The sequence below is a fragment of the Cibotium barometz genome, chromosome 29 (genome assembly GCF_041138505.1).
Source record: "Cibotium barometz isolate CiBa-2024 chromosome 29, ASM4113850v1, whole genome shotgun sequence".
Taxonomy (NCBI): domain Eukaryota; kingdom Viridiplantae; phylum Streptophyta; class Polypodiopsida; order Cyatheales; family Cibotiaceae; genus Cibotium; species Cibotium barometz.
In genome coordinates, this window is record NC_141074.1 from 24,765,743 (window position 1) to 24,903,178 (window position 137,436).

General features: G+C 41.9%; 3 protein-coding genes and 1 pseudogene across 6 annotated transcripts in view; all 4 read left to right on the forward strand.

The window, feature by feature from the left end:
- The window catches only part of LOC147621968 (V-type proton ATPase subunit E1-like), a 23,219-nt gene extending 6,035 nt beyond the window's left edge, over positions 1–17,184 (forward strand). The window contains exons 3-8 of one of the 3 annotated variants that reach the window (XM_086822993.1): positions 15,353–15,453; positions 15,524–15,680; positions 16,010–16,203; positions 16,284–16,383; positions 16,519–16,582; positions 16,753–17,184. In XM_086822993.1, the coding sequence (XP_086679119.1) occupies positions 15,353–15,453; positions 15,524–15,680; positions 16,010–16,203; positions 16,284–16,383; positions 16,519–16,554 (588 nt within the window). In that variant the 3' untranslated portion in view covers positions 16,555–16,582; positions 16,753–17,184. Of the gene's footprint in view, positions 1–15,352; positions 15,454–15,523; positions 15,681–16,009; positions 16,204–16,283; positions 16,384–16,518 lie in introns of all 3 variants that reach the window. The other 2 variants (XM_086822994.1, XM_086822992.1) reach the window with 2 other exon arrangements.
- Positions 17,185–31,122: 13,938 nt separating this feature from the next.
- On the forward strand, positions 31,123–95,213 carry LOC147621969 (immune-associated nucleotide-binding protein 9-like). Of its 2 annotated transcripts, none has more exons than XM_086822997.1 (5): positions 31,123–31,413; positions 90,915–91,192; positions 94,193–94,357; positions 94,452–94,583; positions 94,744–95,213. In XM_086822997.1, the coding sequence occupies exons 1-5, from the start codon at positions 31,161–31,163 to the stop codon at positions 94,753–94,755; spliced, it is 840 nt and encodes a 279-aa protein (XP_086679123.1). In that variant the 5' UTR covers positions 31,123–31,160; the 3' UTR covers positions 94,756–95,213. The 2 variants fall into 2 exon arrangements, with proteins under 2 accessions (XP_086679123.1, XP_086679121.1); XM_086822995.1 differs by having other exon boundaries at positions 31,124–31,413; positions 94,676–95,213.
- Positions 87,516–88,840, forward strand: LOC147621970 (uncharacterized; annotated as a pseudogene).
- Positions 88,810–89,346, forward strand: LOC147621971 (uncharacterized; the record flags this gene model as incomplete). The annotated part of the gene is made up of 1 exon (XM_086822728.1): positions 88,810–89,346. A coding segment is annotated over one exon (429 nt), but the record flags the coding sequence as incomplete, so codon positions are not given.
- Positions 95,214–137,436: the final 42,223 nt, after the last annotated feature.

The window sequence follows — 137,436 nt, forward strand, 5'->3', positions numbered from 1 at the left end:
CCACAATGCCCTAACAAGAATAAGAAGCCAGAAGAGCCTAAAGTGCATGTCAACATGGTATATGATGTACAGGGCAACACGGGACATGCAAACATGCATAGAATGGTATGCAAAGCATGGGGACAACTAAAAGACCAGCCAGCTTTATTCATGTTTGATGACTGCTCCACTGACAACTTCATCTCCACTGATATGGCTGCTGCCTTGGGGATTGAAGTAGGTGACATGGGACCCGAAATTCATGCATGTTCAGCTTTTCTGGAAAAAGATGTGAAGGTTACACCCCTTATTGGAAAGCTGCGAATGCATATCCAAGGATACCTCGACCACGAGAACTTTCTCGTTGCCCCTCTTAGTGGATGTGATGTATTACTGGGAAAACCTTGGCATGCACGCCTTGAGCCTACCAAGAATTACAAGACCAACAAAATCACTTTTATGTATAAAGGTAGAGAGCATCATTTAGATGCAGGTGTGTCGGGTGATACTATCCCCGTTGTATCTCATATACAAATCAATAAAGCAATGAAAAAGAGTGTTTCTTCGTACTTGGTTTTTGTACGTGATAATGTGGAACACAGTAATGTACATGTGGACACTCTTACTAAAGAGAGGCTGAAATTTTTAAGCGAATTCGGGGATTGTTTTGCTGACTCTTTACCTAATGTAATGCCTCCTTCACGGCCAGAAGATCACCGCATTGAATTAGTTCCAGGGAATTCACCTCCAAATAGGCCAGCATATCGTGTTAGTGCTTGCCAACAAGAAGAGATTATGAAACAAGTGGGTGAACTACTTGAGAAAGGCTTGGTGCGGCCTAGTTCTTCGCCATTTTGTTCACCCGTTCTTCTTGTACAAAAGAAAGACGGTTCATTCCGTATGTGTGTGGATTACAGGGCATTAAATAAGATTACCATCAAGAATCGGTTTCCCATACCGAGGATTGATGATATCTTGGACAAGCTGGATGGATCATCTTGTTTTAGTCGCATTGATCTTAAAAGCGGCTATCATCAAGTGCGAGTGATGCCACAGGATGTACATAAGACAGCATTTCGCACTTCTTTTGGTCTCTATGAGTATTTGGTTATGCCATTCGGTCTTACAAATGCCCCGGCTACTTTCAATCGCATGATGGACCGAATTTTCAGAAATCATAGAACTTTTACAGGTGTGTTCTTTGATGACATTCTTGTATTCTCCAAGAATGAGGAGGATCACAAAAAGCACTTAAGAGTGGTCTTTGAAGAACTAAGGCAGCATAAGCTTATGATCAACGCCAAAAAGAGTGAATTTTTCCTTTCAGAGATTCACTACTTGGGACACATAGTATCAAAGGATGGTGTACGAATGGATCCTGCAAAGATCCAAACCATCAAAGATTGGCCAGAACTTAAATCTATTCATGAAGTCCGAAGCTTTCTTGGTCTATGTTCATATTACAGGAGATTTATCTTTCACTTTGCAATGATTGCTTCGCCATTGCATGAACTCACCAAGAAACGTCCTATGTTTAAATGGACAGAGGTTGAGATTAATGCTTTCAATAAGCTCAAAAATGCCATTATCACAGGGCCAGTCTTAATCATTCCAGACTTGCAAAAGCCATTTGTGGTAGAATGTGATGCTTGTGGCAATTGCATTGGAGCCGTCTTAAATCAAGAAGGACATGCCATTGCATTTGAAAGCAGGAGATTGCAAAATGCTGAACTTACTCTTGATGTTTATCAGAAGGAATTATTGGCCGTCATTCATGCTCTCACAGTATGGAAACATTACTTATTGGGAGCTGAATTTGTTGTCAAAACTGATCACCAAAGTTTGCGGTACTTTCTTACGCAAACTAAACTCTCTGAGAAACAAATGAGAATGGCCAATTTTCTCTCAATGTTTCATTTTCAGATTTTGCATACTCCTGGCAAGAAAAATGTGGTAGCAGATGCATTGTCCAGAAAACCATATGTGGCTGCAATTTCGGTTGCTTCTCATCAAGACTTGTCTACTATGCGAGAAATGTACCATTTGGATGCTGATTTTTCAGATTTATGGGCTGATTTAATGACTGGTCATACACATGCTTCTTATGTGGTCAAAGATGGTTATATCATGAAGGATAACTGCTTATGTGTGGTTTCAAACATGAGACAAAAAGTTTTGGATGAATGTCATGCACCACCTTATGCAGGGCATAGAGGGATACTCCCTACTACTCAAATGATTGAGAGATACTTCTTTTGGCCAGGTATGAGGAAAGATATAGAAGCCTATGTACGTGCATGTGTCACCTGCCAAAAGGTAAAATTTGATAGGCAAAAGACTCCTGGTTTGCTTCAGCCTTTGCCTATTCCGGACCAGCCATGGGAAAGCATTGCAATGGATTTTATTATGGATTTACCCCGCACCCCAAATGGCAATGATGCAATATGGACAATTGTGGACAGGTTTAGTAAACAAGCACATTTTCTACCTGTCAAAAAGACCATAAAACCAGAACATATGGTCAAAATTTTTGTGTCACAGGTATTTAAACACCATGGTATGCCCAAATCAATTGTGGGAGACAGGGATCCCCGAACAACAAGCCTCTTTTGGAGAGCTCTTTTTGATAACATGGGCACAAAGCTGAATTTTTCTTCAGCTTATCATCCTCAAACGGATGGACAAAGTGAAGCTGCAAATTCAGCTGTGTTGGATTTGCTTAAATGCTATGTGACAGATCAGAAATCTTCTTGGGAAAAGTATCTACCGCTTGTAGAATTTGCATACAATAATACGGTACATGCTTCTACAGGCAAGGCCCCATTTGAGATCATTTATGGCAAAGTGGTATTGCCACCTATCTTACGCACAAAAGATGAGATATTTGCTGCTGATGACTTTGTCAGGGACCTTGATATTGCCTTTTCACAAGTTCGGACAGCCATTGCACGCTCTCAAGCAAAGCATAAGAAAGCTGCCGACAAGCATAGAAGGCAATTGGACATTAAAGAGAATGACTTGGTATTGCTAAAATTTGAGAAAGCTAGACTCAGGAAGAGGTCTGGCAAGGAGAGAGCATGCCCAAAACTCTCTACCAGGTATTATGGACCCTTCAAGGTGATCAAGAAGATCAATGATGTGGCTTTTCGACTTGCTTTACCGCATCATTGGAAGATTCATAATGCATTCCATGTGAGCCTCTTGCGCAAATATGTGGGACCGGAACCTTTGGAACCGGTTATGGAAGATCCACCAGAGGTGGAAGAGCTGGAAGAGGTATTGCAGCCAGAGCAAATTGTGTTTCATAAGGAGCGAAAGTTTGCAGGTGGCAAACTCCAGAGGCGCTACCTTGTGAAATTCAAGAACTATTCTCCTATGGATGCAAAATGGATGGATGAAACATACTTTCAGGAGTATCCGCAGCTCCTCCAAGCATATTTGGAAGCATTTCAGTTGCGGTCAACTGTTTAGAAGCAGGGGAGGATGTCACTATTTGGGCATTCTCTGCGCTTCAGGCCTATGGACGAGTTCTGTAGGATGGACTGGCATCTTATGGTTGGGGACTTATGTCTACACCGAGAGCCAGTAGGCTGGATATATGGGTTGGGATTGTGTATCTGCGCCCAAATCCAGAGTGTGGTACCACGGACTACAAGCTAAATGAATAGGGAGACTGTTCAATGCATCCTTGCATAACATGTTTGCAAGTTAAAAATCCTGTCTTTGCATGAACTATTTGATTGCATGCAAGATTTGTTTGTGTAGTTCACATGTAGGGGACGCCCTCTTGTGAACCGTGCGAGTGAAACTGTATTCTGACCTCGTTTGTGGGCTGTAGACAGGTGGTAAGTACACCACTTTACTTTTTTTTTATGAGTTAAAGCAATGTATTCTTTGTTTTGCAGGTCCACACTTTAATAAGTGTGTCCGCCCAAGTTATAAGTGAGATTGGGCGTCCACACTTCATTAAAGCTCGGGCGGACAAACTATAAGTAAGAATAGACTAGAATTTCCTTCCGGTCGGCTAGGCGAGTGTCCAGGCACCCTTCCCACTAAATTTGTGTGGAAAAGGGATGGTTATGGACTGGGTGGCAGTATGAGGACCTGCCACCATGCTATTACTCATTTTGAAAATTACCTCTCTCTACACTCTCTCTCTAGAAATAGGCGCCCCCCTTCAAGAGAGCCTATTTTTGTTATTCTCTCTAACTTTTTGCTTGGTGAGAGTGCTGATTTTCATTCCCTCTTGCTCCCAACTCCAATGGAAAGCTTGAAGATTCTTCCTTTCACAGTTAAGCCTCCAGTTGCTCACCTTTTCACTCTATCTCTCTCTTCTAAATGAATATGGAGTCTCCTAACCATTCTACCGCCCCCAAATTCTGCTGAAACCCTAATTTTCAGAAACCCTAATTCTGCAGAAACCCTAATTTCAGAAACCCTAATTTTGGAGGAAACCATACCAAGCTGTGCCCCTTACTCATAGGCATCTAAAGAGCCCAAAATGCCCAATTTTGGACTCATATAACCTGCTTAAAACCCTAAAAATCAGAAACCCTAATTTCAGCCGGAAGTGGAAAACGGTCACATTCAAGCTGTAGTTCGTCCGCACGGAGGTGGAGCTCGACATTGATCGTCCAATACTTGGTAAGAGCATTTTGCAAGCAATTTTCAATTTGAGATTCGAATGCTTTGTCAATATGGTCTCCTATGTCTCGGTCCTGGCACACACATGTGTATGTGTATGGATGCCAGTGGAGCATAGCTGCGTTTGACAAGCTTCAAGGAATCAAGGAACGAAGCTACTCTCAAGTGAAGCTATGGATTCCATCGTCTACGACAAATTTGTTTGCAATGCTGTTTTCATGATCATGGATGCACTTGAACAGTTTGGCATGTGAATGCCCGTGAGGCTTGTAACAGTTTTCCTTGATAATAAAATCTATTACAAGGGGGGTCGGCCTTTTCCGGCCCTAGTGCAGTGTGCAAAAATAAAATTCAGCTTCTTACTCTATTGTGTTGCGCCGTTTAAAATTGTTTAATTATGTTAATAGCTTAAGTGTTTGCCAAGATTGTGCTCAACCCCGACCGGGGGAATCTCAAACAGACTTGTATCGCTATGACAAAATCTGGAAACACTTAAGCAAGAACATTGCAAAAAAATAGCACAAGAGAAGGAGAGAGATAGAGGCGTGTAACTCTGCGCTATGTACACAAGATCCCGGAATATACAAGATACAAAAGTGGCAAGGGGTGTGGGGCCATTTTATATGGCCCTCATAGTGCAGTCGGCCTGCTCTAGGACAGCCGACAGGCCTATAAACTCCACGACCAACATCACACCCCAGTCGGCCAGGTGAGTACGGACGGCCTGCATGGAAAAGTTGTCCACGACCTGTAGCACTCAGTCGGCCAGCACCAATAGGCTAACAGCTACAGTCGGCCACCTACTAAGACCTCGTGCCACCACAGAAATGCCACCCAAGGCACAGGAAAAATGGAAAAAATGGGGGGGAAATACAGGGAGTGAGGAAAAATGAGAACAACACCTACAAGGATGGGCACACCCACAAAAAAGGCCTTGGTGTCTAGATAAAGATTGGAGATGACTTCTAACACCTCCTCTCAGCTCCCGGTTGTGAAACCAACCACAGGGAGCTGGGGTGCCGCTTGAGCAAAGCCTGAGATAGCGACTTCGTGAAGAGGTCCACCGTATTGTCCTCCGTCGAACAGAACTCTAGCAAGATGTCATCAGCAACAATCTTTTCACGAACAAAGTGCCTCGCCTTTGGATGACCGTGGGTTCCCAGTGGAAGCCCAATCCTGCCGTGCAACCTCTGCAAGCTCACCACCTCACAAGCAGCACCACAAGTAGCCCGGTACTCTGCCTCTGTCGTTGACAAGGCAAAAGAAGACTGCCTCTTACTGCTCTTGGGCTTGAAGTAGATCTCGTCGTGTCTGGATCTCCTCCCCAATCTGATTCACTCCAACCGTGGAGTCGGACTCCATCCATCAATCCCCCTCCTGTGTAAAAGAGACCAAGATCCTTTGCATGCCGCAGAAACCACAAGATACGCAATCCTGCCTCTCAAAGAGTCATTTGCAACCATGAGCTCAACAGCCTCATCAGGAAGCTCTCGTCCAATCTAGTATCCATCAACCAAATCAATGAACCATTTTGCTTTTGAGTCAAAGAGGCATCACACTGCTCGCAAGGATCAACACTTGTTACGGTGGGAAGCCAAGTCATGGAAACCTGCTGAAGACCACGCAAGGCCTTCTGATACCTGTCAACCACCCCCTCTGAATCCGGAACCATTAAGCCTGGAGAATCCACCTCCTTCTGCAAGTAATCAACTGCCACTTGCCTAGCTTTCCAAGAGGTCCCCATGAAAAGAACTACCAACATCTGTAGTACTGGAAAGTTCCTGCCAACTGTTGCCATCAACTGGCAAGCTATCCTCCATCTGGTCCGGGAAAGCCTGCACCTGCAGTGTATCCACACTGAAGTGGTCTTTACCAGACTGCCACTCATCACAAAACTGAGGACTTGGGAGAGAGAGTGCTGAAAGTTTGTAAACTCCATTCTCCACTCTGCCTTCCCAAACTACCTGGCCTGTTGCCTTGTCCCGAAGAGCAACAAAATGCTCATCAAACTCCACCCGTATGCCAGTCTTGCAAACGTGATGCACTAACAATAGATGAAAACCAAGTGACGGAACATACAACACCTGGGAGGAATGCTTCCCCCCTCTGCCATCGGGAACTATCTCCAACCTGCCCTCATTGTGAATTGGGATAGTGGATGTATCCCCAGTAAATATGAACGGGAAGGAGTCATGTGCCTGGAAGCACCATTGTCTAGAATCCACTCCCGAGTATCTGTAGCGGCGAGTCCTCCAACCTCCTCCTTGCCTGAAGAAAATGAAACATCGGTGTCCATCACCTCCAGGTGCTCAAAAGCTGGAGTCTTCATGATTGCTGCTGAGTCGTCTTCACCCTTCTCGGTGTTCCGCTTGGGACACTGCCTCCAATAGTGGCCTTTCTCGCCACAATCATTACAGGTCCTCTCTGCCTTTAGTTTCTCGCGGTCAACGTCTTGCTTCTTCTCAGAAGACTTCTCCGATCTTCCCTTTGTCCTTGTTGTTATGGCCTTTCGACTGTTGGCCAGTTAAGGCCTCTGAACCTCCGCTCTGTGGAGGGTTCGAGAATCTTTCCTCTTGGTCCAAGACCATGGGCACAAGCTCCTCCCACGTGATGGTGCTGAGCCTGCCACCGGTAATCAAAGACCAGTAGAATGTTGAGTACTGAGAGGGTAAGTGCGACAGCAACGTTATGGTCATGTCCTCCGATGATATCTCCTTCCCTGCTTGAAGAACTTCCTGCTGAAGAGCTTGCAGCTTGTTAATGTGCTCCCGCATCGTCAACAACTTTGCAGGACTCATAACCCGCATTTGTACTTCCAAAGAAATCTTCTTCATGGGCGATACCCTGTTATAAAGAGAAGCCAAATGCTGTTGCCATATACCTCTGGCCAGTGTCATATGCTTGATATGATTGATTACCTGCGGTGTGCAGTTGAGGAAGATAAATGAGCGGACCCTGGCATTGACACAATCCCACAACTGTGCCTGTGCCTTCCGGTCCTTACAAATCGATGGTAACTCCCCTTCCTCTACCTCCAGCCGTGGAACCCCAACAACGATGAAATCAGCAAGGTCGTACGACTCTAGAACAGATTCCATCATAACCTTCCATATGCCGTAGTTGTTCCCGTCCAACTGACGGTCCACCGGGAATGTGGGGAGTGTCGGGATCTTCACATGTCTCTCAGCCATCTCTAATAAATCTGCCATTGCTGGGATGTAACTGAAAAAGGGTTGGTGGGTGGGAACAAAGAAGAACTTACACCTGCAAGTGGCTGTCCAGCAAATCAGCCTACCGTCCTCTTGCTTCTCCTCTTCCCGAACAGTCCAAAACAGTCCACCAATCAGCAACGCAACAGTCCCCCTCTTGCTCACACAACTCTCAAGAACTATTAAGAGCCTAGGGCTCTGATACCATGACAGAATACGCAGCGGAGATGATGACAAAATCTGGAAACACTTGAGCAAGAACAATGCAGAAAAACAGCACAAGAGAAGGAGAGAGATAGAGGCGTGTAACTCTGCTCTATATACACAAGATCCTGGAATATACAAGATACAAAAGTGGCAAGGGGTGTGGGGCCATTTTATATGGCCCCCATAGTGCAGTCGGCATGCTCTAGGACAGCCGACAGGCTTATAAACTCCACGACCAGCATCACACACCAGTCGGCCAACTGAGTACAGTCGGCTTGCATGGAAAAGGTGTCCACGACCTGTAGCACTTAGTCGGCCAGCACCAATAGGCTAACATCTATAATCGGCCACCTCTTAAGACCTCTTGCCACCACAGAAATGCCACCCAAGCCACAGGAAAAATGGGGGAAAAATACGGGCAATGAGGAAAAATGAGAACAACATCTACAAGGGCGGGCACACCCACAACAAAGGCCCTGGTGTCTAGATAAAGATAGGAGATGACTTCTAACAGTACTGTGCTGTAGCAGAGCGGGCTATTGTCCCAAGGTGTGGCCTGATGTAAAACGCTGAAGTACTGGAGCTAATAGGCGATGATGATAAAGCAGATGTGGTGTAGGGCTTGGTGGCAGCAGCAGCAGCAACATCAGCAGATGGTACTTGATATGATCTATGATGGTACAATGTGTTGGAATGAAGAGGTTATGCTATATATAGTAAGGGGGGGCTACTGGTCGGCCAGCAAAAGGGTAGTCGGCCACCAGCAGCAAGACCTAAAAAACATAAATAAAAAGTAATAAATAAAAAATATCTGCTTTTTAGGGCTGGCCATTTTCACACACATGGTGGTCCGGGTGTCAGGTGAGGGCTGATTCAAGTCAGAAGGGTGTTAGAGAAAGTCAATTGTGCATCACGAGAGATCAACTGGAGGTGTAGAAGGGTGTCAAATGAAATCAGTTGTGCATCAGGAGAGATCAGGTTGAGGTGCAGAAGGGTAGATATGATCCTTCTGGGCTAAAGGGAAGTGGTTCTGGGTTTGGTCTGACAGTTAGAGGATATCAGAAAGTTCTTTGTGATTTTGGCTTCTTGTGGTTGGTGGTGGTGATATAGAGGCCATCACCCAGGACCAGCACATGTTTTGGGACAGAGTGTGTCTAAGATTTGTGTTTTGCTGGTGTTGTGGTTGCTAGCATATAGTGTCCTCACGACGGTGTGTTGGGATGATTTATAGAGGCAGACTCCCGCGACGCATCATTGTTTTGGTGCCCCCCTTGAGGAGGGCTTTGAAAGCACCCTTTAGATTACTTGCAGGCTTGGAAAAATTCTCAGTAGGTGAGATGGTTGCTATGATGACATATCTAGTGTTTCATGGCATGCTGGTTAAGATCTAGAAGAATTCTTGGCAGCAGGGATGGAAATGGAACTTACAGCCTTCCCCTTTGGTAAGGAGAGGGATGATGATAAGTTGACTTTGTTGACTATGCTGTTGAAAGGTGATGCTAAAAGATGGTTGCAGGCATGGAGAGCTCAGCCAACCCAAGGGGAGACATATGAGGATATTAAGGTGGCTTTGGTACAGCACTACAAGCATAGTGAATCCCCTAATGCCTTATGGCAGGAAATTCAAAACTAAAAGCATAATTTATCTGATGTTTTTGATAGGTTTGTAGATCACTTTGAAGATTTGTGGGGAAGGTGGGACACCTCTCTGGGAGCAGAGCATCCTCCAGTTCTTCTAAAGAAGGACATGTTCATCCCGTCTCTCCATGCAGACTTGAGGGAGAAGGTGGAACTAAAGAGGCCAAGGACTTTTGAAGAAGCTTTGAGGATTGCCAGGGAGAAAGAATGAAAGTTACAAAGGATGGCTCAGAAGCAAACGGAGGTCCAAGGTGAAGGAAGACGAGTCATGCCCAGGGAAAGAAGCGTAGAAGAAGGGAGAGTTGATCTCGTGGTTCCAATAGTCACAGACCAGCTCATGTAGGGAATCACCCATCTGACTTAGCAGATGGAGAACTTGAATTTGAATCTTATGCAAGGGGGTAAGAATGCTTCTAGGGTAGGAGACAGGGATGGTCCAAGAGGCAGGGGAAGACGAGGACCTAATATGAATGTACAATGCTTTAACCACATGGAGAGAGGCCATATTTCTCCTCACTGACCTTACCCTAGGAGAATGGGAGGTGACATCTACCCTTTGTCACCCAGGAGAGAAGACAGACAGGATGTTAAGAGGGAAGAGGAGGTGCCAAACCAACAGGTACCACAGGCTCAACAACAACATTCCGGGAATGGTCCTAGACAGGGAGAGATGAACCTGAGTGGGATGGATGAAGAGGTAGATATCTTAGCCAATAAGAGGACTAGAGGGACAGAGGTTTGAGGATGAGCCAGGACCTTCCAAAAGGAAGAACGGGAAGCAAGTGGAAGATCATCCCAAGGAGGGTAAGAAAAAGACCAGATCCAAGAGACATTGGCATGCAAATTTGCAATACTTCCCCTTAAGTGCTCATAAGGAAGCTTATGACTTGATGAGAGATCTTCTGCAGAAAGGACCTACTTTGACCTGGCCCCAGCTCTTACAGTTATGTCCTAGACTTGGGAGAATGTGGAGTAAATTGGTCAGCATCAGAAGTTCCAGAAAAGAGAAGAAGGAAGGAAGCCAGATTAATGTAATGAAAGTGAAAGGGAATAAAGACTATTTGCCAATCATGGATGCCTGAGTGAATGATCACAGAGTCCCAAAAGTGTATATAGATGGTGGTGCATAGATATGTGTGATGACACAGTAGACAATGTAAGCCTTGAGATTGAAGGTAGGTGCACACTATGAATTTAGAGTCAAAATGGCTAACAGTGCAAGGGTCAGATGCCTAGGGATCGTGAAGAAGCTACAGGTGAATGTATTGGGACAAGAGGCTGAATTGGATGTACATGTGATGCCAGCCAAGTCAGAAGCACTTATCCTCGGGAGGCCATGGCTGATTGCTATGAGGGCAGGACAAGATTGGTGGAGAGGGCATTTGATTTTGGGGTTGGACCAGCCTGTAAGGAGGTAGATTAGATATGATATGGCCAAGGGAGCTGATTGAGGACAACAGTACAGCAGAGGACGAGGATGAGGAAACAAGCTCTGTAGAAGACTGAGAAACTGAGGAAATAGCTTTATAGATGATGGGAAAGGGGTCAGATTGTTAGAGCCAGATTTAGACCTTTTTTGCATGTTTGTGCAGCTATGTGCAGAGGAAGAAAAGAGGCTAAAATCTGAAACTGGAGTGTAGCCAAGCCGGGAAGAGGTTTTGCAAAAGATGTTGGCCAAGGACCTGATTGAGGCACAGAAGGGAGAGTATATGGCCATGTTGCAGAAATTTCCAGATTTTTTTTTTCTTCTTACACACAAGTTAGAGGAGTATCTGTAGCATAGTCACAGGGAATGAGCATTTTTAGACTCGGGAATGTTGGGGATGGCAGCATCTTCCCGTTTCCATTCCCGTCCCATGTCACTCTATAGTCACAGGGAATGGCCATTCTCAATCTTTTCCGTCCCCGTTCACCGTCCCCATTTCGCTCCCCATGTGACTATGATCTGTAGTACAACATCAAATGCAGTTGAGTCCAGAGGTTAAGGAAGTTGGGAATTACACAGCAACAATTGCTGAATAAAAAGGCAGATAAGCTGTTAAAGGCAGGGTTTATTTTCCCTGTGGATAACTGTGAGGGGGCTTCTGCCTAGTGGGCATTACTCCAAAAAAGAATGGCAAATGGAGGGTGTGCGGATTTCGAACCCCTGAATACTGGGCATAAAAGAGATCACTATCCGTTGCCTTTCCAAGATGAGATTTTGGATAGTGTTGCTAGACATGAGAGATACAGAGTGTGTGTGTGTGTGTGTGTGATGGGTATTCAAGGTATTTTTAGATTTCTATTGCTCTAGAGGACCAAAGAGAAACTACTTTCATCACCCCATGGGGATGCTTTGCTTATAGGAGGAGGGTCATGCCCTTTGGGCTGACAAATGCTTTAGCAACCTTTCGGAGATTCATGAACCTGGTGTTTGAGCCTTATCTGGGATCTTTTATTAGAGTTTTTATTGATGACTTTTGCATCTATAGTGGGCCAGTGCAGATGGGTCCATTGTGAGAAGCTGGAACTGGCTTTGAGAAGAATTGATGATTTGGGAGTTCAATTGAGTCTAAACAAGTGTCATTTGGCTCAAGCCAAGGTTTCTCTTCTTGGCCATGCAGTTTCTGAGAATGGAATTGAGGCTGATCCAGAAAAGGTTAAAGCTTTGCTACTACTGGATGCTCTTAGAAGATTTAGGTTCTATTTGCTCCATAAGCCATTCACCATCCTGAACCATTATTCTCTTCTCCCTCATCTTATCCAATCCGATATCCCTTCCAGGAGGTTATCGAAATGGTTGATAGAATTACAGGAGTTCCAATTTACCTGTATGGTGGAGAACAACACCACTACTACATTGGTTGTCATCTTGGCATATAGGTAGAACACTGTGGTTTTAAAGGAGGAGACAATAGTGGAGAAGAAAGTGACTAGATGGAAGGACCCATAAATAGGGTTGCTTATACTTTATATTTTGATGGGGCTTTCAAGATCAGGAATGGCAAGTGGTGGCATTGTTCTACTGGATCCAAAGGGAAAAGAGGTAATTAAGAGGGGATTAAACTGCAAGTACAGACCATCAATGAAGCTGAGTATGCAAATGAAACGCATTTCTTTCCTTTAGTTTACTGTTTGTCATGCATGATTGCATCTATCAGCATGCTTTACTTTGTGTATTTCAGACTTCACTTTACTTTTTTTAAATCAGGATTTAAACTTTTTGTGATCACTTTGAGTGCCATTATTCAGTAGTTGCCCTTATTGATGACGGAATCGAGATCTTGATTCTTGATGTTGTCAGTTTGTTTATGCCAATTGGTCAATGACTCTGTAATGGGTCACCCAGATTCTTTAGTTTTAGCTTTTAAAAATGTTTTAATGTGTAAACGATGCATGTTTAATATTGTTTTGCAGGAAAGATAAAATATTATAAACTTTTATATAAATTTTGGGGCTTGTACTCCCCTTTTTGTATGAAACGTTTTTGAAACTTCTGGGAAATGAAAGAAACGTTTATGAAACACGTTTCATGAAACGCCTGGAAGACATGAACACCTTCGATTTTTGCTTCATAGCATAGACCCAACTGAATCTAGAAAGTTCAATGAACGAGGTAACCACCAATACTGGATGGTGTCCGTATTGGACCACATACATCACTATGTATGAGCTGTAATTTTCGGGCAGCCCTCACTGAACTATCTTTGGGGAAAGGTGTCCAATATCCAATCCTCACATACTTGTTTGACAAGTGCATCAAGTGGTGGCAAAGCGGATACCATATCATGCCTTTGAATCTATAGCAGACTACCAAAGTTGAAATGACCAAACTGAGCATGCCATAGCTTAGCATCTGTCATACTAGATGTGGCTGCAGTTTTAAGTGCTATTGGTATTTTGGAGCTTATATGTTTGTGTGTGTGTCTTTATGTGTGTGAACCCACTCTTAGAGTGGTTAAGATATCTAGATATTAGTTGGATTTGACATAAGCAATGATGTCATTCACATAAGCGTCTAGGGGTATAAAAGCATTGTACTTGGTGAAGGTTTCACAATGTCACATCAACCAACTAACTAATCATCATTTAGTCGTGCAATACTTTGTGTCTTTGAGCATTCTCTCTCTCTCTCTTCCTCTCTACACTCTCACAATCAGTATTTACTATCCACCTTAGGCATAGACGGCTATGCAAAGCCTAATTTCTACATTTTCTATTAAAGCTAGGGTTAACCATTAGTTGCATTTCAATTCATTCTAGGGTGCCTATAGTTGCCCGCCATCAGTCCCTTGCATCATGTGTGTGCAATTTGCCTTCACCTTGCTGAGTTGTTGCTCATCGTCCATCAGCATCACCACTAGCTACGCTTGCTCTTCGCCTTGGTGTCGTTTGCTATCGTTGTGAATGAATGCGTCCGCACCACTCTATTAGACGTTCTAACCATAGTTGTTGACTTTTTACATGTCTCAACAATGAGAGAATAGCTGAATTTATAGTTCTTGTCCAAAAGCACTTGAGAAAAGTGCTTCAAAACTCGCTTATAGTCCAAAAAGCATATTTTGCTTTCTAAAAGCTAGTCGCATCATTCCAAGCTTGTAAGGTGGCCTTGCATGCTATCTTGACACGTGTCTGCCACATCACCATCCTCATATCATCAGTGCCACGTTACCTTTTTCTTCAAAAACTTTTAAAAATTTTTGCATGTTGCATTTTTGCATATCAACAACCTGTATTTTGATGCACCTTGGGTCAAGTATCATGATGGGGATGTGGACCAGTTATAGAGCCCTGGATTTGGCAAGAAGATGAAGGTTGTGTACACATGGTATCGTTTACATGTCGAGGATACACTGGTCATTTGTGAAATACATGGATAATCTGGCCAAGAAAAGGCCCTCATGCTTGTACATATTAAATATTTTTTTGTAAATAAAGCTATTCTACGGGGAGGGTGTTAGCCCGTTGCAGTCCGAGTGTGGTGTCAGTATATTTAAAGTTTTTGCCATGGATTTGGTGTTGTGGCTGTGGCATAAAGTGTTTTAATCGCATTAATAGTCCAAGTGAGATACAATATTCCTCAGATTTGATGTGTACACAATCAGACAATACCAATTACCAAGAATTGGCTCTCAATGTAGAGGCAATCTGTTTCCCCGTTCTTTCCTAGTAAGCATGGGCTATTTTCTATGACTTTGGACCCACTTCCAGAAAGGCATAGGTAGGTCTTCACATCTTCAAACGTCAAATATACCTTTTGTCAGAGCCTTGCCCCCACAAGCACGTGTTTGTGTTGCACTTTCCATACAACTGCGTCGTCCAGCTGCACAAGTGTGCCCGCTGTCCATGTCCAGGCTAGATCACTGCTGGCTGCACAGGGATTAGCACTGTTCTCGCTGGTCGGTGGTGATGGAGAGCAGAGTGCTAATGGCAGCTCATGCTTTTCTGGAAGGGGGTGGTTGTGTGTGATTTATGGGAGGGCTAGACCTGGGTTTTTGGATGTAGGAAATCTATAATCTTAGACTTGTACATGTGCATAGATCATTCCCCTTCATCTGCAATTTACCATTTTTACTATGTTCTTTTTGGAGCTCGTTGGCTTATGGAAGCTCTTGACACTAGTGTTGGTGATTGGTGTAAAGCTCTTGTTTTGTGCATCCCACTAATTTTGGTTGCTCACATGGGAAATCTGGCAGGAATTCAATATTGAGAAACTGCAAATTGTTGAGGCTGAGAAGCGTAAGATAAAGCAAGAGTACGAACGGAAAGAGAAGCAGTTAGAAATACGAAAGAGAATGTAAGAGTTTAAAGTAAGTTCTTACTTTTTTCTATTTTTTGGTGACAACTCTTTGGTCTGGACACACCAGAGACTACTCCATGCAGCTGAATGCTTCTCGCCTGAAAGTTCTACAAGCTCAAGATGATCTTGTTCGAGGCATGAGAGAGTCTGCTGAAAAACAGTTGGCTTCTGTTAGTAACCATGCTCTCAACTATAGGAAGCTCATGAAAGACCTCATAATACAGGTACATATGCCTGGGCTGAAATTTAGCTGACAGCACTGCCATGAGTGTGGATGATGAATTGGTCATTGCTCTGTTTTTCGCTTTCTAATCCACAGAGTGTACTTTGTGGCAGTTGACCACTATCTCAGCTAGTTTGTAGAGATTCTAGAGTGAGGGAGGGGCACTGCCATGAATGTGGATGATGAATTGGTCATTCTGTTTTTCGCTTTCTAATCCACAGAGTGTACTTTGTGGCAGTTGACCACTATCTCAGCTAGTTTGTAGAGATTCTAGAGTGAGGGAGGGTGGTGTTCGAGGGGGCTTTTAAACTTGAATGTACCAAATTTCAGGGTTTGCTCCGCCTCAGAGAATCATCTGTATTGTTACGCTGTAGAGAAAGTGACCTTGAGCTGGTCCATGAGGTGTTGGAAGATGCAAAGAATGAGTATCTGAACAAGGCCAATGCTGATCATGTAGAAGTTCATGTGGATGATCGGAAATTTTTACCTCCGTCCCATGACTCAAAGAGAGCTGGGCATTTCTGGTATTTGTTTTCTGATGTTTGCTAAAAGAAAAAGGTCCATTCATGGGCATGAGCTGACAAGAGTTGGATGTGGTATTCAGTGCTGGGGGGGTTGTATTAGCATCGAAAGATGGGCGCATCGTTTGTGAAAATACGCTGGATGCCAGATTAGGTGTGGTTTTTAAGCAGAAGCTTCCTGAGGTAAGTTAGTGGACGTTTGTTTTCCTTGTCATGTCAATTGAACGCTGCAAGTGTTGTACATACATGATTAATGTTCAACAAGGACCAAAGCATCAACCTCAAGAATGGATGATGGGGGCTTTTGATGTATTTCAGATTCGAAGGCGCTTGTTCGGGGGCACAGGTGCCTGAATTGTTTCATGGCAGTACCTATAGCATGGCAAGTGCAAGCTCTGATGGATTCTTAGCTGGAAAACGAGTTTTTCTTTCTAATTATGACATGTGCGAGAACAATGTTTTGTATGATAATTATTTTTGTCTTAATTGATTGGCATTGGACTGAAACTTTATTGTGGAAAGTAGTGGTCAACAGATTAATCTGCCCTGCAGATGAGCTCTTGCAACCTGCGGGTTTGTGCTCAATGGCCTTTCATTTGTGATCTTGTGTTGGAACCAAGGTATGAGCATGGGAAGTCTTTGTTGCAAGACGTTGCATGCTGGAAAGATGCCACATCAGAAGGAATTACAAGCAGTGTAATTGTGGGATGATGCTTTCTGTCGAGGTGTGGGAATGGTGGCATTTATGACTGCAAGCATCGTAGGGTCTATACCACGTGGATTCTGTTATTATTACTCCTTACCTTACATTTCCACCATTGGAGTCATGTCTAAGGTAGGAGATTCTACATGTGATTCCTTGTAAGACCTCGCCTACTGCCCACTGGTATGTTTACAATGGGCAGTGATAAAAATTTTGATGAGAAGTCCAACAGAAGGGTTGTCATGAAGTTCTTCAGATAGTATTAAAGAAATTATTCACATTAGGATGTCCTTAATTGAAGGTAATACTACAAGAAATCAGTAATGTCTCATCCAATTAAGTTTGTGTGTGTGTGTGTGTGTGTGTGTGTGTGAGAGAGAGAGAGAGAGAGAGAGAGAGAGAGAGAGAGAGAGAGAATCTGAGTGTTGTCCTGCCATATGCCAATACACAAGGGCCTAGGAGAGGATATCTGAAGCAAAATCTCTAACATGCACTATACTAATAACAATGCAGATACTGTCATGATAAAGGGTCTCATGTATCGAAGTTCCTTGTCGGCAAACCTTCAGTTTGTAACTTTAGTTTGCAATAGTAATTTAGTTTTATTTTTGTGGAGTGAGAGGCCCTTGAGTAGTACAAGCATCACTACTTAGGTGGGTGGTGAGGGCTGCCATGTGCCAGCAGACTTGGCTCCGGGATGCTTTAACTTTGCATTGCTCGAGTTTCCTGCACCCCTATTATGATGAAATATTAGAATTGCTGATATTGTAGTTATGCATTATGTTGTTGATGATGAAGTTTGTCTAATGTATACATACCTATGTTTACTCAATTCATAGAGGGAGGGCTATATAGAGATTATTTTTTTAAACCCTATGTAAAAAAGGGAAGTGTTACCCTCCTAGACATAAAACTCTTGGGTTTCAGTCATGTCTCTTTGTATTGCATGAATTGACGAGAATGACTATGGAATCTAAGACATTGTTGTCTTTCACTATGATGGCAAGTTGTGCTAGACACATAAATCTTGATAGAGCTTGTTGTGTGATTATTTCAACACGATCTTCTTGGACTCTTTTTGGGTGATAGTGTAATTTTGGAGAAGTCCTTGAAGAGTGGATTGCCTCTATGGAAGAGTGTTTTCTGTTGGCCAACTACAAAGCTAACAAGGTAGTCATGGCATGCTTAAAAATCTAAGGCCTTGCCAAGAATTGGTGGAAGTTTGTCAAACTTAGGAGTTGAATGAATGTGTGTACTTAGTCAGGATGCAAATTAAGGAAATGTTTAAAAGTCTATCTTTTAAACATTTCCTTAATTTTTTTGCTTACACCTAAAGGAGTAGACACAAAAGTTTACCAAGAAGAGTTCATCCGACTCTGAAGTATGCACAAGACATGTCCAAAGAGCAATTGCTATTGAGAAGATTTGTTAAATAATGAACTATAAAATCTGTTGACAGCGAGATCCAATCTTTGAGGTTGACTTCAATCATGGATGTGGTAAATAGGGCTAAGACCAAGCCAACTGAGCCTCGCTTACTAAAGAGGTCTTTCATGCAAATTCAAAAGGCCCTATCCATAACAAGCGGCCAACCTTAGGTGGTAATTCAAACCTTGCCAAAACCTTTCAATTACGGAGGTCTTTTAAGAGGGGTGAATCAACTCATGTCCCAAGTTGTTTTAAATGCTTTTAGAAAGAGCATATGGTGGCCAAATGTGGCGAACCGATCTAATCTCCCATGCGAATCCAAAAATAGCGGAGCAGCCCGCACCCTCATTGTTGTTATGGGTGAAGTGGAGGAAGAAGAAGAAGGTAGAGTTCATGTAGCTGCATGTGTGGAAGCTAGAGGGCGCAATAGTCAATAGTGCTCAAATCAACAAGCTAATATCAAATGTTGGGATGGCCATGATTGTATCTTTTATGGATGATTCAACAACTAGGGTTCAATACAAGGTCTTGATTTGTGGTGGCCGCGGACGCCCTTCTGTGCATGTATTTAAGATAGCCATACTTATTAAGGGGCTTAGAAAAGGCTTGAGTATTCATGAATAGAGGTTTTAAATGCTTTTAGAAAGAGCATATGGTGGCCAAATGTGGCGAACCGGTCTAATCTCCCATGCGAATCCAAAAATAGTGGAGCAGCCCGCACCCTCATTGTTGTTATGGGTGAAGTGGAGGAAGAAGAAGAAGGTAGAGTTCATGTAGCTGCATGTGTGGAAGCTAGAGGGTGCAATAGTCAATAGTGCTCAAATCAACAAGCTAATATCAAATGTTGGGATGGCCATGATTGTATCTTTTACGGATGATTCAACTACTAGGGTTCAATACAAGGTCTTGATTTGTGGTGGCCGCGGACGCCCTTTTGTGCATGTAGTTAAGATAGCCATACTTATGAAATGAAATGGTTGCATGAGTACCCCAATGCTTTTCTTGAAAATCTCATCCTCATCGTGAAGTTAACCATTAGATAGAGTTAGTACTAGGGTTTAGACGTGTGGCTAAGAGAGTCTATAAGGTGTATGTTCTAGAAGCTATAGAACTAAAGGAACAGTTTAGCCTAGTGTATCTCCTTGGGGTGCTCCTATTTTATTTCAAAAGAAGAAATACCAAAGTCTTAGGATATGTGTAGATTATAGGAGTCTAAATCAATGTACTATCAAGAACAAGTACTTGATATTTGCATCTAGAGTTGATTAGGGTGCATAGAAATGGATTAGAATAAATATCTAAGCAAGAGAGAGACTAACAGTAATGATAAAAATGAAGCAAAATTACAAGGTAAGAGGTTTAACTCAAAAGCTCATATGTTTGATCTGTTAGAGTGCTTTTTTATAGGCTTGAGTACATCTCCATTAGCCATTAAACATAGTCCATCAGCTTATTGAGCATCCCCTAATCATTTTTAGATTTGAGTAGCACCATATTACTTGAAGTGAGCACCCATTTGGTATCCTATTAGGTGCCCACTTTTGGCCTCCACATGGGCTAGCCATTCCACATATTCTTCATCCTTTGGGATCCCTTTGACCCTTTGAACCATAGTCTACGACTTATGCAACTCCTACAATGTTCGAGGGTGGGTCTGGTACCAACTTGAAATTCCATCTAGAGTTGATTAGGATGTGTAGAAATGAATTAGAAGCAACATCTTAGCATACTACATAGCAAGAAAGAGATTAGTACTAATAATAATGCTAGTGATAAAAATGAAGCATAATGACAAGGCTAGAGATTTAGCACAAAAGCTTATATGTTTGATCCATTAGATAGAGTGCCTTTTTATAAGCTCGAATACATCTCCATTAGCCATTAAACATAGTTTATAAGCTTGATTAAGCATCTCCGAATCTTTTCTGGATTTGAGCAGCATCTCTCTTGAAGTGAGCACCTATTTGGCATTCCTTTTCCACTTCTTCTAGGTGCCTACTTTTGGCATTCACTTGGGCTAGCCATTTCACACATTCTGCATCCTTTGAGCTCCCTTTTACCTTTTGAACCATGGTGTATGACTTATGCAACTTATACAAATGTTACCATTGTTCCTTGCTTTAAACATTTATGCCACATCACTTGCTATTTCAACACAAACTCAAAGGTAAGCTCACAACTCGAGCCACATGGGCCACTCAGTACAAAACCCTCTTTAGGGATACTAACCAATAAACAGATGTCAAAAAGAAAAAAGAAAAAAAGGAAAAAAAAGGAAAGAGTCTCTAGGTAATTAGGACTATGGGCACACCTTTTGCCCTTGCCCATGCACAACACCTGCAAATCTCACTGGTCTCTGTCCTATGCGCACCATCGCATAAAGCTTCATCATCTATAGTCATCTAGGTACATCTCTGGGTGGGGGGACCATGGTGGGCGCAAGCCTGGTCCATGGTACGACCCATTGCATGGATCTTCTTAATCACCCCTGCTTCACCCGAATAATTGTGCTTCATGTCTAATCAATCCTACCCTTAACTTCTTCTTCAGCTCCACATGTATGGATCCTCGACATCGACTACCACTTCTATCAACACAAGATCGTAGAGCTCCAATGACAGAAGAAGACAAAGCATAAATAGAAAAAGAGAGAACATTGCAACCTGATGAATCAACATCCACAGGAGCCAAGATACCTATCACGGTGCCTTAACAAAGATGCTAGAGCTTCATGAACATCGCCATCGACATACAACATCTTGGAGCGCAAGCAGTCTCCATGCGTGTTGCCTCCTTGTTCCTCGAAAATTCCCTCCTCACGTCACTTGCTTACTAACCCCATTGTTTTCCTAACTCCTCTTTAATCATATCACCTACCACTGGGATATGGGTCATTAAGTATTCCATGGTAGTCTACTCATTCAAGTACTTTGACTCCTCTAATGAGGATGTCCCACCGCAAACCCGATAAAAAAAGAGAAAAAACACAAAAAACAAAATAAAGAGTACTATTGGGCACATACAAAAAAGCAGACTCATAAGAGCCCATCCCACTAGCTGGATACTTAATTGCCAGTAATTCACTAAGTTCTTTCCATCTCACTAACTCCCCCACCCCCTCTCATTTTCGGAGAGACAGGAGAACCAACCAAGTGCGACCCTTGCCTGCCTGCCTTGACAACCCCTCATCGATCACGAGGAGGCGATCGACTTTAGGAAGGGGAGTATGTTAACCACATATTGGTTAACACATTCTTATGAAAACTATGTCCGCACACTTATGTAATGGGTGCCACTACTATATTGTAAATCTCGTCATTTGATGAGGGGAATGCCCTAAAGACGCTCCCAGGTATTGAGCTTTGATGCACAGACAAGAGGATCTTGGTTAGTTGGCCAAACCATAGTGAAAAGCCTTGTAACTATGTTTTGGGCACCTCGGGTCACTTACTCCCGGCGGGCGGCCTAGTGGGAAAAGGCTTGGAACTATAAAAGCCAATTTCTCTTATTTGTAACTCATTCTCCCATTTGTGTAATAGAATTAGAGTGTTCTCTCTCTCCCTCTCTCTTGCAACTCTAATCTAGCATGTGTGGTGTGCTTAGGGTTAGGGTTTGGGAGTGATTAATACTAATCACTTGTTTTCTCCTGCTTCCCTCTTACTTCCTCTCTCTCTCTTTCTTGAGTGATTAGGGCTACCAATGCGATCCTCTTCCGCGGAGATCCCACACGATCTTCGCGAGAGAGCTTGCATCACCTGTTGGATTAGAGCAACCGCCTCGGTGTGACGAGTGTGGGAGGATGGTGGTGACGAGCGGCTATGATGCTCGAGCTCAGCAGATAGGTAACTTTCCATGACATGTTAGGGTAGGGTTTGCTTAACATGCAAGTGCGGATTGTTGGAGCCTCCAAAGTTAGGCACAAAGGGAGCGGAATCCCTGCCCATCGATTCACTGTGCACTCATTGCTACGGAGTCACTACTGCAGAATTTCAAAAAAAAACTATCCATAGTAATTATTTTTTATTCCCCAGCATGCTCACTTCCTTGCGGCCATTTCTTTTCTTCTCCTCTCACTAAGGACAATAAGTACTTTAGTGGTGTGCGACTTGTAGACACCAAGGGTGCCCATAGCGGGCTAACCAAAGGAACCAACCAAAAGCAGGCAATGCAAGCATCAACACGGAAGGCACCGCACTAATATTCTAGCGACCAAAGGCCGCTACCACACTGTCACTCCAACGACATCTCCTAGGGATATGAGATTCTACCATAGGTTTTCGTCGCGCCAAGGGCATCTTCCACAGATAGATGATGCCACCGACTTAACTGCCCTGACATGCCCCATTCTTTATGCTTAAGTGTGAGGCAATGAAGATCATTTCCATTGATAGTCCCTTGTTAACTGCTTTCTAGCTTTGGTCAGCGATTTGGACGCAAATTTTGACGATATGAATTGGGACGATCCACATCCTGGTCAACGATCCAAAAACTTTAAATAAAAACATAATTTTTTATAGAATTTTTATTTTTTAAGGTTTTTCTTAATATTTTTAAACAAGATAGGGTTGCTTAGCAATGCTCCAATGTCATGATTTTTAACTCAATTTAAGAAAAAATAAATAGTACGAAGATTAAGGCGAAAAATGGAAAAATGGAAAAATGATAATGTACACTAATGTCCTATAATCTAAGGCTAATGCTCATAATCACGATGACATCAACCAAGTGGAGAGATAATCTACCTCAATCACCTAGAGATCTTGTTCTTTTCACAACTCCCATGATGAGACAAATAATATAACAATTAACTAATATAAAACACAAAAGAGATTAAGGCTAGAATCAAAGCCTACTCTAATCACATAAATCCACTCCTAATCACACCAATCGCATACACAATCACATAAAGCAACTCGAATCCTATTCTAGAATGCATTTCCTCGATATTCTACTAAGGATTTGCATCTAAGAGCAAGATGGAGTGAGAATAATAGAGGATTTTCAAGTAGAAAAATAGCTCTACTTCCTTACCTCATCCAAAATTAGTTTGATTCAAGCAGCGGTGCCATTTGTTCATGTGAAAAACCTTCTTGCTCTTTAGCAAGGACCCATAGTGCTAGTGGCTAGACCACTTGTCTTAGATCATGGAAGTCCTTATTAAAGAGGCTAAAGAGGCCAAGAGGTGTGTCAAAAACTCTTATTTGGGCCCTTCCTCTTCTCTTCAATCAACTAAGTAATCCTTCCAAAAGGCAATGGTTAAGCTAGAGAGCTTGAACCACCTGCTTCTCCAATCATGCTCAATCACACCACTCAAGCAAGCAAGCATGCACACTCAACCAACTCCATCCACATAGACAAGAATGCATCCTCCCTACAATCAATTAAGCAAGAAGGAAAGAGCTCGAGAGAAGAAGAAAGCTTTACACTTGAGAAATGATTGAATTCCCCTATTCACATTATCAAAAGTTATATATATATATATATATATATATATATATATAAATGGGCTTTGCCTTGCGCGCCCTACTTAAAAAGGTGCACATTGCCTATCTCTATCCATATATACGAGGCTTGTGGTTAGATGGATTTTGACCCATGGCCATACATAATGTGAACAAATCCTAGACTAGAGGCAAGGATTTTGGAAGTAAACAAAAGAGTTAATAGGTGAATGCTAGGTCTTTACATGGGCATCGTATTTTCCTTGTCTAGCCAAGTTAGCCTTGGGTACCCACTTGGTGACCACCCTAAAAGGTTGCTGAGGTGAAGGTTTGGGAAATAGTCTGTCTTTGTCGCGTTTTGATCTCCATAATAGTTTGAGGGGGTGGTCAATGGAGTGAGGTGAGAGGAGTGTTGAGTGTTAGGAGTTACTTGAGGTGATGGCATGGAGGACAAGGCTTGGGGAGTCGATAGATATGGGGTGCCAAGGATATGATAACCATTCCATGGGGAAGCTCAAGTATTATGGTTATTTTTCACCAACTTACTACACAATCACTACATAATCACTAGTTACAATCCATCCCCTCCTAAGGATAATGCTCTCCTGGGATTACATAAAACTTGTAAGATGCAAGTTTACTTCCATATATAAAATTTAGCTTCAAAACAATTGATGGTCATAGATTTTGTTTACCGTGGTAATGGTTGCTATGCATGGCATGAGAGATCCATGGCATAATGAGGTCTACATCTCGCAAGACATGGTGTGGCTATCCTCGATGTTAACCAAGATGGGCCATGCAGCTAGGTGGTTTTTTTGGGAGACAACTAGCTTAAGGCGAGCGGGCTCCACCCACTTGTTCTATTTCAAATGCATCGAGTACGAATATGAATGTGATTTTGGCACCTCTTAAACATGCAAACCTCGTCCTAAGATTCTATGGAAGAGTTCGAAACGTGAATCCAATCCTCGGAGTTGGGAGGCTGCAATAGGGGCTCATATTTTTGGTCCTCATCTTTGCCATCCAACAACTTGTTTTACAAGATCTACATATATCAATTGACGTACTTGGAGCGGTTATGTCATTGGTGGTGAGAATACCTCGACCCATAGGATGAGTTGATTATTCCCCGTTTTCAAGTTTATTTTTAAGGACAAGCTACCTTCAATATGTATATGTGATTGGTTTCCCAATTGTGAACTAGCCCTACATCTCTTATGTAAGGCCTTTCAAGGATTATGGTGTATGACGCTCTTCTTTGAAATTCCAAATGTGTAGTGGAAGCTTAGCTTGAGAGGGTCTTAATTTTTGCATCCTAAAGGATGCCCAAAGGTTTAGATGTGTTCCCATCGGTAAGCTTGACCAGGAGGGCCTGTGCTTATGAATGATCCTACCCTAGGCCTCCCAGCAATCCTTGGTGATTAAGCCGACACCACCACCGCCATCCAAGATTGCAGATATCATCGTCCGTTTATAAATAACAGGTAACACCGCCATCCAAGATCGTAGAGATCATCGTCCCAGATTATTCAAGGGCATTTTTGGTTATCCTTTTGTCTTGGATATAAAAGGAGAGCACTTAGTGTGGCATTTATTTCATGGTTTTTGAAATAGTATCTTAGCTTGTTCATGGGAATTCTTGGATATCCTTTTGTCTTGGGTATGAAAGGAGAGCACTCAGTGTGGCATAACTCATCCTCCTCTTTAGAGTTAGGTGTGGCATGACCCATCGTCTTCAAGTTCAGGTGTGCAAGCTCTTAGATTCCCAATCTTCTAGTCTAATAGTCTCTCTAAACTTGAGAATTTCCTTGTAAAAGAGAGCATTGGGACTTAGACTTCTGAGGATAAGAGGCCTCTTATCCTCAGAAGTCTAAGAGAGCATTGGGACTTAGACTTCTGAGGCCTCTTATGTCCCTCGTGTGATATCTGTGCTCACTTTGCTTGTACTCACTTGGAGGTGGGCTTGTACATACCAATATGTAGGATATGTGCACTGATCCTTCCCTAGGAGACGATGCCTTTGATGGAGTTGAAATGAAGTCGTCACCTATCACATCAGAGGCGGTGCCTTTGATGGAGTCAAAATAAAGTTGTCACTTATTACATCAAAGGTAGTGCCTCTGATGGAGTCGAAATGAAGTCGTCACCTATCACATCGTGGATAAAATATTATGGTGACTATGATAACCCATGGAAGGCCAACTTTCACCCCCTCATGAGTCCTCCTTTCATTGCATCTAGCAATTCAAAACTTGGTTGGATTGGTAGAGGCTCTGGAACTAGCTTTTTTTTTGCTTCTTAAGAATGGACATGGATTTGGCTATGGCCTTTGGCATGCTCTGAGGTTCCCTTTTGGTTCTATGATTGAAAATGGAATAGGGTCTAGGGTATGCTTAGGTGGGGTCAGTGATTTGTACTCGACCACTTGTTCAAGTACTAGCTCTACTTTAGCCTACACCTTCCTTACAAGTGCTTGGGCTTGTTTCATTCACTCCTTCTCCACAAGGGGCTAGGGTATTCTTTGAGTTTCTTTGGAAGATTGTATAGTTAATGTGTTTCTTCTCTTTGGAAAGCATTGGTTTGAGTAGGAGATTTCCCACTGTCTCCATTGATAAGGGAGACTGCAGAGCTATCATTCGAACCACTTTCAATGGTCATGATATCGTTGCCCTTGACAACTGATCGTGAGTTGCGTTTTCGTATAGTCTTTGAGGTTCTCTTATTTTGGACCTCTAGTTATGGTTGTTTGGCCATTCCAGGGGCTACTACATCCTTTGGGACTTGCACCTTAGGCTATTTTGTAGCTGGCTTTGAGGTTGAAGCTTGAGTTTTTTGCTTTTTAGGTACCTTGGATGTTTTCTTGGCAACTACCCTCGTCCCAAGGTCTGGAGCATTGTGATGACATTAAGGGGGACTATATGAATAAGTCCTCCTTGTACACTTAATATGTTAAGCCTCACTGAAGTGGTTGATGCTCCTACCATTGGGTTGATTGTCACTCTATGGGGATAATCCTTGAAAGCATGTTTGAATCCACACTAGTAACATGTGCCTCCATATGAAATGACTTGTGGTTTCGCATTGGATTTGGGGTACTTGGTGGTGTGATGACTCTATGAGGAGAGTCATTAACACACAATAGGCCCTTACAATGGAAACATTGATGAAGAGGTGGCATGCACATGACATGTTATTGAAGTCTCTCACCCTTTGTTACACCATAGTTTTGAATAAGACGTCATAGTCAATGGCTGAGAGTTGCTCTAGATATCTATATGAATTGTATTGCTCATAACTCATAGCTCTCGCATTCTGGACTCTTCGAGTTTGTTGGCAAAGTCCATTGTATTGTCATAATTCATTGCTCTCATGTTCTAGCCTCTCAGAGCCTATTTGGCAAAGTCGCCGAGTACTATTGTACTAGTGTGGTTCCAGGAGGGACCGGTTGGGTGGTAATACCATAGGTGGGCATATCATTTTAGTGGCGAGGTTTGTATATATAGGGTTTTGATAAATGGGCATTGGACTATGCACTAATTGAGAAGAACTTAGTCTGGGTGATAGAGCTTGTGGTTTCTTTGGCATCAAGAGTATAGGTTGTGGTTTCTTTGGCATCAAGAGTATAGGTTGTCATGTTAGGTTTCCCTAGGTACGAGCTTATGGTTGCTTTGGAAATAAATGTGGGTGTCACACTTGAGGAACTAGATGGAATTGCCTTAGGTTTGACCCAGTTGGGCCTAAACAATTGAGTAGATTTTTTGCCAACTCGTCCATGCTTATGTCCTTGACCAAGACTCTAGCTAGTGCTAGTCGGGAAACTTTTAACCATTGAGGCTTTGGATGATGCATCTCCTATATCTTGGTTCAAGTGGATGACTTCTATATACTCGTCTTAGAGATTGTCTACTAGGTCTAATACCTCAAGTGTAATGGGACTCCATCTGGCTCCATTGGGTGAGAATCCCATAATGAATTTGTGTCTTAAACCTCGTGGTTGGCCTTTTCACATAGATTTAGAGACCTATTCTATTGGCCTTCTTTGCCTTCAAGGCAAAGTTCGAATGAGCAGATCTTGGTGGGATCATTAATCCTTTCCTTGGCCTCACACATTTGATCAAACTTCTCTAGATACTGAATGACATCTCCAGTTCCATCAAATTTGGTCATCATCCTTGAGATGTTGATTGGCTATATTTTGCTCAACTCTAAGCCTCTTTTGGTATTACGTTTATAGCAACCCCATTTCCCATTTTAAACACCATCCTAAGCATATCTTCTACATATGTATTCAAGTGGTGGCGGAACGTAAGGGAGTGATTGCACAAAAGAGAAGGACTGGAACTTGGTTCCATGGGGAAGACGCTTCTATAATGAGCTCATGTGAAAAGTGGACTCATGCTTGCTGAGTGGAACACTTATCCCTACTCGCACAACAAAGGAGATGACATGTTATGATTGTCATAACTGCAACAATTGTTGACCTGCTTGCTAGTCTTGGTCAGCTTGGGATAATTATTGCTTTGGATCGACACCAAATGAAAACATTGTGGCATCTGACATGGTTTGACCACTTCCCGAGGAAGCGAACCTTGAGGTTCCCGGTCTTGCTCCCACTCCTTCACTAGAGCTTCACCCAAAAATAGGATAGCTTAATGCCTTTTGCATGAAGTTTATGGCATAGTTTACAAAGCCACTGGTTGAATCTGGGGCTTAGAGGATTGTGGGGCAACTCCTATTTCTAGGTGTTACATTGTTCCTCTACTCATGTTTATATCTCATCGGCTCATTTCTTCCCCAAAGATCCATTGAAGGTGGATCCGAAGGAGTTTTACATTCTTAGTAAGGAAGTTCTCTATTGTTCGCTAAGACTAAAGGCTGGGTGGGTTTAAGGAAGTGTCGTTTGATGCACTATAGTCAACTATATTGTTGTTTTTAACAATTAGTCCATATCGAGTTTGCATCAAGGGTTTCACTCTCATAAAAATGTTCTCTAGTGCTTCTTGAAGCATATTTGAAACTTACTGCAAACACGTATGTTCTTTGCTCAAGCTACAAAAAACTTTTTTTTTGTAGCACTAAAAATAGGTTTTTAAAAATGAGTTTTGGTTTTTTTTTTCTTTTTGGTTGGGCTCACGTCTCTAGGTTCATATCTCTAGACTCATGTGTCCAGGCTCATGTTTCCAGGTTCACGTTTCCAAGCTTTTATCTCTAGGCTCATGTGTGTTGACTCACGTTTGTAGGCTCACACCTTTTTTGTGTGAATTGCTCATACCTTTTTTTGTATGAACTAGGCTTGCATCTCTAGGCTCGCATGTATTGACTCATGCATGTTGGCTCACGTCTGAAGGCTCATGCCTTTTATGTATGAATAAGCTCACGTACTTTAGTTTTATAAAGTAGGCCTACCTACTACGAGGGCACATAAATTTATGCACTAGGCCAATAACAAGGTTGGTGTGCATTTACTGTGCAATAATTATGCTTTAATGTTCCTATAATTATAAAGGACAAGAATTTTCCTTGGAAATTGTAGCTAGTACAGATTGTATGACAAGAAAATCCTAAAAGGACATGAGTAGGTATGTCCTTACAAGTCTTTAAAGTAGTAATAATTTGTTGATTCAATTTTAGGTATACCTACCTCTAGACTCACGTCTAGTTGACTGACGTCTCTAGACTCATGGCCAAGAGAGAGAGAGAGAGAGGGAGAGAGAGAGAGATAGAGAGAGAGAGAGAGAGATGAAGCCGAGCTAATGCAAAATTTCAACGCGAGCTGTAGCCTGGAACAAGGTATGCATGCCTAAATTGGAAAGTGGCATAGGTATACTTCATCTCCCCACCCATGCCCTAGCTAGAATTGCCCCACTCTTACCTAAATGCCTCCTACAAGAAGAACTTTGGTCTAGAATGCTTAAGGAGGTGGTAGAAGTTTCAGTTGTTCTCTTCACAAAAGCAGATGGTTGGTCATGAGCTGGAGAAATAAGCTCCTCTCCTTCGCCCCTCTCAAGATAGCCAACTCCCCCCTTTTGCAACTTCTTATGTGGGAAATGGAAGGATGTGCTAGAACTAATTCTTTGGGATGGTTGCCCCAGAGCCACAGTAAACTCCTTCTTCAACCTTGGAATCAAGTGGTCCCTTAATTTTAACCCCCGTTTGGCTCTTCTTGACACTACCCTTGCAAAAAGATTGAACAACAAAGGCTTGAGGAATTTAGCAGACTGTCGAGATTGGGCTCTTGTTGGATGGAAGGAGCTTGATCAACGGGTAATTGACATTGATCTTCTCCCAAGAGAGAAACAACTGGCTGGACATATATTGGTAGAGATTCAAAAATTCTGGGTGTCTACTGCCTATGATGTCTCTTGCTAGAGGAAAGATTGGATGTGGTTTAATGGGGTGAAACTAGACAAAGGAACAACTAAGGCTCTGTACCTGGAGCTAAGGAAAAGTGAGGTGAATTTTGAATACTGTAACAAGGTCTGGAAAGTCAATTGGAAAGTTGAACCTGGAGGAAGAGATGGAAATTGATGTGGGAGGCTAACATTCCAGTAAAATTCTAGGTCTTCCTATGGAAAGTATGCCTGCTGGGTCTCCCTCTTGGTTTCAAGTTGGTTCAAAGAAACTTCACTTCAGTGTTGCTACCCTAGGTGTAAATAAGCTATGGAGGATGGAAGGCATGCATTCTGGGACTATCCTGCCCATAAGGGGAACTTGGGCTAAGATTGGGAAATGGGTAGCCAAATCTTTAGGAGTTATGGGACTGTGGGGGGACTGGGTTCTTAGAAGGGGGTAGATTCTGAAGATGATATTAATTTTATATTTAATATTATTAGATTTGGTTGCTTATGGGAAATTTGGATATCCGGGAATAAGCATAGTGTTTCAGAAGGGGGGGAACACTAGGTGATGTATAAGTGTATTCATCTATGCTGGTCCATTTATTATGTTAACATGTTAAAGAATGCTAACATTTTTCAGGCTATCTACTCTTTGTAATCTAGGATTAGCTGATCTGTAGGTTGGCAGATCCTTGCACATACTAGGGGTGCCTAACTCATGATATTATGTAGGGATATCAAGGGTATGAAGTAAGGGATCCTTGCACATACTAGGGGTGCCTAACTCATGATATTATGTAGGGGAATCAAGGGTATGAAGTAAGGGCAAAGCTCCCCAAATTTGGGCCAAACTGCAATGTAAATAACCTAGTCTATAGGTTCTGGCCGTGGGCCCCTTTGAACTAGTTTGTAAAGAACTTTCAGTGTTAATATTATAAATATAAATATCTACTTAAAAAAAAGAAGAATTTATTAGAATAAATAATGTGTAAGTACATTCTAGTAGCCTGAATTTCGTAGGGTACTTGCTGGAACGTGATCGCGTCGATGGGGGGTTCTCGCGTCAGGAGAGCAGAGATGGAGGTGGGGGAGGAGGGTTGGGAGATTCCGCCCCCACCCTCACCCTCCACGCTGGTGTTAGTGGGGCGCACGGGCAACGGCAAGAGCGCCACCGGTAACTCCATCCTGGGCAGGCGAGCCTTCAAGTCCAAGCTCTGCTCCGCGGCAGTTACTGAAACCTCCCAGCTCCAGTCCGCCACCCTCCCCGACGGCCGCTGCGTTCGCGTCGTGGACACTCCTGGTATCTTGTGCCGCCCCTTTTCTAGCTAGCTGTGTAACATTTCAATCATTACGTAGGAGGTCGAGAATCCCAAAATTTTCTGAATGTAAATGGATCTTCTCCTCTGGTAGAAGATGTTTGAGTTACTTGGCTGGTTGGCAGGAGCAAAGAACCGCTTAATTAAGTTGTTGCGTCCATAGGGCAAACGGAACCAATGATCCATAAACTTTACATGTCCTCCAACCCTATGAGATGCTTCCGCCCAATGCTTTCCAGTGCATTTGAGAAAGCGGCTGGGAAAGCCCACATGCAAACGGGAGCCATGAAGTCGTCTTTTAGCTGTTTCACGCAGCTGCAGCAGTGTTTTGCACCTTCAACTGGCTCATCTCGCATAGTAAAATTATTCATCACCATAATCGTGCTCGAAAGCATTGGAATCCTATCGCATGGCATTGTGATGGTGGTTGGCATTGTAATTCTGTTGAGATGTTGCTTTAGTGACTGCTATGAGCATTGGCTGATACTTTAGAGGGCAATGACTTTGGATGCTTGCTGACCATGGAAATCTCAACGTTGGGCATTTGTTTGGCTTGTGTTGGTAACCCATGGCGATCTTGTCTTTTTTCTCTGTAACAAGCATTGCCTGTGAGACTCCCACGTTGAGAGTAGAGAACATGATGCTTAATGTGGATGTCATCTGCAAGAAAAAGCTCTCGGTTGTGCACAAGCTTGGTACTATAACAAGCACGCTTGTGACTCGCTCATTGAGAATTAAAATAAAGAATGCGATGCTTAATGTGTAGCATATGTGTCAACAGACAAGACTTCAAGAGAATTGAAGTCATGTGTAGCATATGTGTCAACAGACAAGACTTCAAGAGAATTGAGTCATGTGGGAATCCCAATTAGATGGAAAAGTTTTGATAGAGAATTATTTTGAGTCCACCATTGCGTGAGTCTGATTGCATGACAACAACATGAATGTAGCTGGGATGAGTGCTGCAAGGCGGTCTTGAAGCAGTTTATTCCCATAGATTACGAGTGAGAATTGAAGAAACATCAGGAGTGTTTTATATAGAAGCATGGCAAATCGATAACCGGCTATCTCGCTCGTTTTTTGAAGCTTTTGCCAATGCTCCCGAGGATTGTCCGGTGGTCGGAGCAGGTTGAGTGTTTTGTGGATGGTTTGAAACCGTCTTTGCAACTGGAGGATGAGTGTGAAGGAGATGCATGTGTGCGCTTCAGCTTTTTTCATTTCTTGGGTTGAGCACACATCCAAGGTGCTTCATTGCATCAGGGCACAGGTATGAACAGAGGAAGTTTCAGCCAGGTCTTTGAGGAAGAGTCTTCACTGTTGCCATTTGCGCTGAGTGGAGAATCTTTGGCTTCAGTGGTGGTCACTTCAATTTTTGGGGTTGTTGAGGAGGACTCTCCTCACATGCCATTTGCATTGGTTGGAGTATCTTTAGTATTTGATGTCATGGAGGCTCCATAGGAGGACATGTCATCATATTTGTCTTTGTCATGGAAGGATAGGCTAGTTGGTGTATCTTCATAGTACACAGGTTTCTTGAACACTGTACCGACAACAATTGGGGTTTTTGTAACTTCCTAGGCATGGTGCGCACGGGGGTATCACAAAACACTTATGATGCCATATATCCAAGATATAATCAAGTCCCATCAAGTGGGCAAGACGTGATAGTCTCAAAAATCCAATATCACACTTAAGAATCCATGTCCTCAATAAATGTGTGAGACTAAATAAGTCTCCATAATACTCACTAGTATCCTTAGGAGAAGATACTAGTCTGCACCATCAAGTGGGCAAGACGTGACAGTCTAAAAAATCCAATATAACACTTAAGAATCCATGTCCTCAATAAATGGGGGAGACTAAATAAATCTCCATAAAACTCACTAGTATCCTTAGGAGAAGATACTGGTCCACACCCAGGATCTTCTCCTAGGGATACTAGTGAGAATCTCCCGTGTGTGTTGCTGAGAAAAGAAAATTCCTCGAGGGGTTTGCCAAATCTCATAGCCAAGCAAGTAATGCAAAAAGGCCAAGATCCGTCATCTAAAACTCTTGCTCCAAAGCATCCGTGACTGAATGGATCCTCACAGAATAAGAACCTATAAAAATGAGGTCATCAACATAGACCACAATGATAACAACTAAATCCCTCTCAAGGAGGATATAAAGGTTTGAATCTGCATGAGAGCGGTGTAGGCCAAGCTTTTGAAATAACTCATTAATCAGTTGGCACGAACCCTGGGGAGCTTGCTTCAGATCGTACAGGGCTCTCTTCAGCCGATACACTTGGTCGTGTCTTCCTGGAATCTCAAATCCCGGTGGCTGAGCAACATACGCTTCATGTGTAAGCTCTCCATTCAGGAAAGCCAACTTGACGTTCATCTAGAATATGGGCCATCTATGATGTCCTGCAAGAGTAAGAACGGTGTGAGTAGTAGTCATCTGAGCTGTCAGAGGGAAGGCCTCATCAAAGTCGACCCTAGGCGTTGAGTATAGCCCTTGGCAACCAATCTCGCCTTGTGCTTGTCCAAGCTGCCATCAGCTTTATACTTCGTTTTGAAGATCCACCGCACACCAATCACCTTAAGTTGCTGCAAAATCCAAGTGCCATTTTGCTCTATAGAATCCAGCTGTGCCTGCATAGCACGACGCCAGGCCTCATGTGAAAGAGCCTCGCCCATAGAAGTGGGATCAGAAGGATCATGAAAAATAAAGGACATAAGAGCATAGTTAACAAACAAATTGCCCTCATGAATTTTTTCCTTGTAATTGTGGAAGATCGCTGAAGAGTACTAGGCGGAGGAGCAGAAGGAAGCTCTCTCAACCCAGAATGATAATACGATCTAGGCACCGGTTTGCTTGAGCTCTTTGGAGGAGCAACAAAAATATTATCATCATCCGAATGAGATTTCATAGGGGAAGTCCGTGCTGGAGGTGAAATAGGAGCGGGGGGAGGAGGAGGAGGAGGCGGAGGAGGAGGAAGAAGCTCACCACCTGTAAACGGAAGGAGGGGCAACTGAACACGGAAAATCTAATCAATCATGAAATCTGAAAATACACATATGCGTGCCAGATAAAACAAGATGACAAAGTTGCACAGTACACCACTCTAGGGGCTAGAAGATGGGTTGACCCTCCCCCTTTATGGTTAGATTACCAAAAAGGAGTCTGCTTCCAATACAACTTTGCGGGTGCCCAGGGTTCACCATTGGCTGCACCTATTTCTTCCAATACAATATGAAAACAAGAAAAACATCACAATATTTGAATTCGCTGACAATTTTAGCACAAGTGAGCATTCCCGGCATCAAGCACATGCAGGACAACTATGGACAGCCCATAGCACTCCCACATCAGCCCGGGACAACTCAACATCATTATCTTCCTCATGTCTGGCTCATAGAGCAAGTCGACCAGCCCTCAGTAGCCACAGAAGAAAGCGACCAGCAGTTGTACACAAGCCTGCAAACTTCCGGTTGGAAAGAAGACTATCTAGAAGCCCACGACCAGCTCTTCCTCCTTGTTTTTAACCTCTGTCCAGTCTCTATTCAAGCTGTAAATCAGCCGGCCAGCAGTGGAGAACATGCAGAAAGAGTCGGCCAGCTTCTCCCATGCATCCGGTGAACTTCAATCACGATGGATGGCTGTAGAAACTTGCGAACAGGCTGAAAACCAGCCGACCAGCCCTCATGCACCCTGAAAAGCATGCGCCCCCTCTCCAATCTGGAGTTTTGTCAATAATAGAGGCTTCCCTGTTGAAAACAGCCCACACGTGTGCTTTTCTGGTCCAGAAAGGGGCGCCTACATGAAGGGAGTCCAAATAATGTCCAATGCCCGGTCTTTGGCCGCCACGTGTATTAAATAAGTCCTGCTCAATGTGCACTCACTGATAAGTTGTCCGGTCACTTATAAGTGAGTGTGAACCTGCACCCATAATTATTCACATGTGAACTCATAAAACTGTAAATTGAGTTTTTGGGAATACATACCACCTGCAAAACACATGTAGACCACTTGTCAGTCCCAAACAGGTGTGCACATACACGTCCACATGGTGCCTAGGCGTCTCCCGCCCCATGGACAACACAGGCAGAAATCTCAGGCATTGTCATCTTCTTTGTTGAGCAATAGTTTGAGAAACTTCTTATTGTAGCATTATATGGTAGAGATGTGTGTGAACACACTTAGGACCGTCTTGGCACTTTTTTCCTCACTAGGAGGTTTTTTCGTCATTGCATATATACACCCTCTTATCTACTCATTTTGGGGGGTGTGCTTTTTTTTTGTATCCGGCATATATTTGTTCATTCTAAAATAATGAGTTTGTGTGCTCTCAAGCTTCTCTATCTTGTGTGTGTGCATTGTTGCAACCCTAACCCTGATTCCAACAATTGGTATCAGAGCTAGCTTCTAGCATGCCACAACTGGGCATCTTTCTTTTGCATTAGGCGTGTCTGCCACGCAAGGAATATCACACTTATCATATATGTCCAATTTGTTCACACCACTTGTGGAGTCAAAGATCCAGTAAGCATAATCTGTTTGTTATGTTCTTTATTATCGTGGATAAATCATTTATCGTCTCTACAAATCCAACATTAAGACCCCCCTTGCTAGAGTGGGCACACAAAGCAAATTTTATAAATATTTGAAACAAAAGTTTACAGTAGTGAGAAAGATCTCCTTTAATAGGGTAAAGGAGAGGGTATTATTGGCACATGTAATAGTATGACCACTTTGTGTTTTCTCTAGATGTTTGACCAAACTTGTATAAGAAGTTATGTGCTTAGAAGCACCACTGTCAAGAAACCAAACTCCGAGATAGCTAGTCCCAGAGACTTTGATCATGTCAGGCTCCATGGTCATATATATACACCATGTCATGTCAGGCTCCATATGCCACACAGACACACCATGTCAGGCTACACCAGCCATACATGTATGTCATGTTAGGCTTCACATGCCACACATGAACAATAGAAAAATAGAAGCTGTAAGGAATTTTGTGACATCACCTCCCTCTGAAGATGCAGGAGTATGTGGATATGTGGATGTGGATGTGGATGAGATGTGGTGTAAAGAGATGTGGATGTGAATGTGTGGATGAAATGTGATGTGATGTGAAAATATGTGGATGTGAATGTGAATGTATGGATGGATGTGGATAGACATGCATGTGGATGACTGGATGGATGTGGATGAATGAGATAGAATGTGTGTGGATGTGATGAGATATGGATGGATATGGATGTGATGTAATGTGGATAGAATGTATGTAATGGGATGGGAATGCAATGATGTGATGTGATGTGAAATAGATGAGATGTGATGTGGGATGGATGTGATGTGGTGTGATGTGAATCGAGATAGATGTGAATGAATGAATGAGATGTAAATGTGATGTGAATCGGGATAGATGTGAATGAATGAGATGTGATGTGATGTGAATCGGGATAGATGTGAATGAATGAGATGTGATGTGATGATGGCGATATGCTTTGGACACAGAACTATATCTAAGAAAAGTCATACGTTGAGACTTCGAGTCCAACTTAGAGCGATGCTTCTTGAGCACATGTACATACGCCGAACAACCAAATACCCGCAAATAAACAATAGAGGGCTTCTCACCATGGAAAGTCTCATATGGAGTTTTATTTTGAAGAGCAGCTGTAGGAGACTTGTTCTGAATATGGACAACAGTAGAAGCCGTCTCAGCCCAGAAACGTTGAGGTAAAGAGGAGTGCTCAAGCATAGCATGGGACATCTCCATGAGTTTGATTCTTCCTCTCTGCAACTCCATTTTGTGATGGAGAGTATGCTATGGTTAGCTGTCTTCGAATGCCCTGATCCTTGCAATACTGCTGAAACTCCTGGGATGTAAACTCACCCCCTGTGTCAGTCCTTGGAGCCTTGACCAAAGAACCACTCGCTTTCTCCACCTCAGTTCTCCAATCATGTAAGTGCTGAAAAACCTCATCCTTGGTCTTCAAGAAGAAAACCCAAATATATATGGAGAAGTCATCCACCATCACAAGCATGTACAACACCTTACTCAAAGACGTACTCATTGGACCACACAAGTCTGCATGAACAAGAGCAAGTGATGTCGAAGATCTGTGTCGCCTCCTTCAGAAAGGCAACTCGGTGTTGTTTTCCTTGTAAGCAACACCGAGAAACAGACATAAGCTGGAGCCTTAATGATCAGTAAACCCTCGACCAACCCATCTTTTGAAGATCGCTGAAGAAGTTGATAGCTCAAATGGCCAAACTGAGCATGCCAAAGAGGTGAAGAAGAACCTTGAGAGATCAAAGTGGTCAATTTGTATAAGCCACTATCTTGGACTCCCTGAGCCAAGATGTTAGTAGTCTCCTTATCACGAATAGTAATCGATTGTCGAGAGAAGATCACTTCTGCACCTTGAGTTGTAAGGGCACTCACTGACAAAAGGTTAAATGCTAAATCCGGAATGTAAAGAACATCAGAGAAGTGCCTCTTGTCGTTGGAGGAGCAGAAGATGGGAATGGTGCCACGTCCATGAACTGGCACGGAAGAAGAATCACCCAAGGTGATAGTGCTTGACCTTGCAGTAAAGTCCTCGAACCAATCCCAATGAGGGGTCATGTGAGCAGTAGCACCACTATCCACAATCCAAGACTTGGCCTGAGAAGCCACAATTCACCTTCACCTTCACCTTCCACAAGGTATAGTTGGAACCATCCAACTTGGCAGACTCAGAAAACACATGAAGCATGGTCGAAGTAGCCGTCACTGTACTCGGGCTCAAATCTCAGAAAAAAAACGCACAACTCAGAAGAAAGTGAGTGTCCACCATAGGTACCAAGATGCCTCAAAGCAACCAGCCACACCGGGCCCCCTCTGCAAGTGATATGTGTCCATTGGAGAAGAAAGTGCAGCCAACGAAGGGGTTGGTGTCGTGTTGCCTGCAATGATGAACTGCAAGGAAGCGGAAATCCGACCAGCAGTAGCAGATCACAGAAAAAATGCAAAAGGGAGAGGTTGAAAACAGGGCTGAAGATGAGGCCAAAAAAAAACCAAAATGTAGAAGTTTAGAGCGATGATACCATGATAGAGTGTGCACATAGTGGAAGCAAAGGAAGCACTAGATTGTGCTGAACTGAGAGTGCAAGCAAGAGAGAGATATGAAGCCAAAAGGCTGAATATACTGCAATGAATACAATCGCAAGCAAGAAACTTTGTAGGCTCATAAGTGAAGGATACAAAAGGGGGCAGGTTTGTCAACACATGAACCAAACACAACAACTAATGAACATATGAATGATAGAGGCCAGCCCATCTATATATCGGTATGGGGCTGGTTGAGACTGGAGCTGGCTGATGTCAGAATATGCAGCGGAGATGATGACAAAATCTGAGAACACAAGAGCAAGTGTACTGCAGAAAAATACAGCAATGGAGAAGGAGAGAGAGAGGCGTGTAACTCTGCTCTATATACACAAGAAAATCCTTAAAGTATGATACAACAAGTGGGGGGCCATGGGGCCATTTTATATGGCCCCACATGTGCGGTCGGCCAGCAGTAGGACAGCCGACAGCACCTGTGTAGACACCCGACTGCAACATCTCTAGTCTGCCAGCACGAGACAGTCGGCCTTCACACGTGTGAAGTCGGCCAGCAGCAGAGAGAGGCAATGGGCGGTCGGCCAGTGTCAGAATGCACAGTTTTGCAGTCGGCCAGCATATAGGGGTAGCTGACATGCACAGGACAGCCTCCCACAGCAGAAAAAATAAGGAAAAAATAGGGAAAAATATGGAGGGTCGGGAAAAATGAGAAAACACCTAATCCGGGCGGGCACACCCACCCACTACAGAGGCCCTGGTGTAAATATACAGACAGGAGATGACTGCTAACACCCCCTCTCAGCTCCTGGATGTAGAACCAACCCCAGTGAGTGGTCAATGTCTCCTGCCAAAACCTTCTCTCTGACAAAATGGTAGTGGACCTCTAAATGCTTCGCGTGAGCATGAAAAACTGGGTTCCTTGGCCAACTGTATAGTGCTAATGTTGTCACAGAAAATGACAACTTGTCTATCCATTGATAAACCCAAATCTTCACAAGTAGCTTTCTCAGCCAAGCTACCTCATATGCCGCCTTGGAGTGCCGCCGGAGCAAAGCCTGAGATAGAGACTTCGTGAAGAGGTCCACCGCACTGTCCTTCGTCGAACAGAACTCTAGCAGGATGTCATCAGCAACAATCTTTTCACGAAAAAATGCCTTTGGATGACCGTGGGTTCCTCCAGTGAAAACACAATCCTGCCAAGTAACCGCTACAACCTCACCACCTCACAAGCAGCACCACAAGCAGCCCGGTACTCTGCCTTTGTCGACGACAAGGCAATAGATGGCTGCCTCTTATTGTGCCATAAAACTACTCCTAAGCCAAGGGAAAAATTGTAGCCTGATGTCAAGGTCCTCGTGTTTGGCTCTCCTCCCCAATCTGAGTCACTCCGACCGTGGAGTCTGACTCCAACCATCAATTCCCCTCTTGTGTAAAGGAGTCCAAGATCCTTCGCATGCTGCAGAAACCACAAGATATGCAATCTTGCCTCTCAAAGAGTCCTTTGCAAACATGAGCTCAATAGCCTCATCAGGAATCTCCTGTCCAATTTGGTATGCATCAACCAAATCAATGAACCTGTAACATGCGGAAGCTCTGAGAGTCTTCTTTCAGCCCTAAACATGCTGATGCAAAAACGCAGACAAAAGGGAGAGAAGAGAGAGAGAGAGATAGCTGGAAATTCAGTATATTCATATGGTACAAAAAGGTACCCCTAAATCTGCAGCCATGGGCTGCCTTCATGAAAAGGTGGAAACACCCAAAACAGTCCTAATGTTGGACCCACTCCATAAGGGAGTGAATGATCTTAACTATGAGCAAACATGCCTATTTATAGGCTCTTGGACACTTGGAGTGCTGGCCGACTGCTGGTCGGCTAGCCGACTGGTCTATATATCATAAACGCTGTTCTCCATGCAGCCGACAGCCCATTGGTGCAGCCGACAGGTTCTTCTTTGTCTTGCTCCTAGTCCATACTAGCCAAATCCGCACTTCATACTCCAATTCTTGGTTCTAATCATCTTTTTCTGGCTGCCCCTTCTGGACTAGCTTCAGGATATGTCCATGGGCAAAACTTGCACATGACATCCCCCTCTGCTAAACTTGATGACGGGATTCCAACCTGTTCTTGGATGACTGTCATCATCCCATTCTGTTCCCTGAGTCCCTCTGTCATCCATCCGTCTCTGGCAACCCTTTTCACTGAAAACCCTGCTCGGTCTCCAAAACCACTCTGACTCTGAATAAGATCTATGCATCTGTTCCATCCAGTCTCCAATCCGTTCTTGCCCTGACTCTGAACACCGTCTTGGTCTTCATTCCTGAGAAATGAGTCTGGCACTCTCACTCCACCCCTTGGAGGATCATCCTCCCTTGGGACCGTTGCCCGAAAACCTATCTGGCTCAGAGGACTGCCATCCCCTCTGGGCTTTGTAGAACACCACCAACAAACCTCCTGGGAGCTCTTCCCAATCTTGTGTTCCTTGCCTTGGGCTTCGTACCTGTGCACTTTCCTGTACCTTGGACCTGAACACCTTCATATGGGACTGAAACAGCGTTTAGCCTTGCTGAGCCTGATGCTCTGATACCAATGTAACACGCGGAAGCTCTGTGAGTCTTCTTTCAGCCCTAAACACCACTTAGAACATGCTGATGCAAAAACGCAGACAGAAGGGAGAGAATAGAGAGAGAGAGATAGCTGGAAATTCCATATATTCATATGGTATGAAACCGATCCCGTCAAGTGGGAATAGACTCCGTTGGACACCCACACGCGTAATAGCACAACTTAATATCACAATTTGAAATGGACAACTTAATAACAACTGGAAATTGAATTGAAATGAAATGAAATAGACCCCCCCCTCAATATATAATATATTATTGGGAGTATTTAACAAATACAATGCTCCATGGGTTCCAAGAACTAGATGATGTCCATGTACAAATGAATACAGTACCAAACAAAAGGCTCGAAGTAGATGTTCGAAGCAGAGCGACCACTGGAGTGGTCTAGTCTCTATGGTCCTGTGCTTTCACTGGAGTCTGCGGAGAGCGCCCCACTGTTGTTCCAGGACCACGCACAAACAGGCACTCCCGTACTAACGCTTGGCTCTCCCGATCTCAGCACCTTTGGACCGTGGTTCTCCAAGAGCTTGGACTACCCGGCACCGAACGGGTGTTGCCGTGGAGAGAATTCCTTATCAGATTTATCACAATGTTCTTTACTTAAATCTGAAATTCACTTACTTGTAGATGGAAAACCAATACCTGGATGTGTCTGTCTGTGTGCAGCCATGAGTGGAGGACACCAAGACACAGCAGCCCGTCGAAGAGGAGGAGGAGGAGCTGCCTGTGTTGAAGATGTAGCCACTTGAAAAAGGAAGACACTGCCTATGGAAAGGATGAGCAGCCTGCAGAAGGTGGAGATGTGGCCGCTTGTTTGCAGAGTACAGCCGCCGGCCGCCTAGCTGTAGGAGCACTGCTGCTGGAGATGAGCACACAGCCGCCTTGTTGTGGAAAGCGGTGCAATTTGTATGGTTGCCTGACTGTAGGTGCACACACACAGTCGCCTGGTTGTAGATGTACACACAAAGTCGCGTGGCTGCAAAGAGGAGATGGTGTAGGTGCCTGCAAGCGCAGCAAGTACAGCCGCCGCCAGTATGCAAAGCACAGTAGCTTGCTGGAGATTCAACGCAGCCTACTGGACAGAGATAGTCGTAGATTGCTGAAAGGATGAAGCTGGCGCAGCCTGAAGCGAAGAAGATGATCGCCGGGCTGCTTACGATAGAGATGGAGGTTCCCTTTTTTAAAGGTTGGAGGGGGGGTTGCACGACTAGAGCTGGCTGGCTCCCCACGTTTGCATGTGGGCGGCCAGCTCTATGGTGGTGTGGGTAGGTGACCATGCACCCACCCCCCCACACACACAAGATAAGTGAGGCTCCCCACCTTGGCCCCTAAGTGGGTGCCCAAAATGGGTGCCCACTTTTAAGTGAGAGTGAACATATAACCTTATAAAATGAAAGGTTAGAGATTAAAGTATTAAACCAACATGTGCAATACACTTACCACCTGTTCACATGCAACAAAACTCGTCAGAAGACAAAGCAAACTTCACGACTCACTGGGCAGGCGTCCCCGCTCAGTAAGTAACACGTTAGCAGGCAAACACAAAAATACAAGTCATGCGAAAACAATTTCAAACATGCAAAACATGAGTGCATGTTCAAATAGTATCATGGACATATCTCTCGTTCATGGAACAAGTACAAAATATCTGTCGGGCAGAAAAATGGCACGACGTAAAACATAAATCCTGGTCTTCCTATGGAGTGACAGTCCCATAGGTAAGACACAGTTCCAGGCACGAGCCTCCCTATGGAGTGACAGTCCCATAGGCTAGACACGGCACGAATACTGGCTCTTCCATGGCGTGACAATCCCAAGGATAGAACACAGTCCAGGTCATACACGGGTGCACCAGTCTGGCTCCTGTCCATACGACACCATCCTGCTAACACACGGGTGGCACGAGTGTGGCTCCCGTCCATGTCAAGCAAAAATACTGGCCTCTTCACATGAGACACCGGCCTGGCCTCAAGTGAATGAGACACAAAAACTGGAGATGAACCAAATGGTCGGCCAGTTGGTGACATCCCCCCGGGCTTCTAAAGAGTTGTTCTCAACTGAAAAGTCGCAAGATATGCCTGCAACAACTGTGGGTAATCAACAAAATAATTCTCATTTACCCACTTTGCATCAATAGGCAAATAATTTTTAAACTTCACAAGGTATCTCCTGGAAAGCTTTCCGGCAGGTAGCTTTCTCTCCTTGTGAAAAACAATCTGTTCTGGCTGGAGGATCTCCTCAAGCTCATCAATCTCAGGCAGATCTTCTGTGACAGGCTCGTCAGGATCTGGTCCCACATATTTCCGAAATAGACTCACATGAAAAGCATTGTGAATCTTCCAGTGACTAGGTAAAGCAAGCCTGTAGGACACTTCATTGATCTTTTGAATCACCTTGAAGGGTCCATAATAGCGAGGAGAAAGCTTAGGATATGATCCTTCTCGTCCTGGCCTCTTCGAAGCCTGGCCTTCTCAAATTTCAGCAAAACCCAATCACTTTCTTTGACTTGCATGTCCCGTCTATGCTTGTCAGCAGCCATTTTATGCTTATCTTGAGATCTTGCAATGGTTGTCCGCACCTAAGCAAAGGCTACATCCAAATCACGAACATATTCATGAGCTGCAAAATCTCATCCTTTGTACGAAGGATGGGTGGCAATACCACTCTGCTATAGATAATCTCAAACGGAGCCTTTCCTGTGGAGGCATCGATAATATTGTTGTAGGCAAACTCAACAAGTGGAAGATACTTCTCCCATGGAGTCTTTTGATGTGCCACATAACACTTCAATAAATCCAACACCGCTGAATTTGCAGCTTCACTTTGGCCATCCGTTTGGGGATGATAAGCTGATGAAAACTCAAGTATAGTACCCAAATTATCAAATAAAGCCCTCCAAAAGAGGCTTGTAGTCCTGGGATCTCTATCCCCAACAATGGATTTAGGCATACCATGATGCTTGAAAATATTAGCAAGAAAAAGCTTTACCATATGATCAACTTTAATGGTTTTCTTGACGGGCAAAAAATGAGCTTGCTTGCTAAACCTGTCCACAATGGTCCAAATAGCATCATTCCCAGGCTGGGATCTAGAGAGTCGAGTGAGGGTGGCCTCCAACTCTTCAATGCTCAACATAGAATACTCTCTCATAGCCTCCTCTATCTCCTCGATGACCAGCCATCAAATCAGTCCATATATGGCAAAAATCAGCATCCAAATGATACAAATCTCGTATAGCAGATAAGTCGCCATGAGAGGCCACTGAGACTGCAGCTACATAAGGCCTCCTGGATAATGCATCGGCCACCACATTTTTCTTTCCTGGAGTATGCACAATCTGAAAAATGAAACATGGAAAGAAAGTTTGCCATTCTCATCTGCTTCTCTCAAAGCTTTGTTTGAGATAGAAAGTATCTCAAGCTTTGATCATCTGTCTTGACTACAAATTTAGCCCCAAGAAGATAATGTTTCCATATCTTTAAGGCATGAATTACAGCCAAGAGCTCTTTCTCAGAGATATCCATGTGAAGCTCAGCATCATGCAAACGACGGCTCTCGTATGCAACTGCATGTCCTTCTTGATTTAGGACAGCTCCTATACAATCACCACAAGCATCACATTCAACTACGAATGACTTGTGCAAGTCAGGAACAATCAATACTGGACCACATATGATAGCATGCTTGAGCTGCAAGAAAGCATCCTGTTCTTTTGAAGTCCATTTGAAAGTGATTTTCTTCTTTGTGAGATCATGTAGAGGGGTGGCTATCATAGCAAAATGCCTTATGAAACGCCTATAATACGAACATAATCCCAGAAAACTACGTACTTGATGTACGTTTTGCAATTCTGGCAAATTCCGAATGGTCTCTATCTTTGCAGGATCCATTGTTACTCCATCTTTGGATACAATATGACCCAGATAATGTATCTCTGAAAGGAAGAACTCACTTTTCTTGGCATTAATGAAAAGTTTATGCTTCCGCAACTCTTCGAACACTGTGACCAAATGAGTTCTGTGTTCCTGCTCATTCTTGGAGAAAACCAAGATATCATCAAAGAATACTCCTGTGAATTTGCAATGGGGTCGGAATATCCTATCCATCATACGATTAAACGTGGCAGGAGCATTGGTGAGACCAAAAGGCATTACCAAAAATTCATATAATCCAAAGGCTGTCCTGAATGCAGTTTTATGGACATCTTGTGGCACCACTCGTATTTGGTGATAACCACTTTTCAAATCAAGTCTGCTAAAACAAGCTGAACCATCAAGCTTATCCAAAATGTCATCAATACGCGGAATTGGGAATTTGTTCTTGATGGTAAGCTTGTTTAAAGCTCTATAGTCCACACACATGCAGAATGATCCGTCCTTCTTTTGAACAAGAAGCACAGGAGAGCAATGAGGTGAGGAACTGGGTTGAACCAAACCTTTCTCTAAAAGCTCATTTACCTGCTTCATGATCTCTTCTTGTTGTGCAGCACTCACTCGGTATGCGGGTTTGTTAGGGAGATGGCACAAGATCTATGCGATGATCTTGGGGCCTTTGGGGAGGTAATTCACCTGGCAATGCATCAGCAAAACAGTCGTTGAATGCATGAAGAAAATTCAGCCTATCATTAGTCATAGCATCCACATTTTGATGATTTGGCACAAGGCTATCCTCACGAACAAGTACGCAGAAAGACTCTGTTTGATTGCTTTATTAATTTGGATGTGTGATACAAGTGGGATGGAATCCCCTTCTTTGCCAGCATCAATAAAATGCATGCGGCCTTTATGCATAAAAGAAATCATATTGGTCTTGTACTCTTTGCGGGGCTCAAGCCTATGGTGCCACGGCTTGCCCAACAATACATCACATCCATTTAGTGGTGCAACTAGGAAATGTTCATTGTCAAGGTAGCCCTGGATATGTATGCACAACTTTCCTATCAAAGGGGTAACCTGCACCTCTTTACCAACAAATGCAGGTTCGGCTTCAATCTGAGGTTCCATGTTCTCAACCTCAATACCCAATGCAGCTGCCGTTTGCATGGAGATGAAGTTATCGGTTGCACAGTCATCAAACATGAATAAGGCGGGCTGATCCTTGATTTGTCCCCAAGCCTTGCATACCATTCGCTCTTTTGCATCATGTTCAGTGTTTCCCTGCACATCGGGAACTGCATGTACATTAGCTTGGTCTGCTTGTCCTCGTGCTTTGGTTTGCGGTCAAGGCATTGTTGAAACATGTGGTCTTTGCTACCACAAGAAAAACATTTTCCCTCCTAATTGCTTTCTTTGCTCCGGGGTCAAGCCGAATTTGTTCTTCTTTGGGCCCTGATCTTTAGATGTGGTATTTTCAGCTTTATCACCTTTGTGGGTCTCCCGGAAGTTCTTTTTAGGTGGCTGTCCACCTTTTTGCAGATTTGGGACAGCCTTGTCTTTCCCCTTTGAACCGCCTTGATCCTGCTTAATTTTGAGCACCAATTGCTCCGTAGCAAGAGCAGAAGCTGTGAGCTGTTGCAAAGTATGTTTCGAGTGCAATTCAATGCCCGAACGATATGCTGGTTGCAATTCGGAGCGAAACTTCCTCTTTCTTTCATCCTCAGTGATTTGCATAAAGGGAGTTACCTCCAGCAACACTTTTCAGAACTTGTTGACATACTGTTGCACGCTTTCATTATCTCTTTGCTCAAGTCTATCCCACTTTTGAGTGAGAGTTTGCTCCGCATTTGGTGGCAAAAACTGAGCATAGAATCTATCCTTAAATTCCTTCCAGGTGCAAATGGGGTCCTTGGTGATCTTTTCAGTGATCCACCAATGAGCAGCGGTCCCTTTCAAAAACATGCTAGCATGGCGTACTTTAGACTTCTCAGTGAAGTCCTCATCGCTAAAAGCAATGTCAAATTGTGCCACAAATGCTAACACTTTGGAAGCATCATGCTCTCCATGAAAAACATAAAACTTAACAGATTTGTCACCTGCTTTAAATTCCTTGAGCTTCCTGGCATGAGGCTCATGGTCTTCTCTTTTTCTTTTCCCCTTATCCAACGGGGCAGCCCTATCTGCATGGGCTCCATGGGCCATCATGGAAGTTTCATGAAGCACGGTGGTATGTGCTCCACGAACTTGAGAATCAGATGCATGTGACTTTGCTGCATAAGGCAATGTCTCTCCATGAGACAAATCAGTGGGCAAAGCTCTTCTAGTTGCAGACCTATCACCCCTGCCATGGGATACATGTCTTGAATGCATGTGACCTTCATGCCCTCCACGAGCACTAGCATACATATACCTTTCAGGCTTTGTGCCTTGTGGAGAAGACGCATGACGAGAGGTGACTCTCACCTCTTCCTTTTGCATAAAAGACCTCAACCTTTGAGATGCAGGATCTCCATGCTTCAAGCAAGGTGGATTTTTGAATTTCAGCTCTCCGTCGTCCCCCTCTTTGATGTCACCTTTGCGGAGGAGGTAGGAAAGTGCGAACTCCCTTGGCTTCTTGCCCACTTCCCGTGCCATGGACTCAAAAGTCACATCTACCATTGCATCGGCTTTCCTTGCTTCAATGGCACTTTGCACATGGGGATCTTCATGCAAAATTTTTAACTCTTGCTCTTGTGCCTGCAAAAGCTTTCTCATATGTTCCTATTCAGCCCTCATTGCATCAGGCTCTTCTTCTAGCATGACTGTCTTTCCTCGGGACAGTTGACCCTTTGATTCACTATCATTAACCCTTTCAAGGGGCTTGTGCCTTCCTCGTAGAGCATCAGAATCATGAGAGGCACTAGATGGACCCCTCGAATTAGGCACTTCCAAAGGGTTGCCTTGGCTGTCCATTGTGTTAAGTGTGCTAGAAGCGGGGTGTCCAATACACAGGTTCGTTTCCCCACTAAGAAGAGGGAAACAACCGTGCTCTGATACCAATGAAACCGATCCTGTCAAGTGGGAATAGACTCCGTTGGACACCCACACGCGTAATAGCACAACTTAATATCACAATTTGAAATGGATAACTTAATAACAACTGGAAATTGAAATGAAATGAAATGAAATAGGTGGACACCAGCACTCGGGCCGGAATGGGCCGACCCCCCCTTAATATATAATATATTATTGGGACTATTTAACAAATACAATGCTCCATGGGTTCCAAGAACCAGATAATGTCCATGTACAAATGAATACAGTACCAAACAAAAGGCTCGAAGTAGATGTTCGAAGCAGAGCGACCACTGGAGTTGTCCAGTCTCTACGGTCGTGTGCTTTCACTGGACTCCGCGGAGAGCGCCCCACTGGTGTTCCAGGACCACGCACAAACAGGCGCTCCTGTATTAATGCCTGGCTCTCCCGATCTCAGCACCTTTGGACCGTGGTTCTCCAAGAGCTTGGACTACCCGGCACCGAATGGGTGTTGCCGTGGAGAGAATTCCTTATCAGATTTATCACAATGTTCTTTACTTAAATCTGAAATTCACTTACTTGTAGATGGAAAACCAATACCTGGATGTGTCTGTGTGCAGCCATGAGTGGAGGACACCAAGACATAGCAGCCTGTCGAAGAGGAGGAGGAGGAGCTGCCTGTGTTGAAGATGTAGCCACTTGAAAAAGGAAGACGCCGCCTATGGAAAGGATGAGCAGCTTGCAGAAGGTGGAGATGTGGCCGCTTGTTTGCAGAGTACAGCCGCTGGCCGCCTAGCTGTAGGAGCACCGCTGCTGGAGATGAGCACACAGCCGCCTTGTTGTGGAAAGCGGTGCAATTTGTATGGTTGCCTGACTGTAGGTGCCACACACAGTCGCTTGGCTGTAGATGTACACACAAAGTCGCGTGGCTGCAAAGAGGAGATGGTGTAGGCGCCTGCAATAAACAGGCGCGGCAAGTACAGCCGCCGCCAGTATGCAAAGCATAGTAGCCTGTTGGAGATTCAACGCAGCCTACCGGACAGAGATAGTCGTAGATTGCTGAAAGGATGAAGCTGGCGCAGCCTGAAGCGAAGAAGATGATCGCCGGGCTGCTTACGATAGAGATGGAGGTTCCCTTTTAAAGGTTGGAGGGGGAGTTGCACGACTAGAGTTGGCTGGCTCCCCATGTTTGCATGTGGGCGGCCAGCTCTATGGTGGTGTGGGTAGGTGACCATGCACCCACTCCCACACACACACAAGATAAGTGAGGCTCCCCACCTTGGCCCCTAAGTGGGTGCCCAAAATGGGTGCCCACTTTTAAGTGAGTGTGAACATATAACCTTATAAAATGAAAGGTTAGAGATTAAAGTATTAAACCAACATGTGCAATACACTTACCACCTGTTCACATGCAACAAAACTCGTCAGAAGATAGAGCAAACTTCACGACTCACTGGCAGGCGTCCCCGCTCAGTAAGTAACACGTCAAGCAGGCAAACACAAAAATACAAGTCATGCGAAAACAGTTTCAAACATGCAAAACATGAGTGCATGTTCAAATAGTATCATGGACATATCTCCCGTTCATGGAACAAGTACAAAATATCTGTCGGGCACAGAAATGGCACGACGTAAAACATAAATCCTGGTCTTCCTATGGAGTGACAGTCCCATAGGTAAGACACAGTTCCAGGCACGAGCCTCCCTATGGAGTGACAGTCCTATGCAGAAAAAATAGGGAAAAATATGGAGTGTGGGGAAAAATGAGAAAACACCTAATCTGGGCAGGCGCACCCACAACAGAGACCCTGGTGTAAATATACAGACAAGAGATGACTGCTAACAGTTGATTGGCCATGAAGGACCAGACTTGGGAAAATGCCGGAAAAATAGGGGAAAAATTGAGTGGCGAGCCTGCAATCAAGGGCCATGAAAAGGGAACAAATATGGGCAGCATACAGGGATGAAATGAGCTGGTACAGCTGGTATAACAAAATCATGGGCTGGTACAACAGGCACAAAATCCAGCTGATGCAGCTCTCCATTCAGCCAGTACAGCAAGTGGCAGCCAGTACATCGACTTGTACAACAAGTATAGCGATTAGTACAGCAAGTACAGGGGCTGGTGCAACAGGTACAATGGCTTTTGTAGAGGGAAGTGAAGTAGTGTAGACTAACTATAGAGTGATGTAGACAAGAATGCGAGCAACCATTGTAAAGTGGCCTCGGTCTTTAGACAAAACCAAAGGGCGGTGCAAAAACAAACTTGCACACAAAACACTTCAACACCTTTTGAGGACCAAGAAAAGGAAAACAAACGGGGGGAGCTAGAGTGCTCCTACAAATAGTACACGAACACCGATTGGCCCCAAAACGCAGTGGCGCCTATAACCGCTCCCTACAAGAGGCCTACAAATTGGAAGACAAAATACACATTTTTAGATCACTTAACAAATACCAACAATGGACATTATTAACAACCTTAAAACTGAAAATGACCAAGAACACTTGACACCAGCACTGGGGTCGGAAAGGGTCCCCCCCCCCCCCCCTCAATACAGTTTGTATTTCTTGGAGTATTTGTATGTACAAGTGTTCATGGGCCTCATGGCCAGATTCCTCCATGACATGGAGTGAGAATAATGAAATACAACAAGATTTTGTCGATGAAGAATTAACTGTCGTACTAGACCAAATCACAGGCAATTTCCCACCTTCACTGGGTGAACACCTGTCCTCACTGGTCTTCCGGGACCGTGCACCAACAGGCACGCCCGTACTAACACCTAGCAAGGTGAAGCACCGCGGTGGGAGAAATACCAGGTGCTCCCAAGTCAGCTTTGCTCCCTATTTTTCCTCATACCCACAAGACCTTCACTGGCTCCTCTAAAGGTGAGGGTGCGGTCAGGGCAATAATGGAAAAAATTCACTATCCTGATGGCCTACTAAGGTGTAGGCAGCTGGAGGTGAAGCTTGCTTGGCAATGCTTGTAAAAAAAAAAAACATCTAACTTTAATTTTATCTGAATTTGAAATAAAATATAGAAACAAATGCCTGGCAAAGGTTTTAATTCAAATCTCAGCAGAGAAGATCATTCCCTTTTTGTGTACTCCTAATTGGTGTAAGCAGTAGGTACAAACAGGTACAACCTGTACTGCTAGTACAGATGCAGGTACAAGAGGTACAATTAGTACTGTTGGTACAGATGTAAGTACAAAAGGTACAGCTCTACAGGTACAGTTTAGCAGGTAACAGTTGCAGGTACAACAAGCGTGTACAACACAGGAGGCAGGTACAGTTCAAGTACAGCAAGCATGTACAGCACAAGGGGCAGGCACAGTTCAGGTACAGCAGGCGTGTACAGCACAGGTGGCAGGTACAGTTAGGTACAGCAGTCGGGTACAGCACTTGAGGCAGGTACAGTTCAGGTACAACAATCGTCTGCAGGCAGGTACAGATCTGGTATAGTAGGCGGGTGCTGTACATGAGGCGAGCGAGTGCAGCACAAGAGGCGGGTATAAAAAAAAATAGCTCCAAAAATCAACTTTCCTCTCAACTCTGTAGTTGCCTCCCGTTCATCAACCGCCCCCCTCAATATCTACCACATGTGGGGAAAGAGAAGTTGCCCATGCAATAGATACTTCAAATATTATTAAACTTTAATCAAAGGTAGCTCATGGGCACCCACACTAGAAAGTGTCCGAACCAAATTTTAAATGTGTGTGAACATCCAACCTTATAAACATTAAGGTTTACATGACTTTATGAATTTTACATTAGAAAAGACCAACAAGGGCAATACTTACCACCTGTTCACACGCCACAACAACTCGTCAGCAGACGGCACACCCATGGTACACTGGGGGCCTCCCCGTCCAGTGCACTAGCACGTCATAGCAGGCAAACACATGAAAACAAGACATGCGAAAACAAGTTTATGCATACAAACACAAATGCATGTGCACATGTAATGGACGAAATCTTCCTTTCATGAAACTCGTACAAGGATTTCTTGTTGGGCACAAAACTGGCGCGACAGAAATGTGAAGTCCTGGTTTTTCTATGGAGTGACAGTCCCATAGGCAAAACCATAGTCACAAGAAACGGGGGAAACGGCACCCTGAAACGGGAAAATGCCGTTTCCCCACGTCGAATTCACTGAAACGGCTAGAAACGGGCCACCTTGGTCACGCTGTCTACGTGGCATATTTTAATTAAAAAAAACGATGGCAAAATTCCTTTGCCATGCGTTGCCCACGTGACATAAATGTTGAGCAGCCTCCAGGCTTTGAGGTTCCATGTTCAGAGGGGGTGGTTTACAGGTTTCGGAAGGGCTGGCTGTCCCAGTAGCAATGCTGTTGAGAAACGATGGCTGGACAAAATAAAACGCCTTTGATATTTGCAGTCCATGTGGCATAAAATAATAAAATAAAATGTTGGCTGGTCCACCTCCTGCCCGTTGAGAAAAAACGATCACTGCCTCTTGCCCATTGCTTCCTTCCCGGTGCTCTCCTTGCAACTTGTCTCAACACCACACCATATAATCTCTAGTACGAAGCTTGTTTTGTACAGTGTACTTGTCTTGTACACAAGACTTGTTTCCTGTGACTGTGACACAAGTTTCTAGAGCTGAGATTCAAATCCCAAAGCTCCAGCACGGTCCTCTCTTCCCCCCTTTCTCTCTTTCCCTCCCTTTCTCCGCTTCTGGAGCAAGGCTAAAGTCGGAGCAAGGCACTTCTCAGCTTGGTTCTCCACAATTAATAACTTTTAATCAGTAAGTGTTTTTTTAATTTTTTTTAATAAATGAACCTTGTTTTTTTTAAAATGATCATTGACTATTTAAAAAATAGATGGGAAGCTTCTTAATTAAATTGCATCTTTTTTACTAATATAACAAGTCCTTTTTCAATTAATCCCTCTCCTCTTCTTATTGTGTTGCATTCAATAGTTTGTACTAATGGCATTCTATGAGCGGTGGCGTGGTTGTCGTTCATGCGTGGCTGAGCGACAATACATCGAGACAGCTCATTGTCGATGCCCTTTGCCTCTTCGAGAGAGCCCGACATTGTAAGAGGCAATCTCTAAGAGGGCTCGACGACGTCATTGCCCTCCCATGTGGTTTTGGGATGATGAAGATTGCTTGCTATTGCAAATGGTCCCAAGACACACTTGAAGACGAGCCTCCATATGGCGAAACCTACAGCTTGTAGAAGAACCTGCTGTGGTCCTAGTTGATGCTGAGGCACTTACGAGTCATGAGGATCAAGACAATAAAGCCCATGTAGAAAGTCACTTGTTGTAACTATTGCTAATGTTGAATGAATAAAGAATTTTATTTTTCTCCGAACTTAGTCGGCTCTATTGTGTACTTTATTTTTTTAGAATCTCCTGGCACCTTGTCCTTATTGTCCATTGCAATGACCCTTGTTCCTTGGTCCTTCTTTGCAGTCTTTGCATCCATGGCCTCCATGGATCATTCCACCTCAAAGAAGTCTAAATCTACGGAGTGGTCTTAGTGGGATGAGGTCTTGGCAGAGGGTGCCTACAAAACAGGAGGCGCGAAAAAGTGGACATGCAAATATTGTCTCCTTACGAAGTCAGGTAGTACAACTTGTATTCGAGCACACCTGCTTCATCAGCACGGACAAGACATTGCATTCTGTACCAACATTACTAGTGAAGCACGAGAGGAGCTTCGTCGTAAAGACGAAGCAACGCGGGCATCTTCATCGGCTTGGAGAGCAGGGGTGGGAGTAGATCCTTCCACATATCACATTTTCTGTATGCATGGCGCACTGCCTCAACAATCTTTTCAAGGATATCGGAAAGTTGGATTGGGTTGCTCCCATCATAGAGCAAGCCACCCATATTGTATCCTTCATTTACAGGCACTCTTTCTTACTGGCTGAGTTCAAGAAGTCGTCATCTAGAGATTTGCGCAAGTATTCAGACACTCGCTTCGGATACAACTTCCTCATGTTGGGGTCCCTTAACAAGTGTTCTAGTGTCCTAAAGCAGTTGATGGTGAGTGATGAGTATGAGAGGCATGCATTGTCTGGAACCGTTGTAGGGAAGGCATGTGCGCCCTCTTTGGTGGGAGCAGGTGAGACGCATCAAAGCTCCACTTGTTGAGGATGACAAATTCACTTTAGCCATGCATTGGAAAGATTTACGAGAGGATGGACAAGATGGTGGAAAAGTTGGAGCACATTGAGCAAGATGAACAGAAATACTAGGTTTTAAGGAAGCTATGCCAAGATAGATGGGATATATACCATTCACCTATGCATGCAGCAGGTTTCATGGTTGATCCCCAGTTTCAAGCAGGCAATCAATACACAGATTCAGAGGTGGCAGATGGATGGGACATGATTTTGGAGAGACTTGAGCCTGACACTGCAAAGTAGAGAACTATGAAGGATCAACTGGCAGATTACAGGGCTTGCAAGAGGAGGTTTGGAAGAGCCAATTCTTTGGCAGATCGCTTCACCATTGATCCATGTGTTTGGTGGGAGGACTATGGGGCAGACACTCCAGAGTTGCAACAATTGGCCATCAAGATTCTGAGCTAGGTGGCCAGTTCATCTTGTTTGGAGCAACTATGGAGCTCATTTATACATATCGCTTCAAAGAAGCGAAACCGGCTTGGCACTCAAAAGACCAATGATCTAATTTTGTGAGTGCCAATTTGTGTCTTCTTGAGCGAAATGAGAACCCCCAATCTTGGAAGCGTTGGTCAGAGGAGGATGAGAAGGGTTCAGAGGCAGAGGAGCATGCCAGTTTACCGCCTACGCCGATAGCTACTTTGGGCGAAGCAGGGGATAGCAGCTCCAACGACTTTCTAGATTATGATGATTTGGGCTTAGACGATGTGCATCTCTCACAAGTTTGAGTCTACTCATGGGTTCCAAACTTTGGCTGATGTATTTGCATTGTACTTTCTATTCTTAATTCAACAAGAATTTGACTTCATCTTGAGGTGTCCTTTATGCAAATTTGAGAAAGTCTCGTTGTTGAGTTTGTAATTACTAGTTTTTGGTTCTATAGTTTAATTTATCAAGTATATGTGCCGTTTCCTATCCGTTCCCGTTTCCCACGATTGCCGTTTCCGTTTTTGAGGGGGGTGTCGTTTCTGTTTCCGTTTCCCGTTTCCCGTTTCTGGTGACTATGGGCAAAACACACATCTTGGCACGGGCCTTCCTATGGAGTGACAATCCCGTAGACAAGGTCGGCACAAATATCAGTCCTACCATGGAGTGACAGTCCTATGGATAAGACGCAATCCTGGTCATACACGGGTGGCATCAAACAGGCTCCCGTCCATATGGCACAATACTGGTCACACACGGGTGGCACAAGACTGGTTCCCGTCCATGTGACACAAGATAGTTGACCCTTTCACATGGAACATTGGCCTGGCTGCATGTGAACATGGTACGAATCTGGCCACTCTATGGAGTGACAATCCCATAGAAGTGGCTCCAGAAATGGAGATGGATCAAATGGTGACATCCCCCCAGCTTCTAAGTAGTTGACCTCAACTGAAAAGCTTCAAGATATGCCTGTAAAAGCTGTGGGTAGTCAACGAAATAGTCCTCATCTGCCCACTTTGCATCAATAAATAGTTTTTGAATTTCACAAGGTATCTCCTGGAAAACTTCCCATGTGGTAGCTTTCTTATCAAAACCCCACCGGATCTCCTCGTGGAACGCTCCTGGTACGAGACTCGAAATCTGCAAACAAACAAACAACAAGGGGGTGCAGTTTTGACTCACCTCCCAACCATGACAGCCGTGGGCAAGCCCACTGTCTTGGCTGTCCCCACCGAGCCACGAGCTGAGCTAACTAGGTTGACGTACCGACCAATCTCCTCCTTGCGACGTCCCATACCGCCAGAAAGCTATCCTCACGGGCCTCAAGATAGCTGCCGGCCTCGGCTGCGTAAAACAGGTACACATCTGCACTAGATCCAGGCTCCAGACCATAGAGCTCTCACAAATCATGCCAGACTCTATATGACTAATGACTAACCTTGGCCACCCTTTTATAGGCTTTTGGCCGGTCATCGGGCGTCCACACTTGGACGCCGGCCCGTCGATACTTGGGTGCCCGCCCGTTAGTCTATCCGTAACTCAGCTCGCCAATCAGCCTGCCTAGCTCCAAGCTTCCCTAACCTCGAAGCTAGTCTTGCGTGCGTGTAGCACACGGTAGATACACATTGTGCACATGACATACTCCCCTTCCTCTAAGAGCTCACTCCTGAGCTCACTAAAAAGCCAAGGTAATCTCTCTGAAGAGTAGTCAATGTCTCCCATGTAGCGTCCTCCTCAACACGATCCTTCCACTTAATCTTGTATTCCGTGATAAGCGTATTATGCAATCTTCTTTCACAAAATCCAAGAATCTTTTCAGGTTCGTGCGGAACAAATGTCATGTTCTCGACATCTATGATTTCTTGAGGAGTAACTAAGTGGTCTGTGCCACCCAGTACTTCCTTAAGTCTACTGACATGAAATATAGGATGAACTTTCACATGAGAAGGCAAATCCAATTCATATGCAATTGAATCAATCCTTCGTGTAATACGAAATGGTCCGCAGTATCTAGGAGATAATTTCGGAGATCGACCTGTCCGTAAAGTCTTGGAATCTTTCGGAACTCGCAAATACACCATCGTTCCTTCAGAGAACTCTCTGGGTGAACGATGTCTATTAGAATAAAATGTGTCTCGGTCTTGAGCACTTCTAATAGATTCCTTTGCAACTTGTAACATTTCTTGCATATGTTGCAAAAAATTACATGTTGCATCATGCTGAAGTCCTGAGAATCCTACTGTAACAGGTGATCTAGATTGAAAACCATACATAAGCATGAAAGGACTAAAACCTGTACTCGTATGCTTAGTACTGTTATATGCAAATTCTAACATAGGAAGATAATCCTCCCATGAACTCTGTCTTTTGGATACATATGCTCGAAGCATATTCTCCAAAATCTGATTCACTCTTTCAGTCTGGCCATCAGATTGAGGATGATCTGAGGAACTCAAATTTAAAGTTGTTTCCAACTTCTCAAAAACAAGTTTCCAAAAATCACTCGTAAACTTAGAGTCTCTATCACTGACTATGTCCTGCGGTAACCCGTACAGTCTAAACAATTGCTCGATAAACTGCCGTGCTAATTGTGTAGCTGTAATAGTCTTCTGGGTCGGTAAAAATCTAGCCATTTTTGTCAAGCGATCTACCACAACCCAAATAGAATCGTGGCGGCCTTGATGTGTTCTTGGCAATCCGGTAATAAAATCCATGGAAATACTTTCCCATTTATTACCTGGGATTTGCAAAGGATGCAACAACCGAGCCTGTCTAAAGCGTTTAGCTTTATTTGCCTGATAAATTTGACACTTGAGAACATAATCTTCTACATACCCTTTCATCTTTGGCCAATAAAAAGTGCGTTTCACTAACGATAATGTCCTGTGTACCCCAGGGTGTCCAGCAGAAGGGGCGTCGTGACACTCCTTAAGAATCTTGGACCGAATGTGCGGGATCTGTGGTACACAAATTTTGTCATTACGGAATAGTAAACCATTCCGAATCATCCACTGGCCTCCTGTAGCCTGAATGGTAGACTGCTCAGTCATTGAGTCTTGGTCAATCAATGAGCTCCCGTCCTGGATCTTTTGCCAAAATGGACCAAAATAACTAATAGTCCTGCAAAGCCCTCTCAATGACTGAAATAAGTGAGTAGAAGTCTCGGTGAACGACAAAGTATTCACCTCTCTAATTCGACTAAGCGCATCTGCAATACTATTCATGGACCCTTTCCGATAACGGATCTCAAAATCAAAATCTTGCATTAACTCAGCCCAACGAGCTTTCCTTCCTCTCAAATCATCCGCATCACACACATACTTGATTGACTGATGATCAGTCAATACCACAAACTTGGAGCCATATAAATAATGTCTCCAAACCTTGAGAGCATGAATCACAGCATAAAGCTCCTTCTCAAGGGTTGGCCAACGAGATTGAGTATCGTCTAACTTTTTACTTTCAAAAGCAACCGGTCTACCATCTTGAAATAGAGCAGCCCCGATGGCATAGTCATTGGCATCAGTTTCAAGAACATAAGGCCGACTAGGATCGGGTAATGCTAAGATAGGTGCTTCCTTGACTTTATCTTTCAAAAGTCTGAAGGCCATATCCAAATCGTTATTCCAAGTGATAGGCTGATTTGACTTACGTCCACGACCTTTCAACAAGTCGATCATCGGTAGTGTGAGCTGAGAGTACTCCTGCACAGATTTTCGAAGAAAAACAACAAAACCGAGAAAAGAACAAAGTTGTTTCACTGTTCGCAGTATAGGCCAGTCCAGAACCTTCTGAACTTGGTCATAGTCAATGCTTAATCCATCTCTAGTGATCTTGTGTCCCAAGTAAATAATGTCTGTCATAAAAAACTCACATTTACTTAACTTAGCATATAGTCGATTCTGTCTTAAAATAGATAAGACAATCGTGAGGTGTCTAACATGATCCTCAAGAGTACGACTATATATCAAAATATCATCCAGGAACACTACCACAAATTTTCCCAAATGTTCACGAAAAAGATCGTTCATCATTTGCTGGAAAGTGGCTGGAGCATTGGTTAACCCAAAAGGTAATACGAGAAACTCGTAATGGCCATACCTAGTCCGAAAGGCGGTTCTTTCGACATGCCTTTCATGAATACGTATCTGGTGATAGCCAATATGTAAATCTATCTTCGTGAAATATTTCGCTCTTGCTAACCGGTCAATCAGGTCAGCTGATCTAGGGAGTGGATAACGGTTCTTAATTGTCTACTTGTTCAATCTCTTGTAATCTATACACATTCTCCAGGTGTTGTCCTCCTTTCTCCTAAGCAACACAGGTGCACCCCCCCAAGGTGATTTACTTGGACGGATCTGGCCCATCCTCAAATAATCTTCGAGTTGTTTGGCCAACTCATCTTCCTCAACTTGGCTCATCCTGTAAGGTGGAACACTGACAGGATGGGCACCAGGGATCAAATCAATACGATGATCTACTGCCCTTTCAGGTGGTAAACTCGATGGCAGTTCCTTAGGAAATACATCTTGAAACGAATCAAGTTTCTTTGCTTTCAAACACACTTAATTCATTGACATCCATGGAAGGTATGAGAAATGAAGAAAGTGAAATCAATACACAATGGAGAGCGGTATACAAAGAAGATTCCATTATATTTTCAAAATCAACTGTAGTTACAAGAGGTCTCTCAGAGGGATGTATACAATCACCTAAAATACTATACTGGGTGTCCTTATGCTGAAAAGAAAAAATATGACTAGACCAATCTATCTGGACTTGAAGAGTCTTAAACCACGCAATCCCTAATAACAAGTCTACATTTTCTAGGTGCATAACATAGCATTCCAGAGTATCTTTGTAGTCCTGAATCTGGATTGGAAGCATCTCCACCTTTCGATCCCATACTTGCCTTCCCGTAGGTAGGCGTACCTCATAGGTATGATCACTGGGTGTCGTATCAAGACTTCATTTCTGCACAAGTTTGTAGTTAACAAAGTTGTGTAAGCTGCCAGGGTCTAGAAGAATGGCCATTCACTTCGCCATAAACTCGGAGAAGATCATGCAAGCCAAATGGCAAAAACTTTCGAGTTGAACAAACAATCAGAACATGTACTAGGGTGAGAAAGTACAGTAACTGACGTACCCTTCAAAGACAACTGGTTAGTTGCCTTTGGCTTGGGTCTTGCGTTGGTCTTTGCACCCTTTTGCTTCGGGCACTCGTTACGCATGTGTCCTTTTTCTTCGTAGATAAAATAACGTCCCTCCTTGAGCTTCAAAGTCCTAAGGAGTCGTTTCTTCTTCGCTGGTGTCGAACTTGAATTCTTCGAAGGTTGGTCCGAAGACTTTCCTTCAGTCGTGTTAGCCATAGGTGCGGAGAACTTTCTTTTGTGCTTGTTTCCCTGCTTGGTAACGGGTTTAGACTTGGAAGAGACCATTGTATCATCATAGATACGAGCTGAATGAATGGCCTCGTCCAATGTTTTGCATTTGTTATTTTTAACTTGTAAACGGTATGAGTCTGGTAAACCAACTACGAAGAACCCCAAAAGAGTAGTGGGATCCATCTTTGTAGCTTTCAATTGCAAGTTCCTAAACTTCTGGAGGTAGACCTCATAAGTGAGGTGCTGCGAGGTCATGGTCAAAGCTGTAAACCGAGCAACATTATAATCATTCTCTTTCTTGAGGAATTCCTTCTTGAAGACGTCTTCGAATTGTGCCCAAGTTGTTGGCTTAGGGTTGAGTTCCTTCCACCAAAGCAAAGCTTTGCCTGAGAGGAGACCTGTTGCTAATTGGATCTTTTTTCTATCATCATATGGATGAAACTGAAAATGGACCTGCCATTTATGTAGCCAAGTGTCCACGATCTCCTTGGTACGCTGCTTTTGCTCACCACCGAACGGTTTCGGAGTAATATTGGGGCCTAAAGCAGAGGCCAAGGTATCCATACCCGAAAGAGTAGAGAGGGTAGTGGTCAAGAGAGAGATGGAGTTTTGCAAGGCTTGCATCTGGGCGGCGATTTGTGCGTGACGTTCTGAAGAAGAAGCTTCGAGAGCTACTTTGAACTCTTGGAAATCTGATTTTGACACATAATCGTCAAAAAGATCGGCATCGGTATCTTCCGTAGATGGCAATCCTTCGCGTTCGACAAGGGGCTCCAACTCTGATTCTTGGGTCGACATTGTGAAGAGGACAAGTGGAGAGAAAATTCGATCTTTGCACAATAAAAGTGCGAGGGAACTTGAGAGCTTGAGAGCTTGAGAGCTTGAAACCTTCCCCAAAAGCAACTTGAGCTTTTTCTTTTGTGTTTATATATATATATATATATATATATATATGGATATATATATATTTTGCTTTCTTTAAAAAAAAAAACGCCTTTAAACCTTAGACTAGTCTTTAAACCCTTTAGTAAGGTTTAACCCAAAAAAAAGGAAAGCACAGCGTATGTTTGTTTTTTTTTTCAAAAGAAAACAAAAGCTAAAATCGACGCTGGTATGCGTTTGTGTTTTTCTTTCCTTCGCCCACCTAGATTTAGCGCCACACGACGCCTGCGTGGGCCTGAAGTTGCCGCCACCTGCGCACATGCCTTGCTGCCAGCGCATAGGTGTGGCCGCCTGCGCACTGCTGTCTGTCCACGTTGCAGGCTGCACATGCTTTGCCGATTGCGCATAGGCCTACCTGCCTGCCTGCGCTGCCACATCGACAGCACACGTGCGCTCTCATCCGCCTGGCTGGTGCTGTTGACTGCACACTGGTGATGCCCGCGTATACGCCTACGCCCACTGCCCGTGTGCAAGACCCGGCTAGCAGCACCCGATCCTGCGCATACAACAGTCAGCGTCCTTCTCTCTCTCTCTCTCTCTCTCTTTCTCTCTCTCTCTCTCTCTCTCTTGCGTGCAACCAAAAGCAAACATGCTTTTTTTTCTGTTTTCTCTCAACGGTTCATGCGACTGCACAAACACGAATTAGCCTTCTTCTTGCAAACAAATCAACCCTACTAGACCACCTTCTCCATCACGGGTTCTTTGATGAAAAAAAACAGCAGCATGCATAAATAAAACAGCAAGCTTCTTGAACACATACCTTTCTTCGACCTCATCTTCTCTACCTACCGACTTGCTCGTTCTCGAGGCACGCTCTGATACCACTATCAAAATCCCACTGGATCTCCTCGTGGAACGCTCGTGGTGCGAGACTCGAAATCTGCAAACAAACAAACAACAAGGGGGTGCATGCCTGACTCACCTCCCAACCATGACAACCGTGGGCAAGCCCACTGTCTTGGCTGTCCCCACCGAGCCACGAGCTGAGCTAACTAGGTTGACGTATCGACCAATCTCCTCCTCGCGACGCCCCATACCGCCACGAAGCTACCCTCGCGGGCCTCGAGATTGCTGCCGGCCTCTGCTGCGTAAAGCAGGTGCACGTCTGCACTAGATCCAGGCTCCAGACCATAGAGCTCTCACAAATCACGCGAGACTCTATATGACTAATGACTAACCTTGGCCACCCTTTTATAGGCTCTTGGCGGGTCATCGGGCGTCCACACTTGGGTGCCCGCCTGTCCATACTTGGGTGCCCGCCGTTAGTCTATCCCTAACTTAGCTCGCCAATCAGCCTTCCTAGCTCCAAGCTTCCCCAAACCTCGAAGCTAGTCTTGCGTTTGTTTAGCACACGGTAGATACACACTGTGCACATGACATTTCTCTCCTTGTGAAATACAATCTGCTTTGGCTGGAGGATCTCCTCAAGCTCATTAATCCCGGGCAGATCTTCTGTGAGACAGGCTCTTTTGGATTTGGTCCCACATACTTCCACAAAAGACTCATGTGAAAAGCATTGTGAATCTTCCAATGACTTGGTAAAGAAAGCCTGTAGGACACTTCATTGATCTTGTCAACCACTTTGAAGGGTCCATAATATCGAGTAGAAAGCTTTAGATATGATCCCTCTGGTCCTGGCCTCTTCCGAAGCCTAGCTTTCTCAAATTTCAGCAATACCCAATCATCTTCCTTGACTTGCATGTCCCTTCTATGCTTGTCAGTAGCCCTCTTATGCTTGTCTTGTGATCGTGCAATGGCTGTCCGTACTTGAGCAAAGGCTACGTCCAAGTCGCGCACATACTCATCGGCTGCAAAAATCTCATCCTTTGTACGAAGGATAGGTGGCAAGACCACTCTGCCATAAATAATCTCAAACGGGGCCTTTCCTGTGGAGGCATGTATTGTGTTATTGTCAGCAAACTCTACAAGTGGAAGATACTTCTCCCAGGCACTCTTTTGATCCGCCACATAACACTTCAACAAATCCAATACAGCAGAATTTGCAGCCTCACTTTGACCATCTATTTGGGGGTGATAAGCAGATGAGAACTCAAGCTTAGTGCCCATGTTATCAAATAAAGCTCTCCAAAAGAGGGTCGTAGTTCTGGGATCTCTATCCCCAACAATGGACTTAGGCATACCATGATGCTTGAAGATCTGAGCAAGAAAAAGCTTCACCATATGATCAACTTTAATGGTTTTCTTGACGGGCAAGAAGTGAGCTTGCTTGCTAAACCTGTCAACTATGGTCCAAATAGCATCATTCCCATGCTGGGATCTAGGCAAATCCACAATGAAGTCCATAGTAATACTTTCCCATGGTTGCGAGGGAATAGGCAATGGTTGAAGCAAACTTGGAGGCTTTTGCCTATCAAATTTCACTTTTTGGCAAAAGTAATACACGTGCGTACATATGTCTCAATGTCTTTACGCATGCTTGGCCCGCATGCTTGGCCAAAAGAAATATCTTTCTATCATGCGTGTCATAGGTAAAATTCTATGACCAGCATAAGGTGGAGAGTGACATTCCTCCATAACCTTTGGATGCATATCCTTCACCACACAAAAGCAGTTATCCTTCATAAGATAACCATCTTTGATCACATAAGAGGCATGCGAGTGACCAGCCATCAAATCAGTCCATATATTGGAAAAATCAGCATCCAAATGATAAAGTTCATGCATGGCAGATAAGTCCCCATAAGAGGCCATTGAAACTGCAGCTATATAAGGCTTCCTGGACAAAGCATCTGCCACCAAATTCTTCTTTCCCGGAGTGTGTACAATCTGAAAATGAAACATAGAAAGAAAGTTTGCCATTCTCATTTGCTTCTTCGAAAGCTTTGTTTGAGATAGAAAATATCTCAAGCTTTGGTGATCTGTCTTGACTACAAATTCAGTCCTAAGAAGATAATGCTTCCATATTTTTAAGGCATGAATTACAGCCAAGAGCTCTTTTTCATAAATGTCCATATGGATCTCGGCATCATGCAAACGACGGCTTTCATAAGCAACTGCATGACCCTCTTGATTTAGGACAGTCCCTATACAATTTCCACATGCATCACATTCCACCGTGAATGGCTTTTGCAAGTCGGGAACAATCAACACGGACCCACAAATGATAGCATTTTTGAGTTGCAAGAAGGCATCTTGCTCATTCGAAGTTCATTGGAAGGTGGCTTTCTTCATTGTAAGATTATGCAATGGCGAGGCAATGTTGGCAAAATGCCTGATGAATCACCTATAGTATGAACATAACCCCAGAAAGCTACGCACTTGATGTACATTTTGTAACTCTGGCCAATTTCGAATGGTTTCAATTTTAGCACGATCCATTCTTACACCCTCTTTGGATACGATGTGCCCCAAATAGTGTATCTTTAAGAGGAAGAACTCACTTTTCTTAGCATTTATGAAGAGTTTATGCTTTCACAACTCTTCAAACACTGTAGCCAAATGAGTCTTATGCTCCTTCTCATTCTTGGAGAAAACCAAGATATCATCAAAGAATACACCTGTGAACTTACGATGAGGTCGAAATATCCTGTCCATCATACGGTTGAATGTTGCCGGGGCATTGGTAAGGCCAAAAGGCATTACCAAGAATTCATACAATCCAAAAGTTTTCATGAATGCAGTCTTATGGACATCATGGGGTACCACCCGAATCTGGTGGTAGCCACTCTTCAAATCTATACGGCTGAAACAAGCCGAACCATCAAGCTTATCCAAGATGTCATCTATGTGTGGGATTGGAAACCTGTTCTTGATGGTGAGCTTGTTTAGAGCTCGATAATCCACGCACATGCGGAAAGATCCATCCTTCTTTTGCACAAGAAGTACAGGAGAACAAAAGGGTGAGGAGCTTGGCTGAACCAAATCCTTTTCTAAGAGCTCATTAACTTGCATCATAATCTCCTCTTGTTGTGTAGCACTCACACGATATGCGGGTTTGTTAGGTGGGGAACTACCTGGCACAGGATCTATGCGATGATCCTCGGGCCTCTCAGGTGGTAGGTCTCCTGGCAATGCATCGACAAAACAATCTTTATATGCATTAAGAAAATTCAGCCTATCTTGAGTCAATACATCCACATTCACGTTACTTTGTTCAATTTTGTCACGAACAAAAACCAAGTACGCGGAAAGACTCTTTTTCATTGCCTTATTGATTTGGATGTGAGAAACAACTGGGATGGAATCCCCTTCCTTGCCCGCATCAAGAACATGCATGCGGTCTCTATGCATAAAGGTGATCCTGTTGGTTTTATATTCTTTGCGGGGTTCAGTCCGATGATGCCAAGGCTTGCTAAGTAATACATCACATCCATTGAGTGGAGCAATCAAGAAATGCTCATGATCCAAATAACCCTGTATATGAATGCGCAACTTTCCAATAAGAGGCGTGACCTGCACCTCTTTGCCAACAAAAGCTGCCTCTGCTTCAATTTAGGGTCCCATGTTCCCAATCTCTATGCCCAAGGCGGCAGCCATTTGTTTAGAGATGAAATTATCTGTTGCACAATCATCAAACATGAATAAGGCGGGCATCCTTGATTTGTCCCCAAGCTTTGCATACCACTCTCTCTTTGCCATCTTGCTCGGTGGTACCCTGCACATCGGGTATGGCATGCACATTTGCCTTTGGTGGCTTGTCTTCATGCTTTTGCTTGTGGGTAGGGCATTGCTTGTGGGTAGGGCATTGCCTAAACATGTGCTCTTTACTACCACAAGAAAAGCATTTCCCCTCTTTGGCATATTGCTCCCTTTGCTCGGGGGTCAAGCCAAACTTGTTCTTCTTTGGTGCAATGTGTTTGGATTGGGTTCTTTCAGCTTTACCACCCTTTTGGACTTCCCGAAAGCTCTTTTTAGGTGGCTGTCCACCTTTTTGCAGGTTTGGGACAGCCCTCTCTTTGCCCTTAGAACCTCGCTAATCTTGCTTAATTTTAAGCACCAATTGCTCCGTAGCAAGAGCAGACGCCATTTGGCCACCCAATGCCCGAGTGATAAGCTGGTTGCGGTCACCATTTGGCCACCCAATTGGTCCACCCGTGCTTTCTTATCATGTATGTACATTGGACTGGTGTCCATGGCAATTGTATATGCCGGGGATTGATGCCACTCATGTGTTACTGTGGACTTGGCTTTCCGTTGGGACTTGTGCCTCCGTGTACATGCCCGGAAATGCTTGGTGGATTGGTATTCCATTGGGTCTGGTACCTCGTATACTTGCCTGGAGCACGTCTATTTGGGTATAGTCTCATGAACAGGGATTGTCCTTACCAATGGTGCATTGCATAGCATCTTTATGTGCTTGCTTGCAATTGAAATTGCATGTTGTTTTCATGCTTGTTGACCAATGTGTAGTTCCGGGTAATGGGACGCCTGCTCGCAAACCGTGCGTGTGAAGCTATCTGCTGACATGGTTATGTGGCATGTGACAGGTGGTAAGTATTGGTCATAAACTTGGCCTTAGGAGTTAGCACTAATTTATAAGTGAGTGTGTGCACACTTCATTAAGTTTTGGGCGACCAAAACTCACTTATAAATTATGACTAGTCCAGTGTTCACACACTGATGTCTCGAGGTGGACATAACCTAATGTCCACCGCCCAAATCTTATCCCCTTTGTACAAAGGGAGTAACCAGCCATGTGTCCACTCTAGCTTGCTCCACAAAGCACCCACCTACACTGGACAACTCACCACCTCCTCTCTCTAGAGATTGGCGCCTCCTTCATGAGGGCTATTGGGCTGCATTTTCTGCACATTCTCCTTCCCAACTCCATTTCCAAGCTTGCTAAGGTGATTTTCAAGCTTCCAAGAGTGATTCCGGATTCTAATCACTCTCCTACACACTCCCAATGACTGAAATTCAGCAAAACAGCTCTCTTTATTGCTGTAATTTCTGGTCTTTTTGCTGAAAACCCTAATTTCAGCCCTCCTTTCCCAAGGTTCCCTTCGTCCTCTTGAAGACTTTTGTCACGAAGAATTGCGACAAATTGAAGATCTCTTCACTCCAAGGACTTCCATCGTGAAGACTTCTGCTGTTATCGACTCTACTTGCAATTGGTAAGCTTTAATGCTTAAATATGGAAACAAGTAGTAGGAGGAAGGAACCAGATTACAAGATCACATACCCTGTGTAGTGTTCTCTTGTCCTACGTGCTCTCTTGCAGATTGTTGCTACCATGTGTTGGTGGAACAATAGAGAGCAGATGGTAGGGAACATGGGCACTTGAGAGGGTAGTGTGGATTGCAAGTCTACATCGACAACCACTTGTTTGCAATAGTGTATTCATATGCATTGGTATGGAAATCCGGCCAGAAATGCCCATGACACTATGTACTTGATTCTCCCAAGATCAATATACTTTATTTGAGGGAGGGGTCAGCCGTTCCGGCTCATTGTGTGTCTCTTGTCAATTCAGTATTTTACTTCTTGTATTTGAGCAAGTGTCCATCAAATCTTAGTGTATTTAAGTGTATTGATTAGCATTGTGTTCAACCAAGTTACATTGGTATCAGAGCATACGGTTCTCTTTCACTTCTATCGTGAGAGATGATCACCGTGAACACTAGCTATCTCTACACTTAGAATATTATGGATAGCCATACAATGAATGTTGGAGATGCTAACATAAGAGACAGGGACAATGAAATGTATGCTTCCAATGCTTACAGCATGAACAAACTCATTTGGTGCACAATAGGGAACATGAATATGTGGGACAGCCGTCCCATGGCAAAGACAAGATGCAGGAAGAAGAGTGCATTGTCTTGAGGGCTGAACTTACTCGTATGCAAGCTCTTCTCCATACACAACAAGAAGAATTGAATCTCTATCGCCGCGAGGATCCATTGGTACATGACCGTTTGAAGGCCAAGAAAGCTGAATCTTATATGGATCATGCAATGGCAATGATTGCTCAAGAGTTGCACATGCAACCGAGGGATGCAGCACGTGCATACTTGGCTCGTAACGAGGATGCCTATGCAGAAAAGGCAACCATCCCACATGTCTTGGAATCTCCACATGTGCTCGAACAAGAACTTATGTCTAAAAGGATAAATCTCCATGCTATGGGAGAGGAACAATCAGTGACTTCACTCCATGCAGGAATACCTTACGTAGCCCGTGAAGGATACAATGTTTATGGCAGTGGTGAAAATGTATGTCGAATGCCATTGCCGGCTGAAAATGTGCATGCACAACACATGCAACATGGGCTGCAATTTTCTGTTGGTGCAGGTATTCCGCGTATCTCTCATGCCACTCATGTCTTCGAGTGTGCTCGTGAGGGAGAAGCTATGGCTGAAAATGTATCAATGCATGTTGAGGGGCCAGCCATGCCTCAAACTTACAGGGCACATGTATCTATGCCTTATGCATCACCTTTTGGTCCTAAATTGATGCCAGTCACACAGGGGCTGTCCCAATGGACAAACATGGAGGAAAACATGTTGAGATGCAGGCACATGCATCAAAGTCTCGTGACTTCAAAGCTGGAGACAAATTTGTGAAGTTTGACACACATCATGGGAAATATGATGCATCAAAGACACTTGCTTTTATTGCCTAGTTTGATATTGCTTTCAGTGATGAGGATTTCACTCAGAAATCCATGATCCGGCATGTAAGCATGTTTATGAAAGGCATTGTTGCCCATTGGTGGCTCACGGAGAAGCTCTCACCAAATCCTGTTAGATCATAGGAAGAGTTCAAGGAGAGGTTCTATGCTGAATTCTTGCCTCCCAATGCATTGAATGAGATAACAATGAAGTGGGATTGGGTGAAGCAAAATTAGGGGGAATCGGTAAATGCATATGTACAAAAGTTTTGGAAAGTGCTTTTGGAGGTGTCTCCATTTATGCATGTCACTGAGACGGAAAGGAAGAGAAGGTTTCAATCGGGGTTGCAACCCGTGTACAAAGCCGGACTACAAATGTATCCTGGTCATACCTTACACCAACTAACCGCCACCGCCACCGCCACCGAGCAATTGGAACTCAAATTGAGTTGATCCAATAAGGCTAAACCCTCATTTCAAGGCAAAGAGAGGGCTGTTCAAAATCTGTAAAATGATGGACAGCCACCTAAAAAGGACCAAAACCAAGATAAAAATGGTCCAAAGGTTGAAAATAACACTACCAAGAAGCGTCCCTTCAAACTGAGAGACTATGGTCTCACTCAGAGCAGAAAAGACAATATATGAAGGAGGGGAAATGCTTTACTTGTGGTAGCACCAATGCAAATGCATCAAAGCCTAATGTGCATATGGTTCCGGATGTGCAGGGCAACACTTCACATGATAGCAAAGACAGGGTTGTATGTAAAGCTTGGGACAGCTCAAGGATCAGCCCGCTTTGTTCATGTTTAATGATTTTGCATCTGAAAATTTCATATCCACATAGATGGCAGCTGCTTTGGGTATTGAAGTGGAGGACATGGGTCCTCAAATTGAAGCAGGGGCTGCCTTTGCTGGTAGAGAAGTGCAGGTCATGCCTATTTTTGGCAAGTTGCGCATACACGTTCAAGGCTATGTGGATCATGAAGATATTCTTGTGTTGCCTTTGAATGGCTGTGATGTATTGCTTGGAAAGCCTTGGCATACACGTATTGATACGTGCAAGGCTTACAAGACCAACAGGATCACCTTCATGCATAAAGGCCGAGAGCATGTAATTGATGCCGGTGAAGAGGGTGATACCATTCCCCTTGTATCTCATGTACACTTTAAGAAAGTAATGAAAAAGAGTGTTTTTGCGTACTTGATTTTTGTACGAGATCATGTTGAGGAAAATAATGTACATGTAAACACCCTTAGTAATGATAGGTTGAAATTTTTGCAAGAGCACAATGATTGTTTTGCTGATGAGTTACCAAATGAGTTGCCACCCGTACGACCGGAAGATCATCGCATTGATCTTGTGCCGGGTAGCTCACCACCTAATAGGCCAGCCTATCGTGTAAGTGCATCCCAAAAAGAGGAGATCATGAAGCAAGTGAATGAGCTTCTTGAGAAGGGTTTGGTTTAGCCAAGCTCTTTCCCATATTGTTCACCCGTCCTCTTGGTTCAAAAGAAGGATGGATCCTTTCGTATGTGTGTGGATTATAGAGCTTTGAATAAGCTTACCATCAAGAATCGGTTTTCGATTCCACGCATAGACGACATCCTTGACAAGTTGGATGGATCGGCATGCTTTACCTGAATTGATCTCAAGAGTGGATACCATCAAGTGCGTGTAGTGCTTGAGGATGTACACAAAACTGCTTTCAGGACAGCATTTGGGCTTTATGAGTATCGTGTTATGCCTTTTGGTCTTACAAATGCCCCCCGGCTACATTCAATAGAATGATGGATCGCATATTCCGTGGATATAGGAAATTTACATGTGTCTTCTTTGATAACATCCTAGTCTTGTCGAAGACCGAAGAAGAGCATAGAGCTCATTTGGCCATTGTTTTTGAAGAACTCTGTAAGCATAAACTCTTTATAAATGCAAAGAAGAGTGAGTTCTTCTTGTCAGAGATACATTATCTTGGGCATATTGTGTTCAAAGATGGAGTGCGGATGGATCCTGCAAAGATTGATGCAATTCGGAATTGGCCCGAATTGAGTTCGGTGCATGAGATCCGTAGTTTTCTTGGATTATGCTTTTACTACCGCAGGTTCATTCGGCACTTTGCATGGATTGCTTCTCCTTTGCATGATTTGACAAAGAAGAAGGCCGTGTTCAAATGGACTAATGTAGAGAGGGATGCATTCCTCAAATTGAAAGATGTAACTACTCATGGTCGAGTGTTGATCATTCCAGATTTGCAAAAGCCTTTTAGTGTGGAATGTGATGCATCTGGAAATTGCATAGGAGCTGTCCCTAATCAAGAGGGACATGCCGTGGCTTATGAGAACCGTAGATTGCATGATACAGAGCTATCTCTTGGCATTTATGAGAAAGAGCTCTTGGCTGTAATTCATGCACTTACTATATGGAAACATTACCTTCTTGGGGCTGATTTCGTTGTGAAGACAGATCACCAGAGTTTGAGGTATTTTCTTACCCAACTTAAGTTGTCAAAGAAGTATACGAGGATGGCCAATTTCCTCTCTATGTTTCATTTTCAGATCTTGCACACCTCGGGGGAAAGAAGAATGTAGTGGCCGATGCATTGTCACGAAAGCTGTATGTAGCAGTTATCTTGATTGCCTTTCATGGGGACTTGTTTACCCTGCGTGATTTGTATCATACAAATGCTGATTTTGCCACTATTTGGGCTGGTTTGATGGCTGGTCATGCACATGCCTCATATGTGATCAAAGAGGGTTATCTCATGAAAGATATTTGCCTATGTGTGGTGTCTGACATGAGGCAAAAGGTTTTGGATGAGTGCCATGCTCCTCCATATGCTGGTCATAGAGGCATAATGCTACTACGCACATGATTGAGCGGTATTTCTTTTAGCCAAGTATGCGGAAGGACATAGAGACACATGTACGTGCATGTATCACCTGTCAAAAGGCGAAATTTGATAGGCAAAAGGCACTAGTTTTGTTTCAGCCATTGCCTATTCCCACGCACCCATGGGAAAGTATTACAATGGATTTTATTATGGACTTGCCACGGACCCAACAGGGTAATGATGCAATTTGGACAATTGTGGACAGGTTTAGTAAGCAAGCTTATTTCTTGCCGGTCAAAAAGACCATCAAAGCTGAGCATATGGTTAAAATATATCTTGCACAAGTGTTCAAACATCATGGAATGCTGAAGTCCATTGTGGGGTATAGAGATCCCAGGACTACAAGTCTCTTTTGGCGGGCCTTATTTGATAATATGGGCACCAAATTGGACTTCTCATCAGCTTATCACCCTCAAACGGATGGGCAAAGTGAGGCTACAAATTCAGCCGTGTTGGATCTCTTGAAATGTTATGTCGTGGATCAGAAGTCTTCCTTGGAGAAGTACTTACCGCTTGTGGAATTTGCATACAACAACATGATGCATGTATCGACGGGAAAGGCCTTGTTTGAGATTGTTTATGGTAAGGTGGTTTTGCCACCCATCCTTCGCACAAAGGATGAGATATTTGCAGCTGATGAGTATGTAAGAGACTTGGATATTGCTTTTGCTCAGGTGCGGACAGCCATTGCAAGGTCATAAGACAAGCATAAAAAGGCTGCCGACAAGCATAGAAGGCAATTGGATGTTAAAGAGAATGATTGGGTATTGCTGAAATTTGAAAGAAAGCAGGACTTGCAAAGAGGCCTGGCAAAGAGGGTGCATATCCTAAGCTTGCAACTAGGTACTATTGACCGTTTCGAGTGATCGAGAAGATCAATGAAGTGGCTTTCAGATTGGCATTACCTAGTCCTTGGCACATACACAATGCTTTTCATGTGAGTCTCCTTCGCAAGTATGTAGGGCGGGAGCACAGTGAGACGGTCATTGAAGATCCACCAGAAGAGGATGAGCTTGAGGAGATCTTGCAGCTAGAGCAGATTATGTATCACAAGGAACGCAAGCTTGCTGCAGGCAAAGTTGTCAGGCATTACCTTGTGAAGTTTAAGAACTATCTTCCCATTGATGCTAAATGGGTAGATGAAGAGTTCTTCAGAGATTGCCCACATGTGCTTCAAACATATTTGGATGCTTTTCAGTTGCGGACAACTGTTTAGAAGCCCGGGGGGATGTCACCATTTGGCCACCCAATTGGTCCACCCGTGCTTTCTTATCATGTATGTACATTGGACTGGTGTCCATGGCAATTGTATATGCTGGGGATTGATGCCACTCATGTGTTACTGTGGACTTGGCTTTCCGTTGGGACTTGTGCCTCCTTGTACATGCCCGGAAATGCTTGGTGGATTGGTATTCCATTGGGTCTGGTACCTCGTGTACTTGCGTGGAGCACGTCTATTTTGGTATAGTCTCATGAACGGGGATTGTCCATACCAATGCTGCATTGCATAGCATCTTTATGTGCTTGCTTGCAATTGAAATTGCATGCTGTTTTCATGCTTGCTTGACCAATGTGTAGTTTCGGGTAAGGGGACGCCCGCTCGTGAACCGTGCGTGTGAAACTATCTGCTGACATGGTTATGTGGCATGTGACAGGTGGTAAGTATTGGTCATAAACTTGGCCTTAGGAGTTAGCACTAATTTATAAGTGAGTGTGTACACACTTCATTAAGTTTTGGGCGACCAAAACTCACTTATAAATTATGACTAGCCCGGTGTTCACACACACTGATGTCCCGAGGTGGACATAACCCAATGTCCACCGCCCAGACCTTATCCCCTTTGTACAAAGGGAGTAACCAGCCATGTGTCCACTCTAGCTTGCTCCACAAAGCACCTGCCTGCCACCTACACTGGACAACTCACCACCTCACTCTTCCTCCTCTTTCTAGAGATGGGCGCCTCCTTCATGAGGGCTGTTGGGCTGCATTTTCTGCACTTTCTCCTTCCCAACTCCATTCTCAAGCTTGCTAAGGTGTTTCTCGAGCTTCCAAGAGTGTTTTCGGATGCTAATCACTCTCCTACACACTCCCAATGATATGACTGAAATTCAGCAAAACAGCTCTCTTTATTGCTGTAATTTCTGGTCTTTTTTTGCTGAAAACCCTAATTTTAGTCCTCCTTTCTCAAGTTGAACCATAGGGGAAGCTTTCCCAAGGTTCCCTTCATCCTCGTAAAGACTTTTGTCGCGAAGAAATGTGACAAATCGAAGATCTCTTCACTCCAAGGACTTCCATCGCGAAGACTTCCACTGTCATCGACTCTACTTGCTATTGGTAAGCTTTTATGCTTAAATATGGGAGCAAGTAGCAGGAGGGAGGAACCGGATAACAAGATCACATACCCTGTGTAGTGTTCTCTTGTCCTACGTACTCTCTTGCAGATTGTTGCTACCATGTGTTGGTGGAACAATAGAGAGCAGATGGTAGGGAACATGGGCACTTGAGAGAGTAGTGTGGATTGCAATTCTACAACGACAACCACTTGTTTGCAATAATCTCTTTTGGGAACGTGGCATGGTCATGTTGATCATCCTTTACGTGGATGACCTCATTCTCATTGGCGGTCATGTGTAGCACATTGCAGTGAGATGAAGGCTGCCTTGCCAAAGGAGTTTGAGATGACCGATTTAGGGTTATTCCACTTCTTCTTTGGATTGTAGATCTGGAAGACCCAGAGGGGGTTCTTTGTCTCTCAGTAGCGGTATGTCCATGAGTTGCTTGAGGTCTTTGGGATGGAGAACTGTAAGCCTATCACGTCACCGATGGACCCGAACACGAAGCTTACAGTGAATGATCCTTGAGAGCCGGTTGATGCCTCTGTACCGGAAGTTGATCTGGTCGCTGAACACCAGATTCGACTTGAGCTTTCCTATGGGGCTGTTGAGCTCGTTTATGTACACGCCGTTGAAGTCTCATTAGGACGCAAGATTGCGGATCTTGCGGTATTTGCAGGGTACAAAGGATCTTGGACTCTTCTACGACACTGGAGGTGAAACGAAGGACCGAGTTCGACTCCAAGGTTTGAGTGACTCAGATTGGGGAGGAGATCCAGACACAAGGAGATCTACATCAGGCTACAGTTTTACCCTCAGCTCAGGAGTTGTTTCATGGAGCAGCAAGAGGCAGCCGACTATTGCCTTGTCGTCCCTACAGAGGCAAAGTACCGGGCTGCTTGTGGTGTTGCTTGTGAGGTTGTGTGGCCGCGAAAGTTGCTTGGCGAGATTGGGTTTCCACAGAAAGAGCCCACGGTCATCCAATGCGATAACCAGAGCTGTATCGCTATTGCTCGGAACCCGGTCTTCCATGCCCGGACCAAGCATATAGAGATACAACATCACTTTGCTCGTGAGAAGATCTTGGCTGGTGACATCTTGCTTCTTTATTGTTTGACGGAGGACAATGCGGCGGACCTCTTCATGAAGTCTCTACCTTAGGCTAGCTGAGAGGGGGTGTTAGCAGTCATCTCCTATCTGTACACTACACCACGGCCTTTTTTGTGGGTGTGCCTGCCCGTTTTTAGTGTTTTCCCATTTTTCCTGACTCTCCATGTATTTTCCCATTTTTACTTGAGGTGTGGAGGGCTGTCGGCTGTCCTCAGATGCTGGCCGACTATTGTTCTGGTACCCGACTTGGTGAGGTGTCCTGGCCGACTGGCTTATTTGCTGGTCATGGGCAGTCTAGGGCTGGTCGTGCTGTTGTCGGCCTGTTTTAGGCTGGCCGACCAGCAGCGTGGGGCCATATAAAATGGCCCCTTGCCCCCCACACTTCCCACGTGTGATTCTGGGATTTTCTCTAGTGTATATAGCAGAGTTACAGAGCTTCTCTCTCTCTCATAGTGAGAGGAACAGAGTATTGAGACAGGACCTATGGCAGCTCTATACACGAGAGACATGGATATCGCCTACACAGCCTCTTCCACCGAAGATGCTATACTACAGAGATCACTTCATGAGTATCACTGATGATGGATTTATAGAGGGGCCTAGATACATGGAGGGCTTTTTACCACACGGCTTCCGAGCGGCTATTGGTCAGCTTAGAGTTCAATAGTCACCTTTGACAAGACTCTCAAAGCCACTTTTTGTATGTGAGCCATTTGATAACCAAATGACTCCCACCAAAAAAGTGGCTGGATATGGACTCCCTACTCCAACAAAGTGGGTTCATGAAAGCGACTCCCCTCTGATCATTGTACTGAATGAGCTGGTGGAGGAAGTCTCTTTTCTCGTGGATGGGAAGTATCTTTGGCAAGTAGGCATCCTGATCGGAAAGTAGCTCCTCATCAGCGAAGAGCATTGGTACTTTGTAGGCGGGATGCAGCAAGGCCGCAAGACCATGGATAGATATATGGAGCCACCACCACCTCCTCTCCACAAGCGCCACAATTGAATCGTGTCGTGGAGTGGGTGGAGGCTCGTGGGATCCCTAGAATGCAAAATGGTCACTTTAAGGTTAAGGAAAGAGAAAGAGGCCCCAACTCCCAATTTTTGCTGATTAATTTCGGGCCAGCCATATGCAGAAAAAAACTCTCAAACTGAGGCAAGACAGCAGGTAACCCCTCAATATGGAGGCTTACCTTTCAGTCGGCACCCTTTCATGGACAGGCGCCCCTCCATTGAATCGGCGCATCCCTTCTTCGTGGATTTTCCTCCAGCTAAACAAACGAACACACCTAATACCCACTCCAAAAGGTTATGTCTCTAAGGTTCTAGTTGCCACGTCTACAAACACAAAAAAGGAGAAAAGAAACAACCTTACGAATTGGCGCCAACTGCTTGGGCAGTTTTCAGCCTGCGCTTGTCGCCACAACGGTTCAACGTCCGCCAGCCTGCACTTCTCCACGAATTCAGCCCGCCTCAGCCCCCTTCATCGTTTGCATCCCGCTGTCCACTACCTTTTCTTGGACCAGCCGCTTGCAGTTGCAGATTTTTGCTGGATTGCCAGCCATCATCTCCTTGGTGCTTCTCCTACAGCAACAATATTATTTATGGCAATCCTCTTCAGGTGTGATTTTTCCATTTTATTGGGCATTAAAATCTCACATAATGTGGAGCATTAGAATATCGGAAACCCGTCACTTTATTCTTTTGCATGCTCTCCACCCATCAGGGCCTATATCAATTTTTACGGGTTTAAGAGCACCTCCCAGATCACGTGGACACACATTACCCTCTTCTCCGACGGCTTATGGCAGAGGAAACCTATGAATTCAGTTATTTACAGTATACACCCTCACAGTCCATAGTGCCCTCTCCTACCCGTGTTTCCCCACCAGTCTCTGCCCCTATTCCAATGAGTGTGGCACCCTCTTTACAGCCCACTCATTACCGTGTTGAGATAGCCACACCGACTTCTCACCTCAGAGAGTTCGATGTGTGGGTGATCCGTGTTCGTACTTCTGCATAGGATCTGGATCATTATTGTTTTATGCTCAGGCGTCATCGTTATCTGGGCGCTATCCTTCCCGAGTCTAGCATCATTTTTCATGAATATTGCACCTATTCTGAGAACGTTTACCCATCTTCGTTCATGATGCGCCCTTCTACACCAGATTATACACCTTTGACACCAGCAACTGCCCCTACCCCTGCACCTTCTTCTCCAGTAGCAGACTCTCGTGCGAGCCCAGTCCTAGAGGATCACCCTCATTATACTGGATGGTCCATAGCCGCTTCACTAGCACATAGCCTTTCCTCACGGGATTTCCAGATGCCGCCTCCTCAAGCTGATGGTTCTTACTAGAGCCCAGCGGCGTCATCAACAGCAAAAACCCCTAGAGCCTCGTCACTACTGCCTCTACATCAACATCTTCTCTCATGGCTGAACCTGTTGACACACCGGCTCCTCGAGAATGGCAGTAAGCTTTGCAGCAACTTCAGCAACAGTTCCAACAGCAACTTCAGGAGTCCATGGCATCCTTGGCTTCACAGATCCAGCAGCTCCACACGGACCACCACTCCCACACGAGTTCAGTACCAACAGCAGATGTTTCAGCAACAGTGCCAGTAGACGAAGACATCATTCCTTCCGAGGTAGAAGGTGACGACCTTAAAACTCTTGTATCGTCTTTTACAAGCCAGTAAAACAAAGAAATTGGAAATTAAACCCCCTGAATCTTATGGTGGTCAGTGCAATAAGGGCATCTTAGACCAATGGCTCTACAAACTATGGTTATACTTTGAAACCATGACTATTTCTGATTCCAAAAAGGTGATTTTTGTGGTATCCCTCCTCAAAGACAGTGCTTTATTGTGGTGGCAACAACAACAACACGTCGGAAAATCAGTTACAACGGGGAAAATTTTGAGCGGGTCCTCTGTAAGCAGTTCATACCTGCCAATGCGGATTTCCAAGCTCATATACGCCATTTGGACCAGAATGGTTCCTTGGCCTCTTATATCTCCCCGTTCACCAACTTGATATTGGAGATTGACTCCTTGTCCCTAGTGGACGAACTCTATGCCTTCGTTGAAGATCTTAACCCCACACTGCGTGCCGATGTTCAGAAATATAGTTCTGTCGATCTTGTCGATGCCGTACGTTACGCCGAGCGCGTTGCAGACATCATTTCTCAAAATTCAGCCTCTTCTAGTCGAGCTAATGCCTTTTAGAAAGCCAATGAGTCTCGTATAAACCGAGATAGTCGAAGAGAATCTTCTGGCACTTCTACCTCCCGGCCTAATCCCCAATGGAATAACTCTCAACACCCTTGCCGATCAGAAGGATCGTCCTCTTTTCAGTTGTGACGTCCTTAGTCCTTCCAACCACGTAGTTCGGATTGTGGACAGGACCAAGGACGTGACCAATCTGGCAATCCTCGTCCTTCCACGGTTCCTTCTGGACGGGATTAACAAAAGACAGGATTGTGCACAATTTGCAATGGACCTCATCGTTGGTTTGAGTGCCCCAAGAGACCAACCCATCGATAGAATTTCAATGCGGAACCCTCCACTTCCGAGGAGAAACTCCTGAATGCTGACAAAGAAAAGCGTGCGGTTAATCACCATGCTATTGCACATGCTTCGGTGATCACCGGTATTGCCACAGCTCAACCTACCTCTTCACCGTTACCCCAGTGGTCTACTCAGGTTTTGGTTCTTCAAGGTTCTATTTCCAATCACCGTATTCATGTGCTCATTGACAGTGGGTGTTCTCATAACTTTGTGGGAACCACCTTGACCCACAGATGGAAGATTCGGACTTCTCAAAGTGCTGTTATTTATGAAGTAGAGCTTGCGGATGGTTCCACATCCTTGTGTAATACCGTTGCCAAACACCTGTCCTTTTGAATTCAGCACTATCGTGACAAATTGGATTTCCAAGTCATGTCTTTGGCACATTATGATATGATTCTTGGTCAAGAATGGTTGTATCAGTATGATCCCCTTATCAGTTTTCGGAACCATTCCATACAATTTACTCAAAATGATACGCTTGTGGTACTCGAAGGCATCAGAGACCAACCTTCTACACCAACCCTTTCAGCTCTTAAAGTGAAACGGTGGGTCCGCAAGAGTGGTTGTTCCTCAGCACTTTTAATGGTCTATTCAGCCAAAGATCCTCCCGAGGATATGGATACGAAGATGATGTACCTCAACAAGCAACCTTTCTTTCCTCCATACTTGGACCTTTTTTCTCAGGAGCTTCCTGCAGCTCTCCCACCTCGGCGATCAGTTGACCATGCTATTGATCTCCTTCCTGGCAGTGCTCCACCTACTCGTGCTCCATATCAAGTTTCTTTTACGGAATCTCAAGAGATACAACGACAACTTACTGAACTTTTGGAGAAAGGACATATTCGACCAAGCAAAAGTCCTTTTGGAGCTCCAATACTTTTGGTGAAAAAGAAGGATAAGTCTATGCGACTATCGTGCCCTTAATAAGTTGACTATCAAGAATAAGTATGCTCTTCCGCGCATTGATGAATTGTTTGATCAATTGCTCCATGCAAAGGTCTTCTCCAAAATTGATCTTAAGTCTAGATATCATCAAATTCGCATTCGCGAAAGTGATGAATATAAGACAACTTTTCGCACAAAATATGGCCATTACGAGTACCTGGTCATGCCATTCGGGTTAACCAATGCCCCCGCAACATTTATGAGCCTGATGAATGATCTTTTTCATCCTTTTTTGGACAAATTCGTTATTATCTATCTTGACGACATCCTGGTGTTCAGTCATAATATGGAAGAATACAAGGCACATCTTAAGATCGTTTTCCAGGTGCTTCGTGACAATGCTCTTTATATTAATCTAGGCAAAAGTAAATTCTTCAAAACATCCTTGGAGTACCTTGGACATGTTGTTTTAGCAGACGGTATTTCTGTGGATCCGAAGAAAATACAGGTTATTGTCAATTGGCCAACTCCCACAAACATCCATGATGTTCGTTCTTCTTTCTTAGGACTTGCCAACTTCTATCACACAAAGGTTCATCGATTTTCAGAAATAGCTACTCCTCTCACAGAACTTTTAAAGTCTGCTCCTGCATTCCAGTGGACTGAAGCCGCAACACAAGCTTTTGAAAGATTGAAGACAGCTTTGACCACAACTCTTGTCATGGCTATTCTTGACCCTACTCTTTCTTTTGATGTTTATATGAATGCTTCCAATATTGCCACTAGTGCCGTCTTGATGCAACAAGGACGTGCTATTGCATTTGACAATCATAAGCACTTTGCGACTCAAGTAAGATACCCAGTATATGATAAGGAATTTTTGGCTATTGTTCATGCTTATCGTGCATGGAAACATTATCTCCTTGGTGCGGATTCAGTGGTGAAAACAGATCATTATTCTTTGAAATACATATTCCCGCAGCTAGTTATGAATGCTAGGCAAGCGCGTTGGGTCGAATTCTTAGCCAATTTTCATATGACAATTGAGTATGTTCGTGGCTGGTCTTACCAATGTGGTTGCGGATGCCCTGAGTGGTATGCCGCCAGCTTCGGTCTTGGCTATTTCTACAGTTGAAATGAATATACCTCAAAGTTTCAAGGATCGTTATTCAAAGGATTGTGATTTTGGAAATGCATTTCAAATTCTCAATTCTCAGAATGTAACTCCTTCCGAATTGAAGATTTATGGAGCATATACATTAGTGGATGGTTTATTATATTATTAGGATCGTATTTGTGTACCTCATGATACTCATGTTCGAAGAGTCTTGGTGAAAGAACATCACGAGGTCACTTATACTGCACACCCAAGCATCAACAAGAAATATCGTCTTTTGACGGCTACATACTATTGGCCTCAAATGAAGCAAGATGTTATTAAGTTTGTCACAGCATGTCTTTCGTGCCAACGTATGAAAGTTAGCAGACAAGTTCCAGCTGGTGTTCTTCAACCACTTCCAGTTCCCAATGAATGCTGGGAAAGTATTAGTCTGGATTTTATCACTTCATTGCCATGTTCTTCTAAAGGCAATACACAGATTCTTGTGGTGGTTGACAGATTTTCTAAGATGGCACATTTCATTCCGTGCAAGAAAGCAGCCCAGGCTTCGGATATTGCAATACTATTCATACAATATATCTTCAAACTTCATGGGGTGCCAAAATCTATAGTTTCTGATCGAGATCCAAAATTTACAGGACATTTTTGGACTTCGATATTCAAGTCTCTTGGTTCAAATTTACTCTTTAGCTCTGCTTATCATGCACAAACAGATGGACAAACGAAACGAGTTAATCAGATTCTGGAAGAAATGCTGCGTCATTATGTTCAGTCTCGATTAGCATCATGGAAAGAATATTTACCTTTGGTGGAATTTGCTTATAATAATTCTTATCATTCAGCTATTGGAATGACACCTTTTCAAGCAGCTTATGGCCATACTCTCCTTATTCCTGCCAACTTTGTTCTTCAACATGAAATGGCTTTAGCAGACCAACTCATTCAAGAGATGCAAGATATTCTGTTACAGATTAAGGATAAGATGGTCAGCGTACAAGAGCAAAATCAGTGCAGAGCTAATAAGCATCGTCGTCACATTGACTTTCAAGAAGGAGACTTGGTATTATTATATATTACCCCTCATTGATACAAGACAATGAAATCAGTCTTTCGAAAGCTTCGCCCAAGATATTATGGATTTGGCAAAGTGATGAAGACTTACAGGAATATCCAGAACTTCTTTGGGAATTCTTTCAAAGATAACCATCTCTTCTTAGTCGGAGTCTTATTTTAAGTGGGAGGGAATGTCATGATTGTGACTAACTCTCTTAATCTCTCCCTAATTACTCCTTAATCTCTCATTAACTGTAAAGACACCTGTGAAGGGTCACACCCTTGCTCATGGGTCACTATCAAAGGACATGTCTATTCATTAAAAGACACACCCCTAAGTCCTAAGGACATAAGGACATAACCATTGATTCAAGAGCCACACCCCTTCACAGGGATGTGCCTCTTCAGTTGTACCCTTTCGGCCTCTATTTAAGAAAGGCCCCCGTCTCAATGCAATCATTCAATCTTTTCTTGCAACATTTGTCTTATGTTCATTAATTAAGTCTTAATCATGTTAATAAAGCTATAAAAGCTTTATAGGTATAGACAATGGGAGGCGAAAGGAGTCCATACAATGGATGGGAACTCCGCTTCTACCAAGCGTCCTATTTGCGGTAATTGGATGCATTGTCCGTGATGACTTGAATGACATTTTCATGCAAGACCTACATGTAACACAATGGCAAATGCAATGACATTTTTAGAAGCTTGAACACAGATACTAGAGACATGAGAGTTAAAACTTAAATCGCAATGCACATAGTACATACTACATTCAAATTTTACCTCTATGATGGCTTGCTGGATATGATGATAGATAAAGTCATGCGATGTTTTTTGCCCCACCTTTCCGGTATCCACAACGCGTAAGAAGTATGTGCCGAGAGCGCATGAAATAAGGATATTCTTGATACTCCTCTTCTTCCGATCACTCCATCCATCGGAGAGGATAGAGCAACCATACTTTGCCCATCCTTTCCGCTCGGGTGTGAGCTTGTCGTTGATCCTTTGTCTCTTGTCATCAAGCGCGGTGGTGCGTATCTCATGGTAGGTGATACCATGCCATTCGCATGGGATGGCCCCACCTCTGCAATGGCCTTCACCATTTTGGTGCCACTGTGGGACCTTGAGCATATGGAAGGAGAGATTACAATCGATTACCGTGCATACAATCTCCTCATTCGCGGCTTTCATCTTTGCCTTCACATATGTGAAGCTGTTTATGTTTGCACCGATGGCGGTTTGCCTCATTGCTAGAGAGCTCTCCTCCTTGGCCTCTATGATTGGAAGTTGGAACTGCTTGAGGCAGAGTTGGAGCCGGATGGGATGGGGGAAGGACTCATGAATGCGAAGATACCGGACATGGAAGCTCCGGGCTCCCCCACGCCTACCGTTGCCTTGGTTGTGGATGAGCAAGTACTTCTTCACTACACTAGTCACAACTTGCACGGTGCAACTTCCCCACCAAGCTTGGACACATGTGCAGGGAGCCTCGTGGCACTACTTGTGTAGCCCTTCCCGCAAAAGCTGCACGTCCATTTTCATGATCCCGAATTACTAGTAGGTTTCTCACCGGTGGTGGTATATAAGGCAAAAGCCTCATGCTTTTCCTTTCCTCCGAACCTCATTGCTTGCAAGAGAGAGAGAGAGAGAGAGAGAGAGAGAGAGAGAGAGAGAGAGAGAGAGAGAGAGAAATGAAATGAAATGATATATTAACGTCTTCAGAAGGCCAAAATGACCTATGAGACCAAAAAGGTTACAACAATTGGTGGATCTGATACAATGTCTGTGTAAGAAAAGCTAAAAACAACTAACTGAAACTGAAATAACTAGAGAGAGAGAGAGAGGGGGAGAGGCTAGAGCCTAGGCCCTAGAGGGCGGGACTTGGGAGGGGGAGAGCTTGAAAGTTGAGAGGGAGAGAGTAGGGGGGGGGAGAGAGAGAGAGAGCTTGAGAGCTTGAGCCTTGAGCTTGAGGCTTGAGCCTTGAGAGAGACTGGAGAGCATGAGAGAGAGAGAGAGAGCTTGAGAGAGGTTATACAAGGGAGCGTAAGGCTCAGCCACCCACGCCCCAAACGGTTACAAAAACGGTAAAAAAAGGGATAAAAAAACGGGTGGAACGTCGAAAATGAACTTTTGTTTTTCCAGGCCCATTTTGCTCACGCACCGCACGGTACGGTACGAAATGTACCTTTTCATTTCGTACAGCTGCAGCGAAACGTGATTCAAAAAAAAAACCATCTTGTATTCGTTTCGGCTGGATCGTTTCGTCCTGTCTCGTACTTTATGGTATGCGTCTCGCAAACAACTATGCTTTGAGGTACAAGAGTCACACCAGAATGGGGAGTGCTTGCAGTGTCTATAAACCAACCACACAAGCGATTTTTTCTAGGTTGATTTTCTTCACCAATAGGCAAAGCTGTGATACCAATGTAACGTGTGGAGACTTACAGATAAGGATTATACTTTGATAAATACTCTCAGCCCCTTTGTTCTTCACAATGTACAGCACAATGTAATGAAAGTAACAATGTAGAGAAGAGAGACAATACACAGGGTGGGTCCCAAATACGCTATGAAGGGGCCCCGCCACCTATGGTGTATTTGCTTTATTGAATGAGTAGACTGATAGATTGCTGGCTGTAAATAACTAGGACTGAATTGACTTGGATACCTTCACTTGGCTGAGATTGCCTACAGCCTGAAGATTGCCCCTTGATCTACACTTTCCACCTTCCCTTTAGGTGCTTCTTGTCTGTCTTAGTCCTTGAACTATGGCTCTTGCAGAGAATATGAGATGAATGATGCAAAAGGCTGATCATCACTTATGAAGGCTACCCCATATGCTGGTTGGTTTGCTATGCTGCTGTCGGCCTGTGCACGACTCGGAAAAGAAGCAGCTACTTGCCATGGCTTCACACACGTGTGGGTCTGGGCAGACTTTGCTTCTGGCCAACAAGGCTCCATGGGCTTCCTAGAGCTGGCTTATGGCCTATGGATAGCGCCTATAGCCATGGATAGCGCCTATAGCCATGGGCTCTTTTTTTAAGGGGCTCTTGGACAAGCCCTGCATGGCTTTCCATGAGATCATAGTTGTTTCTCGTACGCGTACGAACCTGTTCGTACGGTACGATACCGTACGAATTCGTACGATATCGTACGAAACGATATGCCCGTTTTTAGCCGTTGCGCCGCCGCCTGCGCCGTTTTGTAGCCGTTTGCTGGCCGTTTTTGGCTTGCTTTGTGGCCCATGTGTTTGCTTGGCCCATTGGACATGCATGCTACATGCTCATTGCTTATAAAATGCCCACCCCCTAAGCTTCTCTCAAAGCTCTAGCCTCTCATTACTCAAGTGAGTCGTGACCATCAAGCCCCCCCCTCTCTTGAGTCTTGCTCAAGTGACCATCAAGCCCCCCCCCCCCCCCCCCTCTCTCTCTCTCTCTCTCTTCGCAGGTTCAGTTTCAGGAACCTCGAACGAAACTTTGGCTTTTTGACACTCTAGTGACATCAGCTATGCTTTATGGAGTGCAGATATGGGGACCTTCAGTGGGCCATCACAGCGCAGGCGGGTGGAGAGGTATGGAGAGGCCTTTGGTATCTATGATTGCTAGGATTATTAGAGCCAAGGCTGTGGTACCTCATGAGATTATTCGAGCAGAGCTGGCGGCTGCCCCTCTGGTGATTGAGGCTCTTACGAGATCAGTCTCCTACATACATGGCTTGTGGGATCTCCCCCGAGACAGATATGCACGCCTCGCCCTGGAGTCCTCCCGACAGTTAGCTTTACAGGGAGACACGGCTTGTTGGTATGGACAGATGACATCTTGGTTCCAAGCACATGGTTTTAGCATGGACAGATTGCCTCCCTTCCAGTATTCTCTGGAGGCACCCTCTCTCACTCTCACACGGACAGAGATTACCAGACTCATCCGTCAGGATTTAGTTCAGCTGGACATTAGGAGGACGTGGATACAGCCGACTGAGGAGCTGGGCACGAAGATGGCTTTCTACAGAGAGCATTTTCTTCAGCTCACAGCAGATGGTTTTGTGATCAGACCCAGTTACATGGATGTACACTTGTCTCATGCAGTACGATGTGCTATTGGTCAGATTCGCACATCCTCACACCAGCTTGAGATTGAGATTGGCCGATATAGAGGTATACCAGCTGAGGCCAGGATATGCCGAGTATGCCATGGGGAGCCAGAGACAGAGCTGCATTATATATGCCATTGTACTGCATACTATGAGATACGTGGTCGTTTCCACTGTTTATTCAGAGAGGGTTTTGGACCACTTTCCAGAGTCATGGGGTTACCAGGACCAGAGGTGTTTGGGATTGTTCTTGCTTGAGCTGCGGAGACATAGAGATAGCCTGCTTAGGCGCACAGAGAGCCAGACTCAGAGGCACATTACAGACTTCTTTAGTCCAGCCATCACTGCGCCAGATGGACCACAGCAGCAGCAGGACATGGATACCGCCCACACCAGGGGTACACTGATTGATCGTGCGATTGAGCTTGGGTGGTCCAGACGCCCACGTCTACGGAGGAGGGCATCCCAGCATAGACGGAGGTTGCAGCGGCAGATTCGGATTATTCTTGCGAGGCATGCGAGACACCCAGTCAGGGTGCTCACCACAGAGGATATTGAGGAGATCCGCCAGTGTCCGATGCGGCACATATTATGAGATGGAGGCACCTCCATAGTGTACCTTCCAGTTCCACTTTCATTTTCTAGGTGCCAGTAGTATCATCTTTATTTTTCATTTTTTATTTTTCATTAGTTTTCATTTTCTGGGTTTTTTTATCCAGACATTGTATCAGATCCACCATGATGTAACTTTTGGTCTCATAGGTCATTATGGCCTTTTGAAGACGTTAATATAACATTTCATTTCATTTCAACTCTCAACTTTCAAGCCACTCTCTCCCCCATAGGCCCTCTCTCAAGCCTCTCTCTCTCTCAAGCCTTTAGGCTCTCTCTCTCTCAAGAGTCAAGACTCAAGCCTCACTCTCTCATTTTCTCAAGCCTCTCTCTCTCTCTCTCTCTCTCTCTCTCAAGCCTATCCATCTCTTGAATCTTCTAACTTCTCTCTCTCTATTACAATGACTAGGGAGAAGAATGAAGCCTTCAATGTGCATGCTATCCATGTAGAGAAAGCCGATGGAAAGTCCAAGTCATATAGGTGGACTTGTAAGTATTGTGGCAAACAATACACAAGTGGAGTTACTAGGCTTCTCCAACATGTTGGAAAGGTGGGGGGGCAAGTTGCGCCGTGCAAGGAAGTCCCCCTTGCTATATCCGATGAGATCTACAACAAGCTCAAGGGTGGATTGGGTGCTCACTATGATAGTGGTAGAAGCTCAAGGGCGGATGATGAGGTCATTTCCCCGCCTTGTGATACATCCTCCCCCGCCGCCTCCATCGGTGCTGCCTCCGCCTCCCCAAAGAGACAAAGGCTTGAGTCTCCCATGAGGCAAGCCACTCTAGCCCAAGCCACCGGGGGGTTCTCTTCTTCTCTATCACATCTCCGAGAACGGCAACGGCTAGCGGATATAGAGATTGCACGCACCATGATTGAGTGCAATCTCTCATTCCATGTGCTCAAGGTAGATCAATGGAAGTCAATGGTGAAAGCCATTGCAAATGTGGGCCCATGTGAAGGATGGACCGGTGTCTCCTATCATGACATGCGCACGAAGAGGCTTGTGGATGAGAGGGAGAGAATCGATAGATCTCTCAATCCGGTGCGGGCGGCATGGTCCAAGTATGGGTGTAGCATCCTCTCCGACGGATGGAGTGACCGGAAGAAGAGAGGCATCATCAATATACTTGTCTCTTGCCCTCTTGGCACATACTTTGTGCGGGGCGTGGATTCCGGAAAGGCGGGGAGGAAAACATTGGGTGCATTCATATATCGCCATATCAAGCAAGCCATCATGGAGGTAAGTTTCAACTTTCAAATTGCACTAAAGTCTTTAAAGTTTAGGCTTTAGTATATGTGATATGATCATATGTGACTATATCATGACTCAAGTCCCATACCGCATACGCTCATTGCATCCATTCATGTGCATTGTGACATGTAGGTTGGATCGAAGAACGTGGTGCAAGTCATCACCGACAACGCTTCAAATTGCCTTCGGATGGGGAAGTTGCTCGAGGAGGACTATCCCTCCATAGTATGGACGCCTTGTGCCTCCCATTGCATTAACTTGCTCATGGAGGATATGGGCAAGTTAGTGTGGATGAAGGAAGTAACGACCGAAGCTATCTCTATTGTCACCTTCTTCACCACAAAGGTGAAGGTACTTGCCATGTTCCGCGAACATAGCAAGTTGGAATTGAAGAAGCCTTCATCTACACGCTTCGCCTACATGTGGCTCCTCTTGGAGCGCCTCCACGATGTGAAATCCTCCCTTTGCCAAACAGTGGTCTCCACAATGTGGAATGAGTGGGATGAGCAAGAATCGGCGGAGGCCAAAGCCATGCAACAGCTTTGCCTAAAGGAGGAGTTTTGGCAGTCGGTCCGCACTATTGTCATTGTGGTCACGCCCTTCTATAGGGTATTGCGGATGACCGACATGGAGGGAGCCACCGTGGGCCTTCTTGTTCACTTCATGAGAGAGGCCATAGCAGAGTTACGCGCTTCTCCCTCCATCGACGAGGAGAAGCGCGATGGTATGTTGGCCATTGTGGAGAAGAGACGGAAGTGGATGCGAAGACCTATCCATGGTCTTGCCGCTTTATTGCATCCAGCTTACAAATCACCCGCCCTCTTCACCAACGTGGAGCTACTTGAAGCCTGAGATGCTTACTTGCCCAAAGCATTGTCGGAGGATCGCCATGGGAAGTTCCTTGAGGAGCTCATAAGCTACAATGACCAAAGGGGAGGAGCCGCGTTTGCATCTACTACCTGTTGGAAGAGGGAATCCCTTGTGAAGCCCCTCTTTTGGTGGGAGACATTTGGGTATGCGCTCTCAAGCCTCCAAAAGGTGGCTTTGAGAATCCTAGCTCAGGATTGCTCTTCAAGTGCATGTGAGAGGAACTGGAGTTCCTACTCACTTGTACACACGAAGCTACGTAATCGCTTGAGCACGCAACAGTTAGAGCGGCTAGTGTATTGCCGCGCTAACTTGCGCATGGTGCGCTCAATGCAAAAGATGGAATCGGCGAGACAGGTATAAGTTACAACTTATAAGTTATAAGTTATAAGCATTCAAATTTCAAACTTCAATGTTTATTGAAATTTGGAACCAAATTCTAATACATTGCTTGTCACTTGATCATTGTACAATGTAGGTGAATGTGGATGCATTCAAGCTCACAGGGGGCACTCTTGAGAGTGTAAACAAAGTGCAGGATGAGGAGGAGGAGAGGATTTATGCAGAGATCTATCGAGAGCTCGAGTCATTTGATCGACGACCTACTCGCACTCGTCGTAGACGTGGAGGTAGTGGCAGAGCAGTGCAAGTAGGAAGCCGTCGATGCACGGTTCGTGGTGCTTCCAGGGACATAGTGCATACCTATGTGCGGCGTGGATCGGGTAGCTCCACACTCGCTCTTGCAGATGAGGATGCTCCCTTTGGCTTCTCACATGAGCTTAGAGTGCCCGAGTTCGATGATGAGGGCAACCTTCTTAGCGATGGCGACTTCGGCGAGGCCACTGATGTGTCCTCTTCTCATGAGGATGATTTCAGCGAGAGCTCTGATAGTGATGCCTTTGTCTAGTCTCTCCTTGGGCCTTGGCTCTAGCCTCTGTTTTTGTACTCGCGCCTAGCGCGCATGATCGCATCGCACCTCTATACTTTATCTACTTTTGTTTGTCACTTCAAACTTGTTTAGTTGTTTTTAATGATATTTTGGTTTGAAACAACTTCTCTAGACTCTACCCTTCCAAATTGAAAATGTCTATGTTTGTAGGTGTTCTTTAATTAAAAAAACCGTATTTTATCGTACGGTATCCCAAAATTTCATATCGTACCGAATCGTACCGTACGGTATCGTACCGTACGGTATCGTATTTTCGTACCGTGACAACTATGCATGAGATAGACTTCTTCAAAGCCCATCTCTTGACCTAGACTGGTGCCCGTGCATCCGGCTGGAATCCTAATAGATGCCCGGTACACCTCTACATTGTTCCAGAGGGTTACACAGATGGACATGCATGACTTCATGTGCAGGACTTGCAGACTTGACCGTGACCCTCTACAGTGGATCCTTGGTTGAGTTGTCCCGGACAAGGGCTTGCAAAGGGCCAATACCTGCACCTTCTTAACATATATGTCCACGTGGCTTCCAAGTGCGGGATGCATGTGACAATGAAAGGGGGAAAGCAGGAAAAGCACCCGCTTGATTTTACGAGAAAAACTATATGAAGACTTTTGAGAGCAGGTGTCGAAGAAGCTTTTGCCTTCCACTTTTGAATGTTTGGGATTGCCCATGCTTAAATAGACCTCGTGTGAAGTCTCTTTGCTATCTTGGTTGAATTCAGGAGCTCCAAGAGGGTCTTGCAGTTCAGACTCAAGCTTTCACAACTATTCTCCCCTAGAGAGAGGAAGAAAGGAGTCAAAATCTTTCAAAATTTAGCGTTGTAGTCATGGATGGTCTCTTTTTCCTTGAGTTTATTTGTCCTCACTTCCTCAAAATTAAAGGGAAGAAACTGAAGATAGAAAGTCTGCTTGAAATCTTTTCATGTGGTGACTGCCTTGTCTTTGAGCCCAAAAGCCATCTACCAATCATTGGTTTTGTCTTTCAAACACATACCCATATAATGTAGCTTGAACTTCTTTGAGAAGTTGTCATCACTAAAAGCAACGTCAATTCGACGAATGAGTGTTCCATCCATACCTTCTGAATTTGGTGGATTTCCTTTTGGGTCTGACTCCGCCTTTGGGTTCCCTCCTCTGTTTTTGGTTCTTCAATTTTTGAAGGAGAGGGGCTGCGTGTTCTCATGGTGTCTCCGTCACACTGGCTTATGAATTTTTGCTTTTGGTGGTGGCATTTGCAAAAAACACACTGGTTTCATCCTTCCCAAAGGTTTTTCAGAAAATAATTAGGACATGGCAAGATAAGAAGGATCCCCTCCTGTATCTGTTACCTGCTTGCTCTCTCTTCAAATCCAGGTACATTCAGTATATGTTTATTGGCAGTAGGATGATCCATTGCCTGGCAGCAATTTTTTGACCAGGTACTCTTTCAAATGTTCCAACTTTGCCTCAAGGTCTTGGCATCATGACTTCCTTCCCCCTACTCCAGTACCCCTAATGCAATGTACAGTGCATGTGTTTAAGTAGATCTCTAGTGCGGCATGATTGGTAATTTGCGTGATTTATGCATGTGAATGTTTTGTTGATTATTTCAATTCAGGGCATTTGTAAAATTTGATTTCTGTTTGATTGTAGGTCTTTTCGACCCAAGCACACCTTTGGATTTTGTAGGCAAAGAAATTGTGAGATGCATAGAGTTGGCAAAGGAAGGGATACATGCAATACTCCTTGTGCTGTCAACAAGGAATCGTTTCACAGCTGAAGAGTTGGCAGCAACTGAAGGCTTGCAGGCATTGTTTGGACCTAAAATAATAAATTATATGATTGTAGTTTTCACTGGTGGTGATGAACTTGCTGAAGATGATGAAGATCTGGATGGCTACCTCAACGACAATGCACCCTATACTCTTTTGGTGATTTCTTCTGTCCTTTTCTCCAGTGGTCTGTTTTTGCGCATGTGCTGAAAGGCAAGGGCTGTTTTTCCATTGAAGCAATTTTTTTTGGGTCTTCTGAAAAAGTAGGCTCCTTAGTAAACTATGGACAAGCATGGGGGAAAAAGAGATGAATCACTCATTGTTGGTGAAACAGATTTCACAGCAAGTTAACCCTGTTTCTCGGTTTATGGCACTACAGACAATTTAACCTTTGTCTAAAGGATAATAATGGACACCAGTAGTTGCCTTACGTGCTAGGAAGTGGGGGAAGGGCTGCTGAGGAACGGGTGACCATTGTCTAGTCTCTTTCATCTGGTTTTGGGCGAAGGTTTCGAGAGTTTAGCGGCACGAGCTACCAGGCAGGAGGTGACAGGCCACAGAGAAACTGATAAAAAGGAAGGAAAGTGGGGATAGTGAGCCCAGCCGAAGCAGAAAAGAGGCAATAAAGGTAGCAAGGGGATCTTTCAGAGTGACAGCGGGCAGCACAAGACCAGGAGGGGAAGGGAGGAGGCAATCTGTAACATGGTCAGCCCACTATGCTTTGTGTGGTCAAATTCTTTAACTTTGATCATTAGAAAAGCTCTTTTTGGCAAGAAAACTGATATAAAACCTGTTTTAATGGTTTTCGGGCGATAAAAAACATCCAAAAAGCAGTTTTTAGGATTTCTGAAATTTCTGTCCGTACATGCCCTTACAGCTTCGTACATGTCCGTATAGCTCCGTACACGCGTCAGTATCGCCCATGCATATGCTGAAGAAGGTGTTGTACATCTGAAAAGCAAGTTGGAGAAGGTGTTGATGGCGAAGAAGAAGCTCTCTATGATCATAATGATGCCCACACACTCCACGATCTCCTTCAATCTTCAATGATCTTGTTCATGGTACTACAAGAGAAGTTCAATCCTTTTCATACTTGTAAGAGACCCTGCTTTTTGCCAAAAAGCCTTCATGCTTTTGCTTTGCCTTCTTATGCTTTGCTTTTCTCTTGTTGCCTTTGCTTTTGCTCTTTTTTACTTTTACTAATTAAATATTACTCAACTTTTGGTGCTTTAAGGCCTTGCCTTTTGGCCTTAGAGTTTCGTTTTGAGAAAGCGCCTTTTAGCTTTTTGGTCCGGCTCAGTCTCCTCTTGCCAATGGTGTCCTTGGCTCGTGGTCAACCCTGTTTGACCTTTTGCTTTTTGACCAAGAATGGTGCTTTTTTCTTAATCAAACCTTATGGACCCTATCCCCATGTCTTCTTCCACCTGTCTGGTGTTTGGGCATGGATTTCATCATGTGAAATAGAGCCAGGAGGACCAAATAGTTACAGGAGCACAGGAGTGCCGAGCACGTGGAGCGGGAGCACCATCGTGCAGGGGGCCATCGTCCTTGGGGGACAACCCCGGGTGGCAGGGGACACCAGATGAGGACGATGGCAGGGCACTAACGAGGGCATGATGCTCTAGCTCGTGGCTCGGTGGGACAGCCAAGATTGTGAGCCTCGCTCATGGTTGTCATGGTTGGGTGGCGAGTATGCCTGCACCCAGATATGTGTCTCTTCCGCTGTTTCCTAGAGTTACTGTGTTTGCTGCTGTTGCAGGTCTTCCAAGTTCTCGGAGTCGACCGGGGTCTTTGACAAAAAGTATAGCTGAGTGTGTGCTGATTTCTTTGTGCATGGTTGAGAATGATATTTTATGCTTATAAGATATCAATATACTTCACAAGGAGGATTTCAGCCATCCTTGCTTCCTCGGTCTCGGTGCCCTAGTGGATCTCGGAGTCCTGTGTGAGCCCGTGAGCCCAAGTTGGGAGCTTATCATAGATATTGTTGTTGCTCGGCACATTTGGTGAGCCAAATGCAGCAAAACCATTGATGGATTCATCACCCGTCGATAGAGACTATCCGCTTTATTTGGATGGATAGCATCCTCAAATTTTAGCAGGCAACCCGGGGTGATGGGAGCAGCTCACATGTGTGTTGGATTGCATGTGGGTGCAGTGCAGCCTTGGTTCTACGACTTATAGCTTCACTCTTTGTGCGAGTTGCATCTCCAACACTATAATCATTGTATCTTTTGCATTCCTTTTACATTCAGCACAACCTGTAACAATCTTCCACCATTAGTAGAGTCTGCATCTTGAACTTCCATGCACTATAATTGTTTTTCTCAAGTTTGCTTGCATCACCAAGCAAGGAGATATGACTTGGAGCTATTATAGTTGATAACAGAGCTAAAAGGAGTGTATTTGCAAAAGTAATATATAATAAAGAATGCTAGGAAGAACCTCTAGCCAAGAGCTAGGAAGAATGCCTCTTGCTGATTTTGAATCACAATGAGGGAGTGATGAATGTAGAATGAAAGAATAATCTAACCGATGGACCCAACTATGCATGCAAAATAGGCCTTTGATGGAGGCCTAATCCTCATGGAATCATAATATCCATCTATGACATGTTAGAATGCATCTTAGAAATCATACTGCATCATTCATATGCCATATACACTCTCACATGGTTGGTGTAGAGTGCTTCTACATTTCAGGCTTGATTTCCTCAACTACCCAAGCTACATATAGTCCAGATTCCTAGAGCTAATTAACTTTTCTACGCATCAAAAGATGAAATGTTCCTCACATTACTCTCTTATATTTTCACCATTGGGATCGAGAAGATGCTTTGAAGATGAAGGAATTCGACTGTAGTACATACGAGGTACATAGTTGTGAAGCCTAATAACCCTTGCCCTTGTAAATTTTAGTAGTAGTGTATCTCAATGCGTATCGGGTCATCTTTTTTCTGTATGAAACTTCTGGTCAAGGTTTATATCTTCTATAAGGGCAAGCGCTTAAGTTGATAGAACGGACTTGTTTTGAATGTTTTTATTTGAGACTGCGTGCCTTCACAATCAAGAATCAAGGTAATAGAAGATTCCCTCATCCAATTTACAACATCGACTTTGCTAAAGTTGATTGATTGATTGGACTTCACAAATAATGCAGGAACTCTTGAAGGAGTGTAATGGTCGTCGGGTGCTTTTTGATAATAAGACCGCAGATCAATACAAGAAGAACAGGCAAGTTTCTGTGCTTCTTGAGATGGTGGAAAAAGTGCTTGTAGACAATAGTGGTCAGCCTTACTCCAATGACTTGTTCCAAGGAGCAAAGGTAACTGCAGAAAGACCCTTTGATAAGTGCATTCAAAGGATGTGAGTTTTTGTATGCAATGGATTTGTGATGCATTTCCTTTTTGTGTTTTCAGGACCGAGCCAATAAATGCATTCAAGGAGAAGAGTTAAAATCATTGCATGGCTCTCCCTATGAAGAAGTATTAAGTTTAAGAGAAGAAATGGAGAAAGCACATGCAGAGCAGCTCCGATTGGTCACTTCCTTGGTAGTATTTTTTGTATCTCTTTCTCTTGAATGGTAGGAAGATGTTTGATTTTCTTTTTCTCTGGAAAGTTTGACATATTATGGGGCTTGTAGTTAGAAGAGAAGCTGCGGGTTCACACAGAGCAATTAGAAAATCATCTTAATAAAGAAAGGCTTGCCAGGGAGGAGGTTGAACGTTTTGCTCGAGAAGCCAAGGAAAAGTCTGATGCTGATATCAGAATTCTACGAGATGAATTAGAGAAAGCAAATTGTGAGAGAGAAGAATTGATAAGAAAGTATGGTCAAGTTTCCAAAGGACCATCTTGCACCATTTTGTAAGTGAGCTATCAAACAGGTGGTATATGTGCTTATATTGCATGTACATAGGAGACAGTTTTCAAAATTGCACTTAAGTTGCAGCCACTTGCAAGTAAAAGGTAGGTAGCCAAGGACGACTTTGGATATTACTACAGATATGAGGATGAAAGATCCCAAGGACATGGTACACCAACCTGTTAAGATATTTAGTTGGTGAAGATGCTTTTTTATCTTGTGTATTCTCATAACGTGGAAACTAGTGTAAGTGGAGCCCAACTCAGCAAAAATTGAGACTCTCCTATTTTTATGTTGTGTTGCTTTTTTCTTGTTGCAATATCTTCTCTCAAGTTAAGCCCATGTTTGGTCATGCTCTGAGAAGTGATTTCTAATCATGTGAAATAGTTGATGGGAAGTATTACGTATTGCTTGCAGTAGCATGATTAAGTGTTGAGCTTCTGACCTTGCCGTGGTAGCGGCGGAGAGTGAGCGAAGGGGGCAAGGACTTCCTTATTAGGACTATCTGACACGGTGTTGGAGTCATGGGACCAACAGTCGAGTTGGTCTGGCTACAACATCAAGTTCTTTGGCCGGTCGATGGTCTCGGGCATCATGAAAGTAAACTTGGACACCGAAGATTTCGGGCACTAGCAAAACCGTTGCAAGCAATCTTCGCACAGTCAATCTGGTCCAACATAAAAGTGATTAGATTTGGTGACGAGCAAAATATGTCAGTATGTCAAGACTTTTAAGATTTCCCTAAGGGCATGGATTGACTTCAGATAATGTGAAAGGGTTGGTGAGAGCGGATAAATGCACAAAGTAAACTCAGACCAAAATTGAACTCGGGACGCGTAGAGTGAAGGGTAGCATTTTTCTATTTATCCAAAATCTATTCATTCCATCACTCTTGGCCTTTTTTCTCGGTTGTCTCTCTCTGTGTGCATGCTGTGTATGGGTTCAGATTAAAGTGTGTGTGTGTGTGTGAGGCGTGTTATGTATGTTGTGTAATCTGTTGCATGCTTGTGGCTAGGTCATTATGTTGTGTAGTAGATTGCTAGCTGATTGGTCATGTAAGGGGAAGTTTCATTTTTTGTGCTGGTTGCCGTTATGTAGTGGTGAGATACACGTGCATGTGCATGCAAATGTGAATGTGTGAATGCGGGTCCACGTGCATGTGCATGCAAATGTGAATGTGTGTGCATGGGTGTGTACACATTAGTGCGAATGTGTGTGTGCACATTACATGTGGAGCACTTGTGTGTGCATGAGCAAATGTGTAAGAGTGGGTGTACACTTTGCTAAGGTGTGTGTACATGCGTGAATAACATTTGAAAAAAGTGTTCTCGCTTCTTCGAGAGAATCAGCTCTATGTAAATCCTAATAAGAGCAATTGTTTTCAAGAGGAAATTGAATACTTAGGACATATTGTATTTGTTGATGGTATTCGAGTAGACCCTAAAAAGATTGAAAGCATTACTAGTAGTTGGCCCAAATCGCATGATATTCACGAACCTTGATCTTTTCTTGGCTTGTGTAGCTACTATAGGAAGTTCGTTAGAAATTTTGCATACATAGCACATCCTTTAACCAAACTTCTTAAGAAAGCTAGACACTTTGACTAGACTAGTAGACATGACTATTCCTTTTCTAAGCTTAAAAAAGCTTTGACTCATGTACTAGTCCTTCCACTACTGGATTTTCAATGACCATTCTTTGTGGTAGTTATACCTTGAGACTTTGGAAACATTATCTATTGGGATCTGAATTTTTAATCAAAACTGACCAATAGAGCATTTGTCATTTGTTGATCCGACCTTTGATTTCTTACTGCCATATCAAATGGGCTTCATTTATCTAGAGTTCCCAACCCATGATCCAATATAAACCAGGTAAGGAAAACGTTGTGGAAGATGCTTTAAGTAGATGTCCTAGCATCCACAACATGTCTGTGTGGTGGTTGAGAGTGAACCCTTGAGTCCTATGAGAGAGTCTTATAAGAATAACCCTAATTTCTCTAAGGTATGGATCAAGCTTAGAGACAATAAATGGAACCCTATTCATGATTACTCATGTCATGATGGTTACCTTTTCTTTCACAAGAGATTGTGCATTACACAACCTTTCAAACAATTTATATTGGAGGAAATGAATCAACCACCATACATGGGTCATCGAGGTGTTTCTGCTACTTCACAATTAGTTTCTAAAGAATTCTTTTGGCCTTATCTTAAACAATATGTAGCAAAATTATGGCTGAATGTTCTATTTGTTAGAAAGTTAAAAGCTAGAAAGGTAAGACTCAAGGAGTTCTCACACCTCTACTAATCTCTAATGATACTTGAGAACATATATCAATGTACTTTATCACAGATTTGTCTACTACATCGTCATAATGACATGATTTAGACTATTGTGGATCATTTAAGCAAGCAGATTTCTTATCTTGTAAAGAGAACATTGACTTCTCAGCAAGCCGTGATTATGTTTATCAAGCATATCTTTGTGCATCATGGGTTGCCAAAAGTCATTGTTTCTAACATAGACTCTAGATTCTGTAATATTTTTTAGATCACTCTTTTCTCCAACTTAGGCACTAAGATAGAGTTCTCCACTACTTTCCATCTAGAAACGAATGGACAAACTGAGGTTACCGACAACACTATCTTAGATCGACTTAGAGCCTATATTTCCCAACCATCTACCTAGTTCAAGGGATAAATCCATTCATCTTCTGCACTTTGCATACAATAATACTCCTCATTCGGCTACTATCGGTCGAGCACGTTTCGAGATTGTGTATGGAAAAGCTTACCTATTTTGGCTACTAGACTTTTTCACAAAATTGATGTTGATCAATTCACTATCGACTTTAGTAGCATTTTTAATGACATAAGACATTTTATTGCACATACTCAAGAGCAATATATTAAGGAAGCAAACCATAAACGTAAAGTTATCTCTTTTAAAATTGGACATTATGTACTTTTGAGAATTGAGAAACGCAGATGTGAGAGTGTTGAAAAAATCCCATCTATTAAGCTTGCCCAATATTTTATGGAACTTTTAAGGTGATTTACAAAATTAATGATGTTGCTTACAGACTACTAGAATCACCTTCTCATTAACAAATTCATAATTCATTTCATGTGAGTTTTCTTAAACCTTTCAGGGGATCACTTCCCACTCGTCTTGCATATAAGGATCCACCTCTTATTGAGGGTGAGGAAGAAGTTTGATTCTAGATACTATTATTGACCAACAGATTACATTGACTCATACTGGGAAGAATCAACATATCAAAGACTTGGTGACTTTTAAAAATCATCCTCGTGAAGATGCAAGATGGGTGCCTAAGAAGTTTTTCCATGCCTTCCCTGAGATCCTCCATTCTTTTCAACAAACCTGCAAATTGAGGGTAATTGTAAACTCAAGCAAAGAGAGAATGTTATGTGAATGCATTTTAAGCCCTCTTAAAAATGTTTTTCTACCTTCTTAGATAATTCGGGGATGCTTGGATTATCTTTGCATCATGCAAAATTATATTAATATCATGGGTGATACCATTGTAAATATTAATACATTTGGTGTACATTGACGTATGTTTAGGACCTTAAATGTTTGTTACAGTTGGTTTGTATGGTAGGGTGATTCTTGGGTTACTTACGCTTGGCAAATATGTGTGGTGATGGTTTGTATGCCTGTAGAATATTTGTTTACCAATTTATTATTAGATATTTTATAGGTGCAGAGGATTCAAAAGATTGAGAATACGCACATTATTATTTGATGGCACACATTTTTAGAAACAAGCTTTACATATATATTTGTGTTGGCTTGTGTACATTTTGATTTAATTCATAAGCTTAAACTTGAACATTCAAACTTTAATATTTTTGTAAAGCATTATATGCTTTAAGCCTAATCTCGATTTATGAATGCTCTATTTTAAGTGCAATAGAGTTTTGCGCAAGGAAAAGCACACCTTTGTATTTTTGGAGGCTATGATCTATTCTTGGAAGGAAATTATGTAAATACTCATGTGTGGGGAGAGAGCACACATACAAGGGGAAGAAGATTGTATCCATTGTTGTGTCACACTTTCATGAGCTAAGTATTTTTGCAAGTTATTTATTCATTCTTAAATATGTTGAACTTGTGGTTTTGATGCGTTAATTTGGTTAAATAATATATTTCTTACAAGTCTCTATTATTCATTCTCCTAGAAGTTATTTATTCAATCTTGAATATGTTGAACTTGTGGTTTTTTATGTGTTAATTTGGTTGAATAATATATTTCTTACAAGTCTCTATTTTCTCTACTGCAAGAAATATATTATTCAACCAAATTAACACATAAAAAACCACAAGTTCAACATATTCAAGAATTAAATAAATAACTTGCAAAAATATTTAGCTCATGAAAGTGACACAGCAATGGGGTGCAATCTTCCCCCCTCATGTGTGTGGGCTCTCCCCACACAACATAATTTCATTCCAAGAATAGCCATAGTCTCCAAAAATATAAAAAGAGTGCTTTTCCTTGCATGGCACTCTCTTATGCTCAAAATAGAGTGTCCATAAATTGAGGCCAGGGTTAATGCATATAATGCTTTCAAGAATATTAAAGTTGAATGTTCAAGTCTAAGCTTGATAAATCTAACCTTCCAAATTAAATCAAAATGTGCACAAGCTAGCATAAATATATACAAAGCTTGTTTCCAAAAATGTGGGCCATCAAATAATAATGTTTGCATCCTCCTCAATCTTCTGAATCCTCTTCACCTATAAAATATCCAACAATAAATTGGTAAATAAATATTCCAGAGGCACACAAACCATCACCACACAAATATTTGCCAAGCGTAAGTAACTCAGGAATCATCATGCCATACAAATAGTCAATGTATACCAAACATATTAATATTTATAATGGTATCACCCATGATATTAACATAATTTTGCATAAGGCAAAGATAAACTAAGCATCCCCGAACTATCTAAGAGGGTAGAATAATATTTTTAAGAGAGCTTAAAATACATTCTCATAACATGTGTGCAGATTGCGTGTGGGACGTGTGTGCACGAGCAAACACTTTGCTAAGGTGCATGCACATGCATGAATTAGTGTGTCGTACATGCGTAGAGGTGGGTGGTGTATGTGTGGTGTGATTGTGTATAAGACGAGCATATGATTGTACACATGCGGGTGCAAATAAAGAGTGTAAGTGTTTGTGCACACGTACATGCATGTAATGTGTGTGCACGTGTGGGTAAATATGTATGGTGTGCATGCAAATGAGTGCAAATGTGTGAATGGGTGCATGTATGTATAAATATATATGTTTTTTGTTATGTTTTTAGGTTTTTGAGTTTTTTCTTATTGCCACCATGAAGGTAGTATCTATGCACTTAAGTGAGGGAAGCCGAGGGGGGATGTGTACACATGGGCTCATAGTTTAGGCTTACCAGTGCATGAAGAATCATACTTGGACTTTGTACTTTCCTGGGCTAGCTAGGGTACTCTTGGGTACACACTCCTTGGTAACCTCCCTAAAGGGTTCTGGTTCTTAGGATTGTCATTTAGGGAGTGAGTGGTTATGATAAGATTTTGGATTTCCATAATGGGTTAAGGGGGTGGTTGTCTCGTGAGGCGAGAGTGTAGTGTTAGAGGTTACTTATGATGGTGGCCAATGAGTCTTGGAATTTTGATAAGTTCAGGGTGACCTCATCCACCAAGGGTATGGTAACCATTCTAAAGGGAAGCTTGAGTGTCGTGATTCTTTTTTGCCAGCTGACAATGCAATCTATGGCCACGATCTATCTCCTCCCAAGTATGATGCTCTCTTTCAACGTACCTGCAGGGGTCACATAAAACTTACACGATGTAGGTTTAGATCCAATAAGAAACTTTGCTTCAAAATAGCTGAGATGGTCATAGATTGGGAATTTTTTTATTGCGGTAATGGTTGGTGCAAAAGGTGTGAGAAATGGGTGGCCTAATGAGGTCCATGTCTCCCTGACAAAACATTATGGCTATCCCCGATGCAAAGGTGGGCCAGAAGGCTAGATGGTATTTTTAGGGAAATTCTAACTCAAGGCGAGCCAGTTCCACTACTACTTTTGTTTTATATGCATTAAGCACAAATAGGGATATGCTTTTGGCACCATCCATTTGTGTAAACTTTGTTCCAAGGTTCAGTGTCCATGGTTTGCTAGGATGTGAGTTTGTCCCTATGAGTCGATAGGCTCTGGGAGGGACTCATATCCTTGGCCTCATTTTCACCATCCAACATCTTGTTACAATCTCTACATATATCAATCGACATGGTGTGAGATTTTGTGCGTTGCGTGCTCTCTCGATTATCGATTGAAGTGGTTCAAGCAGTTATGACTCATTGGCAAGTATGCCTTGACCCATGGGATGAATCTTCCATGTTTTTAAGTTTATTTCCAAGGATTTGTATCCTTGCATATATAAATGTGATTGGTTTTCCAATTGTAAACCAGCCTTGTGTTTCTCATGTAAGGCCTTCCAAGGATCATGGTGTATAACTATCTTTTCCAAAAAATCAGTCACCACAATTGTGAGGTGGAAGCTTATCCCAAAGGTCTTAATCTTTAGTATTATTGCTATTATGGTTGGCAATGTTGTTCTTGGACTTTTCAAATAGTCTAGAAAAGAATCTAGGCCTCTAGGGTTTAGACACATGATGCTCAGGAGGCTTGTGATCCTTGGAAATACCATTCTTCCTCTAGGGTTTAGACACATGATGCTCAGGAGGCTTGTGATCCTTTGAAATACCATTCTTCCTCTCACAATTCATAGCTAAAGAAAATGAAGATGAAACATATATAGGATGTATATAGATTTGTTTGTGTTTCCATCAGCAAGCTTCACTACTATATGAGGCTTGTACCTACAAGTGGCAAGTTATCCCAGGCCTCCTAGTAATCCTTGGTGATTATGTTGCCACTAGCACCACCAATCCAAGATTGTGGAGACCGTAAGTCCCTTGTACATGATGGGTAACAATGCGTTCATTTTGTCACTTTTAAAATAGTATCCTAGCTTGTTCATGGGCACTTTGGGCTATCCTCTAGTTTTGGCTAATGGAGCGAGGGTGCTCAATGGGGCATGCTTCATCTTCTTCCTTCTCTGGCTCAAGTTCAACTTTGTGGGATCTTAAACTACCATTTATCTAGTCTAATAAGTCTCTCCAAAGTTGAGAATTTCCTTGTAAAAGAAAACTTATTGGAACTCGGACCTCCAAGGACTAGAAGGGTGTAAGGCCTACCATGTCCCTTGGCGATACTTGCACTCACTAGGCCCATACTCAGTTTGAGGTGGGCTAGGACCTGCTAGGGGATGAGATAAAGTCATCGTTGATCACCTAAAAAAAGATGTTACATTTATTATGGTGAAGGAGGCTAGGTTCTACCTCCTCCCCACTGAGTGCTTTCTCCTCACTACATCTAGCAATTAGTTCTAAAAGAAGGTAGAGGGTCATCATGGGCATAAGGATAATGGGAAAAATCCATCATCATCATGTGCCAATCCAAATTTAAAAAATAAGTGGTGGGGTTGTGGGCTTTTAATTTCCCCCATTTTCCCCAAAGTCAAACTTCAAAAACCTTTTCTTAACCTATCCAAGCACCTTTTCAAAAATAAGTGGTAGGGTTGTGTGCTTTTAAATTTCCCCCTAAAGTTAAACTTCAAACACCTTTTCTTAACCTATCCATATAATGCGAGGTGGAATGCACTCTCATTACATGGACTACCACATGCTTCCTCTCATAAGGGAGTACCACCATGGAAACTCGCTCTTGAAGCAAGAAGGACATGATTAATCTTTGATTAGTAAAAGTGATTAGTTACATGATTGAGATGATAGTTATCTTTTATACTACAGATCCATTCATAATTCTTTATCAATGTCAAACCTTTTGGTCTTGGCCCTTAGCCCTATGTCCACAACATTTATTCATGTCCCATGGCCTTTGGCTCATATATCCTAAGCTCATATGCTTATTAACATGGTATTAATTTGTCAATTTTATATGCATATCTTGAAATTAAAATGTGCTTTGATCATCAATTTTATTTGCATATACAAATCCCTACTTAGACATTGGAACATATTAATTTTGATTTGTTGAACAACCACGCATTTATGCCCAGCTATATGGTCCAAAGGTGTTTAGCTCTAATGATGCTCCACATTACTGTGAAACACCCAACTGGCACTCCAAGCAATAGCTCCTTCCAAGTGAGATCCTTGTCCAATACGGGGTGAAGGCACTCTTGCAAAAGCCTCAGCACCATTGACATGTAATAAATAGATATGCTATTATAATTCCACCTCCTTATTACATATGGGACACATTTTGCTTCCAATGCTGATTTGTAGGGCTATTTCATTGGTCCACAAGGCTAAGGAGACATGATTTTTTTTAAAACGAAATAACCAAAGAACAAATTTTGGAGAACTTAAACCCCCATTGCATGTGATCCCATAATATATGTCATCTCTCATTCAATAACCAGAGACCAAATTTTGGAGAACTTAAACCCCCATTGCATGTGATCCCATAATATATGTCATCTCTCATTCAATTTATAATGTAGAGTAGGGACCTGATAGGGAAATCAGGGGATGGGGAGAAGGTTGCATTAGATTTTCCATAAAAAGGATTTAATCAGAAAGAGACCCTAGTTCTACAGCATCAAGGAAATGTCTAGGTCCTAGATCTCCATCCAGCTTTGAATAATAAGTGTTCATCCCTTCTATCCAGTTTGACTTTAGCTTTTATGCAATGGAGAGAATCCATGGCTCTGATACCAATGCAATGAAGGGATCATAACCAAATTTAGATATGGTAAATGGATCTAAGCCATATCCACAAGAAGCCATATGATAACCTAGGCATGAAAGGTTATAAGCCAACTCCCATGAAAGGTTATAAGCCAACTCCCATGAAAGCCCAAGGGTGGAAGTACCATGTACTCCAAGACGACAAGATGTATATCATATCAAATGATTAAGAAGATATCAAAAAGGGTACAATAGCGTAGAACAATTTCACTTATTTAGTGCATGGCCATTTCACACTGGTTAACAATATGCTCATGCCCCAAATCTATGCTCAAGAGACCCAATGTCCATGTGCATAGTCCCAAACCCATACATGTGCATGTCTATACATAATTGCTTCATTACATATTTTAGCTCACTTGGATGGATCCATATTTGATTACCTCTACACCATGTCACCCCAATATCATATCCCATTTCTGGAAAGCTTCTAAGCTTGGACATGTATCTCTTTGAGAATACAATTTTCCACAAGACTAATGGAACCAAACTGAGTCGAGGTGGAGAATTCCCCCAAATCTCCTTAGGTTGTTGGAGAGCTCTTTATCGCACCTATTCCAAGCTTTCCACATTACTTTCATAAGGGCTTGATTGCCACTAGACTACAGAAGAGGGCCATTGGCAGGAGCTCTTTCCATCTTGGGAAAACTGCCACTTTGAAGTTACAAATCTGTCTATTAAGCAGAATAACCCGTTCCTTCTCCATGTTTTGCAATCTTCTTATAATCCATTTTGTTGGCCATATTATCTGCTCACTCAACACATTCATGGACCTATGCTCAAGGAAATTGGTATGAAACAACCTCTTATTTGACGATATTGAACCCTCATATGCATAATCGCTTGCAATATCTGATTCTTTGGTCAACACCGTGTGTGGAGTCAAGAATTTTCCAAATCAGTTTGGTCAATTTTGGACCATTCATTACCATCTATCTGGTTTGCATCACATCTATTCACCTCACATTCTCATCACCTCTATTCACATTGCATCCATCCATCCATCCATTTCCATCTATCTGATTTGCATCACATCTATTTACCTCTCGTTCTCATCACCTCTATTCACATCACATCACATTAATACCACATACATCCTCATAATGTGCACCATGTGCATATGTATTAATCTCATCATCATAACATGTGTATTAATAGCATCATGCGCATGTGTATCATCCTATACACGTGTATCAATATCATCATGAGTATGTGTGTGCCATACAACATCATGTGTATGCGTGTATAATACACCATCATGGCCATCTAAATCTATGTCAAAGTAGTCTACATCCTCAAGAACATAATCATGATGGCTACACTCGTGCAAGTCTCCAAAAGAAGAATCATCCCATGTAAACAATGCCAAACCATCCGTGTCGATATAGCCGAGCAATGAATCAACAAAGTTATCCAAAAGAAGAATCATCCCATGTAAACAATGCCAAACCATCCGTGTCGATATAGCCGAGCAATGAATCAACAAAGTCATCATATACAAACCATTTGGACCATAGAGCACATGCACCCCAAGTGGCATAGAATGCATTTGAAGAGAAATGTCCTAGCTCCAAAGAACATAGGATCGTGTCCACAATCATAGAAGCCAAATGAATATAACTCAAGGTTAGTATCATGTAAGATCAAATGTGAATCAATGATGTCATCCCCTGTAGCACCTCTCAAATAATCCAAGGCACAATCCACTGCATCAGTATGTATATAGGCATGATCCATACCGTGCAACATATCCTCATGTGCAAGGCCATCTATATGTGTGTATGATGATCCAAAGTAGAAACATGATCATCAAGATCATCATATTCATCACTGAATACTGATAACAAATCCACACACAAGAGATAAGTGGTATCATGCATGGCATCCTCAAGGTCTCTAAGGTCGTCCCCATAGACATAGTCTATCTCCATCAAGGGTACCCTTATATGACCTATATCCCATAATAGATCAATCTCTATCAATATTAAATCTGAGATGATGCCTATCTTAAATACAAATATCTCAAGATCAACAACATATGGTCTAATAAGAATATGCTCCATATGCATAATCTTGCCTCTCCTATAAGGTCTCACCTCAACAAAATCATCACTACTCTCATGCACTATGCTTGACTACTCAAATACATGAACTCTATCCACATGAATGCTGCCAAGAAAGCAATGAGATCTAGAAATAATGGTTGAATCAAGAATGAACCCACATGTGTAAGCTGTAGAAGAATAGCCCGACATATCTAATACAAGAAGCTCAGGCCTATGCTCATAAGTATCCCATGGAACCCACATGTAAAGTATCATTAACCTTCTGTGTAATAATGGATGCATCACTGGTCAAATGCTCGTGATCCTCTAATACACCCTCATCAAGGTCTAATACATCCTCATGATCCCTAGGAAGAAGGTAGGTAGACATAGGTGTACCCACATGATACTCGATGCTAGATCTACCCTTGAGATCATATCCACATGATCTAGCTCACACACATCAATACCACATGCATCATCATAATGTGCACCATGTGCATATGTATCAATCTCATCATCATAACATGTGTATTAATATCATCATGTGCATGTGTATCAATATCATCATGAGTATGTGTGTGTCATACAACATCATGTGTATGCGTGTATAATACACCATCATGGCCATCTAAATCTATGTCAAAGTAGTCTACATCCTCAGGAACATAATCATGATGGCTACACCCATACAAGTCTCCAAAAGAAGAATCATCCCATGTAAACAATGCCAAACCTTCCGTGTTGATGTAGCCAAGCAATGAATCAACAAAGTCATCATATACAAACCATTTGGACCATCGAGCACATGCATCCCTTGCCTCAAATAGCTAGGCATCGAACTCTTAATCTCAAACATCCATCCATGGCATGAGTATATCGGCTTGTCATCGCATGAAGTTGATGAATGAGGATCTAGAGGTCTAATCCTTAAAGTACCAAAGGTATGTGTGAACTCAACAAAAGAAATGTGATCCAAGACATAAAATGGCAACTCGTGAAACGAGCGTAGAGCAATGATGATAGTGCGAGATGATGGTGTGTAGCCTGTCAATCTAATGAAGGATAGTAACAGTAAATCATGGCTATGCATGAACACCACCCAGCACACTCAAAGCATGTGAACACACCCAAAGTGCTCAAATCAAATGCAAAACCACCCGAAATGTGAAGCACATGTGAAAACCCTCCATAAAATACAAGGCATGTGAACACCTCAAACATAGCATGGGAATGGCCAAGATAATGCAAATCTACCTGTCCATGAATAAGGATGTCAAGGGAAATGGGAAAAATGTGAGATGGCCAAGAGTGTAGACAAAGTAAAGTTAAATAGTATGGCCAAGTGTAAATGGACACAACTTAATGCTTGAAGTGGCAGAAAGAATGGAATATATGAAAAAGGAAAAGTATGAATGGTAGAACAAAACCCTAAGAAAAGTGAATAGGCACCCCCCTTCTTTTCATCTCTCAAAAGTTTGTGCCTCCTTCTTCTCCTCACACTGGCATGGCAAAATACTGAGCGAGCGCTCTTCTACACAGCTTGATAATGCCTTCTTCTCCTCACGTTGATGGTATTCTTCTTACTGAGAGCTCTTTTGAGCTTGATGAAGTTGTTTATGATTACATGCTGATAGCCAACTCCTCTCTGATGCACAATTAGAAGTGAGATGAACTAGTGATGCTTATAACTGAGATGGACATGTAACGCTTAGAACTGAGATGTGCTTGTGATGCGCTCGTGGCTTGCCCTCCTGCACACCTTGTGTGAGTGCAATGCCATAGCTAGCACTGTTGTGATTTGTCCTAGGCTTGCCACCTTTTCAACCATTACTTCTCAACAACATCAAACAGTCTTTATTGCATGTGTAAATCTGTGTGTGACCAGAGAGCTCAAGCTCCCACCTTTGTGTCTCTTATTCAGTTCAGCTCTACTATTGTATGATGCACTATACATGTGGCAAATCTGTGTGTGACCAGAGAGCTCAAGCTCCTTGAGGGGTTCACCTAAAAATATGTAAGTATACCATGTGAGTTCAAATGAAGGGGTTTTTTAATTCAAAAATTTAAGGTAAATTTGCAGAAATACATTTAGAGAAGGGGTTTTTTTAATCTTTTTTTTTATAAAAAAACCCTGTAAGTCTAATAAAGAAAAAGGGGTCATTTTATTCATGGAAAATTCACATGTAAGGGGTTTTTTAAATACCCCTTGAACACACGTGATACATTGGGTTTCTTAGCAATGCACCCCCCGAGTAAAGCTCCCACCTTAGCACCTCTTATTTAGTTTAACTATGTTGCAATATGATGCATTGTATGTAGTCTCACACTCTTTTCTACAATCTCACACACTACAAATATGAATCTTTGGTGTCATAGGGTTTCTTCTTCTGGGATGATGTATGATGCATTGTACGCAGTCTCAAACTCTTTCTTTTCTTGTTCATCTAAAGAGCTATAAATATCCACCATTCCCTTCGTAGATATTGTTTTAGAAATGATTCCAGTGAAGCTTTCCACTATGTTCATGTAAGCATCTTTTTGAGTCATACCAACCTCAGTATATCTTTTAAATAATGCCTCCACCAATCGATGTATATAGCACCAAGCACAATACCTCTTTCACCATAGATGTCACTCTTGTATTCCTCTTCCACTGTTGTGACAAATGTGGATGGTGATCCAAGGGTAATTGACCAATAAGATTGACAAGAAATTGGATCTTGGGGAGACACATCACTACTAACTATCAAACTAATCAACTTACATAGACTTCAATAATTATCTTGAGCAAGATAGCATAAAATTATCTTGAACAATTATCTTGAGCAACATAAACAAAAATTAAAAATAATCACATGATAAAGTATTGGGTGCAATCTATCCTCCCCAAAAAGTGTCGGCCTCCTCCCATTTCCTAAGTATTTATGTCTTTATTAACAAAAATAGCCCACATGCCAAAAAATAGTTACACGCTCTTGCATGGGCTTCCCCTTTATAAAAAATAAGTGTTTCTTTTACCAAAAGCTTAAATAAATCCTTCCTATCCAAATCACTAAAGAAAAATATATATAAACCCCCAAGGGCTAGTTCACGTGTAACCAAATTAATAGGTCCACGCCCATGTATAACAAAAGTGGACAGCTAACAAAATACAAAAATATCTCGTAGTAAATACCACGAACAAAGTACCAAAATCATTGGCTATCTTGCCAAATTAATAGGTCCACGCCCATGTATAACAAAAGTGGGCGGCTAACAAAATATAAAAATATATTGTACTAAATACCATGGACACAGTACCAAAATCATTAGTTATCCCGCCAATGCCAAAATACGAAAAACCTTCCTGGTGGTAATTGCTCACGCCACATCCCGCTATCATGTCCCAGCCATATTGGCTTACGAGCACAAAACTCGTTAATCTCACCAACCTACATGTTGTCCATTCAAACACATTACACATCAGAAACACATGCTGAAATTACACAACAACACATAAGCATTAAATCTAACACTTAGTTCCAACCATACCTAAATTCATATGTCCTACACATGGAAGATTCGGAATGACCCAAGTGCCATGCTATGAATATTGTGGTAATTAGATGTCCTCAATTAACCATAGAGGGACGAACGAACAAACCGTAACATCCCTTTTGCCAGGGATAGCAACTATCCTCACCTGCGTCATATCAATTGGCCTATGTTTGAAAGTAAGATTGGATGAGGTCAGGATAGGCACAAAATTGGCTTTTTATTATTGTTGCTTGGACACTTATCAGAATAGTGCCCCTTTTGATGGCAACTGTAACATTGGATGTTCTTCACTTTTTCATCTCGATTTGCCAAATCTGAAACATCTATCTTCTTTGGTTCTCCACTTGCTCCATTGTTGTTGCCAATCTTTGCTTTATTGTTGGTGAATTGCTGGTTCCTTTGACCTTGACCCTTGTAAAAAGGTAGAAGTACGATTCACTTATGGGAACCTTGGCACACCATTTTTCTTTTCACAATGCAAAGCAAGAGATCTAGCGTATGAGGACAAACATGTTGACCTCCGCTCTAATCTTTGGATCCAACACTAAATAAACTTCCTTTTTGATGCACTTTTTCAATGGACTCTGCATTTGAATACTTTTTAATGTAAGTTTGGGCATCCTCCCCTTTCAACCATCTAAGAGTGTCCCAATGCTATCGGGCTTTGGCTTTGTATGGAGGTAGAAAGTGCCTCTTAATTTCATGCTGAAAATCCTCCCAAGTACAAGGTTTAGGTAGCATTTCACCATAAAGCGACATTATCAATATAATGATTTGCAACGCACTTGACCTTGTCTTTCTCGAAAAATTTCTCTCCCGAAAAATAGTCATCAAACTAGCTAAGCCAAGCTAATATGGTGTGTGTGTGTGTGTGTGTGTCCTTCTTTCCATCAAAATTTTGAAAAGAGAAAGTCTTATGACTTAAAAATATATATTTGCTATAAATTTTATGTTTAAAAAAATGTGGGACACTGAAAATTTCTTCAATTTGAAGCTGAGCCAAATTCGGATGAATTTGTGAAAATTTTGAAGGGTTTTTTACTTAAAAAGGCTCCACACATGAATCTCCTCTTAACTTTGAAGCTTTTTATGTGAATAGAGAAAGATGGGAATTATGTAAGCCATAGATTTCTGCACATTTACAACAACCGTTGCAAATTCAACTTGCTTGATCCTTGACAAAAGCTTGCAAAAGCAAGGTACATGTTTTGTGCTTGTGTAAGAGACCATTCCGAACACATCCAATGGATCATATCTTCATTCCGATGTAATTTTTGGATTTGTAAAGCTTATGAGCATCCATCCTCTGCACACTTTTTCGTTTTTCACCTTTGCATGCTTTTTTGAGCTTGTAGAGGCTAGTTGGAAGAGCATAGACTAGGCTTATCCCACTAAGCCTTTTGTTTAGGATTTAGTTAAAGCCTTTGGTTAGGCATTTAAGCCTTGTTTTAACACATTTTGAAGGTCTAGTGAGTACTCTAGTTAGTTGCTGAAAAACCATAAAAGCTCCAACCTTTAAAGTGATTTTTGCCGCTTTATGTGCCCTTTGTCTTTCAACTTTCTTTTGGTCACAACATCTCCTTTTGAAGCCATGAATATTTTTTTTGAAAAAAAAATATTCTCTTCTTGTACTAAATATTTCTCACCTTCACTCCCCCCAACCATGCTCTGATACCACTGACAGGAAATTAGATCTTAGGGAGACACATGACTACTAACTATCAAACCGATCAAGTTACATAGGCTTCACCAATTATCTTAAGAAAGATGGCATTAAAAAATTTAAAAATAATCACATGAGAGAGTATTGGGTGTAATCTATTCCCCCCCAAGAAGTGTCTGCCTCCTCCCACTCCTTGGGTATTTATGTCTTTACTAACAAAATAGCCTACATGCCAAAAATAGTTGCATGCTCTTGCATGGGCTTGCCCTTTACAAAAAATAGGAGGTACTTTTACCAAAAGTTTAAATAAATCCTTCCTATCCAAATCACTAAAAAAATTTTACATATAAACCCCCAAGGGCTAATTCACGTGCACAACCAAATTCATAGATCCATGCCCATGTATAACAAAAGTGGGCTAACAAATATAAAAATATCTCGTAGTACGGCCAAAATACCAAAATAATTGGCTATCCCACCAATGCCAAAATATTAAAAGGAAAACCTTCACAGTAATTGCTCACACCAAATCACCGCCATCATGTCCCAGCATACCAACTTATGAGCACAAAACTTGTCAATCTCACCAATCTACAAGTTGTCTATTCAAACACATTATACATTAGCAACACATGCTAAAATTATACAATAGTACATAAGCTTTAAATCTAACACTTAGTTCCAATCATCCCTAAATTCATATGTCGGAATCACTCAAGTGCCATGCTAGGCGTCCCCAATTAACCATAGAGGGACAGACGAACAAACCATAACAAAGATCCAAGGGTAATTGACCAGCCAAGGGTAATTAACCAGACCAAGATCCACATTCATGGCTCTTCCATCCACATCCCGGTGAGAACAACAATGTTGGAGTATATTTCTACCCTGTTGATCCCCTTGCCTACTTCCCATAAAACTCACATAAGTATTTAGCATGCTAGAAATGTCTACATATTGGCAAATTCCAAACCCTTCAAGCTCCTCTAATAAGGAACCCATCTATGTCTTCTTGCTTAGCTAGCTTTTCATAGTTAGCTCCAGCTATAGATGATGGGAATCTGTGACGCAACTTCCGTAGAGACATTCTTACTCATCTAGTCTTAAATGCTGACATGCATTTCTTGAGCTTGCTGAGGTGTTGCTACCTTGCCAGTACTAATAGTCCACATATTTACCCTCTTATGCTGCTCTATGTTGTGTGTGGCCTACCTACAAGAGTACCAATGTGTAGTCCTCTTGATGCACCTATACGAGTTGGCTTATTTTACACTTTATCACCTATAGGAGTTAGTTGTGCACTCATTAACTAGAGTATACACAGCTTTTCAAGAGAGGAATCTCACATGCTTTTCACCATTATACACCATACCCTGACAACATGTCTACCTGTAAAACTGCTGTTACTTTTGCAAAAAGAAAAAGGTCTACAGGCTGAGTTTGATTTAGCTTCATAAGTCACTACTCTGTGTTAACTAGTTTATCATTTATGTTTGTTGCTTAGAAGTTGTTTCAGAATAGTAAACTCCTTATAGTACACATTTTTGCACCCTTAGCTTGTTACAAATGCTCTTGTATGAAGATCACAATCAATGATCTATATTGCTTCTCCAACAACCGATACTCCCAACCTTGTAGTATATAGAGTACATTGGTTTACGCCTATAGATTGGGTTCAATTCCTAACAGGTTAGTGGTACACTTTTATAGCTTTAAAGTGGTACACTTTTTAGTGTGAAGTCGAAGTAATTGAGGGGTGATTGTTAGGTATGGTAAAGTGTGTGGTGTTGATTTAAAGGATGGGGTTGAGTTGAAAAATCCACGGAATTGAGGAATTTTAGGAATTGGGGGGGGGGGGGACACACGTGCTACTTTGGTACTTTCAAATTTTGTCGGTTACATTCCCTGCACACATGCACACAAACTGTCATTTTCTTCTACACACACAAAAATTCCTTCCAATCAAGGTATCTCTCTCTCTCTCTCTCTCTCTCTCTCTCTCTCTCTCTCTCTCTCTCTCTCTCTCACTTCTTTTCTTCTCTCTCACTTTATCTCTCTCTCTGCATGGACTTGTTTGCGTGCTCTCTCTCTCTCCCTCTTTCTCTATATGTGTGTCTATTTTGCTTTTTCTCTGAATGTTGTTTCTCTCTCTCTTTTTCTACTCAAGATGGGCAAGGGCAATTTTGATGGGCATCATAGGTTCAGTTGATAGTGACCTTGACCCTACACTTTTCTCATTAAGCTAAGTAGAGGTATTTGATGAAATGCCTAGATTTTAATTGTTTAAACCTTAGATTGGGATATCTTAATATTATGCTGAAATTGATACTAAAGGTTTTCAGATATAAATACTAGGCTATCTCTTTAATGGTATACTCACTCCAAAATTTAGTATTGGAGGTTTCTGGATATATATACCAAGCTAACTCTTTAATGGCATATTTAATGGCCTATGTTTTACTTACATTTTAAAACACAACATTAAGCACCAACCATGAAGATTTTAAAACGGAAATCCCAAGTAAAGACGCCTCCGTCGAAAAAAAACACCTATAAAAATATTACCAAAACTGAACCAGTGAGCGTGAAAGGTATGTTTTAGTAATTTGTTCTTTGTTATAACCTATGTAGTTATTTTCAAATGTAAAGAAATTGTTAAGCAATTATTTGAGTTATATCTATGATTGTGTATGTATCTCTGTGTGAACAAATTACTATTGTTAAAGTTAGTGTATATAAGTTATGGTTGTCTATGTATGTATATCTGTGTGTAGAAGTTAGTATGCATCTATGTGTAAGTGTATGTCTTTGTTAGAGTATGTAAGTAATATGTGTCTATTTATCTATATGTGTCTTAAAGTTAGTGCATATCTATGTCTAAGTAAGTGTCTATAAAAGTTAGTGTATATATGTTTCGTGTCTCTATGTATGTGTATACATATGTATAAGTTAGTGTACATATCTTTGTGAAAGTGTGTATAAGTTAATTGTCACTCAAGACCTTTATGACACTTAGAGAAGAAACTCTAATTCTCAATCACATTAAATTACTGCATAACATAAACTTGCACAAATTAAAAGCATAAACCTTAATAAGCAAAATTAAATAAACAAAGTGAGATGGAGAATAGAGTAGAAGTTATCGTCGACATAAGAGTGGGTTGAATCTCCCATAGATGAGTGTGGCCCTTGTACCACTCACCCATATTTATATGTATTAGAAAAAGTTTGCTTTTCAAAAAGATAACTTCCAAAAACAAAGCACAAAGTGCTTTTTGATTTTATGAGCATAAAAGCTCTATAAAAATGTAACAAGCATTAATATAAAGTTATGGGCCTACTAAAAGTATAAAATACTATTTGGTATATGCAAAGGTATGAGGCCTTAACCTTATGAAACCATGAAAGGTGTTCACATGTCTTTGAAAATATCCCATAGTGGTCCAACACATGTTCCACCCATGATTAACACATAATACGCCGCTCATTCATCGCCTACATCCAAAATAATATTAGTCAATGCACATAGGTGATTAAACACATTAATCCTCCTGACCATATCATACCAGCATACACAAATGATTAAACACATTAATCATGGTAAATGATATAAATTAAAGGTGCATCCAAATAAAATATCCTAAAATAAAATAATGGGCGTCCCCATAGAGGTTATGACTAATGTTCCCTCTTACTCAGGTTGTAATTGACCTTAACTGCATGGATGGTAAGAGAGGATGAGATTTTGGTAAGAACGAAAAGACTTTTATGGCATCCATTTGGCATCTTCAATAGGATGGTTCTTGAAAGTCATAAGATACTTAACATAAGTGTTGCATGTGCATATAGTGGTGGTCTCAAGGTCAATAATAGACTCAGGAACAAGATATTCTTCTTCATCTACCAATTTACGAGGTTGTTCTAATGTAGGACAAGAAGGTAGAGGTCCTCTAAAAGGTCTCAAAAGGCTAATATGAAAAGAGTTATGAATATGCCAATTAGAAAGTAGCTCTAACTTATATGCATTGTCATTGATCTTTACAATTATCTTGAAAGGTCCATAAAATCTAGGAGCTAACTTAATTATAGGATTAGTCTCTATGGATTTAAGTCTTCTTTTCTCAATACGAAGAAGCACATAATCACCTTCATTAAAGATAACATCTTCGTGCTTACAATTTGCATACTTCATGTATTTTTCTTAAGCTTTTTGAATATTTAACTTTACTAACTCATGAATTTGGTCAAAGTCTCTAATAAAAGAGTATGCAACCTTTATAGAATGTGAAAGTCTAATCATGGGAATAGGCAAAGCCTTACCATAGACTATCTCAAATGGTGCTTTTTTAGTAATAGTGTGAGGACAATTATTATATGCAATTACAAAATATGCAAATACTTATCCCACTGCTTAGGCTAACATGAGATATAAGATCTAAGCAAATATAGTATTGTGCTATTTGTTACTTCACTTTGTCCACTTAATTCAGAATGAAAAGTAGTAGAGAAATCAAGTTTTATTTTAAGATTATCAAACAAAGTAGTCCAAAAATCATTATAAAACTTTTTATATCTATCAAAAATAATAATCTTAGTAAACCATGATGTACAAACACTTGATTTACTGAAAATATGTGCAGCTTGATAAGCAATTAATGTCTTTTTAACAAGCAATAAAGTAAGCATGTTTACTAAATCTATTAACTATAGTCTAAAGTAAGCAATAAAGTTTGTTAGAATTCAAAGGAAAACCAGTGATAAAATCCATACTTATTTGTTCCCAGGAATAGACAAAGGCATAAGTAAGCCAAACTTCTTTCCTTTATGACTCTTAATCTTTTAGCAAACATCACTTTCAGAAACAAACTTAGCAACATCTTTATGCATAGTGAGCCAAAAGAAATCTATGGCAACTATTTGAAAAGTAGATGATGCTCCTCTATGACCAACAAAATGTGGTTGATGAGATTCTTCAATAATAGCTTGCCTAAATGGTTTCATAATGCATGAAAAGAAAACCATCATCATAAGAATAATCGAAATGAGGTGACCAATCATTATCTTTAATCTTATTGTATGTATCAAAAAAATCAAAATCATTTTCATATGTTCCCTTCATGTTATCAAAATAAATACCTTCAATAACAAATATATTATCAATGGTAGGTCCTCGATAAGTCTCCTACTCAAAGCATCAACAAATAACATTTTCACGTCTAGGTTTATATTAAATAGCTGGGTAAAAACTTTGAATAAAAGATGCCCACTTAATATATCTATTTGATATAAAAGGATGTAAAAGCAAATGTTTAATAAATCAATTTTAATGATTAAACTCAGAACCCATAAGATAATGTTTCTAAATTTTTGATGTATGAATAACAACAACCAATTTTTTTCATAAGTAATATACTTAAGTTCATATGATTTTAATTTTTTACTTTCAAAAGAAATTGGATGATTATCTTACATAAGCACAACACTAATACCATGTCTACTAGCATTAGTTACTACCACAAAGAATGGTCTAGGGAAATCAGATAGTGTTAATACACATGCATGGGTAAGTGCATTAAAAGATTTTTCATGCATGTCAATTCAAAGAAAAATGTGTCTTCTTCAATAATTCAGTCAAGTGATGTGCTTTGTAAGCAAATTTTTTCACAAATCTTCTATAATAAGAACTTAAACCAAGAAAAGATCTCAATTCATGAATGTCCTTTGGTCTAGGCCATGATCTAATGGCCTCTATCTTTTTAGGATCAACATGAATTCCTTTTGCATACACAATATGTCCAAGGTATATTCAATTTCTTTTTGAAAGAATTCACACTTATCTGGGTTGGCATAGAGTTGATTTTCTTTCAAAAGATTGAATACTATCTCTAAATGTTTCTTATACTCATCTTTGTCTTTTCTAAAATCCAAGATGTCATCAAAGAGAATAGCTATAAAATTTTGGTGCTTCAAGAATGTACAGTTCATCATGCAACTAAATGTAGCCGGTGCATCAGTAAGTCCAAAACACATTTCTTAGCCGGTGCATTAGTAAGTCCAAAACGTAGGCCTAATAAGTTTCCTATCAAGTAGGTCCTCAATTTGAGACTGGATTTCTTTTTGCTCTATAAAATTTACTCTATAAGGAGCTCTACAAGGTAGAATACTACCAGGAATAACGTATATCCTATGGTCTTTTAGTATGGAATTAGATAATCCAAGAGGTAACTCATTTATAAAGTAATCCAAAAATTGTGAAATGAATGGTTGTCATTCGTGAGGTGTCCTTGGAAATTGGTTTAGAGGCAGAAACCTCATTAACCCATGACTAAATAAGTCTTTTCCTTTTTCCTCATGGCTCGCTTAGCTTGGGTATGGCTAAGGAGTGCACATTCACTAGATTCCCATAATCCTTTTAAACATACAATCTCACCATTGAATTAAAAAGATATGAAATGAGAATCATAATCAATGTGAGGGTTATGCTTATGTCTCCATGGTATTCCAAGAATGACATCATATTAGTGCAAAGGTGTAACTAGAAAGGTGCAAGGTTGACTATATGGTACAATGGATAAAACAACATCTTTCACTTCGTTGGTGCAATTATACTTTGTTCCTTGAAAAGCAATTTTGATTTTATACTTTGAAGAAGTAGCATTCAATTTAAGAGCATGCACAAGCTTTTTGAAAATAAAGTCATGCGTACTACCATCATCATACAATATATTTACTTCCTTACCCTTAATTTGTCCTTTTGTTTTTAAAAGCATATGAGGTGAAACTTAATTTTCAATAAGGTTAGGCATACCTAGATCATCTAAAAGATCTTCATTTTTGGAATTACCCTCTTTCTCAGGAGAGAAGTTATCGTCCTTTGCATCTTCTTCACTCATGTTGACTCGTATGGTTGTTGACTTCTTCTTCTTCTCCAAGCAATTGGGTTCAATGTGTCCTTTTTGTTGACAATTGTAACATGTCACAACTCGAGATACAAAATCTTGTTTCTTCTTTATGTCATCATTATTCTTATTGTTATTGTTGTTGTTATCACCATGATCATTATTGTTGTTTAAAGAAACACCCTTGGTATCATTATGTACCTATCCAACTTACAAAAAGGAACAAACTTTCTAAATTTGTTAGCATGAGAATCCTGAGGTGGTTTGTTGTCCTATGGTACTCCATTCTTTCGTTTATAATTGTAAGCCAAAGAGATTGTCATGGAAAGAGAATGAGGTTAGAATATATTGATTTTTGATCAAAGAGCAGGCTTTAATCTAGCTATAAATTTGTATTATTGATCCATTGTTCTCACTGGTTCAATAGCTTAGAGTTGAATGAGAACTTGCCAAAATTTGTTCACATATAGTTGTACAGTCTCTTTGTCAAGTTGACGAAGCATATCCCATTGTTGACATGCTCGTGCTTTGTATTGAGGTGGCAAGAAATTCTTTTTGATGAGCTTTTGAAATTCTTTCCAAATCCTTGGTCTTTCACGTCCTTACTTGATTGCATTCTACCATAATGATGCAGTTTCAACGAAATGATTTGCAGCACACTTGACCTTATCTTTCTCAAAAAACTCTTCCCCATAAAAATAATCATGAAGTTGACTAATCCATGACAACACCATTTTTGCATCCTTTTTACTATCAAAATTTTGGAATGTGAAAGCTGTACGATGGAGTGATTTTCTTTCCTTTTTATTTCTCTTATTTACAAAAAGTTTCTTTGATGGTACGTCTAATGTCAAAATCAAATAAAAGGAGGTTGTGGGTTTGACATGATGGGGATAGAGAGAAAAAAAATAAAATTGTAAATTTTTAATAGCATTTAAGATAAGCAAATAAACAATATGTAAAGAGTAATACTTATAGTCTTTGCTTCGACTTTATTGAAGTCATATGTTGTCCTAATTTTATGGAGCAAGAATCCCAACTTCAAGTGTCAAACCTCGTGAGTGGTATTTGAAGCTTTCGAGGTTAATTTGTTAAAGTAGCCTAGAATTGCCTTGAAAAGATGCATGTAAGTAAACTACTTGAATTTGTTTTCCCTTCTTTCTATCTTGCCTTTGTAGCTCTCCGAACTCTTTAGAAGCTTTTGTGGGTAAGATTTTTTATTAAAAAAATCAAAGCTTTTGAATAGGAAGCTTTTAAGCTTTTTTATTTTAAACAAACTTTTGAAGCCTTTTTTTTTGTAACCAAATGTATGAGGGAAAGTAGAGGCTTGAAGCTTTTTAAAAGCTTTGAATTATAAGCTTATGATGTGAGTTGTGAGCTTATGTTACGAGATTTATAATATAAAGCTTTAACACAAAGCTTTAAAACTTCAAGCTTTAACACAAAAGCTTAAAGCTTTAATACATAATAAAGCTTTAAAACAAAAGCTTACAACCATTGCTCAACGCTCAAGGAAGAGAAAAAGTAATGGGCAATGGCTGATTTGGTGCAAAGGGGAGTAGAGAGAATGAGCGATCGGCTATTGGGTGGGTAGCAAAGAGAGAGAGAGAGAGAGAGAGAGAGAGAGAGAGAGAGATGAATTCGGCAGTGCTGCTAACGCAAGGCAACCTGTGAGGCTTTGAGAAGGGAAAGTGATGGAGGAAAAATATGAGCCCTTAGTTATGCAAATCCTCAAGCTTATAGGCTTAGCAATTCTGAAATTTGAGTGATGAAGCTAGTGGTAATGTAAGGCAACCTGTGAGGCTTTGAGAAGGGAAAGTGATGGAGGAAAAATACGAGCCCTTAGTTATGCAAATCCTCAAGCTTATAGGCTTAGCAATTCTGAAATTTGAGTGATGAAGCTAGTGGTAATGTAAGGCAACCTGTGAGGCTTTGAGAAGGGAAAGTGATGGAGGAAAAATACGAGCCCTTAGTTATGCAAATCCTCAAGCTTATAGGCTTAGCAATTCTGAAATTTGAGTGATGAAGCTCTCGACTTGCTGATTATATCAATACTACTTGATCTTTAAGAGGTTGAAGATTGAGGAAAGTGGTTTTACAAGAAGAAGGGTGCTTTTGTTTTAAATAGAGGTGGTTTTTGGAAAAGGTGGCATTAATCTCTAGCCCTTGATATAGCCCATAAAATTTCCATAAACCATCGAACCTTTGCCCAAAGGTTTTTATGCCCTTCTTCTATTTACCCTTTGGATTTTTGGTGAGTTCCTCTCTTTGTCCAAGCATTTGTACCCTTGCTCTATAGGCTTTTGCGGGCCTTTCTTTTTCCTGTGATAGTTCTCCTTTGATTTGTTAAAGCTTTAGTAATTTCCAAAAATCAAACCTTTGGCTTTCTTTACACCAAATAAATTGTGTATGCCTTGCTTTTGGAAATTTTCTTCAAAAATCCTTCTCCTTGAGTTTTTCCTAAAGCTCTGATACCACTGTCAGGACCTTTATGACACTGTAGCATTATATGGTAGTGATGTGTGTGAACACACTTAGGGCCGTCGGGGCACTTTTTCCCTCACTAGGAGGTTTTTTCCCCCGTGCGTATGTACACCCTCTTATCTACTCATTTTGGGGTGTGTACTTATCTTTTGTATCTAGCACACATTTTGTTGATTCTAATCTAGTGAGTTTGTGTGCTCTCAAGCTTCTCTATCTTGTGTGTGTGCATTGGTTGAACCCTAACCCTAATTCCAATAATTGGTATCAGAGCTAGCTTCCTTAACACTTGATCTAGAAGTCTACCTCCCTCCTCTCAACCTTGTTTTTCTGTCTCCAATTGAGATACTCTCTTAGGAGAAGAAGGTATATACTATAGTGTGAAGTATACAAAGTATATAACATTTTCGGGATCCGCGGCGCGATTCAAGCGCGTTTTGGGCACTGCAAGGTTTCTAGAGACATTTTGGAGAGGCGTCATTTCGAATTGGTTCTGCTCGATTTTGGGTGTTTGGGCTGTGTAGCGACAAAGATTTGGTGTGCAGCAGCATCTATAGTGTCTTCAACAACATCAACCATTATACTTTCACAAACAAGTAACACTCTATTCTCTACTCTGTGTTATTTTTTTATACACTTTGCAGGTGATTCAGTTAGTTGGCAGCCATCCAAGGTTGCATTTAGTGAATACTAAGTACTTGCAGTGTGTTGAAAGATTTGGTAGAAAGTCATGGCTGTGTAGTAGTGATGTATTCAACTTGTTGTTTGCTGAGGACAAACTTGATGGGACTAACTACCCATTGTGGTCCTATATGATGAGGCATGTACTAGTTGCTAAAGGCCTTTGGAATGTGGTCAGTGGTAGTGAAACTCGTCTTGTTTCACAACTACAAGTGCAACCAGGTACTGCAGGTACATCTGAAATAGAATCTAATACAGATGTGGCTCCTCCACATGCACCACCAGTACCTCCCATTGCTGCTCAAACAAGATGGGATGGAAGAGATGCACATGCACATACATTGCTTGCACTTTCTGTGAAGCAAAGCATTATTCAGTCATGTAAGACTTCAAAACAGGCATGGGATGCACGAAGCACGTGTTGCATAACTGCGCAAATAGTTGGAGTCTAAGCACATGAATGAGGGAGACTCAATGGTGGACGACTTCTTGACCAAAATCAAAGATTATAAGGAGCAGCTTAATACTCTACCATCTGGCCTCAAAGCAAAGGATATAGACTCTACCATCTGGCCTTAAAGCGGATTTGGTTAAGGAAAGATGTTGTTTCTGTCGAAAACTTAGTTCAGCCCATGCTTACATGCAAAAAGCAGCAGAATGTATGCTCACAGGACATGTTTGATTCGCTCCTACCTTTGTTTAATGGAGGGTAGCCATATGTAGAGCAATTGAATGTTCAACCAAGTGCTACAATTTAGCCTTTGGCAGGTGCAAAATCAGCCTACAAATCAGCCTTTTGATGAGGCAATTATTGAGGATGTAATGGATGAGAGAGCAGCCATAGAAGAATCTAGACGTATGCCAAAATGGCTTGTGCAGACGTTGAGGGATAGTAAGTTGGCAGCTCCTTTACCTAGCAAAACTCGTGCAAGTTCTCATCATGCAGATTATTCTCATATGGATCATGTTCTCATTTCTACTATATGTAATGAGGAGGAACCTGTTTCCTTTGAGGAAGCACATGATGATGATCATTGGATGCATGCTATGTAGGGATGAGTTTAACTCTATACTCAAGAATGACACCTGGTATTTGATAGATCTACCTCATGGCATGCATACTAAGTGGGTTTACAAGTTAAAACGCAAAGCAGATGGTAGCATTGATCGCTACAAGGCTAGACTGTTGCAAAGGAGTATGCCCAGCAAAAGGGCATTGATTATAATGAGACCTTTGCACCCACATCTCGTATGACTACCATTAGGTGTCTCATTGCTTTCGTAACACATCATGGGTGGAATGTATATCAGTTGGACATTAATGCATTCTTGAATGGTGATTTACATGAGGAGGTGTATGTATCATAGCCTCCTGGATTTGTTGTGAAAGGAGAAGAGACTAAAGTATGCAGTTGAAAAAGGCTCTTTATGGCCTTAAGTAGGCTCCTAGAGCATGGTATGAGAAGATTCATACATACTTGGTTGCAAATTGTTTTTGCAATAGTCCAACAAAGAGTACCCTCTATGTGAAGAGGAGTAAGGACACGTTTTTTGTCATCGTTCTATACGTTGATGACATGCTGCTCACGGGACCCGATATAGATCAAATTTCAGCCTTAAGGCTGATGTCATCGTTTGAGATGTCAGATTTGGGGCCGTTGCATTACGATTTAGGGATTCAGTTTATGCAGCGCAATGATGGTATTGTTATGCTGCAGTCTAAATATATACAGAAGCTATTGAAGAGGTTTAATCTTGAAGACTGTAAACCTGTGGCTACACCTATGGAGACAGGTACTCAACTTAGTTTTCAAGATGCAGGAGACTCTTTTGATGCTAGTTTGTATCAGCAGGCTCTATTGGAACCCTTCTTCATGTATGCAACACGAGGCCAGATATACAGTATGCGGTCTCACAGTTGAGCAAATTTATGCATAGCCCAGGTACGAAGCATTGGCAGGCTGTTAAGCGGGTTTTTCGCTATTTACAAGGAACTCAATATTTTGGATTATTTTATCCAAAAGGGGGTGAGTCACAGCTACATGCTTTTAGTGATTCAGATTGGGCTAGATGTTATGATACACGATGACTTGAAGTAGCAACATTCTTACAATTTTCAAAGTAGTGGCACCTTATGCAAGTGCTTTAAAGCTTTCAAACTACAACTGCTTTAAAGCGATTGTAAGCTTCAAAGCAATGACAAGCTTGAAAGCAATGAAATCTGACCCAATTTAAAGCACCTGCACTTGTAAGACTACTTTAAAGCTTGCAACCTATAATTGCTTCAAAGTTATTACAAGCTTAAAAGTAATCACAAGCTTTAAAAAAATGGAATCTAACAAGCTTTAAATCACCTGCACTTGTAATACTGCTTTAAAGCTTATAACTAGCCTGAAACTGCTTTAAACTTACCACTACTTTGAAGCTTGTACGATTCCATTGATTTAAAGCTTGGTTGTGCTCTGAAGTAGTTGCTTCTTACAAGCTTCAAAGTAATGGAATCTTATGCAAATGCTTTAAAGCTTGCAAATTGTAAGTAACTACTTTAAAACCATTGCATTTGTAAGTAACTACTTTAAAACCATTATAAGCTTTAAAGCATGAGAAGCTTTAAAGCAATAGAATCTGACAAGCTTTAAAGCACTTACACTTGTAACACTGCTTTAAAGCTTGCAACTTGTAAGTGTAGGTGCTTTAGAGCTTGTATGATTCCATTGCTTTAAAGCTTAGTTATGCTTTGAAAGTAGGTGTTTCTTGAAAGAAATCCCTCAAGAACTTGCAAGAGATGCTTGTTTTAAAGCTTGCAAGCTACAAACTGATGTCTGCTTTCCAGCACCTACACTTGATGCAACAGCTTTAAAGCTTGCAAGATACAATTTCTACCTACTTTCAAAATTTGACAAGATTTAAAATTTATCTCTCTTAAGCTTCAAAATAGTGGCATCATATGCAAGTGCTTTAAAGCTTGCAAAGTTCAACTGCTTCAAAGCAATTGAAATCTTTAAAGCAATTACAAGCTTTAAAGTGATGAAATGTCACAAGATTAAAAGCAAGTCACTTGTAACATTGCTTTAATACTTTTAAGTTGCAACTTTGAAGCTTTTAAGATTTCATTACTTTAAAGCTAGTAATTGATTTGAAGTATTTGCGTCTTATATAAGCATGCTTTCTAGCACTTGCATAAGATTACCATTGGCCCTGCTTTGCAAGCTTTTGAAGCAATGGAACTTGTTGTGAAGCCTACCCTAGTGTAACCATGGCTTTGCATGCATAAAACATTCAAAGAGCATTCAAAAACATTCTTTAAACAATAAAAATACACACCTTTTAGAAAGTCCTTCTCCAATGCAAGGTCACCATATCCAAAGACTACCTTCTTTGCAGCTTCAGAAATAATATGATTGCATTCAGAATGCACATACACCTTTGATGTCTTTACCAAACCTGCAAAGCATATGGGATGATATTTATGCTTGCAAGCAAGCATGAATATGGCTACAACAATAGGGACCAAGAATTCACACCAGAGCATTCTCTTGCTCCACTGTTGTCACCACTACTTGTTGCAACATGTGAGTACTTCAGGAGATGTAGGAAACAATGTGAATATGATTCCCCTTCTTAGCTATTGCTCTAGCAAAAGTGTAAAAGAAAAATGGCCACTTGTTTCTTCCTAAACACGTACTAAATTGTCATACTTCACTTATAAATTAGAAAATAACAGAATACTATCAAACAACAAAAAACCAGTATGTTGTGAAACAACATTCAAGCAAAACAAGATAGCCAAAACAAAATCTGGAAATAGTCTCCTAACCTATGTAGACTCAAGAAGGGATGTATGGTCCAACGCTCCTTCTTTGGCTCCAAGTCTTTGAAGATGTCTCTTGTTCGCCAAGATTTCTAACTCCAAATCACACAGTTCATCTAGAGCAAGAGAATCCCTCAAGCTTTGCAACTTTATCATCAACACATCAATTTCATCTTGTACATGAGCAACAAGTTTGTGGATACCTTCATTTTCCTGTCACTTTTCTTTTGCATCATACAAGGCAAGTTTTACCATATCTACCGCTAGTTGGAGACTCTCCACTCTACCTCTACAACTGCTCATCATGTCTCCTACCAAGCGAATGTGCTCTACTAGATATGGTTGCATCTTGCGCTCTACTGAAACTTGTGATGTCAAAGATGGGCAACCATGATGTAAGCACCTATATGTCTTGCGGTCTTCTAATCCATGAACTGACAAGGAGGATATGCCAAGAGGATGTTTCGAAACTATCCTTGTGCTGCTTGAGTCCCGTCACAAAGGAAGAGGTAGATGCCAAGTCTCCAATGATGTTGCAAGGCTCATTATCCTTTCTCTACTGAAGCTTCTTTCTCTCAAAACCCCCAGGTTTCTTGTCTATAGTGTGTAAAACACTCTCTACAAAAATTGTCCATATGCAACTTTGTGTTGTGCTTTATTTGTTGGACTCTATGTCATAGTATAGTTCTCGAAAGTGAATCCACATGCAAAAGCAAGATTGGACTCATAATTTGCAGCTACTTCTTGATACATATGTAGGTGTAAGAGCACACAACCTTTACAAATAAATCTGGCCAAAGAGACTTCAGGTGATGTTTACCATTGCCGGAGTGGCTATGTGAGAACACTAAGAAAGACATTGCTTCTAAAAAATGTGATCATGTTTCATATTACACAGATTTACCCCTTCTAGATTGAGGCCATACTCCTCCTGGAAGTCCTCCTTGGAAGTCCTCCTTGGTTACATAAAACCAAGTGAGGATGGGGTATTCCATATCTAGCACACGTCATTGTGAAATTGTTTTAGCTACAATAAACACACATAAACACACACAATTATACAATTAATGTTAGTCATAACCTCTATGGGGATGGCAATTAATTTATTTCGAGATATTTTATTTAGATGTGCCTTTTATTTATTTCATTTACCAAGATTAATGTGTTTAATTAGCTATGTGCAATGGTGTGATATGGTCACACGATCGATTAATCTGTTTAATCATCTGTGTGCATTGACTAATATTATTTTGGATGTAGGCAATGAATGAGTGGCAGATTATGTGTTAATTGTGGGTGGAACATGTGTTGGACCACTATGGGATCTTTTTGGAAGACATGTGAACGCCTTTTATGGTTTCATATTTAGGCATCAATATTTTTGTAAGGCTAAGGCCTCATACCTTTGTACATACCAAATATTATTTTATACTTTTGGTAAGCCCAAGACTTTATATTAATGCTTAATTTAAGTTTTCTCATTAAGGTTTATGCTTTTAATTTGTGCAAGTATTATGAGTGAGAATTAGAGTTCCTTCTCCAAGTGTCTGTTTGTTGGAATTAGGGTTAGGGTTGCAACAATGCACACACATAAGATAGAGAAGCTTGAGTGCACACAAACTCACTAGATTAGAATCAACAAAATGTGTGCCAGATACAAAAGATAAGTACACACCCCAAAATGAGTAGATAAGAGGGTGTACATATGCACGGGGAAAAAAACCTCCTAGTGAGGGAAAAAGTGCCTCGGCGGTCCTAAGTGTGTTCACACACATCACTACCATATAATGCAACAAATTGGAATTAGGGTTGGGGTTGCAACAATGCACACACACAAGATAGAGAAGCTTGAGAGCACACAAACTCACTAGATTAGAATCGATAAAATGTGTGCTAGATACAAAAGATAAGTACACACCCCAAAATGAGTAGATAAGAGGGTGTACATACGCACGGGGGGGAAAACCTCCTAGTGAGGGAAAAAGTGCCCAACGGTCCTAAGTGTGTTCACACGCATCACTACCATATAATGCTACAAATCCCCCCTGGAGTGATGATGTGAACATCTATAGGGTATGGCCGATCAATCCTTAAAAGGCAGTAAGCCTAAAGATTTACGAAAAGCTTTGAACTTTTCACGAGGAAGAGCCTTCGTGAATAAATCTTCCATGTTGTCATGTATAGGCACATAGATCAAGCTGATCTCTGCTGTGCAAAGAGTCTTTCCCTAACATAGTGGTAATGCACCTCAATGTGCTTAGTGTGAGCATTAAACACTGGGTTCCTCTCGCAACTGCTAATGCACTCCTGGCTGTCAGTGAAAATCGTAGTGCTAGATGACTGTCCAACACCCAAATCAGCCATAAGACGTCTGAGCCACACACACTCAACTATAGCTGTAAAAGCTGCCCTGTACTCAGCTTCACAGCTGGAAGTGTCCGACTCTTTGGTGCAACCAATTAATGTGGAGGGTAATTCTTTAAAAGAAGGTGATGATACTATTGAGGATGTGGTGGTTATCATTACCGAGCAAGAGGTGGCAACATCAGGCAACCATAATAGATGAGGTAGTAGTGGGCAATGATGTCCAGGTGGATGTTGCTGAGCAGGCTATTAGTGATGGTGTTGCCGCCACCCTAAAGGTTGTTGCAGTAGAGGATGACCCAATCATAGCAGTGGTAATGAGTGTAGATGATACATGTGATGCTCCACACTTGTGGGGATACAAAGTATGAGAACATGTAGACCAATGATGAGATAGACACCAATGCTAACATGTCATCTATTGACTCATCGAATGATAAAGCAAATGATTTTGTGCTGGCAGAGCATAAAATTAGGGAGTCTCCTAACCTCACTCTCACTGGCAAGTAGTTAGTAACCCTCTTTTTTTATTGTAGTGTGTATGAGTTGTTTGTAGAGGACCTATGTTATATATGTGCTTAATATATGCATTATTGTGCAGGTTTTGAGAAAAGAAAGCTATAGAATGAAAGTATTCACAGGACCAATGGGCACATCCTCCAAAGAGTATGGCATTAAATGCTAAATCTGGAAAAGTGAAGAGAAACAAAAGCCCCGCCCATGCAAGAAGCTTTAATTCTATTGTAGAATGACTCGCATATATTTTATATTGCTTTGTATTAAGGCCTTGCAACTTCATATTGCACTGTTTTGTATCCTTTTTACCCTTCTAGTTTAGATTACCATAGTTATACTTCCAAAGCCTTTTGGCTCCATCAACTATAATCAGATTTTACATATAATATGATGAAATGTGTTTTTGGTTCCCTTGCAAAAGTCAAGGCCAAAGCTGACTGTTTTGAATGACTGTGTATACAGTACTTGCCAATTCCCGATGGTTATGAAGTGTTTTGGGTAGCATGTATTTTTTATATTCTGTAGAAGTATTCTGTAGAAGTACGATGGTTGTTAGAGGATGTGGCATTGTATCAAGAGCACCATGAGGGTTTGGTTTATGAGCATTCCCCACATTTAACTCCTCTTTAACTTCCCTTGAGGCTTAACCCATAGTGTCCTCCATGTTTTCCATAGTGTCATGATCATTCATATTCCCTCCATCCATTTCTTCAACGGCCAATGCCAATTTCCTCGGTCTCCCTTTTGGCTTGCCGGCCATGAAAATACAGTTTTTCCAAAAGTGGATGATAAAATAGAGTAGAGATGCCGGAATGAGGTGATCTAAGTCTTGTTAGAAAGCTCTTAAGATTCCCTATCCATCTATGAAAAATCATGGAAATCGGATGTGCCCTCCTAGTATACTTTGTTTTAGGGTTAACAGGGAAATAGATGAAAATGAAGATTTGCTCCTAAAATCCTCAAAAATTATCGAAATTGAAAGTTTCTTGGCTATTGAGAATGCTCTAAAAGTGTACTAGACAATGGTATAAGGGTTTGACCTTGGTCAATGTGCAATCATTCTCTATTTTAGCTTTTAGGTCAAATTCAACCCTAGAGTTTTGACCATCCAAATGACATCAAAATTGGGTGTACTTTGGCTTTTTGGAGAGCCCTAAGATTGTATAATCATCCCATGATGTTAAATGTCTCAAAAAGCTTGCTATTTTTTACTGGGCCAAATGACATCGGAATTGGGTATACTTTGGCCTTTTGGAGAGCCCTAAGGTTGTATAATCATCCCATGATGTCAAATGTCCCAAACAGCTTGTTGTTTTTGATTGGGCCAAAGTTTGCCTTTTGGGGAAGTTTGGCAATTTAGAAAGTCAAATAGTGCCTGATTTGACTAGTTGACAGCTTGACAGAAAGATCTCAGAGAGTCCTTTGAGAGTATTTAAATTCCCAAACCCGAATCCAATTGTGCATGGACTAAATGAGGGTTCTCAATTTCTGTAGAAATTGTCAACATGACTCCAAGTAGACTCCAATTGTCTTCCAATTGCATTAGGTTATCCTCCCTTCTTGCATCATTAACATAATGAGAATTCTAAAGCACATCATAAACACCATATCTTTCCTTTAATCCCTTATGTGCAAAGAATTTTAAGAAAATTTCGACATGGTCTCCTTTGCAATTGGAGCCAAATCTCAATTTTCCTAATGCATCTAATCAATCACTTGCACTTGACCGCATAGTATGCATCATTTGGCATCATTTAATGCAAAATATTTGACCAATTCATGTGTCAATATGTCCATAAATAGGCCCCATTGCTCACATGCAAGTATCCTTTGAAGTCTTCAAGTGTCAAACAATAGGCCCCATTGCCCTCATGCAAGTTAAAATTTAAAGTCTTCAAATGTCAAAGAAGCACGTTGATGCTTGTCGATCTCCCAACCATGCACTTCCCACCCTCTTCTCAATTTTATGTCCAAGGCAAGATTTGGGACCAAGTATTCACATGAAGACGTCGAAGAAGAACATTGATACTTGTCGATCTCTCAGCCAACTACTTCCCACCCTCTTACCAAGTTTATGTCCAAGCAAGAGTTGGGGCCAAATCTTCACCCCCTCCCATACCGCTTTACCAAAGCACTCATGGATTAATCAGTTCACGACATGCTCCCCTTGGCCTCTTCGTCATATGCTAAGGTACCCTCACACATTTATAGTATTCTTGGAAATGTAATGTGTGAGTACAATGTGTAGTACGAATCTCAAATGTAGGTAGAGATGCTTACAATGAGTTGAGCATGAACTCATGCCATAATTTCATATCATTAACCAACTTATCATGGACCCATGCTTCCTTCCATTCTCCATAGTAGCTCCCAAGCATCAAAACCACAACTCATACTAAATATGAGCATATTGCCATCAATTCTTCATGTATATAAGCCTAATAACATTCCAAGGCAAAATGAGTGTAGAAGCTTTGATGAATGCCCTCTTAACTCAATGAAACCACAATGGCACATGTATGGTCATGAATGATTCCATAAGCATGTAAATGGCTTCAATATGCAATCCAAAGCATCAATGGTGCATCTATAGCATGTATTGTCATGTATTGTCATTCCACACACCATCACTTATGCAATTGGGAATCCACAAGCTTGAAATTCAATCCAATGATGCCACAATAAGCCAAATCTTATCCAAATGTCCCAAATAAAAGCTTATGCAAACATTATGGCATCAACAATGCTTCTATAAGTTCCCAACGACAAGATGAAATGACCAATTTTTGAAATTAGGGTTTCTTGAAGAAATCCCTAAATGCCATTGAATCTTGCAAGAGTACATCAAGATATGGCAATAGCAACTCACCAATGGCCCTTAGGCATCACCAATGCTTAGAGTTGATGAATATTTGCCCTCCCTTTGTGTTGATTTGTGAAGAACTATTCTCTTTGTGAAGATTTGCCCTCTCTTTGTGTTGATTTGTGAAGAACTATTCTCTAGTTTTTTCCACTTCAAGAAAGCTCCAAAATCTCCAAGAACTTCAAGAAATGTAGTTTGGCCAAGTTGTGAATCTTAATTGAAGGATATGGATTGATTACAGGGTTTATGCCCTCCCTTGAGGAAGGGATGTGTATATTTCCAAGACCATTGCTATAGTAGAGAAACCAACAAATCTTGTATTTTAACAAGTGGTTGAAGCAAACAAACTCCCTACAGGCTAGAAATCACAACCAGCTTCCTAGGAAGTTTGGAAGAGATGCAAACACACCAATGCTCCCAAATGTGCCCTAGGATTAGTAGATGGTGTGCATGATAGCCCTTGATCACTTTATAGATAAATAATAGTAACTAAGACAAATAGTTAACTACTATGGAACATGCTATATGAACACGGAAGCATTATCTTATGAGATCGTAATTTTTGATATAAACTGCTATAACACCTAACACTTATTGTCTCAACCCTGATTTTAGATAGGCATATCAAGTGAGCATCTTTTATTCAAAGTTTTCAGCCTACGATTCAATACCAAGCTAGTAAAAACATAGCTGATGATCTAAGTAAGTAGAAGACCTAGCATCAATCACATCTTAGCCATAGAGAGTACACCGTTTGAGAATATGAAGGAATCATATGAGCAAGATCTCAAATTTTCTAACATTTTGGTCAAGTTACAAGATAATTCATGTGAATGATTATTCATACCATGAGGTTATGGTTTCTTTTAGAAAAGATTGTGCGTCACGCGACCTTTTAGACAAATAGTGATAGAAGAGATGCACCAACCTCTATATATGGGGCATGGGGGGGCATCCTCTACTTTGCAAGTATTGGCTTGAGAATTTTATTGGCCTAAAATGAAAAGGATGTAGATACTTTTTGTTACCGAGTGCATGACATATCAAAACAATCAAGAGCTACAAAAGTAAGCAACACGATTTATTGATGCCATTACCTATACCTAATGAACCATAGGAACACATCTCGATGGACTTCATTACACACTTTTACTACAACCAGTCATAATGATATGATTTGGACAATAGTGAACTGCTTTAATAAACAAGCCTATTTTATTCCTTGTAAGAAGACATTGACATCTTAGTAAGCCGCACACTTATTTATCTTCAAGCAAACTTGTGTGCATCAAAGCTTACCTTGGCTCATTGTATTCGATAAAGACTCAAAGTTTTGATGCCATTTTTGGATTACATTATTTGAGAATAGGCACTAAGTTGGATTTCATGAATGTATTCCATTTAGAATCCAATAGACAAACAAAAGTGACTAATAGCACCATTATGTGTTTACTCTGAGCCTATGTTGAAGAGCTTTTGCTTGCCGATCTCTTGGCAATCTACCAGCCAAGCCTTCCCACCCCCTTGCCAAGGTTTAATTTTTGATGGCAAGGGTTAGGGGCATGTCTCAATCACCATGTACCTAATCCCCTGCAACCGGACCTTTAATTTTCTTGAAGAGAAATAATCAAAAGACTCATAAAAATTATATCAAATATCAAAACAACTATTAAAAATTAAAACCATATCAAAACATAGAGTAAGAGAAAGAAATACATCACCATCAATACAAGGCAACACAAGACTGGGTGCAATCTTCCCCCCCCAACGTGAGTGGCTTCTTCTCGCGTGGGTATTTTTATATATTCCAAAAAGCAGGCTTTAAGCCAAAAATAAAGTATACATCCATATTTGGACTTTGCCATTTAATTAGCCTTTGTCCTCAATTTACCTTTGTCCTCAATTAACCTTTGTCCTCAAACCTTCTAAGGTTTACACTATTTTTCTATTTCAATAATCTAACTTGTGCACATATGCACATTACAAAATAAATCAACTAATGCTCGTACGCACACTTTACAATAGATTGACGCATGCACACACACACACACATTACACTGATGTCAAAATAATATCAATCGCCATAATATAGCCACAAAATATTGTGAGATCGGTCCACACGCCATGACTCAATCCACCATCCGTGCGACACCTAAATCGGTACCCTCGCACTGTGCAACACCTAAATCGGTACCCTTGCACACCTCATCACCTAAACTCATAAACATAAACCACGTCAGTAGTAACAATCAATTGACATCACATCAATCAATCCTAACGTGTTCATGATGAGAAATAGGCATCATAAAAAATATATACAAATTTAAATGACCATGATTATTATTCAAATAACATGGGTCATAACATCCCCCTCCTTGCTACTTTTCTAAAAGCACTCACGATAAGGAGAGTTCAAGCCATGCTCCCTATTCTAGATTCTAGTGCTTATTTGAATTGAGATAAGAGCAATGTAAAGAGAGTAGAGTATAGGGGCATTTCTTAATCACCATGTACCTAATCCCCCTCCTTGCTACTTGTTTAAGGAGAGGAGAGTTCAAGCCATGCTCCCTATGCTAGATTCTAGTGCTCTCTCCTCAATCCAAGGAAAATGCTGAAAATAACATGTAAAAACCAAGAAAAATTGCCAAGAACACATGTAATTTCCATTTACTTGCAATTTCTTGCCCAAAATGCATGAAAAAAAACTCCTAAAATCAAAATCCATGCTCTTATACCAATTGGAATGCAATCGGACCTTTAATTTTCTTGAAGAAAATAATCAAAAGACTCATAAATTAAATCAAATATCAAACAACTACTTGAATTAAATTAAAAATTAAAAAAAGCACAAAACAAAACATAAGATAAGAGAAAGAAATACATCACCATCAACACCATGCTGGGTGCAATCTTCCCCTCCCAACGTGAGTGGCTTCTTCTCGCGTGGGTATTTTTATATATTCCAAAAAGCAGGCTTTAAGCCAAAAATAAAGTATACATCCATATTTGGACTTTGCCATTTAATTAGCCTTTGTCCTCAATTTTAGCCTTTGTCCTCAATTAACCTTTGTCCTCAATTTTAGCCTTGGTCCTCAATTAACCTTTGTCCTCAAACCTTCTAAGGTTTGCACTATTTTTCTAATTCTAACTTGTGCACATATGCACATTACAAAATAAATCAACTAATGCTCGTACGCACACTGTACAATAAATTGACAAGTGCACACACACACATCACATTGATGTCAAAATAATATCAAATGCCATAATACAGCCACAAAAATATTGTGAGATCGGTCCACACGCCATGACTCAATCCACCATCCGTGCGACACCTAAATCGGTACCCTCGCACTGTGCAACACCTAAATCGGTACCCTTGCACACCTCATCACCTAAACTCATAAACATAAACCACGTCAGTAGTAACAATCAATTGTCATCACATCAATCAATCCTAATGTGTTCATGATGAGAAATAGGCATCATAAAAAATATATACAAATTTAAATGACCATGATTATTATTCAAATAACATGGGTCATAACAGTCCTCCCTGTTGGGAATCAACTGTCCTCAGTTGCGTAATCAATGAGTGGATGGCTTTATAGCACAAGTGGAGGACAAGATCATCACATCAAACAATTTTTTTGAAAATAAAACCAAACAAATGAACGTATGTAAAAGGGATCTAAGTGTCCCATACCACATAGGTACCTTCCACATACAAACACTCGCTGGTAAAAGATAGAAGACATAGATACGTCTAGGGTAGGTATGTAAAACCAATCTAATGTCCCATACCATAGATTAATTTCACACGACACTACCTTAAGAATAGAAGTTTGAGACGGAGTAGCTAATTCCCTCTGAAACTTTCATTCCAACATAACTTTTCTCTATCCTCAAAATTAAACTACAAGTCTTATTTCAAAAAAAATGAATTAGGTCGAAATGGAAATTCTTATCAACTTAGAATTGAAAAATAATCACTTACATTACTGTCAATAACTTGATGAATTCTGGGGATTTGTTCTTGATCTTCATCTTGTAATTGTCTCACTAAATTCCAAAAAATTATAATCTTTGAATAGGTATATAATTCTTGAATTTGTGAATCTTTACTTGTAAACTATGAAATCTAAAGGGGATCTTGATCTTAAGCTTAATCTTAAACTTGAAATCAGAACTTGAATAAAAATAGACATCTTTCACCCTAATTGATAGCAAGAACTTGATATACTAGTAATGCATCTTGGCTTAGATTAAAAAAATACTTGAATAGACGAAAATTGAGAGATCAGTCTTTAATTAATGATAATTGCAATTCTTGAATAAATCTTATTCTTAAGGGGCTTAAATCTTGTGATTGAATATATCTTTGACTTAGAGCAGTTCTTGGTCTAGAAAGAATCTTGTACTTGGATAGATCTTAAACTAGAATACTTGAAAATTTAGATAAAACTTTACTTGAATTGGTATAAACTTCGTAATTGTGATTGGTATACAACTTAAGCTTGGTTTCTAGTCACTTGAGAGCTATTTCTTTACTTTTCTCATCATCATTAAATTCGATGGTAAAGCAATTGATAACTTGAATCAAAGACTGGAGAAACTTGATTGGTTCTTGAATCTTCAAATTGGTCTTAATCTTCTATGAAATGTCTAGCAATCATTTTTACTTGAATTTGGGCAACTAGATCTTGAAGATAACTTTTACTAGTCTTGTCTCGATCTTTCTAGTTAGGTCACTGTATCTAAAATTCTCTTCAGGAGCTAAAGTTTTTCTAACTAGGTCTAGAAACAAAGAATATTCAGAAAACAAATACAAAAGCAAACAATAAATTGTATACAATAAATAATTTTTAACACATACCTCCACCTTTGGTTAGTGTGTCGAGTGTGTTAACCTCTTCGGTGTCAAGCTCGTCCTTTTGTGCAATTTGGTTCTTCTTTCTAGTTGGGCAAGATTTAGCATAATGTCCCAACATCTTACACCTGAAACACTTGACGATAGGTAGCTTGGATACGATGTCATTAGTCGGGTTATGCATGTCAGATGCTTCCACAATTTGAACTTTCTTCTTAATATATTTGTTTATTCTAGATAGACGTCGTTCAATCTTTCTTTGAAAGTTGTCTCGATGCTCTCGTTCTTGATTCAAAAGAATATAGAGAGAATAAATTGGTTCTTGAATAGTACGAAAAGGTTGCGATATTCACCCATTTCCTGACAATTAAAAGAATAGAAAAAATTTAAAACAAGAGAAAAGATAAGATTTCTTATCTCATATGGAATGTCGAACTAGATGTGAGTCCTGCCAAGTTAGCTCAATACATAAATGCATAAATTTTTTTTAAAGAAATAATCCATGTACTTTTAAAATTAAAACTTTATTAATTAAAGCTGAAAGAGTTTGTTAATTAAGCTTACTAATAAAAGCTTTGCTTAACATGATTTTCTACTAATTTAAATCCAACACACAGTTAAATCCAAGCTTAATAAAAGCTTAAACGAAATGATTAGGTGAATTCAATCATCTTGGAATTCATGAAGTTCAGGACAGATTTGTTAAAAAAAAAACTTTGGAGGAAATTATAATTAGTGCATAATGATTTCAATATTTGCAACTTATATATATATATAAAGCTTTTATGCTTGGTTAATAAGTCTTTAATTGAGCTTATTAAAGCTTTTATAAGCTTTAGAATTTCTTTTTCTCCCACAGTTATTCACACAGCGCAGCCCGTAAGAGTAAAAAGGGAGATTTTATTTTTGTTTTTATTTTTTTATTTTTTTTAAAAAATAATGCCTCCTGGATTGAGCGCGGCCAAGATTTGAGGGACAACCCTTAATGTGGGTTGTAAGCACAAAGCTTTTAAGCTTCTGCTTAATTAAGCGCAAATAGAAAAATAAATGCTTAATTAAGCGCAAATAGAAAAATAAATAAAATTGGGGCCTCCCTGAATTCGCAGCGCCCGCCGGACGGATAGAGAGAGAAGCCGGACGGATGGAGAGAGAAGTCGAATGGAGAGGAATGTGCTTGAATCATCTCTAGAAAACATAGCAAATTACATCCATTTAAAATAATACACAAAAATATTAAAAAATAAAAACAATTATAAAAGAGAGATGAGAGAGAGGGAGAAAGACTAACAGGAAGGTTATGGTAGTAGTGGATAGAGAAGAGAGGCCCACGTAAAAGATTTGGCAATGCCATGCGAGGTGGCAAAGTGAATGTAGAAACAATCAGGCTAGGTTGCCTTTTTCAACTTCAACTTGAATCATCTGGGTGCTGTAAGCCTTCCTCACTCCTTCGATTTAATAAAGGCATAGGTAATTCGCTCTCCATAACTTTTTGAGAACGACATGTGTGATTCATCATTTGTGTACTTTCATCACGAGTCTGTCTTTGTATCCATCATATCGCTTTTTCTTGGTTTTTGTGTGTGTACTTTCAAAACACGTCCGTCATAGGTCTTGTTCTTGTTTTTTGTTTTGTTTTTAATAATTGAGATCATCTCAATGTGCATGTATATATTTTATTGCTTTGAAATACTTTGTATAGTTTGCTTTGAAATACTTTGTACAGTTTACTTTGAAATACTTTGTACAGTTTACTTTGAAATACTATGTACAGTTTACTTTGAAAAACAAAATTTAGTTTGTATTTAATGCTTTGAGAGACTTGTGAGTGCTGAAGGGTATACACCAGGTTGTCATTGGTTGGTTTTAAGCATTTAGTGAGAATGTAAATTATCTTATGACATTGTAAACCGAGTACAAGTAGCTTTGCACAACTTGGATCCATACAAAATGG

Excerpts from the sequence above, each read along its gene's own strand:
- LOC147621969 (XM_086822995.1), top strand. The coding sequence starts at position 31,161 with ATGGGGGGTTCTCGCGTCAGGAGAGCAGAGATGGAGGTGGGGGAGGAG. Across the intron at positions 91,193-94,192 it reads ATGCACCCTATACTCTTTTG|GAACTCTTGAAGGAGTGTAA; the intron begins GTGATTTCTTCT and ends CAAATAATGCAG. Across the intron at positions 94,584-94,675 it reads TCCGATTGGTCACTTCCTTG|TTAGAAGAGAAGCTGCGGGT; the intron begins GTAGTATTTTTT and ends TGGGGCTTGTAG.